At 49.4% G+C, this 144,179-nt stretch overlaps 2 protein-coding genes across 3 annotated transcripts; one reads left to right on the forward strand and one right to left on the reverse strand.

Moving 5' to 3' along the window:
• Positions 1–7,776: 7,776 nt before the first annotated feature.
• LOC140720499 (NACHT, LRR and PYD domains-containing protein 3-like) lies at positions 7,777–69,360 on the reverse strand. 2 transcript variants are annotated; one of them, XM_073035344.1, is made up of 10 exons: positions 69,303–69,360; positions 59,947–60,118; positions 59,787–59,852; positions 56,499–58,233; positions 9,755–9,841; positions 9,430–9,600; positions 9,104–9,274; positions 8,778–8,948; positions 8,455–8,622; positions 7,777–8,290 (listed from the first exon to the last, which is right to left on the reverse strand). In XM_073035344.1, exons 1-10 carry the CDS (start codon positions 69,342–69,344, stop codon positions 8,203–8,205), a joined length of 2,871 nt encoding a protein of 956 aa, XP_072891445.1. In that variant the 5' UTR covers positions 69,345–69,360; the 3' UTR covers positions 7,777–8,202. The 2 variants fall into 2 exon arrangements, with proteins under 2 accessions (XP_072891445.1, XP_072891446.1); XM_073035345.1 differs by lacking the exons at positions 9,104–9,274; positions 9,430–9,600.
• A 47,735-nt stretch (positions 69,361–117,095) lies between these two features.
• Positions 117,096–117,629, forward strand: LOC140720482 (epidermal differentiation-specific protein-like). The gene has a single exon (XM_073035333.1). It carries the CDS (start codon positions 117,096–117,098, stop codon positions 117,627–117,629), a length of 534 nt encoding a protein of 177 aa, XP_072891434.1.
• The last annotated feature ends 26,550 nt before the right edge of the window (positions 117,630–144,179 follow it).

Genomic DNA, 144,179 nt, shown 5'->3' on the forward strand with positions numbered 1-144,179 from the left:
AATGAACAACTCCTCAGTCTCTGTCTCCCCCTCCCTCCGAGTGAAATGAACACCTCCTCAGTCTCTCTCACCCCCTCCCTCCGAGTGAAATGAACAACTCCTCAGTCTCTCTCACCCCCTCCCTCCGAGTGAAATGAACAACTCCTCAGTCTCTCTCACCCCCTCCCTCCGAGTCAAATGAACAACTCCTCAGTCTCTCTCACCCCCTCCCTCCGAGTGAAATGAACAACTCCTCAGTCTCTCTCACTCCCTCCCTCCGAGTGAAATGAACAACTCCTCAGTCTCTCTCACCCCCTCCCTCCGAGTGAAATGAACAACTCCTCAGTCTCTCTCACCCCCTCCCTCCGAGTGAAATGAACAACTCCTCAGTCTCTCTCACCCCCTCCCTCCGAGTGAAATGAACAACTCCTCAGTCTCTCTCACTCCCTCCCTCCGAGTGAAATGAACAACTCCTCAGTCTCTCTCACTCCCTCCCTCCGAGTGAAATGAACAACTCCTCAGTCTCTCTCACCCCCTCCCTCCGAGTGAAATGAAAAACTCCTCAGTCTCTCTCACCCCCTCCCTCCGAGTGAAATGAACAACTCCTCAGTCTCTCTCACCCCCTCCCTCCGAGTGAAATGAACAACTCCTCAGTCTCTCTCACCCCCTCCGAGTGAAATGAACAACTCCTCAGTCTCTCTCACCCCCTCCCTCCGAGTGAAATGAACAACTCCTCAGTCTCTCTCACCCCCTCCCTCCGAGTGAAATGAACAACTCCTCAGTCTCTCTCACCCCCTCCCTCCGAGTGAAATGAACAACTCCTCAGTCTCTGTCTCCCCCTCCCTCCGAGTGAAATGAACACCTCCTCAGTCTCTCTCACCCCCTCCCTCCGAGTGAAATGAACAACTCCTCAGTCTCTCTCACCCCCTCCCTCCGAGTGAAATGAACAACTCCTCAGTCTCTCTCACCCCCTCCCTCCGAGTGAAATGAACAACTCCTCAGTCTCTCTCACCCCCTCCCTCCGAGTGAAATGAACAACTCCTCAGTCTCTCTCACTCCCTCCCTCCGAGTGAAATGAACAACTCCTCAGTCTCTCTCACCCCCTCCCTCCGAGTGAAATGAACAACTCCTCAGTCTCTCTCACCCCCTCCCTCCGAGTGAAATGAACAACTCCTCAGTCTCTCTCACCCCTCCCTCCGAGTGAAATGAACAACTCCTCAGTCTGTCTACCCCTCCCTCCGAGTGAAATGAACAACTCCTCAGTCTCTCTCACCCCCTCCCTCCGAGTGAAATGAACAACTCCTCAGTCTCTCTCACCCCCTCCCTCAGAGTGAAATGAACAACTCCTCAGTCTCTCTAACACCCTCCCTCCGAGTGAAATGAACAACTCCTCAGTCTCTCTCACCCCCTCCCTCCGAGTGAAATGAACAACTCCTCAGTCTCTCTCACCCCCTCCCTCAGAGTGAAATGAACAACTCCTCAGTCTCTCTAACACCCTCCCTCCGAGTGAAATGAACAACTCCTCAGTCTCTCTAACCCCCTCCCTCCGAGTGAAATGAACAACTCCTCAGTCTCTCTCACCCCCTCCCTCCGAGTGAAATGAACAACTCCTCAGTCTGTCTACCCCTCCCTCCGAGTGAAATGAACAACTCCTCAGTCTCTCTCACCCCCTCCCTCTGAGTGAAATGAACAACTCCTCTGTCTCTCTCACTCCCTCCCTCCGAGTTAAATGAACAACTCCTCAGTCTCTCTCACCCCCTCCCTCCGAGTGAAATGAACAACGCCGCAGTCTTTCTCACCCCCTCCCTCCGAGTGAAATGAACAACGCCTCACTCTCTCACCCCCCTCCCTCCGAGTGAAATGAACAACTCCTCAGTCTCTCTCACCCCCTCCCTCCGAGTGAAATGAACAACTCCTCAGTCTCTCTCACCCCCTCCCTCCGAGTGAAATTAACAACTCCTCAGTCTCTCTCACCCCCTCCCTCTGAGTGAAATGAACAACTCCTCAGTCTCTCTCACCCCCTCCCTCCGAGTGAAATGAACAACTCCTCAGTCTCTGTCTCCCACTCCCTCCGAGTGAAATGAACAACTCCTCAGTCTCTCTCACACCCTCCCTCCAAGTGAAATGAACAACTCCTCAGTCTCTCTCAGCCCCTCCCTCCGAGTGAAATGAACAACTCCTCAGTCTCTGTCTCCCCCTCCCTCCGAGTGAAATGAATAACTCCTCAGTCTCTCTCACCCCCTCCCTCCGAGTGAAATGAACAACTCCTCTGTCTCTGTCTCCCCCTCCCTCCGAGTGAAATGAACAACTCCTCAGTCTCTCTCACCCCCTCCCTCCGAGTGAAATGAACAACTCCTCAGTCTCTCTCACCCCCTCCCTCCGAGTGAAATGAACAACTCCTCAGTCTCTCTCACCCCCTCCCTCCGAGTGAAATGAACAACTCCTCAGTCTCTCTCACCCCCTCCCTCCGAGTGAAATGAACAACTCCTCAGTCTCTGTCTCCCCCTCCCTCCGAGTGAAATGAACAACTCCTCAGTCTCTCTCACCCCCTCCCTCCGAGTGAAATGAACAACTCCTTAGTCTCTGTCTCCCCCTCCCTCCGAGTGAAATGAACAACTCCTCAGTCTCTCTCACCCCCTCCCTCCGAGTGAAATGAACAACTCCTCAGTCTCTGTCTCCCCCTCCCTCCGAGTGAAATGAACAACTCCTCAGTCTCTCTCACCCCCTCCCTCCGAGTAAAATGAACAACTCCTCAGTCTCTCTCACCCCCTCCCTCCGAGTGAAATGAACAACTCCTCAGTCTCTCTCACCCCCTCCTTCCGAGTGAAATGAACAACTCCTCAGTCTCTGTCTCCCCCTCCCTCCGAGTGAAATGAAGAACTCCTCAGTCTCTCTCACCCCCTCCCTCCGAGTGAAATGAACAACTCCTCAGTCTCTCTCACCCCCTCCCTCCGAGTGAAATGAACAACTCCTCAGTCTCTCTCACCCCCCTCCCTCCGAGTGAAATGAACAACTCCTCAGTCTCTGTCCTCCCCTCCCTCCGAGTGAAATGAACAACTCCTCAGTCTCTCTCACCCCCTCCCTCCGAGTGAAATGAACAACTCCTCAGTCTCTCTCACCCCCTCCCTCCGAGTGAAATGATCAACTCCTCAGTCTCTCTCACCCCCTCCCTCCGAGTGAAATGAACAACTCCTCAGTCTCTCTCACCCCCTCCCTCCGAGTGAAATGAACAACTCCTCAGTCTCTCTCACCCCCTCCTTCCGAGTGAAATGAACAACTCCTCAGTCTCTCTCACCCCCTCCCTCCGAGTGAAATGAACAACTCCTCAGTCTCTCTCACCCCCCTCCCTCCGAGTGAAATGAACAACTCCTCAGTCTCTCTCACCCCCTCCCTCCGAGTGAAATGAACAACTCCTGAGTCTCTCTCACCCCCTCCCTCCGAGTGAAATGAACAACTCCTCAGTCTCTCTCACCCCCTCCCTCCGAGTGAAATGAACAACTCCTCAGTCTCTCTCACCCCCTCCCTCCGAGTGAAATGAACAACTCCTCAGTCTCTGTCTCCCCCTCCCTCCGAGTGAAATGAACAACTCCTCAGTCTCTCTCACCCCCTCCCTCCGAGTGAAATGAACAACTCCTCAGTCTCTCTCACCCCCTCCCTCCGAGTGAAATGAACAACTCCTCAGTCTCTCTCACCCCCTCCCTCCGAGTGAAATGAACAACTCCTCAGTCTCTCTCACCCCCTCCCTCCGAGTGAAATGAACAACTCCTCAGTCTCTCTCACCCCCTCCCTCCGAGTGAAATGAACAACTCCTCAGTCTCTCTCACCCCCCTCCCTCCGAGTGAAATGAACAACTCCTCAGTCTTTCTCACCCCCTCCCTCCGAGTGAAATGAACAACTCCTCAGTCTCTCTCACCCCCTCCCTCCGAGTGAAATGAACAACGCCTCAGTCTCTCTCTCCCCCTCCCTCCGAGTGAAATGAACTGCTCAGTCTTTCTCTCTCCTCCCTAATATCTCTCCCTTCCTTCTCTCTCCCTCCCTCCCTCTCCATCCCTCCTTCTCTCTCCCCCCCTCTCTCCGAGTGAAATGAACTGCTCAGTCTCTCTCTCTTCCCTAATATCTCTCCCTTCCTTCTCTCTCCTTCCCTCCCTCTCCATCCCTCCTTCTCTCTCCCCCCTCTCTCCGAGTGAAATGAACTGCTGTCCCTCTCTCTATTCCCTAATAGCGCTCCCCCTCCCTCTCCATCTCTCCTCTCTCTCTCCCTACCTCTATCTCTTCTCTTTATATCCCCCTTTCCTATTTTAAAGGATGTAAGGTTAATGTAAATTACAAATATATATATATATAATAAATACGGCAGAAATGTCGGTGGTGCTCTGACGCATCCAAACACCTGATGGCGGAGGGGAAGAAGGTGTTGCTGAATCGTCGAGTTTTCAGGCTCCTCTCCCTTCCCCGATGGTGGCAGTGAGCCGGGAGCCTGTCCCGGTGCTGAGGGAGTCACGGTGATGAGGATCTCCATCATCCAGTTCCAGAGGGAGGTTCGCTGGCCCAGGATCCGGAGCCTGTGGATCAGAACGGAGGGGAGGAAATTGCTGAACGCCGAGCTGGTCTCAGTCATCAGCAGCCTGGCGTCGGTGTTATAATGCCCAGGGACCAGGGGAGAGCGAGTGAGATCGTATCCGCGGTAGACCTTTCGTCGAGTTTCCCCAAATCACAGCGGGCCCACGTCCTCTCTGGAGAAGGGGTCGGCTCTGGGTATGACCAGCCTCTCAACCAGATCCCCACACTTGATTCCCAATCGTTCCCAATTCCTCTCAATCACCAGCACCTGGTTTCCATTCGCCACCAGAGGATAAGACTCCGACAGCTCCGGTCAGCCCTTGCCGGATTGTTGGTCGACTCTCAGAGAGAGAGGAACCTTGCTCCAAGTCATGACACAAACCTGGGTGGCAGTGTGAAATGTATGGAAGATGTTATGAGAATGCAGTGTGACTTGGACAGGTTGGGTGAGTGGGCAAATGTATGGCAGATGCAGTTTAATGTGGGTAAATGTGAGGTTATCCGCTTTGGTGGCAAGAACAGGAAGGCAGATTACTATGTAAATGGAGTCAAGTTAGGAAAAGGGGAAGTACAGCGAGATCTAGGTGTTCTTGTACATCAGTCAATGAAAGCAAGCATGCAGTGAAGAAAGCTAATGGCATGCTGGCCTTTATAACAAGAGGAATTGAGTATAGGAGTAAAGAGGTCCTTCTGCAGCTGTACAAGGCCCTGGTGAGACCCCACCTGGAGTATTGTGTGCAGTTTTGGTCTCCCGATTTGAGGAAGGACATTCATGCTATTGAGGGAGTGCAGCGTAGGTTCACAAGGTTCATTCCCGGAATGGCAGGGCTGTCATATGTTGAAAGATTGGATCGACTGGGCTTGTATACACTGGAGTTTAGAAGGATGAGAGGGGATCTGATTGAAACATATAAGATTATTAAGGGATTGGACACGCTGGAGGCAGGAAGCATGTTCCCGATGTTGGGGGGGTCCAGAACCAGAGGCCACAGTTTAAGAATAAGGGGTAGGCCATTTAGAACGGAGATGCGGAAAAACTCTTTCACCCAGAGAGTGGTGGATATGTGGAATGCTCTGCCCCAGAAGGCAGTGGAGGCCAAGTCTCTGGATGCATTCAAGAGAGAGTTAGATAGAGCTCTTACAGATAGCGGGGTCAAGGGATATGGGGAGAGGGCGGGAACGGGGTACTGATTGTGTATGATCAGCCATGATCACAGTGAATGGTGGTACTGGCTAGAAGGGCCGAATGGCCTACTCCTGCACCTACTGTCTATTGTCAAAGCAGTTAATCCCAGTAGGTGTGAGTGTCTCTGGGCGATTGTTGTCGAGGCAGCTCTCCCTACTCTTCTCCGGCACTGGTGTGATTGTCGCCTTTTGAAGCGGGGGGGGGGGGGGAATTCAGACTGCAGCGGAGAGACACGTCCTCGGATACTCCAACCTCCGCTGCTGTTCTCCTCACATCAGTCGACACATCCCTCACCTGCACGCCTCTCCGTCTCCTTCGACCCTTTCAACATCTACCACATTCCCCTTCTCCGTCATCGCCTCCCTCCCCGACACCCACCACAGCCCCCTCGTCTCTGTCACACCCCCTCTCTCCCCAAACGCCTCCCTCTCTGTGTTGACAGGGATTTGTGGAGAGAATGGGGGAGAGTTGAATTCCGGAGTTAGACTCCCCCCTTCAACCGCATTTCAATCTCTCAGTTCTGAGCCTATACTGAATGGTCAGAGAGGGAGATTGGGCAGAGAGGGAGATTCGCTGTTTCATAATACCTCACTGTGTAATCGGACCGTGTGGAGGGAGATTCACTCTGTGTCTGACCCCGGGTGTAAGTGTGATGGGACAGTGTGGAGGGAGCTGCACTCTATGTCTGACCCCGGGAGTGTGTGATGGGACGGTGCGGAGGGAGATTCACTCTGTGTCTGACCACAGGAGTGTGTGATTGGACGGTGTGGAGGGAGATTCACTCTGTGTCTGACCCCGGGAGTGTGTGATGGGACGGTGTGGAGGGAGATTCACTCTGTGTCTGACCCCGGGAGTGTGTAATGGGCCGGTGCGGAGGGAGATTCACTCTGTGTCTGACCCCGGGAGTGTGTGATGGGACGGTGTGGAGGGAGATTCACTCTGTGTTTCACGCCGGTATTCCATCCTCCATCCGTCTCGTACTCCGGACCTCAGTGACTCACGTCTGATATTCGAGCCGATATTAACTGTCTGCGGGGTACAGGAGGGGGACGGTTAGCCAGGAAGGGGGTTAATTTGAGACGAGATGCTGGGCACCCAGACTCTGCCAGTCCGACCTCCCTCAGCCTGGAGCTGAGACGCTACTGTGTCAGTGTGAGGAGCTCCGACCCACTGTTACAGTGCACAGGGTGCGGGGGGCAGCGGAAACCTCAAACAAACTCAAGTCCGACACCAAGGCAGGAAGTTACAGCGGTTTATTGATTGCATCATGATAAATGCAAATTAAACAGTATGTGAGCTGCTGACTTGCGGGAATAAATACACTGTTGTAGCGATGTACTACGTACAGAGTTAGAGACAACGACACGCAGTCGGTGAGTCTGTTCCAGACTAGTTTATTCAAACTTCTCGGCGCTGGTATTTAATCCCGGGCTATTTGTGAGCCGATGCGCCTGCGCATTTAATCCCGAGCGCCCGCCCTCTCCGAGCGGAAATGACGTCAGAGGTGCTCACCGCGCTGGCTATTTGTGAGTCCATGCGCCTGCGCAGAAAGTGGGTCGCCACACTGTTCCCGACTCACTCACAATTAACTGACCGGTAACAACGGGTGACCGGTAGATTAATCAGTCCCGTTCCTCACCGTCTCTCTGCATCCAATCACACTTCAGGGCCGTGTCCGGGATCGCTGCGGATCCGAGGCCATTGCCGAGGGATTTGTCAATTTAACACCATTATATCGGCCAGACTGCCGAATGCACCGTCCTCGGCAACGGGAGCAAAAGGATTCTCTCCCGGGACACCGGAGTCCCAGACTGAGCCCCCCCCCCCCCCCCCCGGGACACCGGTGTCCCAGACTGAGCCCCGGACCCCCCGGGACACCGGTGTCCCAGACTGAGCCCCGCCCCCCCGGGACACCGGTGTCCCAGACTGAGCCCCGGACCCCCCGGGACACCGGTGTCCCAGACTGAGCCCCGCCCCCCCTGGACACCGGTGTCCCAGACTGAGCCCCCCCCCCCCCCCCTGGACACCGGTGTCCCAGACTGAGCCCCCGCCCCCCCTGGACACCGGTGTCCCAGACTGAGCCCCGGCCCCCCGGGCTCCTCCTGTCCGGGTAATTCCCCGGGGTGTCACGCGGGAGAGTCTCGATCCCGCACATCCGGCGGAAGTGCGTCACCGCGGGAGCGCTTCCGATATCACCGAGCTCGAGACCGCAGCCAGTTCCGTTAAAACCGTTGGGAATCAGCCCCGGCGCGCGGCCGTTAAAGGTAAGGGCGGGAGTTAAAGGGGAGGTGTAATTAAAGGGGAGGGGTAGTTAAAGGGGTGGGGGAGTTAAAGCGGATGGGGAGTTAAAGGGGTGGGGGAGTTAAAGGGGAGGGGGAGTTAAAGGGGTGGGGGAGTTAAAGGGGAGGGGGGATTTAAAGGGGAGGGCGGGGAATCGGCTCCATCCCGCGGGCGGGGATGTTCACACATTCAGATGTTCACAGATCCACTCTCAGTCCGGGTCTGACTTCCCGCAGAGATCTCAGTTCCTTCCTCCCGGTCTCACTGAACCGATTCCCGTCCAGCCTGAAACAGATGGGAGAATGAAGATGGAATAAACAGATTACACAACAGTGTCAGTAACAGGGGACCGGGGTTAATGTTTCAACAACACTCACAGACAAATATCACCAGAAAACCCGCGGATCCGCTGACATTTTATCACATTGAACATTAACACAAACACTCACCAGATCAGCTTCAGACTCGGGAGGGTCAGTATGAGGCGGCGGAGACCGGGGACAGATCCGTCTGTCAGAGAGTTGTATCCCAGGTTCAGCTCCGTCAGTGATGGTTTTGTACTGAGAGCGGAGACGAGATCCTCGGCCCCAGAATCTGTGAGACCGACATTGTACAGCCTGGAGATGAGAGAGAGTGAGGGTGAAGGACACAGAGAGACAGGAGACGGTACAAATCCCCAGTGTTTATCAGTAACACTATTACTGATTACATTAATATTCAGTGTCAGACACCCAGTGACTGTAAACACAATCTCCCACAGTCTGGTACTTACCGTAGTCTCTGTATTTTACACTCCGGGTTCCTCAGAGCTGCAGAGACCAGTTTCACTCTTGAATCTTGCAGTTTATCACCACTCAGGTACAGCTCCGTCAGTGATCGATTTGTACTGAGAGCGGAGGCGAAATCCTCGGCCCCAGAATCTGTGAGACCGACATTGTTCAGCCTGGAGATGAGAGAGAGTGAGGGTGAAGGACACAGAGAGACAGGAGACGGCACAGCTCCCCAGTGTTTATCAGTAACACTATTACTGATTACATTAATGTTCAGTGTCAGACACCCAGTGACTGTCAACACAATCTCCCACAGTCTGGTACTTACCGCAGTTTCTGTATTTTACACTCCGGGTTCCTCAGAGCCGAAAACACCAGTTTCACTCCAAAATATCCCAGTTTATAACAATTCGAGTCCAGCTCCGTCAGGGATGGGTTTGTACTGAGAGCGGAGACGAGATCCTCGGCCCCAGAATCTGTGAGACTGACATCTAACAGCCTGGAGATGAGAGAGAGTGAGGGTGAAGGACACAGAGAGACAGGAGACAGTACAAATCCCCAGTGTTTATCAGTAACACTATTACTGATTACATTAATGTTCATTGTCAGACACACAGTGACTGTAAACACAATCTCCCACAGTCTGGTACTTACCACAGTTTCTGTATTTTACACTCTGAGATTCTCAGAGCCGACAACACCAGTTTCACTCCTGAATCTCCCAGTTTATTACAACTCAGGTCCAGCTCCGTCAGTGATGGTTTTGTACTGAGAGCGGAGGTGAAATCCTCGGCACCAGAATCTGTGAGACCGACATTGTTCAGCCTGGAGATGAGAGAGAGTGAGGGTGAAGGACACAGAGAGACAGGAGACGGTACAAATCCCCAGTGTTTATCAGTAACACAATTACTGATCACATTAATGTTCAGTGTCAGACACCCAGTGACTGTAAACCAATCTCCCACAGTCTGGTACTTACCCCAGTTTCTGTATTTTACACTCCGGGTTCCTCAGAGCCGCAGAGACCAGTTTCACTCCTGAATCTCCCAGTTCATTCTCCCCAAGTCTAAACACAAACAGACAAATTGATGAACAAAGTGATACAAACCGTGGGTCTGAGGGAAATTCTCTCAAGCGGATATTTCAGGAAACATTAAACCCTTCCGTAAATCACTGATCAGAGTTCCCATCACTGTCAATGTCCCTCACTGCCCAGCTCCAGGGTATTCACCCAATGTCAGTCATTTAGTCTGTTGCTGTGACCCTGTGAACTCCACATATTCTGTGTCGTTCTCCGTTGGCTAGAAAAGTGTTACTGACCACAGAGTGTCAGAAGGGGCAGGGATGAAGGTGATATAGCCCCACAGTGAGGAAGCTTTGTGAATTGGGAAATGTCGATGGGAGATGGAGGAAGAGACCCCACCTGAGGGAACGGATGGAAAGACACAAGAGGAAAGTGATGGGGAAACGAGATCCCACAGGAGGAAGTGGGATGGGGAAAAGAGATACCACAGTTATGGGGGGATGGGGAAGAGAGATCCCACAGGAGGAAGGGGATGGGGAAGAGAGATCCCACAGGAGGAAGTGGGATGGGGAAAGAGAGATCCCGCAGGACGAAATGGGATGGGGAAAAGCGATACCACAGTTATGGGGGTATGGGGAAGGAGAGATCCCACCGCGGGATGGGAAAGAGAGATCCATCAGGAGAAAGGGGGATGGGGATGAGAGATCCCACAGGAGGAAGAGGATGGGAAAGAGATATCCCACAGGAGGAAGAGGAAAGGGGAAGAGAGATCCCAGAGGAGGAAGTGGATGGGGACGAGAGATCCCGCAGTAGAAAGCTGAATCAGGAAAAGAGATCCCACAGGAGAAAGGAGATTGGGAAAAGAGATCTACAGAAGGAAGGGGATGGGCAAGAGATATCCCACAGGAGGGAGGGGATGAGGAAATGAGATCCGGCAGGAAGAAGTGGGATGGGGAAAAGAGATCCTACAGGTGTTTGGGGTATTGGGAAGGAGAGATCCCATAGGAGGAAGGAGATGGGGAAGAGAGATCCAACAGGGGGACAGGGATGGGGAAGAGAGATCCCACAGGAGGAAGGGGGAAGGGGAAGAGAGATCCCACAGGAGGAAGGGGGATGGGAAAGAGAGATCCCACAGTAGGAAATGGATGGGGAAAAAGAGATCCCACAGGAAGAAGGGGGATGGGGAAAACCGATCCCACAAGAGGAATGTGATGGGGAAACGAGTTCCCACAGGAGGAAGGGGGATGGGGAAAAGTGATCCCAAAGGAAGGAAGGGATGAGGAAAGGAGATACCGCAGGAGTTGGGGGGATGGGGAAGAGAGTTCCCACAGGTGGAAGGGGTTAGGAAAGAGAGATCCTATGGGAGGAAAGGGAATGGGAAGGAGAGATCCCACAGGAGGAAGGTGGATGGGGAAGAGAGATCCCACAGGAGGAAGGGGAATGGGGAAGAGGTCCCATAGGAGGAAGGAGGATGGGGAAGAGAAATCCAACAGGGGGACGGGGATGGGGAAGAGATCCCACAGGAGGAAGGAGGATGGGGAAGAGAAATACAACAGGGGGACAGGGATGGGGAAGAAAGATCCCACAGGAGGAAACGGAATCAGCAGGAGAGATCCCACAGGAGAAGGGGAAGGCAATGAGAGATCCCGCAGGAGCAAGTTTGGAAGAGAGATCCCACAGGTGGAAGGGGGATGGGGAAGAGAGATCCCATAGGAGGAAGGGAGATGGAGAAGAGAGATCCCTCAGGAGAAAGGGGGATGGGGAAGAAATTTCCAGCAGGAGAAAGTGGATGGGGAAGAGTGATCCCACAGTAGGAAACAGAATCAGGAAGAGAGTTCCAACAGGAGGTAGGGGGGTGGGGAAAAGAGATCCCACAGGAGGCAGGGGACTGGGATGGCATATCAAACAGCAGTAAGGGGAATGGGGAAGAAACATCCCACAGGAGGGAGGGGGATGGGCAAGAGGTCCCATAGGTGGAAGGCGATGGGGAAGAGAGATCACACAGTAGGGAAGAGAGATCCCACATGAGGAAGGGGGATGGGGAAGAGAGATCCCACAGGAGGAAGAAAATGGGAAGAGATCCCACAGGAAGAAGGAGATAGGGAAAGAGAGATCCCACAGGAGGAAGGGTGTTGGGGAAGAGAGATCCCTCAAGAGGAGGGGGATGTGGAAGAGAGATCCGACAGGAGGAAGGGGACTGGGAAGAGAGATCCGACAGGAGGATGGAGAATGGGTAAGAGAGATCTGACAGGCAGAAGGGGGATGGGGAAAAGTGATCCCAAACGAGGAAGGGGGACTGGGAAGACAGATCCCACCGAAGGAAGAGGATTGGAGGGAGATATCCCACAGGAGGAAGAGTGATGTGGAAGAAACATCCCACAGGAGGGAGGGGAATAGGAAAGAGATCCTATGGGAGGAAGGGGAATGGGAAGGAGAGATCCCACAGGAGGAAGGCGGTTGGGGAAGTGAGATCCCTCTGGAGGAAGGGGGATGGGGAAGAGAGATCCCACAGGAGAAAGGGAGATGTGGAAGAGAGATCCCACAGGAGGAAGGGGAATGTGGAAGAGAGATCCCACAGGAGGAAGGGGATGAAGAAGAGAGATCTCACAGGAGGAAGGGGAATGTGGAAGAAATATCCCACAGGAGGAAGGGGATGAAGAAGAGAGATCTCACAGGAGGAAGAGGAATGTGGAAGAGATATCCCACAGGAGGAAGGGCGTTGGGGAAGTGTGATCCCTCTGGAGGAAGGGGGAAGGGGAAGAGAGATCCCACAGGAGGAAGGGGATGAAGAAGAGAGATCCCACAGGAGGAAGGGGGTGGGGAATTTAAACATGCAGGTGAACTGGGAGAAACAGTTTGGTGCTGGACCCCAGGATAGGGAGTTTGTAGAGTGCCTACGGGATGCATTCTTGGAACAGCTTATACGAGAGCCGAACACGGACAAGGCTATTCTGGATTTAGTCTTTTGTAATGAACAGGATTTGATAAGCGACTTTGAAGTAAAGGAGCCATTAGGGGGTAGTGACCATAACATGATATGTTTTTATCTACAGTTTGAGAAGGATAAGGGCAGATCGGAGGTGTCAGTGTTGCAGCTGAACAGGGGAAACTATGGGGCCATGAGGGAGGAGCTGGCCAAAGTTGACTGGAAGGATAGCCTAGCAGAAAGGACAGTGGAACAGCAATGGCAGGTATTCTTGTGAATAATGCACAAGGTGCAAAATCAGTTCATCCCCAGAGAAGGAAGGATTCAAAGGGAGGAAAGGGGCCACAGTGGTTGACAAAGGAAGTAAGAGATTGCATAGCATTAAAAAAAAGGAAGTATGACAGAGCTAAGGTGAGTGGGAGGACAGATGATTGGGAAGTTTTTAAGGAACAACAGAACTTAACTAAAAAGGCAATACGGGTACGAACGCAAGCTAAACAGGAATATAAAGGAATAGCAAGAGCTTTTTTAGGTATGTGAAGAGAAGGAATATAGTTAAGAACAATGTTGGGCCCTTGAAGAATGAATTGGGTGAAATTGTTATGGGAAACAGAGAAATGGCAGAAGAATTTAATGAGTACTTTGGATCTGTTTTCACTAAGGAAGACACAAGCAATCTCCCAGATGTATGGATGGGCCAAGGACATAGGGTAACAGAGGAAATGAAACAGATTGACATTCGGAAGGAAACGGTGATGAGTAGACTGATGGGACTGAAGGCTGACAAATCCCCAGGTCCAGATGGTCTGCATCCTAGGGTACTAAAGGAGTTGGCCCTGGAAATTGCGGATGCATTGGTAATCATTTTCCAAAGTTCCTTAGATTCAGGATCAGTTCCTGAGGGTTGGAGAATGGCTAATGTTATCCCATTTTTTAAGAAAGGAGGGAGGGAGAAAACAGAAGTATCGACCTGTCAGCATGACATCGGTGGTGGGGAAGATGCTAGAGTCCATTATTAAGGGTGAAATAGTGGCATATCTGGATAGCAGTGATAGGATTGGGCCGAGCCAGCATGGATTTACCAAGGGTAAATCATGCTTGACTAATCTGTTGGAGTTTTTCGAGGACGTAACCAGGAAGTTAGATGGGTGAGATCCAGTGGATGTAGTGTACCTCGATTTTCAGAAGGCATTTGATAAGGTACCACATAGGAGATTGTTGGGTAAAATCAAAGCTCAGGGCATCGGGGGGAAGACATTGACATGGATAGAAAACTGTTTGGCAGATAGAAAGCAAAGGGTAACGGTGAATGGGTGTTTCTTGGAATGGCAGGTGGTGACCAGTGGGGTGCCACAGGGCTCGGTATTGGGACCACAGCTGTTTACAATTTACATCAACGATTTAGATGAAGGCATTGAGAATAACATCAGCAAATTTACTGATGATACTAAGCTGGGTGGCAGTGTGACATGTGATGAGGATGTTAGGAGAATTCAGGGTGACTTGAATAGGCTGGGTGAGTGGGCAGATACTTGGCAGATGACATTTAATGTGAATAAGCGTAAGGTTATCCTCTTTGGGAGTAAGAACAGGAAGGCAGATTATTATCTGAACGGTGTAGAGTTAGGTAAGGGAGAAATACAAAGAGATCTAGGAGTCCTTGTTCATCAGTCACTGAAGGTGAATGAGCAAGTGCAGCAGGCAGTGAAGAAGGCTAATGGATTGTTGGCCTTTATTACAAGGGGAATTGAGTACAAGAGCAAGGAAATCCTCTTGCATTTGTACAGAGCCCTGGTGAGACCACACCTGGAGTATTGTGTACAATTTTGGTCTCCAGGGTTAAGGAAGGACATCCTGGCTGTAGAGGAAGTGCTGCGTAGATTCGCGAGGTTAATTCCTGGGATGTCTGGACTGTCTGCCGCAGAGAGGTTAGAGAGACTGGGCTTGTACACGCTGGAATTAAGGAGTTTGAGAGGGGATCTGATTGAAACATATAAGGTTATTAAGGGATTGGATAAGATAGAGGCAGGAAATATGTTCCAGATGCTGGGAGAGTCCAGTATCAGAGGGCATGGTGTGAGAATAAGGGGTAGGTCATTTAGGACAGAGTTAAGAAAAAACTTCTTCTCCCAGAGAGTTGTGGGGGTCTGGAATGCACTGCCTCGGAAGGTAGTGGAGGCCAATTCTCTGGATGCTTTCAAGAAGGAGCTAGATAGGTATCTTATGGATAGGGGAAGCAAGGGATATGGGGACAAGGCAGGAACCGGGTATTGATAGTAGATGATCAGCCATGATCTCAAAATGGCGTTGCAGGCTCGAAGGTCCGAATGGTCTACTTCTGCACCTATTGTCTATTGTCCATTGTCCCACAGGAGGAAGGGGGCTGCGGAAGAGAGATGGCACAGGAGGATGGGGGATGTGGAAGAGAGATCCCACAGGAGGATGGGGGATGTGGAAGAGAGATCCAACAGGTGGTAGGGGGATGGGAAAGAGAGATACCACAGAGGAAGGGGATTCAGAAGAGAATTCCCTCAGAAGGAAGGGAGATGGGGAAGAGAGATCCCACAAGAGGATGGGGGATGGGGAAGAGAGATCCCACAGGAGGAAGGGGGATGTGGAAAAGAGATCCCACAGGAGGTAGGGGTATGGGGAAAGTGATCCGACAGGAGGAAAGGGATCGGGAAGATAGATCACACAGAAGGCAGGGGGATGGGGAAGAGAAATCCCACAGGAGGAAGGGGGTTGGGGAAAGTGATCCGACATGAGGAAGGGGATGGAGAAGAGAGATCCCATAGGAGGAAGGGGGTTGGGGAAAGTGTTCTGACAGGAGGAAGGGGGATGGGGAAAGTGTTCCGACAGGAGGAAGGGGGATGGGGAAAGTGTTCCGTCAGGAGGAAGGGGATGGAGAAGAGAGATACCACAGGAGGAAAGGGTTCGGGAAGTGAGATCCCATAGGAGGAAGGTGGATGGGGAAGAGAGATCCCACAGGAGGAAGGGGGATCTGGAAGAGAGATCACACAGGAGGAAGGAGTTGGGAAGAGAGATCCCACAGGAGGAAGTGGTTGGGAAGAGAGATCCCACAGGAGGAAGTGGTTGGGAAGGGAGATCCCACAGGAGAAAGGGGGATGGGAAGAGAGATCCCACAGGAGGAAGGGGTTGGGAAGAGAGATCCCACAGGAGAAAGGGGGATGGGAAAGAGAGATCCCACAGGAGGAAGAGGATGGGGAAGAGAGATCCCACAGGAGGAAGTGGATATAGTAGAGAAATCCCGAAGTAGGAAGCTGAATCAGGAAGGGAGATCGAAGGGGAGGAAGGAGATCGGGAAAATAATTCTACATGGGGAAGCGGATGGGGAAGAGAGATCCCACAGGAGGAAGGAGATCGCGAAAAGAGATCCCTCTAGAGGAAGGTGAATGGGGAAGAGAGATCCCACCGGAGGAAGCTGGATGTTGATAAGTGATCCCGCAGTAGGAAATGGGATGGGGAAAAGAGATACTACAGTTATGGGGGGATTGGGAAGAGAGATCCCACAGGAGGAAGGGGATGGGGAAGAGAGATCCCACAGAAGGAAGTGGGATAGGGAAGAGAAATCCCACAGAAGGAATTGGGATGGGGAACAGAGTTCCCACAGGTCGAAGGGCTATAGAAAAGAGAGATCCTACGGGAGAAAGGGGAATGGGAAGGAGAGATCCCACAGGAGGAAGGCGGATGGTGAAGGGAGAACCAACAGGAGGAAGAGGGATGGGGAAGAGAGATCCTATAGGAGGAAGGGGGATGGGTAAAGGAGATCCTACACGAGGAAGGGGATGGGGAAGAGAGATCCCATAGGAGGAAGGGGGATGGGGAAGTGAGATCCCACAGGAGGAAGGGGGATGGGGAAGAGAGATCCCACAGGAGCAAGTGGGATGGGGAACAGAGTTCCTACAGGTCGAAGGGGGATGGAAAACAGAGATCCTACGGGAGAAAGGGGAATGGGTTGGAGAGATCCCACAGGAGGAAGGCGGATGGGGAAGAGAGATCCTACAGGTGGAAGGGGGATGGGGAAGAGAGATCCTACAGGAGGAAGGGGATGGGGAAGAGAGATACCACAGGAGGAAGGGGGATGGGGAAGAGAGATCCTATAGGAGGAAGAGTGATGGGGATGAGAGATCCCATAAGAGGATGGGAATGGGGAAGAGAGATCCCACAGTAAGGGGGATGGGGAAAGTGATCCGACAGGAGGAAAGGGATCGGGAAGACAGATTACACAGAAGGCAGGGGAATGGGGTAGAGAGATCACACAGAAGGCAGGGGGATGGGGAAGAGAAATCCCACAGGAGGAAGGGGGATGGTGAAAGTGTTCCGACAGGAGGAAGGGAATGGAGCAGAGAGATACCACAGGAGGAAAGAGTTCGGGAAGTGAGATCCCATAGGAGGAAGGTGGATGGGGAAGAGAGATCCCACAGGAGGAAGGGGGATCTGGAAGAGAGATCACACAGGAGGAAGGAGTTGGGAAGAGAGATCCCACAGGAGGAAGTGGTTGGGAAGAGAGATCCCACAGGAGGAAGGGGTTGGGAAGAGAGATCCCACAGGAGAAAGGGAGATGGGGAAGAGAGATCCCACAGGAGGAAGGGGGATGGGGAAGAGAGATCCCACAGGAGAATGGGGGATGGGGAAGAGAGATCCCACAGGAGGAAAGGGGATGGGGAAGAGAGATCCCACAGGAGGAAGTGGATGGGGAAGAGAGATCCCACAGGAGGAAGGAGATCGCTAAAAGAGATCCCTCAGGAGGATGGTGAATGGGGAAGAGATATCCCACAGGAGGAAGCTGGATGTTGAGAAGTGATCCCGAAGTAGGAAATGGGATGGGGAAAAAAGATACTACAGTTATGGGGGGATTGGGAAGAGAGTTCCCACAGGTGGAAGGGGGATAGGAAAGAGAGATCCTGCAGGAGGAAAGGTGATGGGGAAGTGAGTTCCCACAGGAGGAAGGGGATGGGGAAGAGAGATCCCACTCGAGGAAGGGGGATAGGAAAGAGTGATCCTACGGGAGGAATGGGGATGTGAAGGAGAGATCTCACAGGAGGAAGGCGGATGGGGAAGACAGATCCCACAGGAGGAAGTGGGATGGGGAACAGAGTTCCCACAGGTCGAAGGGGTTGGAAAAGAGAGATCCTACGGGAGAAAGAGGAATGGGAAGGAGAGATCCCACAGGAGGAAGGCGGATGGGGAAGAGAGATCCTACAGGAGGAAGGGGATGGGGAAGAGAGATCCCACAGGAGGAAGGGGGATGGGGAAGAGAGATCCTATAGGAGGAAGGGGGATGGGGAAAAATGATCGCTTGGGAGGAAGGGGGATGGGTTAAGGAGATCCCACACGAGGAAGGGGGATGGGGAAGGGAGATTGCACAGTAGGAAGGGGATGGGGAAGAGAGATCCCACAGTAAGGGGGATGGGGAAAGTGATCCGACATGAGGAAAGGGATCGGGAAGATAGATCACACAGAAGGCAGGGGATGGGGAAGAGAAATCCCACAGGAGGAAGGGGGTTGGGGAAAGTGATCCGACAGGAGGAAGGGGATGGAGAAGAGAGATACCACAGGAGGAAAGGGTTCGGGAAGTGAAATCCCATAGGAGGAAGGTGGATGGGGAAGAGAGATCCCACAGGAGGAAGGGGGATCTGGAAGAGAGATCACACAGGAGGAAGGAGTTGGGAAGAGAGATCCCACAGGTGGAAGTGGTTGGGAAGAGAGATCCCACAGGAGGAAGTGGTTGGGAAGGGAGATCCCACAGGAGAAAGGGGGATGGGAAGGGAGATCCCACAGGAGGAAGGGGTTGGGAAGAGAGATCCCACAGGAGAAAGGGGGATGGGAAAGAGAGATCCCACAGGAGGAAGGGGGATGGGGAAGAGAGATCCCACAGGAGGAAGAGGATGGGGAAGGGAGATCCCACAGGATGAAGTGGATATAGTAGAGAAATCCCGCAGTAGGAAGCTGAATCAGGAAGGGAGATCGAAGGGGAGGAAGGAGATCGGGAAAAGAATTCTACATGGGGAAGCGAGATCCCACAGGAGGAAGGAGATCGCGAAAAGAGATCCCTCTAGAGGAAGGTGAATGGGGAAGAGAGATCCCACCGGAGGAAGATGGATGTTGATAAGTGATCCCGCAGTAGGAAATGGGATGGGGAAAAGAGATACTACAGTTATGGGGGGATTGGGAAGCGAGATCCCACAGGAGGAAGGGGATGGCGAAGAGAGATCCCACAGAAGGTTAGTGGGATAGGGAAGAGAAATCCCACAGAAGGAATTGGGATGGGGAACAGAGTTCCCACAGGTCGAAGGGGGATGGAAAAGAGAGATCCTACGGGAGAAAGTGGAATGGGAAGGAGAGATCCCACAGGAGGAAGGCGGATGGTGAAGGGAGATCCAACAGGAGGAAGAGGGGTGGGGAAGAGAGATCCTGTAGAAGGAAGGGGGATGGGTAAAGTGATCCGACAGGAGGAAAGGGATCGGAAAGAGAGATTACACAGAAGGCAGGGGGATGGGGAAGAGAGATCACACAGTAAGGGGGATGGGGAAAGTGATCCGACAAGAGGAAAGGGATCGGGAAGAGAGATCACACAGAAGGCAGGGGGATGGGGAAGAGAGATCACACAGAAGGCAGGGGAATGGGGAAGAGAAATCCCACAGGAGGAAGGGGGATGGTGAAAGTGTTCCGACAGGAGGAAGGGGATGGAGAAGAGAGATACCACAGGAGGAAAGGGTTCGGGAAGTGAGATCCCATAGGAGGAAGGTGGATGGGGAAGAGAGATCCCACAGGAGGAAGGGGGATCTGGAAGAGAGATCACACAGGAGGAAGGAGTTGGGAAGAGAGATCCCACAGGAGGAAGTGGTTGGGAAGAGAGATCCCACAGGAGGAAGGGGTTGGGAAGAGAGATCCCACAGGAGAAAAGGAGATGGGGAAGAGAGATGCCACAGGAGGAAGGGGGATGGGGAAGAGAGATCCCACAAGAGAATGGGGGATGGGGAAGAGAGATCCCACAGGAGGAAAGAGGATGGGGAAGAGAGATCCCACAGGAGGAAGTGGATGGGGAAGAGAGATCCCACAGGAGGAAGGAGATCTCTAAAAGAGATCCCTCAGGAGGATGGTGAATGGGGAAGAGAGATCCCACAGGAGGAAGCTGGATGTTGAGAAGTGATCCTGCAGTAGGAAATGGGATGTGGAAAAGAGATACTACAGTTATGGGGGGATTGGGAAGAGAGTTCCCACAGGTGGAAGGGGGATAGGAAAGAGAGATCCTGTAGGAGGAAAGGTCACGGGGAAGAGAGATCCCACAGGAGGAAGGGGATGGGAAAGAGAGATCCCACTCGAGGAAGGGGGATAGGAAAGAGTGATCCTACGGGAGGAATGGGGATGGGAAGGAGAGATCCCACAGGAGGAAGGCGGATGGGGAAGAGAAATCCCACAGAAGGAATTGGGATGGGGAACAGAGTTCCCACAGGTCGAAGGGGGATAGAAAAGAGAGATCCCACAGGAGGAAGGCGGATGGTGAAGGGAGATCCAACAGGAGGAAGAGGGATGTGGAAGAGAGATATTATAGGAGGAAGGGGGATGGGGAGGAGAGATCCCACAGGAGGAAGTGGGATGGGGATCAGAGTTCCTACACGTCGAAGGGGGATGGAAAACAGAGATCCTACGGGAGAAAGGGGAATGGGAAGGAGAGATCCCACAGGAGGAAGGCGGATGGGGAAGAGAGATCCTACAGGTGGAAGGGGGATGGGGAAGAGAGATCCTACAGGAGGAAGGGGATGGGGAAGAGAGATACCACAGGAGGAAGGGGGATGGGGAAGAGAGATCCTACAGGAGGAAGGGGGATGGTGGAGAGAGATCCCACAAGCGGATGGGGGATGGGGAAGAGAGATCCTACAGGTGGAAGGGGGATGGGGAAGAGAGATCCCACAGGAGGAAGGGGATGGGGAAGAGAGATCCCACAGGAGGAAGGGGGATGGGGAAGAGAGATCCTGTAGAAGGAAGGGGGATGGGTAAAGTGATCCGACAGGAGGAAAGGGATCGGAAAGAGAGATTACACAGAAGGCAGGGGGATGGGGAAGAGAGATCACACAGTAAGGGGGATGGGGAAAGTGATCCGACAGGAGGAAAGGGATCGGGAAGAGAGATCACACAGAAGGCAGGGGAATGGGGAAGAGAAATCCCACAGGAGGAAGGGGGATGGTGAAAGTGTTCCGACAGGAGGAAGGGGATGGAGAAGAGAGATACCACAGGAGGAAAGGGTTCGGGAAGTGAGATCCCATAGGAGGAAGGTGGATGGGGAAGAGAGATCCCACAGGAGGAAGGGGGATCTGGAAGAGAGATCACACAGGAGGAAGGAGTTGGGAAGAGAGATCCCACAGGAGGAAGTGGTTGGGAAGAGAGATCCCACAGGAGGAAGGGGTTGGGAAGAGAGATCCCACAGGAGAAAAGGAGATGGGGAAGAGAGATGCCACAGGAGGAAGGGGGATGGGGAAGAGAGATCCCACAAGATAATGGGGGATGGGGAAGAGAGATCCCACAGGAGGAAAGAGGATGGGGAAGAGAGATCCCACAGGAGGAAGTGGATGAGGAAGAGAGATCCCACAGGAGGAAGGAGATCTCTAAAAGAGATCCCTCAGGAGGATGGTGAATGGGGAAGAGAGATCCCAAGGAGGAAGCTGGATGTTGAGAAGTGATCCCGCAGTAGGAAATGGGATGTGGAAAAGAGATACTACAGTTATGGGGGGATTGGGAAGAGAGTTCCCACAGGTGGAAGGGGGATAGGAAAGAGAGATCCTGTAGGAGGAAAGGTCACGGGGAAGAGAGATCCCACAGGAGGAAGGGGATGGGAAAGAGAGATCCCACTCGAGGAAGGGGGATAGGAAAGAGTGATCCTACGGGAGGAATGGGGATGGGAAGGAGAGATCCCACAGGAGGAAGGCGGATGGGGAAGAGAAATCCCACAGAAGGAATTGGGATGGGGAACAGAGTTCCCACAGGTCGAAGGGGGATAGAAAAGAGAGATCCCACAGGAGGAAGGCGGATGGTGAAGGGAGATCCAACAGGAGGAAGAGGGATGTGGAAGAGAGATATTATAGGAGGAAGGGGGATGGGGAGGAGAGATCCCACAGGAGGAAGTGGGATGGGGATCAGAGTTCCTACACGTCGAAGGGGGATGGAAAACAGAGATCCTACGGGAGAAAGGGGAATGGGAAGGAGAGATCCCACAGGAGGAAGGCGGATGGGGAAGAGAGATCCTACAGGTGGAAGGGGGATGGGGAAGAGAGATCCTACAGGAGGAAGGGGATGGGGAAGAGAGATACCACAGGAGGAAGGGGGATGGGGAAGAGAGATCCTACAGGAGGAAGGGGGATGGTGGAGAGAGATCCCACAAGCGGATGGGGGATGGGGAAGAGAGATCCTACAGGTGGAAGGGGGATGGGGAAGAGAGATCCCACAGGAGGAAGGGGATGGGGAAGAGAGATCCCACAGGAGGAAGGGGGATGGGGAAGAGAGATCCCACAGGAGGAAGGGGGATGGTGAAAGTGTTCCGACAGGAGGAAGGGGATGGAGAAGAGAGATACCACAGGAGGAAAGGGTTCGGGAAGTGAGATCCCATAGGAGGAAGGTGGATGGGGAAGAGAGATCCCACAGGAGGAAGGGGGATCTGGAAGAGAGATCACACAGGAGGAAGGAGTTGGGAAGAGAGATCCCACAGGAGGAAGTGGTTGGGAAGAGAGATCCCACAGGAGGAAGGGGTTGGGAAGAGAGATCCCACAGGAGAAAGGGAGATGGGGAAGAGAGATCCCACAGGAGGAAGGGGGATGGGGAAGAGAGATCCCACAGGAGAATGGGGGATGGGGAAGAGAGATACCACAGGAGGAATGGGGATAGAAAAGAGAGATCCTACGGGAGAAAGGGGAAAGGGAAGGAGAGATCCCACAGGAGGAAGGCGGATGGGGAAGAGAGATCCTACAGGTGGAAGGGGGATGGGGAAGAGAGATCCTACAGGAGGAAGGGGATGGGGAAGAGAGATACCACAGGAGGAAGGGGGATGGGGAAGAGAGATCCTATAGGAGGAAGAGTGATGGGGATGAGAGATCCCATAAGAGGATGGGAATGGGGAAGAGAGATCCCACAGTAAGGGGGATGGGGAAAGTGATCCGACAGGAGGAAAGGGATCGGGAAGACAGATTACACAGAAGGCAGGGGAATGGGGAAGAGAGATCACACAGAAGGCAGGGGGATGGGGAAGAGAAATCCCACAGGAGGAAGGGGGATGGTGAAAGTGTTCCGACAGGAGGAAGGGGATGGAGCAGAGAGATACCACAGGAGGAAAGAGTTCGGGAAGTGAGATCCCATAGGAGGAAGGTGGATGGGGAAGAGAGATCCCACAGGAGGAAGGGGGATCTGGAAGAGAGATCACACAGGAGGAAGGAGTTGGGAAGAGAGATCCCACAGGAGGAAGTGGTTGGGAAGAGAGATCCCACAGGAGGAAGGGGTTGGGAAGAGAGATCCCACAGGAGAAAGGGAGATGGGGAAGAGAGATCCCACAGGAGGAAGGGGGATGGGGAAGAGAGATCCCACAGGAGAATGGGGGATGGGGAAGAGAGATCCCACAGGAGGAAAGGGGATGGGGAAGAGAGATCCCACAGGAGGAAGTGGATGGGGAAGAGAGATCCCACAGGAGGAAGGAGATCGCTAAAAGAGATCCCTCAGGAGGATGGTGAATGGGGAAGAGATATCCCACAGGAGGAAGCTGGATGTTGAGAAGTGATCCCGAAGTAGGAAATGGGATGGGGAAAAGAGATACTACAGTTATGGGGGGATTGGGAAGAGAGTTCCCACAGGTGGAAGGGGGATAGGAAAGAGAGATCCTGCAGGAGGAAAGGTGATGGGGAAGTGAGTTCCCACAGGAGGAAGGGGATGGGGAAGAGAGATCCCACTCGAGGAAGGGGGATAGGAAAGAGTGATCCTACGGGAGGAATGGGGATGTGAAGGAGAGATCTCACAGGAGGAAGGCGGATGGGGAAGACAGATCCCACAGGAGGAAGTGGGATGGGGAACAGAGTTCCCACAGGTCGAAGGGGTTGGAAAAGAGAGATCCTACGGGAGAAAGAGGAATGGGAAGGAGAGATCCCACAGGAGGAAGGCGGATGGGGAAGAGAGATCCTACAGGAGGAAGGGGATGGGGAAGAGAGATCCCACAGGAGGAAGGGGGATGGGGAAGAGAGATCCTATAGGAGGAAGGGGGATGGGGAAAAATGATCGCTTGGGAGGAAGGGGGATGGGTTAAGGAGATCCCACACGAGGAAGGGGGATGGGGAAGGGAGATTGCACAGTAGGAAGGGGATGGGGAAGAGAGATCCCACAGTAAGGGGGATGGGGAAAGTGATCCGACATGAGGAAAGGGATCGGGAAGATAGATCACACAGAAGGCAGGGGTTCGGGAAGTGAAATCCCATAGGAGGAAGGTGGATGGGGAAGAGAGATCCCACAGGAGGAAGGGGGATCTGGAAGAGGGATCACACAGGAGGAAGGAGTTGGGAAGAGAGATCCCACAGGTGGAAGTGGTTGGGAAGAGAGATCCCACAGGAGGAAGTGGTTGGGAAGGGAGATCCCACAGGAGAAAGGGGGATGGGAAGGGAGATCCCACAGGAGGAAGGGGTTGGGAAGAGAGATCCCACAGGAGAAAGGGGGATGGGAAAGAGAGATCCCACAGGAGGAAGGGGGATGGGGAAGAGAGATCCCACAGGAGGAAGAGGATGGGGAAGGGAGATCCCACAGGAGGAAGTGGATATAGTAGAGAAATCCCGCAGTAGGAAGCTGAATCAGGAAGGGAGATCGAAGGGGAGGAAGGAGATCGGGAAAAGAATTCTACATGGGGAAGCGAGATCCCACAGGAGGAAGGAGATCGCGAAAAGAGATCCCTCTAGAGGAAGGTGAATGGGGAAGAGAGATCCCACCGGAGAAAGATGGATGTTGATAAGTGATCCCGCAGTAGGAAATGGGATGGGGAAAAGAGATACTACAGTTATGGGGGGATTGGGAAGCGAGATCCCACAGGAGGAAGGGGATGGCGAAGAGAGATCCCACAGAAGGTTAGTGGGATAGGGAAGAGAAATCCCACAGAAGGAATTGGGATGGGGAACAGAGTTCCCACAGGTCGAAGGGGGATGGAAAAGAGAGATCCTACGGGAGAAAGTGGAATGGGAAGGAGAGATCCCACAGGAGGAAGGCGGATGGTGAAGGGAGATCCAACAGGAGGAAGAGGGGTGGGGAAGAGAGATCCTGTAGAAGGAAGGGGGATGGGTAAAGTGATCCGACAGGAGGAAAGGGATCGGAAAGAGAGATTACACAGAAGGCAGGGGGATGGGGAAGAGAGATCACACAGTAAGGGGGATGGGGAAAGTGATCCGACAAGAGGAAAGGGATCGGGAAGAGAGATCACACAGAAGGCAGGGGGATGGGGAAGAGAGATCACACAGAAGGCAGGGGAATGGGGAAGAGAAATCCCACAGGAGGAAGGGGGATGGTGAAAGTGTTCCGACAGGAGGAAGGGGATGGAGAAGAGAGATACCACAGGAGGAAAGGGTTCGGGAAGTGAGATCCCATAGGAGGAAGGTGGATGGGGAAGAGAGATCCCACAGGAGGAAGGGGGATCTGGAAGAGAGATCACACAGGAGGAAGGAGTTGGGAAGAGAGATCCCACAGGAGGAAGTGGTTGGGAAGAGAGATCCCACAGGAGGAAGGGGTTGGGAAGAGAGATCCCACAGGAGAAAAGGAGATGGGGAAGAGAGATGCCACAGGAGGAAGGGGGATGGGGAAGAGAGATCCCACAAGAGAATGGGGGATGGGGAAGAGAGATCCCACAGGAGGAAAGAGGATGGGGAAGAGAGATCCCACAGGAGGAAGTGGATGGGGAAGAGAGATCCCACAGGAGGAAGGAGATCTCTAAAAGAGATCCCTCAGGAGGATGGTGAATGGGGAAGAGAGATCCCACAGGAGGAAGCTGGATGTTGAGAAGTGATCCCGCAGTAGGAAATGGGATGTGGAAAAGAGATACTACAGTTATGGGGGGATTGGGAAGAGAGTTCCCACAGGTGGAAGGGGGATAGGAAAGAGAGATCCTGTAGGAGGAAAGGTCACGGGGAAGAGAGATCCCACAGGAGGAAGGGGATGGGAAAGAGAGATCCCACTCGAGGAAGGGGGATAGGAAAGAGTGATCCTACGGGAGGAATGGGGATGGGAAGGAGAGATCCCACAGGAGGAAGGCGGATGGGGAAGAGAAATCCCACAGAAGGAATTGGGATGGGGAACAGAGTTCCCACAGGTCGAAGGGGGATAGAAAAGAGAGATCCCACAGGAGGAAGGCGGATGGTGAAGGGAGATCCAACAGGAGGAAGAGGGATGTGGAAGAGAGATATTATAGGAGGAAGGGGGATGGGGAGGAGAGATCCCACAGGAGGAAGTGGGATGGGGATCAGAGTTCCTACACGTCGAAGGGGGATGGAAAACAGAGATCCTACGGGAGAAAGGGGAATGGGAAGGAGAGATCCCACAGGAGGAAGGCGGATGGGGAAGAGAGATCCTACAGGTGGAAGGGGGATGGGGAAGAGAGATCCTACAGGAGGAAGGGGATGGGGAAGAGAGATACCACAGGAGGAAGGGGGATGGGGAAGAGAGATCCTACAGGAGGAAGGGGGATGGTGGAGAGAGATCCCACAAGCGGATGGGGGATGGGGAAGAGAGATCCTACAGGTGGAAGGGGGATGGGGAAGAGAGATCCCACAGGAGGAAGGGGATGGGGAAGAGAGATCCCACAGGAGGAAGGGGGATGGGGAAGAGAGATCCTGTAGAAGGAAGGGGGATGGGTAAAGTGATCCGACAGGAGGAAAGGGATCGGAAAGAGAGATTACACAGAAGGCAGGGGGATGGGGAAGAGAGATCACACAGTAAGGGGGATGGGGAAAGTGATCCGACAGGAGGAAAGGGATCGGGAAGAGAGATCACACAGAAGGCAGGGGGATGGGGAAGAGAGATCACACAGAAGGCAGGGGAATGGGGAAGAGAAATCCCACAGGAGGAAGGGGGATGGTGAAAGTGTTCCGACAGGAGGAAGGGGATGGAGAAGAGAGATACCACAGGAGGAAAGGGTTCGGGAAGTGAGATCCCATAGGAGGAAGGTGGATGGGGAAGAGAGATCCCACAGGAGGAAGTGGTTGGGAAGAGAGATCCCACAGGAGGAAGGGGTTGGGAAGAGAGATCCCACAGGAGAAAAGGAGATGGGGAAGAGAGATGCCACAGGAGGAAGGGGGATGGGGAAGAGAGATCCCACAAGAGAATGGGGGATGGGGAAGAGAGATCCCACAGGAGGAAAGAGGATGGGGAAGAGAGATCCCACAGGAGGAAGTGGATGAGGAAGAGAGATCCCACAGGAGGAAGGAGATCTCTAAAAGAGATCCCTCAGGAGGATGGTGAATGGGGAAGAGAGATCCCACAGGAGGAAGCTGGATGTTGAGAAGTGATCCCGCAGTAGGAAATGGGATGTGGAAAAGAGATACTACAGTTATGGGGGGATTGGGAAGAGAGTTCCCACAGGTGGAAGGGGGATAGGAAAGAGAGATCCTGTAGGAGGAAAGGTCACGGGGAAGAGAGATCCCACAGGAGGAAGGGGATGGGAAAGAGAGATCCCACTCGAGGAAGGGGGATAGGAAAGAGTGATCCTACGGGAGGAATGGGGATGGGAAGGAGAGATCCCACAGGAGGAAGGCGGATGGGGAAGAGAAATCCCACAGAAGGAATTGGGATGGGGAACAGAGTTCCCACAGGTCGAAGGGGGATAGAAAAGAGAGATCCCACAGGAGGAAGGCGGATGGTGAAGGGAGATCCAACAGGAGGAAGAGGGATGTGGAAGAGAGATATTATAGTAGGAAGGGGGATGGGGAGGAGAGATCCCACAGGAGGAAGTGGGATGGGGATCAGAGTTCCTACACGTCAAAGGGGGATGGAAAACAGAGATCCTACGGGAGAAAGGGGAATGGGAAGGAGAGATCCCACAGGAGGAAGGCGGATGGGGAAGAGAGATCCTACAGGTGGAAGGGGGATGGGGAAGAGAGATCCTACAGGAGGAAGGGGATGGGGAAGAGAGATACCACAGGAGGAAGGGGGATGGGGAAGAGAGATCCTACAGGAGGAGGGGGGATGGTGGAGAGAGATCCCACAAGCGGATGGGGGATGGGGAAGAGAGATCCTACAGGTGGAAGGGGGATGGGGAAGAGAGATACCACAGGAGGAAAGGGTTCGGGAAGTGAGATCCCATAGGAGGAAGGTGGATGGGGAAGAGAGATCCCACAGGAGGAAGGGGGATCTGGAAGAGAGATCACACAGGAGGAAGGAGTTGGGAAGAGAGATCCCACAGGAGGAAGTGGTTGGGAAGAGAGATCCCACAGGAGGAAGGGGTTGGGAAGAGAGATCCCACAGGAGTAAGGGAGATGGGGAAGAGAGATCCCACAGGAGGAAGGGGGATGGGGAAGAGAGATCCCACAGGAGAATGGGGGATGGGGAAGAGAGATACCACAGGAGGAATGGGGATAGAAAAGAGAGATCCTACGGGAGAAAGGGGAAAGGGAAGGAGAGATCCCACAGGACGAAGGCGGATGGGGAAGAGAAATCCCACAGAAGGAAGTGGGATGGGGAAGACAGATCCCACAGGAGGAAGAGGGATGGGGAACAGAGTTCCCACAGGTCGAAGGGGATAGAAAAGAGAGATCCTACGGGGGAAAGGGGAATGGGAAGGAGAGATCCCACAGGAGGAAGGCGGATGGTGAAGGGAAATCCAACAGAGGAAGAGGGATGGGGAAGAGAGATCTTATCGGAGGAAGGGGGATGGGGATAAATGATCGCTTGGGAGGAAGGGGGATGGGTAAAGGAGATTCCAGACGAGGAAGGGGGATGGGTAAAGGAGATCCCACACGAGGAAGGGGGATGGGGAAGAGAGATTCCACAGGAGGAAGGGGGATGGGGAAGAGAGATCCCACAGGAGGAAGTGGGATGGGGAACAGAGTTCCCACAGGTCGAAGGGGGATGGAAAAGAGAGATCCTACGGGAGAAAGGGGAATGGGAAGGAGAGATCCCACAGGAGGAAGGCGGATGGGGAAGAGAGATCATATAGGAGGAAGGGGGATGGGGAAAGGAGATTCCACACGAGGAAGGGGATGGGGTAGAGATATCCCAAAGGAGAAAGGGGGGTGCGTAAAGGAGATCCCACACGAGGAAGGGGGATGGGTAAAGCAGATCCCAGAGGAGGAATGGGGTGGGGAAGAGAGATCCCACAGGAAGAAGAGTGATGGGGATGAGAGATCCCATAAGAGGATGGGAATGGGGAAGAGAGATCCCACAGTAAGGGGGATGGGGAAAGTGTTCCGACAGGAGGAAAGGGATCGGGAAGAGAGATCACACAGAAGGCAGTGGGATGGGGAAGAGAGATCCCACAGGAGGAAGGGGGATGGGGAAAGTGATCCCACAGGAGGAAGGGGGATGGAGAAGAGAGATACCACAGGAGGAAAGGGTTCAGGAAGTGAGATCACATAGGAGGAAGGGGGATGGGGAGGAGAGATCCCACAGGAGGAAGGTGGATGGGGAAGAGAGATCCCACAGGAGGAAGGGGGATCTGGAAGAGAGATCACACAGGAGGAAGAGGGATGTGTAAGAGAGATCCCACAGGAGGAAGGTGGATGGGGAAGAGAGATCCCACAGGGGGAAGGGGGATGGGGAAGAGAGATCCCACAGGAGGAAGGGGGATCTGGAAGAGAGATCACACAGGAGGAAGAGGGATGTGTAAGAGAGATCCCACAGGAGGAAGGTGGATGGGGAAGAGAGATCCCACAGGGGGAAGGGGGATCTGGAAGAGAGATCACACAGGAGGAGGGAGTTTGGAAGAGAGATCCCACAGGAGGAAGTGTTTGGGAAGAGAGATCCGACTGGAGGAAGGGGTTGGGAAGAGAGATCCCACAGGAGAAAGGTGGATGGGGAAGAGAGATCCCACAGGAGGAAGGGGTTGGGAAGAGAGATCCCACAGGAGGAAGGGGTTGGGAAGAGAGATCCCAGAGGAGAAAGGTGGATGGGGAAGAGAGATCCCACAGGAGGAAGGGGGATGGGGAAGAGAGATCCCACAGGAGGAAGGGGTTGGGAAGAGAGATCCCACAGGAGAAAGGTGGATGGGGAAGAGAGATCCCACAGGAGGAAGGGGGATGGGGAAGAGAGATCCCACAGGAGGAAGGGGATGGGGATGAGAGATCCCACAGGAGGAAGGAGATCGCGAAAAGAGATCCCTCAGGAGGAAGGTGAATGGGGAAGAGAGATCGCACAGCAGGAAGCTGGATGTTGATAAGTGATCCCGCAGTAGGAAATGGGATGGGGAAAAGAGATACTACAGTTATGGGGGGATTGGGAAGAGAGTTCCCACAGGTGGAAGGGGGATAGGACAGAGAGATCCTGCAGGAGGAAAGGTCACGGGGAAGTGAGATCCCACAGGAGGAAGGGAATGGGGAAGTGAGATCCCATAGGAGGAAGGGGGATAGGAAAGAGTGATCCTACGGGAGGAATGGGGATGGGAAGGTGAGACCCCACCGGAAGAAGGCGGATGGGGAAGAGAAATCCCACAGAAGGAAGTGGGATGGGGAAGACAGATCCCACAGGAGGAAGTGGGATGGGGAAAAGAGTTCCCACAGGTCGAAGGGGGATAGAAAAGAGAGATCCTACGGGAGAAAGGGGAATGGGAAGGAGAGATCCCACAGGAGGAAGGCGGATGGTGAAGGGAGATCCAACAGGAGGAAGAGGGATGGTGGAGAGAGATCCCACAGGAGGAAGGGGATGGGGAAGAGAGATCCCACAGGAGGAAGGGGGATGGGGAAGAGAGATCCCACAGGAGGAAGGGGATGGGGAAGAGAGATCCTATAGGAGGAAGGGGGATGGGGAAAAATGATCGCTTGGGAGGAAGGGGGATGGGTAAAGGAGATTCCACACGAGGAAGGGGATAGGGTAGAGATATCGCACAGGAGGAAGGGGGATGGGTAAAGGAGATCCCACACGAGGCAGGGGGATGGGGAAGAGAGATTCCACAGGAGGAAGGGGGATGGGGAAGGGAGATTCCACAGGAGGAAGGGGATGGGTTATCGAGATCCCACAAGAGGAAGGGGATGGGGAAGAGAGATCCCACTCGAGGAAGGAGGATAGGAAAGAGTGATCCTACGGGAGGAATGGGGTTGGGAAGGAGAGATCACACAGGAGGAAGGCGGATGGTGAAGGGAGATCCAACAGGAGGAAGAGGGATGGTGGAGAGAGATCCCACAGGAGGAAGGGGATGGGGAAGAGAGATCCCACAGGAGGAAGGGGGATGGGGAAAAATAATCGCTTGGGAGGAAGGGGGATGGGTAAAGGAGATTCCACACGAGGAAGGGGATAGGGTAGAGATATCGCACAGGAGGAAGGGGGATGGGGAAGAGAGATTCCACACGAGGAAGGGGATAGGGTAGAGATATCGCACAGGAGGAAGGGGGATGGGTAAAGGAGATCCCACACGAGGAAGGGGGATGGGGAAGAGAGATTCCACAGGAGGAAGGGGATAGGGTAGAGATATCGCACAGGAGGAAGGGGGATGGGTAAAGGAGATCCCACACGAGGAAGGGGGATGGGGAAGAGAGATTCCACAGGAGGAAGGGGGATGGGGAAGGGAGATTCCACAGGAGGAAGGGGATGGGTTATCGAGATCCCACAAGAGGAAGGAGATGGGGAAGAGAGATCCCACAGGAGGAAGGGGGATGGGGAAGAGAGATTCCACAGGAGGAAGGTGGATGGGTAAAGGAGATCCCACACGAGGAAGGGGGATGGGGAATAGTGATTCCACAGGAGGAAGGGGGATGGTTGAAGGAGATCCCACACGAGGAAGGGGGATGGGGAAGAGAGATTCCACAGGATGAAGGGGATGGGTTATCGAGATCCCAGAGGAGGAAGGGGATGGGGAAGAGAGATCCCACAGGAAGAAGAGTGATGGGGATGAGAGATCCCATAAGATGGGAATGGGGAAGAGAGATCCCACAGTAAGGGGGATGGGTTATGTGATCCGACTGGAGGAAAGGGATCGGGAGGAGAGATCACACAGAAGGCAGGGGGATGGGGAAGAGAAATCCCACAGGATGAAGGGGGATGGGGAAAGTGATCCGACAGGAGGAAGGGGGATGGAGAAGAGAGATACCACAGGAGGAAAGGGTTCGGGAAGTGAGATCCCATAGGAGGAAGGGGGATGGGGAGGAGAGATCCCACAGGAGGAAGGTGGATGGGGAAGAGAGATCCCACAGGAGGAAGGGGGATCTGGAAGAGAGATCACACAGGAGGAAGAGGGATGTGTAAGAGAGATCCCACAGGAGGAAGGTGGATGGGGAAGAGAGATCCCACAGGGGGAAGGGGGATCTGGAAGAGAGATCACACAGGAGGAGGGAGTTTGGAAGAGAGATCCCACAGGAGGAAGTGTTTGGGAAGAGAGATCCGACTGGAGGAAGGGGTTGGGAAGAGAGATCCCACAGGAGGAAGGGGTTGGGAAGAGAGATCCCACAGGAGGAAGGGGTTGGGAAGAGAGATCCCACAGGAGAAAGGTGGATGGGGAAGAGAGATCCCACAGGAGGAAGGGGGATGGGGAAGAGAGATCCCACAGGAGAAAGGTGGATGGGGAAGAGAGATCCCACAGGAGGAAGGGGATGGGGATGAGAGATCCCACAGGAGGAAGGAGATCGCGAAAAGAGATCCCTCAGGAGGAAGGTGAATGGGGAAGAGAGATCGCACAGCAGGAAGCTGGATGTTGATAAGTGATCCCGCAGTAGGAAATGGGATGGGGAAAAGAGACACTACAGTTATGGGGGGATTGGGAAGAGAGTTCCCACAGGTGGAAGGGGGATAGGACAGAGAGATCCTGCAGGAGGAAAGGTCACGGGGAAGTGAGATCCCACAGGAGGAAGGGAATGGGGAAGACAGATCCCACAGGAGGAAGTGGGATGGGGAAAAGAGTTCCCACAGGTCGAAGGGGGATAGAAAAGAGAGATCCTACGGGAGAAAGGGGAATGGGAAGGAGAGATCCCACAGGAGGAAGGCGGATGGTGAAGGGAGATCCAACAGGAGGAAGAGGGATGGTGGAGAGAGATCCCACAGGAGGAAGGGGATGGGGAAGAGAGATCCCACAGGAGGAAGGGGGATGGGGAAGAGAGATCCCACAGGAGGAAGGGGATGGGGAAGAGAGATCCTACAGGAGGAAGGGGGATGGGGAAGAGAGATCCCACAGGAGGAAGGGGATGGGGAAGAGAGATCCCACAGGAGGAAGGGGGATGGGGAAGAGAGATCCTATAGGAGGAAGGGGGATGGGGAAAAATGATCGCTTGGGAGGAAGGGGGATGGGTAAAGGAGATTCCACACGAGGAAGGGGATAGGGTAGAGATATCGCACAGGAGGAAGGGGGATGGGTAAAGGAGATCCCACACGAGGCAGGGGGATGGGGAAGAGAGATTCCACAGGAGGAAGGGGGATGGGGAAGGGAGATTCCAGAGGAGGAAGGGGATGGGTTATCGAGATCCCACAAGAGGAAGGGGATGGGGAAGAGAGATCCCACTCGAGGAAGGAGGATAGGAAAGAGTGATCCTACGGGAGGAATGGGGTTGGGAAGGAGAGATCACACAGGAGGAAGGCGGATGGTGAAGGGAGATCCAACAGGAGGAAGAGGGATGTTGGAGAGAGATCCCACAGGAGGAAGGGGATGGGGAAGAGAGATCCCACAGGAGGAAGGGGGATGGGGAAAAATAATCGCTTGGGAGGAAGGGGGATGGGTAAAGGAGATTCCACACGAGGAAGGGGATAGGGTAGAGATATCGCACAGGAGGAAGGGGGATGGGGAAGAGAGATTCCACACGAGGAAGGGGATAGGGTAGAGATATCGCACAGGAGGAAGGGGGATGGGTAAAGGAGATCCCACACGAGGAAGGGGGATGGGGAAGAGAGATCCTGTAGAAGGAAGGGGGATGGGTAAAGTGATCCGACAGGAGGAAAGGGATCGGAAAGAGAGATTACACAGAAGGCAGGGGGATGGGGAAGAGAGATCACACAGTAAGGGGGATGGGGAAAGTGATCCGACAGGAGGAAAGGGATCGGGAAGAGAGATCACACAGAAGGCAGGGGGATGGGGAAGAGAGATCACACAGAAGGCAGGGGAATGGGGAAGAGAAATCCCACAGGAGGAAGGGGGATGGTGAAAGTGTTCCGACAGGAGGAAGGGGATGGAGAAGAGAGATACCACAGGAGGAAAGGGTTCGGGAAGTGAGATCCCATAGGAGGAAGGTGGATGGGGAAGAGAGATCCCACAGGAGGAAGTGGTTGGGAAGAGAGATCCCACAGGAGGAAGGGGTTGGGAAGAGAGATCCCACAGGAGAAAAGGAGATGGGGAAGAGAGATGCCACAGGAGGAAGGGGGATGGGGAAGAGAGATCCCACAAGAGAATGGGGGATGGGGAAGAGAGATCCCACAGGAGGAAAGAGGATGGGGAAGAGAGATCCCACAGGAGGAAGTGGATGAGGAAGAGAGATCCCACAGGAGGAAGGAGATCTCTAAAAGAGATCCCTCAGGAGGATGGTGAATGGGGAAGAGAGATCCCACAGGAGGAAGCTGGATGTTGAGAAGTGATCCCGCAGTAGGAAATGGGATGTGGAAAAGAGATACTACAGTTATGGGGGGATTGGGAAGAGAGTTCCCACAGGTGGAAGGGGGATAGGAAAGAGAGATCCTGTAGGAGGAAAGGTCACGGGGAAGAGAGATCCCACAGGAGGAAGGGGATGGGAAAGAGAGATCCCACTCGAGGAAGGGGGATAGGAAAGAGTGATCCTACGGGAGGAATGGGGATGGGAAGGAGAGATCCCACAGGAGGAAGGCGGATGGGGAAGAGAAATCCCACAGAAGTAATTGGGATGGGGAACAGAGTTCCCACAGGTCGAAGGGGGATAGAAAAGAGAGATCCCACAGGAGGAAGGCGGATGGTGAAGGGAGATCCAACAGGAGGAAGAGGGATGTGGAAGAGAGATATTATAGTAGGAAGGGGGATGGGGAGGAGAGATCCCACAGGAGGAAGTGGGATGGGGATCAGAGTTCCTACACGTCAAAGGGGGATGGAAAACAGAGATCCTACGGGAGAAAGGGGAATGGGAAGGAGAGATCCCACAGGAGGAAGGCGGATGGGGAAGAGAGATCCTACAGGTGGAAGGGGGATGGGGAAGAGAGATCCTACAGGAGGAAGGGGATGGGGAAGAGAGATACCACAGGAGGAAGGGGGATGGGGAAGAGAGATCCTACAGGAGGAGGGGGGATGGTGGAGAGAGATCCCACAAGCGGATGGGGGATGGGGAAGAGAGATCCTACAGGTGGAAGGGGGATGGGGAAGAGAGATACCACAGGAGGAAAGGGTTCGGGAAGTGAGATCCCATAGGAGGAAGGTGGATGGGGAAGAGAGATCCCACAGGAGGAAGGGGGATCTGGAAGAGAGATCACACAGGAGGAAGGAGTTGGGAAGAGAGATCCCACAGGAGGAAGTGGTTGGGAAGAGAGATCCCACAGGAGGAAGGGGTTGGGAAGAGAGATCCCACAGGAGTAAGGGAGATGGGGAAGAGAGATCCCACAGGAGGAAGGGGGATGGGGAAGAGAGATCCCACAGGAGAATGGGGGATGGGGAAGAGAGATACCACAGGAGGAATGGGGATAGAAAAGAGAGATCCTACGGGAGAAAGGGGAAAGGGAAGGAGAGATCCCACAGGACGAAGGCGGATGGGGAAGAGAAATCCCACAGAAGGAAGTGGGATGGGGAAGACAGATCCCACAGGAGGAAGAGGGATGGGGAACAGAGTTCCCACAGGTCGAAGGGGATAGAAAAGAGAGATCCTACGGGGGAAAGGGGAATGGGAAGGAGAGATCCCACAGGAGGAAGGCGGATGGTGAAGGGAAATCCAACAGAGGAAGAGGGATGGGGAAGAGAGATCTTATCGGAGGAAGGGGGATGGGGATAAATGATCGCTTGGGAGGAAGGGGGATGGGTAAAGGAGATTCCAGACGAGGAAGGGGGATGGGTAAAGGAGATCCCACACGAGGAAGGGGGATGGGGAAGAGAGATTCCACAGGAGGAAGGGGGATGGGGAAGAGAGATCCCACAGGAGGAAGTGGGATGGGGAACAGAGTTCCCACAGGTCGAAGGGGGATGGAAAAGAGAGATCCTACGGGAGAAAGGGGAATGGGAAGGAGAGATCCCACAGGAGGAAGGCGGATGGGGAAGAGAGATCATATAGGAGGAAGGGGGATGGGGAAAGGAGATTCCACACGAGGAAGGGGATGGGGTAGAGATATCCCAAAGGAGAAAGGGGGGTGCGTAAAGGAGATCCCACACGAGGAAGGGGGATGGGTAAAGCAGATCCCAGAGGAGGAATGGGGTGGGGAAGAGAGATCCCACAGGAAGAAGAGTGATGGGGATGAGAGATCCCATAAGAGGATGGGAATGGGGAAGAGAGATCCCACAGTAAGGGGGATGGGGAAAGTGTTCCGACAGGAGGAAAGGGATCGGGAAGAGAGATCACACAGAAGGCAGTGGGATGGGGAAGAGAGATCCCACAGGAGGAAGGGGGATGGGGAAAGTGATCCCACAGGAGGAAGGGGGATGGAGAAGAGAGATACCACAGGAGGAAAGGGTTCAGGAAGTGAGATCACATAGGAGGAAGGGGGATGGGGAGGAGAGATCCCACAGGAGGAAGGTGGATGGGGAAGAGAGATCCCACAGGAGGAAGGGGGATCTGGAAGAGAGATCACACAGGAGGAAGAGGGATGTGTAAGAGAGATCCCACAGGAGGAAGGTGGATGGGGAAGAGAGATCCCACAGGGGGAAGGGGGATGGGGAAGAGAGATCCCACAGGAGGAAGGGGGATCTGGAAGAGAGATCACACAGGAGGAAGAGGGATGTGTAAGAGAGATCCCACAGGAGGAAGGTGGATGGGGAAGAGAGATCCCACAGGGGGAAGGGGGATCTGGAAGAGAGATCACACAGGAGGAGGGAGTTTGGAAGAGAGATCCCACAGGAGGAAGTGTTTGGGAAGAGAGATCCGACTGGAGGAAGGGGTTGGGAAGAGAGATCCCACAGGAGAAAGGTGGATGGGGAAGAGAGATCCCACAGGAGGAAGGGGTTGGGAAGAGAGATCCCACAGGAGGAAGGGGTTGGGAAGAGAGATCCCAGAGGAGAAAGGTGGATGGGGAAGAGAGATCCCACAGGAGGAAGGGGGATGGGGAAGAGAGATCCCACAGGAGGAAGGGGTTGGGAAGAGAGATCCCACAGGAGAAAGGTGGATGGGGAAGAGAGATCCCACAGGAGGAAGGGGGATGGGGAAGAGAGATCCCACAGGAGGAAGGGGATGGGGATGAGAGATCCCACAGGAGGAAGGAGATCGCGAAAAGAGATCCCTCAGGAGGAAGGTGAATGGGGAAGAGAGATCGCACAGCAGGAAGCTGGATGTTGATAAGTGATCCCGCAGTAGGAAATGGGATGGGGAAAAGAGATACTACAGTTATGGGGGGATTGGGAAGAGAGTTCCCACAGGTGGAAGGGGGATAGGACAGAGAGATCCTGCAGGAGGAAAGGTCACGGGGAAGTGAGATCCCACAGGAGGAAGGGAATGGGGAAGTGAGATCCCATAGGAGGAAGGGGGATAGGAAAGAGTGATCCTACGGGAGGAATGGGGATGGGAAGGTGAGACCCCACCGGAAGAAGGCGGATGGGGAAGAGAAATCCCACAGAAGGAAGTGGGATGGGGAAGACAGATCCCACAGGAGGAAGTGGGATGGGGAAAAGAGTTCCCACAGGTCGAAGGGGGATAGAAAAGAGAGATCCTACGGGAGAAAGGGGAATGGGAAGGAGAGATCCCACAGGAGGAAGGCGGATGGTGAAGGGAGATCCAACAGGAGGAAGAGGGATGGTGGAGAGAGATCCCACAGGAGGAAGGGGATGGGGAAGAGAGATCCCACAGGAGGAAGGGGGATGGGGAAGAGAGATCCCACAGGAGGAAGGGGATGGGGAAGAGAGATCCTATAGGAGGAAGGGGGATGGGGAAAAATGATCGCTTGGGAGGAAGGGGGATGGGTAAAGGAGATTCCACACGAGGAAGGGGATAGGGTAGAGATATCGCACAGGAGGAAGGGGGATGGGTAAAGGAGATCCCACACGAGGCAGGGGGATGGGGAAGAGAGATTCCACAGGAGGAAGGGGGATGGGGAAGGGAGATTCCACAGGAGGAAGGGGATGGGTTATCGAGATCCCACAAGAGGAAGGGGATGGGGAAGAGAGATCCCACTCGAGGAAGGAGGATAGGAAAGAGTGATCCTACGGGAGGAATGGGGTTGGGAAGGAGAGATCACACAGGAGGAAGGCGGATGGTGAAGGGAGATCCAACAGGAGGAAGAGGGATGGTGGAGAGAGATCCCACAGGAGGAAGGGGATGGGGAAGAGAGATCCCACAGGAGGAAGGGGGATGGGGAAAAATAATCGCTTGGGAGGAAGGGGGATGGGTAAAGGAGATTCCACACGAGGAAGGGGATAGGGTAGAGATATCGCACAGGAGGAAGGGGGATGGGGAAGAGAGATTCCACACGAGGAAGGGGATAGGGTAGAGATATCGCACAGGAGGAAGGGGGATGGGTAAAGGAGATCCCACACGAGGAAGGGGGATGGGGAAGAGAGATTCCACAGGAGGAAGGGGATAGGGTAGAGATATCGCACAGGAGGAAGGGGGATGGGTAAAGGAGATCCCACACGAGGAAGGGGGATGGGGAAGAGAGATTCCACAGGAGGAAGGGGGATGGGGAAGGGAGATTCCACAGGAGGAAGGGGATGGGTTATCGAGATCCCACAAGAGGAAGGAGATGGGGAAGAGAGATCCCACAGGAGGAAGGGGGATGGGGAAGAGAGATTCCACAGGAGGAAGGTGGATGGGTAAAGGAGATCCCACACGAGGAAGGGGGATGGGGAATAGTGATTCCACAGGAGGAAGGGGGATGGTTGAAGGAGATCCCACACGAGGAAGGGGGATGGGGAAGAGAGATTCCACAGGATGAAGGGGATGGGTTATCGAGATCCCAGAGGAGGAAGGGGATGGGGAAGAGAGATCCCACAGGAAGAAGAGTGATGGGGATGAGAGATCCCATAAGATGGGAATGGGGAAGAGAGATCCCACAGTAAGGGGGATGGGTTATGTGATCCGACTGGAGGAAAGGGATCGGGAGGAGAGATCACACAGAAGGCAGGGGGATGGGGAAGAGAAATCCCACAGGATGAAGGGGGATGGGGAAAGTGATCCGACAGGAGGAAGGGGGATGGAGAAGAGAGATACCACAGGAGGAAAGGGTTCGGGAAGTGAGATCCCATAGGAGGAAGGGGGATGGGGAGGAGAGATCCCACAGGAGGAAGGTGGATGGGGAAGAGAGATCCCACAGGAGGAAGGGGGATCTGGAAGAGAGATCACACAGGAGGAAGAGGGATGTGTAAGAGAGATCCCACAGGAGGAAGGTGGATGGGGAAGAGAGATCCCACAGGGGGAAGGGGGATCTGGAAGAGAGATCACACAGGAGGAGGGAGTTTGGAAGAGAGATCCCACAGGAGGAAGTGTTTGGGAAGAGAGATCCGACTGGAGGAAGGGGTTGGGAAGAGAGATCCCACAGGAGAAAGGTGGATGGGGAAGAGAGATCCCACAGGAGGAAGGGGTTGGGAAGAGAGATCCCACAGGAGGAAGGGGTTGGGAAGAGAGATCCCACAGGAGGAAGGGGTTGGGAAGAGAGATCCCACAGGAGAAAGGTGGATGGGGAAGAGAGATCCCACAGGAGGAAGGGGGATGGGGAAGAGAGATCCCACAGGAGAAAGGTGGATGGGGAAGAGAGATCCCACAGGAGGAAGGGGATGGGGATGAGAGATCCCACAGGAGGAAGGAGATCGCGAAAAGAGATCCCTCAGGAGGAAGGTGAATGGGGAAGAGAGATCGCACAGCAGGAAGCTGGATGTTGATAAGTGATCCCGCAGTAGGAAATGGGATGGGGAAAAGAGACACTACAGTTATGGGGGGATTGGGAAGAGAGTTCCCACAGGTGGAAGGGGGATAGGACAGAGAGATCCTGCAGGAGGAAAGGTCACGGGGAAGTGAGATCCCACAGGAGGAAGGGAATGGGGAAGACAGATCCCACAGGAGGAAGTGGGATGGGGAAAAGAGTTCCCACAGGTCGAAGGGGGATAGAAAAGAGAGATCCTACGGGAGAAAGGGGAATGGGAAGGAGAGATCCCACAGGAGGAAGGCGGATGGTGAAGGGAGATCCAACAGGAGGAAGAGGGATGGTGGAGAGAGATCCCACAGGAGGAAGGGGATGGGGAAGAGAGATCCCACAGGAGGAAGGGGGATGGGGAAGAGAGATCCCACAGGAGGAAGGGGATGGGGAAGAGAGATCCTACAGGAGGAAGGGGGATGGGGAAGAGAGATCCCACAGGAGGAAGGGGATGGGGAAGAGAGATCCCACAGGAGGAAGGGGGATGGGGAAGAGAGATCCTATAGGAGGAAGGGGGATGGGGAAAAATGATCGCTTGGGAGGAAGGGGGATGGGTAAAGGAGATTCCACACGAGGAAGGGGATAGGGTAGAGATATCGCACAGGAGGAAGGGGGATGGGTAAAGGAGATCCCACACGAGGCAGGGGGATGGGGAAGAGAGATTCCACAGGAGGAAGGGGGATGGGGAAGGGAGATTCCAGAGGAGGAAGGGGATGGGTTATCGAGATCCCACAAGAGGAAGGGGATGGGGAAGAGAGATCCCACTCGAGGAAGGAGGATAGGAAAGAGTGATCCTACGGGAGGAATGGGGTTGGGAAGGAGAGATCACACAGGAGGAAGGCGGATGGTGAAGGGAGATCCAACAGGAGGAAGAGGGATGGTGGAGAGAGATCCCACAGGAGGAAGGGGATGGGGAAGAGAGATCCCACAGGAGGAAGGGGGATGGGGAAAAATAATCGCTTGGGAGGAAGGGGGATGGGTAAAGGAGATTCCACACGAGGAAGGGGATAGGGTAGAGATATCGCACAGGAGGAAGGGGGATGGGGAAGAGAGATTCCACACGAGGAAGGGGATAGGGTAGAGATATCGCACAGGAGGAAGGGGGATGGGTAAAGGAGATCCCACACGAGGAAGGGGGATGGGGAAGAGAGATTCCACAGGAGGAAGGGGATAGGGTAGAGATATCGCACAGGAGGAAGGGGGATGGGTAAAGGAGATCCCACACGAGGTAGGGGGATGGGGAAGAGAGATTCCACAGGAGGAAGGGGGATGGGGAAGGGAGATTCCACAGGAGGAAGGGGATGGGTTATCGAGATCCCACAAGAGGAAGGAGATGGGGAAGAGAGATCCCACAGGAGGAAGGGGGATGGGGAAGAGAGATTCCACAGGAGGAAGGTGGATGGGTAAAGGAGATCCCACACGAGGAAGGGGGATGGGGAATAGTGATTCCACAGGAGGAAGGGGGATGGTTGAAGGAGATCCCACACGAGGAAGGGGGATGGGGAAGAGAGATTCCACAGGATGAAGGGGATGGGTTATCGAGATCCCAGAGGAGGAAGGGGATGGGGAAGAGAGATCCCACAGGAAGAAGAGTGATGGGGATGAGAGATCCCATAAGATGGGAATGGGGAAGAGAGATCCCACAGTAAGGGGGATGGGTTATGTGATCCGACTGGAGGAAAGGGATCGGGAGGAGAGATCACACAGAAGGCAGGGGGATGGGGAAGAGAAATCCCACAGGATGAAGGGGGATGGGGAAAGTGATCCGACAGGAGGAAGGGGGATGGAGAAGAGAGATACCACAGGAGGAAAGGGTTCGGGAAGTGAGATCCCATAGGAGGAAGGGGGATGGGGAAGAGAGATCCCACAGGAGGAAGGTGGATGGGGAAGAGAGATCCCACAGGAGGAAAGGGGATCTGGAAGAGAGATCACACAGGAGGAAGGGGGATGTGGAAGAGAGATCCCACAGGAGGAAGTGGTTGGGAAGAGAGATCCGACAGGAGGAAGGGGATGGGTTATCGAGATCCCAGAGGAGGAAGGGGATGGGGAAGAGAGATCCCACAGGAAGAAGAGTGATGGGGATGAGAGATCCCATAAGTTGGGAATGGGGAAGAGAGATCCCACAGTAAGGGAGATGGGTTAAGTGATCCGACTGGAGGAAAGGGATCGGGAGGAGAGATCACACAGAAGGCAGGGGGATGGGGAAGAGAAATCCCACAGGATGAAGGGGGATGGGGAAAGTGATCCGACAGGAGGAAGGGGGATGGAGAAGAGAGATACCGCAGGAGGAAGGTGGATGGGGAAGAGAGATCCCACAGGAGGAAGGGGGATTTGGAAGAGAGATCACACCGGAAGAAGGGGGATGTGGAAGAGAGATCCCACAGGAGGAAGTGGTTGGGAAGAGAGATCCGACAGGAGGAAGGGGATGGGGAAAGAGTTCCGACAGGAGGAAGGGGGATGGGGAAAGTGTTCCGACAGCAGGAAGTGGGATGGTGGAGAGAGATCCTACAGTAGGAAGGGGGATGCGGAAGAGAGATCCTATAGGAGGAAGGGGGATGGGTAAAGGAGATTCCACACGAGGCAGGGGATAGGGTAGAGATATCGCACAGGAGGATGGGGGATGGGTAAAGGAGATCTCACACGAGGAAGGGGAATGGTGAAGAGAGATTCCACAGGAGGAAGGGGGATGGGGAAGGGAAATTCCACAGGAGGAAGGGGATGGGTTATCGAGATCCCAGAGGGGGAAGGCGATGTGGAAGAGAGATCCCTCAGGAAGAAGAGTGATCGGGATGAGAGATCCCACAAGAGGAAGGGGATGGGGAAGAGAGATCCCACAGGAGGAAGGGGGATGGGGAAGAGAGATCCCACAGGAGGAAGGGGGATGGGGAAGAGAGATCCCACAAGAGGAAGCTGGATGTTGATAAGTGATCCCGCAGTAGGAAATGGGATGGGGAAAAGAGATACTACAGTTATGGGGGGATTGGGAAGAGAGTTCCCACAGGTGGAAGGGGGATAGGACAGAGAGATCCTGCAGGAGGAAAGGTCACGGGGAAGTGAGATCCCACAGGAGGAAGGGGATGGGGAAGTGAGATCCCATAGGAGGAAGGGGGATAGGAAAGAGTGATCCTACGGGAGGAATGGGGATGGGAAGGAGAGACCCCACCGGAGGAAGGCGGATGGGGAAGAGAAATCCCACAGAAGGAAGTGGGATGGGGAAGACAGATCCCACAGGAGGAAGTGGGATGAGGAACAGAGTTCCCACAGGTCGAAGGGGGATAGAAAAGAGAGATCCTACGGGAGAAAGGGGAATGGGAAGGAGAGATCCCACGGGAGGAAGGCGGATGGTGAAGGGAGATCCAACAGGAGGAAGAGGGATGGTGGAGAGAGATCCCACAGGAGGAAGGGGATGGGGAAGAGAGATCCCTCAGGAGGAAGGGGGATGGGGAAGAGAGATCCCACAGGAGGAAGGGGATGGGGAAGAGAGATCCTACAGGAGGAAGGGGGATGGGGAAGAGAGATCCCACAGGAGGAAGGGGATGGGGAAGAGAGATCCCACAGGAGGAAGGGGGATGGGGAAGAGAGATCCTATAGGAGGAAGGGGGATGGGGAAAAATGATCGCTTGGGAGGAAGGTGGATGGGTAAAGGAGATTCCACACGAGGAAGGGGATAGGGTAGAGATATCGCATAGGAGGAAGGGGGATGGGTAAAGGAGATCCCACACGAGGAAGGGGGATGGGGAAGAGAGATTCCACAGGAGGAAGGGGGATGGGGAAGGGAGATTCCACAGGAGGAAGGGGATGGGTTATCGAGATCCCACAAGAGGAAGGGGATGGGGAAGAGAGATCCCACTCGAGGAAGGAGGATAGGAAAGAGTGATCCTACGGGAGGAATGGGGTTGGGAAGGAGAGACCCCACCGGAGGAAGGCGGATGGGGAAGAGAAATCCCACAGAAGGAAGTGGGATGGGGAAGACAGATCCCACAGGAGGAAGTGGGATGGGGAACAGAGTTCCCACAGGTCGAAAGGGGATAGAAAAGAGTGATCCTACGGGAGAAAGGGGAATGGGAAGGAGAGATCCCACAGGAGGAAGGCGGATGGTGAAGGGAGATCCAACAGGAGGAAGAGGGATGGTGGAGAGAGATCCCACAGGAGGAAGGGGATGGGGAAGAGAGATCCCACAGGAGGAAGGCGGATGGGGAAGAGAGATCCTATAGGAGGAAGGGGGATCGGGAAGAGAGATCCTATAGGAGGAAGGGGGATGGGGAAAAATGATCGCTTGGGAGGAAGGGGGATGGGTAAAGGAGATTCCACACGAGGAAGGGGATAGGGTAGAGATATCGCACAGGAGGAAGGGGGATGGGGAAGAGAGATTCCACACGAGGAAGGGGATAGGGTAGAGATATCGCACAGGAGGAAGGGGGATGGGTAAAGGAGATCCCACACGAGGAAGGGGGATGGGGAAGAGATATTCCACAGGAGGAAGGGGATGGGTTATCGAGATCCCACAAGAGGAAGGAGATGGGGAAGAGAGATCCCACAGGAGGAAGGGGGATGGGGAAGAGAGATTCCACAGGAGGAAGGTGGATGGGTAAAGGAGATCCCACACGAGGAAGGGGGATGGGGAATAGAGATTCCACAGGAGGAAGGGGGATGGTTGAAGGAGATCCCACACGAGGAAGGGGGATGGGGAAGAGAGATTCCACAGGAGGAAGGGGATGGGTTATCGAGATCCCAGAGGAGGAAGGGGATGGGGAAGAGAGATCCTACAGGAAGAAGAGTGATGGGGATGAGAGATCCCATAAGATGGGAATGGGGAAGAGAGATCCCACAGTAAGGGGGATGGGTTAAGTGATCCGACTGGAGGAAACGGATCGGGAGGAGAGATCACACAGAAGGCAGGGGGATGGGGAAGAGAAATCCCACAGGATGAAGGGGGATGGGGAAAGTGATCCGACAGGAGGAAGGGGGATGGAGAAGAGAGATACCACAGGAGGAAAGGGTTCGGGAAGTGAGATCCCATAGGAGGAAGGGGGATGGGGAAGAGAGATCCCACAGGAGGAAGGTGGATGGGGAAGAGAGATCCCACAGGAGGAAGGGGGATCTGGAAGAGAGATCACACAGGAGGAAGGGGGATGTGGAAGAGAGATCCCACAGGAGGAAGTGGTTGGGAAGAGAGATCCGACAGGAGGAAGGGGATGGGGAAAGTGTTCCGACAGGAGGAAGGGGGATGGGGAAAGTGTTCCGACAGCAGGTAGTGGGATGGTGGAGAGAGATCCTACAGTAGGAAGGGGGATGCGGAAGAGAGATCCTATAGGAGGAAGGGGGATGGGTAAAGGAGATTCCACACGAGGCAGGGGATAGGGTAGAGATATCGCACAGGAGGAAGGGGGATGGGTAAAGGAGATCCCACACGAGGAAGGGGAATGGTGAAGAGAGATTCCACAGGAGGAAGGGGGATGGGGAAGAGAGATCCTATAGGAGGAAGGGGGATGGGGAAAAATGATCGCTTGGGAGGAAGGAGAATGGGTAAAGGAGATTCCACACGAGGAAGGGGATAGGGTAGAGATATCGCACAGGAGGAAGGGGGATGGGGAAGAGAGATTCCACACGAGGAAGGGGATAGGGTAGAGATATCGCACAGGAGGAAGGGGGATGTGTAAAGGAGATCCCACACGAGGAAGGGGGATGGGGAAGAGAGATTCCACAGGAGGAAGGGGGATGGTTGAAGGAGATCCCACACGAGGAAGGGGATGGGGAAGAGAGATCCCACACGAGGAAGGGGGATGGGGAAGAGAGATTCCACAGGAGGAAGGGGATGGGTTATCGAGATCCCAGAGGAGGAAGGGTATGGGGAAGAGAGATCCCACAGGAAGAAGAGTGATGGGGATGAGAGATCCCATAAGATGGGAATGGGGAAGAGAGATCCCACAGTAAGGGGGATGGGTTAAGTGATCCGACTGGCGGAAAGGGATCGGGAGGTGAGATCACATAGAAGGCAGGGGGATGGGGAAGAGAAATCCCACAGGAGGAAGGGGTTCGGGAAGTGAGATCCCATAGGAGGAAGGGGGATGGGGAAGAGAGATCCCACAGGAGGAAGGTGGATGGGGAAGAGAGATCCCACAGGAGGAAGGGGGATCTGGAAGAGAGATCCCACAGGAGGAAGGAGGATAGGACAGAGAGATCATGCAGTAGGAAAGGTCACGGGGAAGAGAGATCCCACAGGAGGAAGGGGATGGGGAATAGAGATCCCACTCGAGGAAGGGGGATAGGAAAGAGTGATCCTACGTGAGGAATGGGGATGGGAAGGACAGATCCCACCGGAGGAAGGCGGATGGGGAAGAGAAATCCCACAGAAGGAAGTGGGATGGGGAAGACAGATCCCATAGGAGGAAGTGGGATGCGGAACAGAGTTCCCACAGGTCGAAGGGGGATAGAAAAGAGAGATCCTACGGGAGAAAGGGGAATGGGAAGGAGAGATCCCACAGGAGGAAGGCGGATGGTGAAGGGAGATCCAACAGGAGGAAGAGGGATGGTGGAGAGAGATCCCACAGGAGGAAGGGGATGGGGAAGGGAGATCCCACAGGAGGAAGGGGGATTGGGAAGAGAGATCCCACAGGAGGAAGGGGATGGGGAAGAGAGATCCTACAGGAGGAAGGGGGATGGGGAAGAGAGATCCCACAGGAGGAAGGGGATGGGGAAGAGAGATCCCACAGGAGGAAGGGGGATGGGGAAAAATGATCGCTTGGGAGGAAGGGGGATGGGTAAAGGAGATTCCACACGAGGAAGGGGATAGGGTAGAGATATCGCACAGGAGGAAGGGGGATGGGTAAAGGAGATCCCACACGAGGAAGGGGGATGGGGAAGAGAGATTCCACACGAGGAAGGGGATAGGGTAGAGATATCGCACAGGAGGAAGGGGGATGGGTAAAGGAGATCCCACACGAGGAAGGGGGATGGGGAAGAGAGATTCCACAGGAGGAAGGGGGATGGGGAAGGGAGATTCCACAGGAGGAAGGGGATGGGTTATCGAGATCCCACAAGAGGAAGGGGATGGGGAAGAGAGATCCCACTCGAGGAAGTAGGATAGGAAAGAGTGATCCTACGGGAGGAATGGGGATGGGAAGGAGAGATCCCACCGGAGGAAGGCGGATGGGGAAGAGAAATCCCACAGAAGGAAGTGGGATGGGGAATACAGATCCCACAGGAGGAAGTGGGATGGGGAACAGAGTTCCCACAGGCCGAAGGTGGATAGAAAAGAGAGATCCTACGGGAGAAAGGGGAATGGGAAGTAGAGATCCCACAGGAGGAAGGCGGATGGTGAAGGGAGATCCAACAGGAGGAAGAGGGATGGTGGAGAGAGATCCCACAAGAGAATGGGGAATGGGGAAGAGAGATCCTACAGGAGGAAGGGGGATGGGGAAGAGAGATCCCACAGGAGGAAGGGTATGGGGAAGAGAGATCCCACAGGAAGAAGGGGAATGGGGAAGAGAGATCCTATCGGAGGAAGCGGGATGAGGAAAAATGATCGCTTGGGAGGAAGGGGGATGGGTAAAGGAGATTCCACACGAGGAAGGGGATAGGGTAGAGATATCGCACAAGAAGAAGGGGGATGGGTAAAGGAGATCCCACACGAGGAAGGGGGATGGGGAAGAGAGATCCCACAGGAGGAAGGGGATGGGGAAGAGAGATCCCACAGGAGGAAGGGGGATGGGGAAGAGAGATCCTATAGGAGGAAGGGGGATGGGGAAAAATGATCGCTTGGGAGGAAGGGGGATGGGTAAAGGAGATTCCACACGAGGAAGGGGATAGGGTAGAGATATCGCATAGGAGGAAGGGGGATGGGTAAAGGAGATCCCACACGAGGAAGGGGGATCGGGAAGAGAGATTCCACAGGAGGAAGGGGGATGGGGAAGGGAGATTCCACAGGAGGAAGGGGATGGGTTATCGAGATCCCACAAGAGGAAGGGGATGGGGAAGAGAGATCCCACTCGAGGAAGGAGGATAGGAAAGAGTGATCCTACGGGAGGAATGGGGTTGGGAAGGAGAGACCCCACCGGAGGAAGGCGGATGGGGAAGAGAAATCCCACAGAAGGAAGTGGGATGGGGAAGACAGATCCCACAGGAGGAAGTGGGATGGGGAACAGAGTTCCCACAGGTCGAAAGGGGATAGAAAAGAGTGATCCTACGGGAGAAAGGGGAATGGGAAGGAGAGATCCCACAGGAGGAAGGCGGATGGTGAAGGGAGATCCAACAGGAGGAAGAGGGATGGTGGAGAGAGATCCCACAGGAGGAAGGGGATGGGGAAGAGAGATCCCACAGGAGGAAGGCGGATGGGGAAGAGAGATCCTATAGGAGGAAGGGGGATCGGGAAGAGAGATCCTATAGGAGGAAGGGGGATGGGGAAAAATGATCGCTTGGGAGGAAGGGGGATGGGTAAAGGAGATTCCACACGAGGAAGGGGATAGGGTAGAGATATCGCACAGGAGGAAGGGGGATGGGGAAGAGAGATTCCACACGAGGAAGGGGATAGGGTAGAGATATCGCACAGGAGGAAGGGGGATGGGTAAAGGAGATCCCACACGAGGAAGGGGGATGGGGAAGAGATATTCCACAGGAGGAAGGGGATGGGTTATCGAGATCCCACAAGAGGAAGGAGATGGGGAAGAGAGATCCCACAGGAGGAAGGGGGATGGGGAAGAGAGATTCCACAGGAGGAAGGTGGATGGGTAAAGGAGATCCCACACGAGGAAGGGGGATGGGGAATAGAGATTCCACAGGAGGAAGGGGGATGGTTGAAGGAGATCCCACACGAGGAAGGGGGATGGGGAAGAGAGATTCCACAGGAGGAAGGGGATGGGTTATCGAGATCCCAGAGGAGGAAGGGGATGGGGAAGAGAGATCCTACAGGAAGAAGAGTGATGGGGATGAGAGATCCCATAAGATGGGAATGGGGAAGAGATATCCCACAGTAAGGGGGATGGGTTAAGTGATCCGACTGGAGGAAACGGATCGGGAGGAGAGATCACACAGAAGGCAGGGGGATGGGGAAGAGAAATCCCACAGGATGAAGGGGGATGGGGAAAGTGATCCGACAGGAGGAAGGGGGATGGAGAAGAGAGATACCACAGGAGGAAAGGGTTCGGGAAGTGAGATCCCATAGGAGGAAGGGGGATGGGGAAGAGAGATCCCACAGGAGGAAGGTGGATGGGGAAGAGAGATCCCACAGGAGGAAGGGGGATCTGGAAGAGAGATCACACAGGAGGAAGGGGGATGTGGAAGAGAGATCCCACAGGAGGAAGTGGTTGGGAAGAGAGATCCGACAGGAGGAAGGGGATGGGGAAAGTGTTCCGACAGGAGGAAGGGGGATGGGGAAAGTGTTCCGACAGCAGGTAGTGGGATGGTGGAGAGAGATCCTACAGTAGGAAGGGGGATGCGGAAGAGAGATCCTATAGGAGGAAGGGGGATGGGTAAAGGAGATTCCACACGAGGCAGGGGATAGGGTAGAGATATCGCACAGGAGGAAGGGGGATGGGTAAAGGAGATCCCACACGAGGAAGGGGAATGGTGAAGAGAGATTCCACAGGAGGAAGGGGGATGGGGAAGAGAGATCCTATAGGAGGAAGGGGGATGGGGAAAAATGATCGCTTGGGAGGAAGGAGAATGGGTAAAGGAGATTCCACACGAGGAAGGGGATAGGGTAGAGATATCGCACAGGAGGAAGGGGGATGGGGAAGAGAGATTCCACACGAGGAAGGGGATAGGGTAGAGATATCGCACAGGAGGAAGGGGGATGTGTAAAGGAGATCCCACACGAGGAAGGGGGATGGGGAAGAGAGATTCCACAGGAGGAAGGGGGATGGTTGAAGGAGATCCCACACGAGGAAGGGGATGGGGAAGAGAGATCCCACACGAGGAAGGGGGATGGGGAAGAGAGATTCCACAGGAGGAAGGGGATGGGTTATCGAGATCCCAGAGGAGGAAGGGTATGGGGAAGAGAGATCCCACAGGAAGAAGAGTGATGGGGATGAGAGATCCCATAAGATGGGAATGGGGAAGAGAGATCCCACAGTAAGGGGGATGGGTTAAGTGATCCGACTGGCGGAAAGGGATCGGGAGGTGAGATCACATAGAAGGCAGGGGGATGGGGAAGAGAAATCCCACAGGAGGAAGGGGTTCGGGAAGTGAGATCCCATAGGAGGAAGGGGGATGGGGAAGAGAGATCCCACAGGAGGAAGGTGGATGGGGAAGAGAGATCCCACAGGAGGAAGGGGGATCTGGAAGAGAGATCCCACAGGAGGAAGGAGGATAGGACAGAGAGATCATGCAGTAGGAAAGGTCACGGGGAAGAGAGATCCCACAGGAGGAAGGGGATGGGGAATAGAGATCCCACTCGAGGAAGGGGGATAGGAAAGAGTGATCCTACGTGAGGAATGGGGATGGGAAGGACAGATCCCACCGGAGGAAGGCGGATGGGGAAGAGAAATCCCACAGAAGGAAGTGGGATGGGGAAGACAGATCCCACAGGAGGAAGTGGGATGCGGAACAGAGTTCCCACAGGTCGAAGGGGGATAGAAAAGAGAGATCCTACGGGAGAAAGGGGAATGGGAAGGAGAGATCCCACAGGAGGAAGGCGGATGGTGAAGGGAGATCCAACAGGAGGAAGAGGGATGGTGGAGAGAGATCCCACAGGAGGAAGGGGATGGGGAAGGGAGATCCCACAGGAGGAAGGGGGATTGGGAAGAGAGATCCCACAGGAGGAAGGGGATGGGGAAGAGAGATCCTACAGGAGGAAGGGGGATGGGGAAGAGAGATCCCACAGGAGGAAGGGGATGGGGAAGAGAGATCCCACAGGAGGAAGGGGGATGGGGAAAAATGATCGCGGGAGGAAGGGGGATGGGTAAAGGAGATTCCACACGAGGAAGGGGATAGGGTAGAGATATCGCACAGGAGGAAGGGGGATGGGTAAAGGAGATCCCACACGAGGAAGGGGGATGGGGAAGAGAGATTCCACACGAGGAAGGGGATAGGGTAGAGATATCGCACAGGAGGAAGGGGGATGGGTAAAGGAGATCCCACACGAGGAAGGGGGATGGGGAAGAGAGATTCCACAGGAGGAAGGGGGATGGGGAAGGGAGATTCCACAGGAGGAAGGGGATGGGTTATCGAGATCCCACAAGAGGAAGGGGATGGGGAAGAGAGATCCCACTCGAGGAAGGAGGATAGGAAAGAGTGATCCTACGGGAGGAATGGGGATGGGAAGGAGAGATCCCACCGGAGGAAGGCGGATGGGGAAGAGAAATCCCACAGAAGGAAGTGGGATGGGGAATACAGATCCCACAGGAGGAAGTGGGATGGGGAACAGAGTTCCCACAGGCCGAAGGTGGATAGAAAAGAGAGATCCTACGGGAGAAAGGGGAATGGGAAGTAGAGATCCCACAGGAGGAAGGCGGATGGTGAAGGGAGATCCAACAGGAGGAAGAGGGATGGTGGAGAGAGATCCCACAAGAGAATGGGGAATGGGGAAGAGAGATCCTACAGGAGGAAGGGGGATGGGGAAGAGAGATCCCACAGGAGGAAGGGTATGGGGAAGAGAGATCCCACAGGAAGAAGGGGAATGGGGAAGAGAGATCCTATCGGAGGAAGCGGGATGAGGAAAAATGATCGCTTGGGAGGAAGGGGGATGGGTAAAGGAGATTCCACACGAGGAAGGGGATAGGGTAGAGATATCGCACAAGAAGAAGGGGGATGGGTAAAGGAGATCCCACACGAGGAAGGGGGATGGGGAAGAGAGATCCCACAGGAGGAAGGGGATGGGGAAGAGAGATCCCACAGGAGGAAGGGGGATGGGGAAGAGAGATCCTATAGGAGGAAGGGGGATGGGGAAAAATGATCGCTTGGGAGGAAGGGGGATGGGTAAAGGAGATTCCACACGAGGAAGGGGATAGGGTAGAGATATCGCATAGGAGGAAGGGGGATGGGTAAAGGAGATCCCACACGAGGAAGGGGGATGGGGAAGAGAGATTCCACAGGAGGAAGGGGGATGGGGAAGGGAGATTCCACAGGAGGAAGGGGATGGGTTATCGAGATCCCACAAGAGGAAGGGGATGGGGAAGAGAGATCCCACTCGAGGAAGGAGGATAGGAAAGAGTGATCCTACGGGAGGAATGGGGTTGGGAAGGAGAGACCCCACCGGAGGAAGGCGGATGGGGAAGAGAAATCCCACAGAAGGAAGTGGGATGGGGAAGACAGATCCCACAGGAGGAAGTGGGATGGGGAACAGAGTTCCCACAGGTCGAAAGGGGATAGAAAAGAGTGATCCTACGGGAGAAAGGGGAATGGGAAGGAGAGATCCCACAGGAGGAAGGCGGATGGTGAAGGGAGATCCAACAGGAGGAAGAGGGATGGTGGAGAGAGATCCCACAGGAGGAAGGGGATGGGGAAGAGAGATCCCACAGGAGGAAGGCGGATGGGGAAGAGAGATCCTATAGGAGGAAGGGGGATCGGGAAGAGAGATCCTATAGGAGGAAGGGGGATGGGGAAAAATGATCGCTTGGGAGGAAGGGGGATGGGTAAAGGAGATTCCACACGAGGAAGGGGATAGGGTAGAGATATCGCACAGGAGGAAGGGGGATGGGGAAGAGAGATTCCACACGAGGAAGGGGATAGGGTAGAGATATCGCACAGGAGGAAGGGGGATGGGTAAAGGAGATCCCACACGAGGAAGGGGGATGGGGAAGAGATATTCCACAGGAGGAAGGGGATGGGTTATCGAGATCCCACAAGAGGAAGGAGATGGGGAAGAGAGATCCCACAGGAGGAAGGGGGATGGGGAAGAGAGATTCCACAGGAGGAAGGTGGATGGGTAAAGGAGATCCCACACGAGGAAGGGGGATGGGGAATAGAGATTCCACAGGAGGAAGGGGGATGGTTGAAGGAGATCCCACACGAGGAAGGGGGATGGGGAAGAGAGATTCCACAGGAGGAAGGGGATGGGTTATCGAGATCCCAGAGGAAGAAGGGGATGGGGAAGAGAGATCCTACAGGAAGAAGAGTGATGGGGATGAGAGATCCCATAAGATGGGAATGGGGAAGAGAGATCCCACAGTAAGGGGGATGGGTTAAGTGATCCGACTGGAGGAAACGGATCGGGAGGAGAGATCACACAGAAGGCAGGGGGATGGGGAAGAGAAATCCCACAGGATGAAGGGGGATGGGGAAAGTGATCCGGCAGGAGGAAGGGGGATGGAGAAGAGAGATACCACAGGAGGAAAGGGTTCGGGAAGTGAGATCCCATAGGAGGAAGGGGGATGGGGAAGAGAGATCCCACAGGAGGAAGGTGGATGGGGAAGAGAGATCCCACAGGAGGAAGGGGGATCTGGAAGAGAGATCACACAGGAGGAAGGGGGATGTGGAAGAGAGATCCCACAGGAGGAAGTGGTTGGGAAGAGAGATCCGACAGGAGGAAGGGGATGGGGAAAGTGTTCCGACAGGAGGAAGGGGGATGGGGAAAGTGTTCCGACAGCAGGAAGTGGGATGGTGGAGAGAGATCCTACAGTAGGAAGGGGGATGCGGAAGAGAGATCCTATAGGAGGAAGGGGGATGGGTAAAGGAGATTCCACACGAGGCAGGGGATAGGGTAGAGATATCGCACAGGAGGAAGGGGGATGGGTAAAGGAGATCCCACACGAGGAAGGGGAATGGTGAAGAGAGATTCCACAGGAGGAAGGGGGATGGGGAAGAGAGATCCTATAGGAGGAAGGGGGATGGGGAAAAATGATCGCTTGGGAGGAAGGAGAATGGGTAAAGGAGATTCCACACGAGGAAGGGGATAGGGTAGAGATATCGCACAGGAGGAAGGGGGATGGGGAAGAGAGATTCCACACGAGGAAGGGGATAGGGTAGAGATATCGCACAGGAGGAAGGGGGATGTGTAAAGGAGATCCCACACGAGGAAGGGGGATGGGGAAGAGAGATTCCACAGGAGGAAGGGGGATGGTTGAAGGAGATCCCACACGAGGAAGGGGATGGGGAAGAGAGATCCCACACGAGGAAGGGGGATGGGGAAGAGAGATTCCACAGGAGGAAGGGGATGGGTTATCGAGATCCCAGAGGAGGAAGGGTATGGGGAAGAGAGATCCCACAGGAAGAAGAGTGATGGGGATGAGAGATCCCATAAGATGGGAATGGGGAAGAGAGATCCCACAGTAAGGGGGATGGGTTAAGTGATCCGACTGGCGGAAAGGGATCGGGAGGTGAGATCACATAGAAGGCAGGGGGATGGGGAAGAGAAATCCCACAGGAGGAAGGGGTTCGGGAAGTGAGATCCCATAGGAGGAAGGGGGATGGGGAAGAGAGATCCCACAGGAGGAAGGTGGATGGGGAAGAGAGATCCCACAGGAGGAAGGGGGATCTGGAAGAGAGATCCCACAGGAGGAAGGAGGATAGGACAGAGAGATCATGCAGTAGGAAAGGTCACGGGGAAGAGAGATCCCACAGGAGGAAGGGGATGGGGAATAGAGATCCCACTCGAGGAAGGGGGATAGGAAAGAGTGATCCTACGTGAGGAATGGGGATGGGAAGGACAGATCCCACCGGAGGAAGGCGGATGGGGAAGAGAAATCCCACAGAAGGAAGTGGGATGGGGAAGACAGATCCCACAGGAGGAAGTGGGATGCGGAACAGAGTTCCCACAGGTCGAAGGGGGATAGAAAAGAGAGATCCTACGGGAGAAAGGGGAATGGGAAGGAGAGATCCCACAGGAGGAAGGCGGATGGTGAAGGGAGATCCAACAGGAGGAAGAGGGATGGTGGAGAGAGATCCCACAGGAGGAAGGGGATGGGGAAGGGAGATCCCACAGGAGGAAGGGGGATTGGGAAGAGAGATCCCACAGGAGGAAGGGGATGGGGAAGAGAGATCCTACAGGAGGAAGGGGGATGGGGAAGAGAGATCCCACAGGAGGAAGGGGATGGGGAAGAGAGATCCCACAGGAGGAAGGGGGATGGGGAAAAATGATCGCTTGGGAGGAAGGGGGATGGGTAAAGGAGATTCCACACGAGGAAGGGGATAGGGTAGAGATATCGCACAGGAGGAAGGGGGATGGGTAAAGGAGATCCCACACGAGGAAGGGGGATGGGGAAGAGAGATTCCACACGAGGAAGGGGATAGGGTAGAGATATCGCACAGGAGGAAGGGGGATGGGTAAAGGAGATCCCACACGAGGAAGGGGGATGGGGAAGAGAGATTCCACAGGAGGAAGGGGGATGGGGAAGGGAGATTCCACAGGAGGAAGGGGATGGGTTATCGAGATCCCACAAGAGGAAGGGGATGGGGAAGAGAGATCCCACTCGAGGAAGGAGGATAGGAAAGAGTGATCCTACGGGAGGAATGGGGATGGGAAGGAGAGATCCCACCGGAGGAAGGCGGATGGGGAAGAGAAATCCCACAGAAGGAAGGAAATTGGATGGGGAATATAGATCCCACAGGAGGAAGTGGGATGGGGAACAGAGTTCCCACAGGCCGAAGGTGGATAGAAAAGAGAGATCCTACGGGAGAAAGGGGAATGGGAAGTAGAGATCCCACAGGAGGAAGGCGGATGGTGAAGGGAGATCCAACAGGAGGAAGAGAGATGGTGGAGAGAGATCCCACAAGAGAATGGGGAATGGGGAAGAGAGATCCTACAGGAGGAAGGGGGATGGGGAAGAGAGATCCCACAGGAGGAAGGGTATGGGGAAGAGAGATCCCACAGGAAGAAGGGGAATGGGGAAGAGAGATCCTATCGGAGGAAGCGGGATGAGGAAAAATGATCGCTTGGGAGGAAGGGGGATGGGTAAAGGAGATTCCACACGAGGAAGGGGATAGGGTAGAGATATCGCACAAGAAGAAGGGGGATGGGTAAAGGAGATCCCACACGAGGAAAGGGGATGGGGAAGAGAGATCCCACAGGAGGAAAGGGGATGGGGAAGAGAGATCCCACAGGAGGAAGTGGATGGGGAAGAGAGATCCCACAGGAGGAAGGGGGATGGGGAAGAGAGATCCCTCAGGAAGAAGTGATGGGGATGAGAGATCCCACAAGAGGATGGGAATGGGGAAGAGAGATCCCACAGGAGGAAGGGAGATGGGGAAAGTGATCCGACAGGAGGAAGGGGATGGAGAAGAGAGATACCACAGGAGGAAAGGGATCGGGAGGTGAGATCCCATACGAGGAAGGGGGATGGGGAAGAGAGATGCCACAGGAGGAAGGGGGATCTGGAAGAGAGATCACACAGGAGGAAGGGGTTGGGAAGAGAGATCCCACAGGAGGAAGGTGTTCAGAAGAGAGATCCCACAGGAGGAAGTGGATAGGGAAGAGAGATCCCACAGCAGGAACAGGGGTGTGGAAGAGAAATCTGACAAGAGGAAGGGTAATGGCTAAGAGAAATCCAACAGGAAAAAGGGGGATTGGGAAGAGTGATCGCACAGGATGAAGGGGGATGGGGGAGAGTGATTGCACAGGATGAAGGGGGTGGCATTTGTCACAATTCATCTCAATCTGATTTACTGCAGTTTTACCCAAATCCGTTTACTTTGAAACAGCACAATGGAACAGTGTCACAGTTCTGAGTGAAAGATAAATCAAGTTACCTCAACTCCTGGCACTTGTGCAGCCCGGGTCCCAGCCGCTGGATTCCTTCACACTGAATGTTGCATTTCTCCAGGTTGAGATATTTTATTGTATCACAGAGTCCGATGGCATGAGACAGGACCGCGCAGTCAACTGGGGTCAGTGTCGTTCCACTGAATGACAATGTTTCCACAGATCCCAGTGCGGCCTGAGCCAGTACACGATTCTGAGACTCAAACAGGTAGTGCAATGTGTTCAGGAGTCTCCTTCTACCAATGTCACCCGTGTTTCTACTCTGGCGTTTAACCTTGTTCTTCAACCAGTCAATCACCCGGCAGGTTGTTTCATGAGGAAATGGACCCAGAAACTCCTCCAGGCCCTGAGCTGTCATTGGGTTGGAGAGACCAGCAACAAAACGGAGAAATACCTCAAATCGCCCATCTTTTGTCTTGTGGGCTTCAGTGAGGAATTTCAGGATATTCTCGGGATGTACAGTCAGGAATTGTGCGACTGCAGCTACAAACTCTTGAATGGTGAGGTGTGGGAATGTGTACACCACACTCTGGGCAGAATCCTCTCTCTCCAAAAGCTCCATCAGGAACCCGGACAGGAACTGGGAAGGCTGCAGATTGAACTTGATCAAATCTCCGTCTGCAAACACAATCTTCTTCTCGGAAACTCCTCTGTAGGCCATCTGACCCACCCTGAGTAACACATCACGGGGTCTCTCAATCTCACGGCCGTGATTTTTCAGGATGTTGTAAATATAGTAGGAGTACAGTTGAGTGATGGTCTTGGGAACTCGCTGCGGGTCCCTGACTCTTTGTGTGAAGAAGGGGCCCAGTGCCAGAGCGAGGATCCAGCAGTAGGAGGGGTTGTAGCTCATGGTGTACAGGATCTCGTTCTCCTGCACGTGTTTGAAAACAGCTGCTGCCACCGTCTGATCTTCAAAATGCCTGATGAAATATTCCTTCCGTTCCTCACCAACAAATCCCAGGATTTCAGCCCAGACACCGATATTCGCTTTTTCCAAGAAATGTAACACAGTGGGGCGGGTGGTCACCAACACTGAACACCCTGGGAGCAGCTTGCCCTGAATTAAACTGTACACTATGTCAGACACCTTGCACCGGAATTCAGGATCTGTGCATGAGTCCTGAGGGTCCGTGTTTCTCCGGCTGTCAGCAAAATCAATTGTGTCGTTGAATTCATCCAAACCATCGAATATAAACAGCAATCCCTCTGGGTTCTTCCAGACTTCTCTCAGGATATTCCCAAAGTAAGGATACTGATCCAGAATCAGTTCCCTCAGGTTTATTCTGCAGTTGATAGAGTTTAAATCCCGGAATTTGAAACTGAAGACAAACTGGAACTGTTGGAATATTTTCCCCTCGGCCCAGTCATAAACAATCTTTTGAACCATTGTTGTTTTCCCGATTCCTGGCACGCCGGCTACTGCTGCGGAACTGCCAGATTTGGATTTACTGCGGGAAAAACTGCTGTGGAATAACTGAGCAGTCTGTATTTTTTCTAACGCTCTACGGAGATGTTTCTCTCTATAATCCTCGTGATCTCTGCCTCTTGCCAGCAGCTCGTGTTCCACCAGTCTCCGATCTCGAAGAGTTGAAATGACCGTGAGCTTTGTGTATCGATCAACCAGCTGGAAAACCTTCACCTTCTCCCTCATCAGGATCGTGTTCACTCTCAGTGTTTCAGTTTGTGCCCGCAGAGTCTCCTTGTGTTTCTGTTGAACATCTTCATGGGAACAAAAACATATTCAAAATGTTAACTAGCTCAACTGACAAAGAACTTTATAACTACATTCCAATATTCAGTGTTTGAGATTACATGAATTAATTCAATGCTTCCATGGATATTAGGACAGAAAGTAAAATTCTGTTCACAGACACAGGAACTAACAGCAATGATTGTCTCAGAAAAATGTCCAATCCTGATATTCTGACACTAATTACTGATGAAGGTGAACGTTCCCCGGATATCCTATTGCAATCCTGACTGCACTCCCGTTACAACATTTCACTATATTTAAAGCATTGTTTGCATCATTAACAGACGATGTTATTGCTGACCTGGTGAGGAAATACGGAGAGCAGGACACTGTGCATTTTGGCAAAGCTACACACTGGGGTGTCACAGGTGTCCACTGCAAACACCAATGGTGTCAAAACAGGAACAGAACATGCGGGAAATGGAGGTTTCTTTACTCAGAGATGTTCCTGAATCGGAAGAGCGTCGGCATTTAGAGAAGGCAGGATAATGGGGTTGAGAAGAATTGCGGAGCAAATTCACTGAGCTGAATGGCTTCATTATCTTCCTAAGACTTATGGTTTTAGGGAGTATCTAGAGTATTGTGTTCACTTCTGATTGTCCAGCACTGGGATGATTGGAGAGGGTGCAGAACAGGTTCACCAGGATGTTGCTTGGATTCGGTGCCATGTGAGGTAAGTAGTGGTTTGAGAAACTTGGATTGTTTATTCTGGAGTTAGAATAGAGATCTGACAGATGTTTATAAGATTGAGAGATCAGATTTGGGGTAGAGAGCCTGTATTTTACTTTCAACTTGGGATTCATGGCTCATACCAGAGGGCATTTGGTTAAGGTGAAATGGGGTAAATTTAGTGTACATGTGGGCAGATTTTTCACAGCCTGGGTCGTGTTGGAGGCAACTATTTTAAAGGTTCTTCAAGGGATATGTGAATGTGCAGGAAATGTGAGGGTATGGTCAATAGCATAAGAGAGGATAACAAAGTGTTTTTTTTTGTTCTTTCCCAGATATATAAAGAGTAAAAAAAGTAGAGGGTTGATATCGAACTGCTGGAAAATATGTTGTAGATTTAGTAACGGATGCAAAAGGAAATGTCAGACATACTCTGTGGAAGTCACTAGCAGAATTCCAAATTGTAAAGAGCATCAGCGGACAGAATTGAGTGCAGCTGCTATTACGAAGGAGAAGGTGCTTCGGAATCTGAAAGGTCTGAAGAGAGAAAGGTCACCTGGACTGGGTCATACAGTGTGTCAGGAGCCTGTCTGGGGTGTGTGGGGATTTCCAGAGCGTTAGGACCCGGAGTGGAGGGTTCAGAGACACAAGGACTGGATTAATACATCAACAGCTGGAACAGCTGGAAAAATACGCTTTACAATGTTCAGGCTGCAACGAGAGATGATCTGAATTGTAACCTGAAACCAGAGATCGGCGAATGATTGATGGTGGATTTTCGTTCCCAGATTCTGCCAAGTCACAGTCTAACATTTGAGATGTGGTTTGAACTGAGCATTTCATCACTCACCTATCAGTTCAGTGGGTAACTCAGACAACCCTTGTGCGATGTTTATGTATTCCTCTGGGTCAGGACCTGTTTAAATCAAAAAAAGAGTTCATGAAAACAGAACTAAAATAATTGCAACCATTTAATGTGCCTTTGGGTTCAGTGCGTGGTTTTAACATACCGAGCTCCTGTATTTCCCTCAGTATCCTGTCCAACTTCGGTAACTCAGTCCTCCACATCACAAAGGATTCCCACATCGCCCTCCGGGCCCGGGAGCCTTTGCCCATCACCAAACTGAGGAAGAGTCTGGAGCTCTCTGTCCGGTTTCCCTTCTCTGTCAGTTCAGTGACTTTCTATAAAAGCAAACAATTAATTTATTGTGGAGTAGATGGACAGACATGGCGAATCTCACAGATTAATATTCATCCTGGATTAATGAGCTGAGGTGAATTTGACCGACGGTCCTGATAAGATGCAAAATTAATTTTAGACTGAATGCCTGTTCAACAGTCCAGATATGCAGCCCTTGCACTTATGTCATACAACGATATGACTATTACAGCACAGTAACACAGTCCGTGCCGAGCGCTTACTCTCACCTAGTTCCATCTACCTGCACTCAGCCCATAACCCTCCATTCCCTTCCTGTCTATGTACATATCCATTTTTTAAAATGACAATATTGAACCTGTCTTTGCCACTTCTACTGGAAGCTCATTCCACACAGTTACCACTCTCTGAGTAAAGAAGTTCCCCCTCGTGTTACCCCTTAACTTTTGCCCCCAACTCTCAACTCATGTCCATTTGTTTGAATCTCGCCTACTCTCAATGGAAAAAGCCTATCCATATCAACACTATCCCCTCATAATTTTAAATGCCTCTATCAAATGCCCCCCCTGAAACTTCAACGCTGTAAAGAATAAAGACTTAACTTGTTCAACCTTTCTCTGTACTTAGGTGCTGAGACCCAGGTAACATTCTAGTAAATCTCCTCTGTACACTCTATATTTTGTTGACATCTTTATGAATAATTCGGTGGCCAGAACTGTACACAATACTCCAAATTTGGCCTTACAAATGCCTTGTACAATTTATCTTTACTTCCCAACTCCTGCACTCAATGCTCTGATTTAAAAAGGCCAGCATACCAAAAGCTTTCTTCACCACCCTATCCACATGAGATTCCACCTTCAGGGAACTATGCACCATTATTACTAGTTCACTGTGTTATACTGCACTCTTCAACGCCCTACCATTTACCATGTATGTCCTATTTTGATTAGTCCTACAAAAATAAAGCACCTCAAACTTATCAGCATTAAACTCAATCTGCAAACTTTCAGCCCACTCTTCTAACTGTCCTAGATCTCTCTGTAAGATTTGAAAACTACTTCATTTTCCACAACGCCACCTATCTTAGTATCATCTGTATACTTAGTAATCCAATGTACCACCCCATCATCCAGATCATTAATGTATATGACAAACAACATTGGACCCAGTACAGATCCCTGAGGCACACCACTAGTCAACGGCCTCCAACCTGACAAACAGTTATCCACCACTACTCTCTGGCATCTCCCATCCAGCCACTGTTGAATCCATTTATTACTTCAATATTAATACCTAACGATTGAACCTTCCTAACTAACCTTCCGTGCGGAACCTTGTCAAAGGTCTGACTGAGGTCCGGTACACTGATAAATACAGCAGGTGTGAGAGGAGAAGGTGACTCTGAACCTGCAGTTCCCAGTGCTCCCCACCTGAACAGCCGAAACAGATCTACTGAAGACAAAGGTCTTACTGAGGTCCGGTACACGGATAAATACAGCAGGTGTGAGAGGAGAAGGTGACTCTGAACCTGCAGTTCCCAGTGCTCCCCACCTGAACAGCTGAAACAGATCTACTGAAGACAAAGGTCTGACTGAGGTCCGGTACACTGATAAATACAGCAGGTGTGAGGGGAGAAGGTGACTCTGAACCTGCAGTTCCCAGTGCTCCCCACCTGAACAGCTGAAACAGATCTACTGAAGACAAAGGTCTGACTGAGGTCCGGTACACGGATAAATACAGCAGGTGTGAGAGGAGAAGGTGACTCTGAACCTGCAGTTCCCATTGCTCCACACCTGAACAGCTGAAACAGATCTACTGAGGACAAAGGTCTGACTGAGGTCCGGTACACTGATAAATACAGCAGGTGTGAGAGGAGAAGGTGACTCTGAACCTGCAGTTCCCAGTGCTCCCCACCTGAACAGCTGAAACAGATCTACTGAAGACAAAGGTCTGACTGAGGTCCGGTACACTGATAAATACAGCAGGTGTGAGAGGAGAAGGTGACTCTGAACCTGCAGTTCCCAGTGCTCCCCACCTGAACAGCTGAAACAGATCTACTGAAGACAAAGGTCTGACTGAGGTCCGGTACACGGATAAATACAGCAGGTGTGAGAGGAGAAGGTGACACTGAACCTGCAGTTCCCAGTGCTCCCCACCTGAACAGCTGAAACAGATCTACTGAAGACAAAGGTCTGACTGAGGTCCGGTACACTGATAAATATGTACAATGTCCTGTGTATGTTACTAAAAAGGGCTTCTGTGGTTTATTACGAGTAGGAATGCTTCTTTGTCTGTTACAAGTTTCTCTTGCCGTTGTTTCACTTTAGAATGGCTGATATGGTAATTGTATTCATTTGTTAATCAATGGGGAATGTTATTGTGTTTTGTGAGGCTGGGACCTTGGGGGAGGGGTTGCGCGGGCTTGGAGAGTCCGGAGGGAGACGCCGAGGAAGGAGGACGTGCAGCAGCACCTGCGCAAGTTGAAGGAGGCCGGAATCATAGCTGAGTCCCGAAGTCCTTATGCGTCCCCAATAGTGGTGGCACGGAAGAAGAATGGGCGAGTGCGCATGTGTGTTGACTACAGGACGTTGAATCGGCGAACTGTCCCTGATCAATATACTGTCCCAAGAGTCGAGGATGCGCTGGCCTGCCTGAGCGGTGCGAAGTGGTTCAGTGTGCTGGATTTAAGAAGTGGGTATTACCAGATCCCAATGAGTGCGGGCGATAAGGAGAAGACCGCTTTTATCTGCCCGCTGGGGTTCTTTCAGTTCGAACGAATGCCCCAAGGCATATCGGGAGCCCCAGCCACCTTCCAGAGGCTCATGGAGAGAACTGTGGGGGATATGAATCTGTTAGAGGTGCTGGTGTACCTGGACGATTTGATAGTGTTTGGATCGACTTTGGAGGAACATGAGGAGAGGCTGTTGAAGGTGTTGGGCCGGCTTAATGAAGAAGGGTTGAAGCTTTCCCTGGACAAATGCCAGTTCTGCAAGTCGTCGGTTAGCTACGTTGATCATATCATTTCGCGAGAGGGAGTGGCTACTGATCCAACCAAGATAGAGGCCGTGACCACCTGGCCAAGACCCCAGAAAGTGGGCGCTCTGCGCTCATTTTTGTGGTTCTGTGGGTATTACCGGCGATTTGTGAAAGGATACGCCAAAGTGTGTCATCCGTTGACTCAGCTGTTGTGTGGCTATCCCCCGGTGGGAAAGAAACGGACGGGGGACCAGAGGCAGGACGCTGGAGGATACTGGAACCCAGCGGAACCTTTTGGCTCGAGATGGGATGATCAATGTGAAGAAGCGTTCTGATCTTTGAAAAGGGCACTGACCCAGGCCCCGGTGTTGGCTTTTGCCGATCCCCAGAAGCCATATGTGCTGCACACGGATGCCAGCCGAGAGCGTCTCGGGGCTGTTCTGTACCAGGAGCATGGCAAAGCATTGAGGCCGGTGGCCTTTGTCAGCTGAAGCTTGTCGCCATCGGAGAGAAACTATCCCACTCACAAGTTGGAGTTCCTGGCGCTGAAGTGGGCGGTGGTGGACAAGTTGGGCGATTACCTGTACGGAGCCAAGTTTGAGGTGCGAACGGATAACAATCCGCTCACTTATATTTTGACTTCGGCAAAGCTGGATGCCACAGGACATCAGTGGCTGGCGGCCTTGTCGGTATATGATTTCAGCCTGAGGTACCGGCCCGGAAGTAAGAATGTCGATGCGGATGCTTTGTCTCGTCGGGAGCCGGGGGAACAGGAGAGGGATGAGGAGTGGGAGAGTGTCCCTGCCCCTGGAGTGAAGGCGATGTGCCAGTTTGCTATCACCATGAAGGCCGAGGGAAGAGGGAGGCTGGAACGAGCCGTGGACCATTTGGGGGGTTTTGACGACGCCATACCCCTAACTTACTGTGACCTGACCGCACTACGGACTAAACAGTTGCCGGAACTGAGTCCGGGGGAAGTGGCCGCTGCTCAGCAAAATGGCCCGGGCATTGGCACAGTGTGGAGAGCAGTCGAGAGGGGGGATGGGGCGTTGGCTGAGAAGGAGAAACACCCATTCGTGCCCCTGTTGTTGAAGGAGTGGTCTCGGTTGAAGTTAAAGAACAAAATCTTGTACCGGGTAACGGCGCCTCCGGACCAACCCCACTGTTGGCAACTGGTCCTGCCGGAGGAGTATCGGCAGGCTGTACTCCAGGCCCTACATGATGATTCTGGACACTTGGGGGTGGAAAAGACCTATGGATTACTCAAAGACCGGTTCTACTGGCCCCGGATGAGGGGGGAAGTCGAAGAATACTGTAGGGGCTGCAGTCGTTGCATCCGGAGGAAGACCCTGCCCGCGTTGGCGGCTCCACTGTCGCACTTGCAGAGTGCGGGACCTCTGGACCTGGTATGTATGGATTTTCTGTCGATTGAACCTGACACCAGCAACACCGCGAATGTCTTAGTCATTACCGATCATTACACTCGCTATGCTCAGGCATTTCCCACTAATGATCAGAAGGCAACGACAGTGGCGAAGGTGTTATGGGAGAAGTATTTTGTTCATTACGGCCTTCCCAGGCGAATCCATAGCGATCAGGGGCGGGACTTTGAGAGCCGCCTTATCCATGAATTACTGACTATGCTTGGGGTTGAGAAATCCAGGACTACCCCGTATCACCCACAGGGAGATCCGCAGCCAGAGAGGTTCAACCGGACCCTGTTGGATATGCTCGGGACGCTGGAGATTGGGCAGAAAAGCAGGTGGAGTCGTCATATTGGACAATTGGTTCACTGTTACAATTGTACTCGCAATGATGCTACAGGATATTCGCCCTATTATCTGATGTTCGGGCGGGAAGCGAGGTTGCCCATTGACTTGTGTTTTGGGGGTGAAGTGGGTGAATTACCCGGGAAGTCCCATCTAAAGTATGTGTCCGACATGAAGAGGGAGTTACAGCGGGCGTACGAGTTGGCCGAGGCGGCGGCTACCAAACAAAATCAGAGGAATAAGATGCGGTATGATCGAAAGGTGAAGTTTGTTCAATTATTGCCGGGCGACCGGGTCCTTTTACGGAATTTGGGACTCCCTGGTAAGCACAAGTTGGCAGACCGATGGGCGGCCAGCCCCTATGTAATAGAGAGCCAGATGCCGAACCTGCCAGTTTACCGGGTGAAACCTGAGGATGGGAAAGGGCCTATCAAGGTACTCCATCGGAATCACCTGCTGCCGCTGGGTCAAGCGGTGCAGGTGGATACGGAGCCAGAGTGGGAGGTTACGCCCAGTACAAGGACTCTGCGAGGACACAGAGAAAGGGAAGAGACCACTGCTGAAGAGCGGGGACGGGTCCCTCGCCCGGAAATGGCTACTGATTCGGAAGAGGATGACTCAGATGAGTGGCCCCTGTTCCCTTTCGCTGGTGCTCCAGTACCCGGAGAGGAGGCTCCTGGCCCTTCCCATACTGAATTGGGTGAGAGGAGGGAAGGTCTTGAGGGCCAGATGGAGAGGCAGCCAACATTGGTGGGAGAGAGGGTGGAGCCTGAGCGTGAGCCGGAGAGATCTCAGGTGAGGGAGGACCCCTGTGAGGAAGGGGGTGAGGGTCTGTCAGGAAGACCTGGGGTGTCCGAGACAGTGGGTTCGCAGGTGGAGAGGGAGCCCAGGGGGGCAGAAGGGGTATGGAGATCTCAGAGGATTAGGCGCCCCCCAGAGCGGTTGACATATGTGGTACAAGGAGAACCGAGTGTGATTTCTACTGCTCTGGGTAGTTATGTCACTGCTTTCTGCACCTGGGTTGGGTTTTGTGTGTTGCAAGAAGCTTTGGGGAACTCTAGTAATGCCATGAGGGCATGACATTTGCTGGTGGGGAGAGAATGTACAATGTCCTGTGTATGTTACTAAAAAGGGCTTCTGTGGTTTGTTACGAGTAGGAATGCTTCTTTGTCTGTTAAAAGTTTCTCTTGCCATTGTTTCGCTTTAGAATGGCTGATATGGTAATTGTATTCATTTGTTAATCAATGGGGAATATTATTGTGTTTTGTGAGGCTGGGAACTTGGGGGAGGGGTTGCGCGGGCTTGGAGAGTCCGGAGGGAGACGCCGAGGAAGGAGGACGTGCGCTCGGGAGACCACCGGGGAGTCGAATGGTTCGCTGGATGAGCTCCACCGATGTGCACTAAAATGACTGAACTTTGATAAGTTGGCGCCTTTTGTTTTTTTCTTGTGTATATATGTATATATATATATATATATATATATATATATATATATATATATATATATATATATATTGTACTGCCTAATACTCTTTTAATTTTAGTAAACTCTTTAAAGTGTATTTCATAACGGTATTTGTTGTGAGTCTGATACTGCCGAGGCATAAACTCGATTCTCACAGCACCTGCGTGAATGGGAGGCGGGGTTGGTGTGTGGCTGGATCTCTTTTTCCCCTAGACATATACCAGCCTGTTGGGTAAGTGTTACAAATACAGCAGGTGTGAGAGGAGAAGGTGACTCTGAACCTGCAGTTCCCAGTGCTCCCCACCTGAACAGCCGAAACAGATCTACTGAAGACAAAGGTCTGACTGAGGTCCGGTACACGGATAAATACAGCAGGTGTGAGAGGAGAAGGTGACTCTGAACCTGCAGTTCCCAGTGCTCCCCACCTGAACAGCCGAAACAGATCTACTGAAGACAAAGGTCTGACTGAGGTCCGGTACACTGATAAATACAGCAGGTGTGAGAGGAGAAGGTGACTCTGAACCTGCAGTTCCCAGTGCTCCCCACCTGAACAGCTGAAACAGATCTACTGAAGACAAAGGTCTGACTGAGGTCCGGTACACTGATAAATACAGCAGGTGTGAGAGGAGAAGGTGACATTGAACCTGCAGTTCCCAGTGCTCCCCAACTGAACAGCCGAAACAGATCTACTGAAGACAAAGGTCTGACTGAGGTCCGGTACACTGATAAATACAGCAGGTGTGAGAGGAGAAGGTGACTCTGAACCTGCAGTTCCCAGTGCTCCCCACCTGAACAGCCGAAACAGATCTACTGGAGACAAAGGTCTGACTGAGGTCCGGTACACTGATAAATACAGCAGGTGTGAGAGGAGAAGGTGACTCTGAACCTGCAGTTCCCAGTGCTCCCCACCTGAACAGCTGAAACAGATCTACTGAAGACAAAGGTCTGACTGAGGTCCGGTACACTGATAAATACAGCAGGTGTGAGAGGAGAAGGTGACTCTGAACCTGCAGTTCCCAGTCCTCCCCACCTGAACAGCTGAAACAGATCTACTGAAGACAAAGGTCTGACTGAGGTCCGGTACACTGATAAATACAGCAGGTGTGAGAGGAGAAGGTGACATTGAACCTGCAGTTCCCAGTGCTCCCCACCTGAACAGCTGAAACAGATCTACTGAAGACAAAGGTCTGACTGAGGTCCGGTACACTGATAAATACAGCAGGTGTGAGAGGAGAAGGTGACTCTGAACCTGCAGTTCCCAGTGCTCCCCACCTGAACAGCCGAAACAGATCTACTGGAGACAAAGGTCTGACTGAGGTCCGGTACACTGATAAATACAGCAGGTGTGAGAGGAGAAGGTGACTCTGAACCTGCAGTTCCCAGTGCTCCCCACCTGAACAGCTGAAACAGATCTACTGAAGACAAAGGTCTGACTGAGGTCCGGTACACTGATAAATACAGCAGGTGTGAGAGGAGAAGGTGACTCTGAACCTGCAGTTCCCAGTCCTCCCCACCTGAACAGCTGAAACAGATCTACTGAAGACAAAGGTCTGACTGAGGTCCGGTACACTGATAAATACAGCAGGTGTGAGAGGAGAAGGTGACATTGAACCTGCAGTTCCCAGTGCTCCCCACCTGAACAGCTGAAACAGATCTACTGAAGACAAAGGTCTGACTGAGGTCCGGTACACTGATAAATACAGCAGGTGTGAGAGGAGAAGGTGACTCTGAACCTGCAGTTCCCAGTGCTCCCCACCTGAACAGCCGAAACAGATCTACTGAAGACAAAGGTTTGACTGAGGACCGGTACACTGATAAATACAGCAGGTGTGAGAGGAGAAGGTGACTCTGAACCTGCAGTTCCCAGTGCTCCCCACCTGAACAGCTGAAACAGATCTACTGAAGACAAAGGTCTGACTGAGGTCCGGTACACTGATAAATACAGCAGGTGTGAGAGGAGAAGGTGACTCTGAACCTGCAGTTCCCAGTGCTCCCCACCTGAACAGCCGAAACAGATCTACTGAAGACAAAGGTCTTACTGAGGTCCGGTACACGGATAAATACAGCAGGTGTGAGAGGAGAAGGTGACTCTGAACCTGCAGTTCCCAGTGCTCCCCACCTGAACAGCTGAAACAGATCTACTGAAGACAAAGGTCTGACTGAGGTCCGGTACACTGATAAATACAGCAGGTGTGAGAAGAGAAGGTGACTCTGAACCTGCAGTTCCCAGTGCTCCCCACCTGAACAGCTGAAACAGATCTACCGAAGACAAAGGTCTGACTGAGGTCCGGTACACTGATAAATACAGCAGGTGTGAGAGGAGAAGGTGACTCTGAACCTGCAGTTCCCAGTGCTCCCCACCTGTACAGCTGAAAATGATCTACTGAAGACAAAGGTCTGACTGAGGTCCGGTACACTGATAAATACAGCAAGTGTGAGAGGAGAAGGTGACTCTGAACCTGCAGTTCCCAGTGCTCCCCACCTGTACAGCTGAAACAGATCTACTGAAGACAAAGGTCTGACTGAGGTCCGGTACACTGATAAATACAGCAGGTGTGAGAGGAGAAGGTGACTCTGAACCTGCAGTTCCCAGTGCTCCCCACCTGAACAGCTGAAACAGATCTACTGAAGACAAAGGTCTGACTGAGGTCCAGTACACTGATAAATACAGCAGGTGTGAGGGGAGAAGGTGACTCTGAACCTGCAGTTCCCAGTGCTCCCCACCTGAACAGCTGAAACAGATCTACTGAAGACAAAGGTCTGACTGAGGTCCGGTACACTGATAAATACAGCAGGTGTGAGAGGAGAAGGTGACGTTGAACCTGCAGTTCCCAGTGCTCCCCACCTGAACAGCTGTAACAGATCTACTGAAGACAAGTCAGAGATCAAAGTCTCCATTGCCATGTAGAACTCCTAGAACGTGCAGGAGATTAATATCGATCACTATTCCCTCTGATACCAGCAGTTCAGTGACAATACACTAAATACACTCACCTCATTTTCTTCTCTACTGAAATGTCCCTCCTTTGTCAACATCCAACCGAGTCTTTCAACTTTTCCTTCAATTGCATGTTTGAGTCTGTTCCTGTAGAACTTGGTCAGTTGGTACAGTCGATACTCGCCCCCCTCTGCCAGGAGGTCGAAAATTGTAAACTCTGGCTCTGCGAATATAAAATGTGAATGTAGTCACAAACTCAAATATCGCTTGTCTCCACCGCTCTCACCCAGCCCTAACAAACCAGTCATGTCTTGAACCTCAGTGTTTACCTGCTTTCAGCTGGAAACACGTATTTTGCCCTAATCTCCAACACTGGTCTTAAAAAACCGACCCATCAATGCGCTGTGCTAGACGTTCCCAGAAGGAACCCATTCACCAGAAACCTGTCTCTCCCACCGTCCCACCCACTCACCGATTTCAGTTTAAAATGGACAATAAATGTTGGGACTGTCGCTTCCCAGAGATACTCTCTCTATCCTGGCGAATGCATTTCCCATAACTCATATCCTGGAAATACTCCCTTACCCGGATAGCTGCATTTCCTCCGATACACATCCTGGAAATCCTCAGAGCAGGTAGTACATTTCCTGTAGTGCGGTAACCGGTGCCACACTACACCGCATGCACCACGCCCACACTTTTCCTCTCTCTGACCAACCCTCCAACAAGGAATCACATTTACCCACTTCCCACCTCATTCTGCGAACACATCACCCTCATGTTTTACTCACCCACTCCCTGTTGGGCACTTGACAATTCCGTGTTTAATGAGTTTCCGAGCTGACAGGCAGTCGCCTCACTTGTGCCGGTTCCAGGGTCCTGCTCAGTGTCTCTGACGTCACTGTCTCTGGGCTGACAGGCAGTCGCCTCACTTGTGCTGGGTCCAGGGTCCTGCTCAGTGTCTCTGACGTCACTGTCTCTGGGCTGACAGGCAGTCGCCTCACTTGTGCCGGTTCCAGGGTCCTGCTCAGTGTCTCTGACGTCACTGTCTCTGGGCTGAATTTGCTTCTCCTCCTCTGCGGCTGGACCGCATTCCATTGGGACATTGCTCTCAATCTGACCCTGCTTTGGAACCTTGCTTCCCGTGTCCCGATCATCTTCCCCAGATGAGCTGCCTGGTAGAAGCCTCTTGAGTACTTTCTGTAACCGATTTAATTTCCCACCTGCAGTAAATGATGAATTGCAGGTTTAGAGTGATTTGTGCTCGAACAAGGATTCACAACGGGTGTCTGCAATGGGGCCGGGACTCCGGCTGACCGGATTTGGAGTGGGACTGTGCTGGTGAATGTGAACCACACCTCCTGCCAGGTGACCATCCCGGTAAGCCAGTGAGTGGACACATCCACTCCCAGAAAAAGAACTGGATAGACACAGTAATACTGATCACCGACTACGTATTAACTGAACACACCGATAACCAGCGGTTATTAATGGAAAGGCATTAGGTGATAGCAGGAATTATCACTGGGATTATTTCCCACAAACTTAAATCTCCCTGGATCACAAACTGTCCAGTCACCTGTGTCACTCACAGACAAGCCACTGGATTACTCGTGGTCCGATCCTCCAGATCAAACGTTCTCCGGTTGCTTTGTCACACACTGTCTTGTCCCCTGGGTCAAAGACTGACCACTGCCTTGAGATAGACAACGTCCAGTCCCCTGGGTTACAGATTGAACATAACCTTGATGCCCATGATGCCTGGTCCCCTGGGTCCCATCCCGTCTCCTGGATAATAATTGTCACGTAGCAACGATACAAGTCATTGGCAAAGGGAGAGTCTTGCGTGCAGTTCCAGTAGCTAAACATAGTCTCGCTGAGAGAGCTTTGCATTTGCTAAGGATGCAGTTGCCAACAATCTACAGGATGGATGTGACTCAGCTGGGAAGAGTGTCGGGGAGATTCACAAGTACGTTACCGGATGGGGTTGTTTGTTATCTGGTTCGGCTGGGACAGTTTGCCCCGGAACACGGGAGCTTGAAGGGTAAACTTGCACACGTAAAACAGAATCAGAATCAGGTTTATTATCACCGGCATGTGACGTGAAATTTGTTAACTTAGCAGCAGCAGTTCAATGCAATAGGTAATCTAGCAGAGAAAAAAATAATAATGAATAATTTTTTTTAAAAAAAGTAAACAAGTAAACCAATTACGTATATTGAATAGATTTTTTTTTAAATGTGCAAAAACAGAAAGACTGTGTATTTTGAACAAAGTTAGGTAGTGTCCAAAGATTCAATGTCCATTTAGGAATGGGATGGCAGAGAGGACGAATCTGTTCCTGAATCGCTGAGTGTGTGCATTCAGGCTTCTGTACCTCCTCCCTGATGGTAACAGTGAGAAAAGGGCATGCCCTGGGTGCTGGACGTCCTTAATAATGGACGCTGCCTTTCTGAGACACCGCTCCCTGAAGATCTACAACTTCCGGCAGCTTCTCTCGGTCCTGTGCAGTAGCCCCTCCATACCAGACAGTGACAAACCGATGCAGACCACAAATGAAGTGTCTCCTGATCCTCAGCCATTTCCAAGGCTAGCAATGTTCTCGGCTCGGCTACAGAAAACAGAGTTCGGAAAACTCCCCTCATCTACTTTGCGCAGAGAGGGGGGAGTTGAGAGCTGCCCTGACAAAACATGAAATGTTGTATTATCGCACAATCTTTGAAATCCACGAAATGCTCTTGTCACCTGCCTCTGAATTTTGTAAATGAAAGTTGGAGATGTCTTTCACCTCTAAACAGGCCCTGATGTGCAACAAACCCTGAACCTAGATAATGTTGTAGGGGTGGAACTGGACTCTCTGACGGTGGTGTCTGAAAAGAGGATGCGGTCCAAGTTGCATGCCATCTTGGAAAATACTCCCCTCCACTCCATAATGTACTGGTTAGGCACAGGAGTACATTCAGCCAGAGACTCATTCCACCGAGATGCAACACTGAGCGTCATAGGAAGTCATTCCTGCCTGTGGCCATCAAACTTTACAACTCCTCCCTCGGAGTGTCAGACACCCTGAGCCAATAGGCGGGTCCTGGACTTATTTCCACTTGGCATGATTAACTTATTATTATATATGGTTTTATATTGCTATATTTCTACACTATCCGTGGTTGGTGCGACTGTAACGAAATCCAATTTCCCTCGGGATCAATAAAGTATGTCCGTCTGTCTGTAGACTTTTACATAACAAACAACACCGCTGTCACATTCCTGTTTGTGTTTCACTCTCAACCTGCTGATTCAGGGTCTCCGGCTCCTTTCACTCAGGTGAAGCTTTGCCTGGTGAGTGGAGTCATTCGACCATTACTGGTGTCAGGTCCCTGCGCTGGAACTGTTGGACCGATCCATTACACAAATCACTTTACCAGTGGGATCAATGACACTGCTTGATGAAACTTTTTCTCTGCCCTGTTAGCGCCTGTGTAAGCTTCTTCATCTGAACTATTGTGCACCAACAGGGCAGAAGTTTAGTTATAAAGGTCCAGGTGAACATACCTGTAGCCATTCTGATTCTGACTGATGGTTGTTGATTGTCGTCGTCTTGTTTACACTCTGATCCCGGTGCAGGACAGCTCCACCTGCTGGTGATGACCTGAATTACACACAACAAGCAGACAGTGAGTCAGAGAGAGTTGGATTACTTTGCAAATGTGACAGTACAGCCATTCACTGTATCAGAGCCGCAGTTCGCATCAACTCCCAAACCATGTCTGTATGTCTGTCCAGTGATATCTAGAGCATCCTTCCGATAGAGGCACAGAGAAACAGAGCACAGATACTGACCCTTCAGCCCATCGAGACAATGCTGACCACAGTGTACACTGAGATGGTCCTAATTTTCTAAGTTGGGCCCGTTTTCCTCCTGGCCTCTTCCTTCCATCTTCACATCCCAACTGCTTCTGGAATTATATAATTGTGTCTACCTCATCCACTTCCTCTGGCAGTTCCCGCCACATAATCACCAGCCTCTGCATGAAACCGTTGCTGCTCGGGTTGGTTTTGGAATCTATTTACCATCCTCTGCCCATTTAGATCCCCTATAAGCGACGATAATATTCACCGTGAGTACCATCTACTAATTGTCTGTCATCGGTGAAATTTCTGGTCAAGCCTTGTGCACTTGCATTCTGATCATTGCTATCAAATAATGAAAATCAAATGTCCCAACCTGTAGCCTCGCGGTACACCACTAGTTACCCGCCTCCACTCTGAGGAGAAACCTTCATCCACCACTCTTTGCTTGCTAGCTGCAAGGCAACTTTTGAACCCAACTAGCTCTGTCTCTGTACCGCATGGGATGTTATCTTCCAGACCAAGCTGTCATGAGGCAGCTTGCCAATGTACAATACCCACTCCCCCACACTCATTGACAATCATCTTCAAAAATGTTAAAAAAGTATTGTTGAACACAACTTTCCATGCACAATGCCATGGTGACTCATGATCGGTCTTTGTTGAACTATGTAGATATTCTGTGTGTGACTGGTCCATATTGTGGAAAATTGTCTCCGGCACCTCACTTTTTTTGCTTATTTCGGGTTACCAGGCAAGGTTGTCCTCTTAGTCCATTATTATTTGATATTGCGCTGGAACCTTTGGCAATTGCTATTAGAGAATCACCTAACATTTTTGGCATTAATCGCGGGATGGATATCCGTAAGTTATCATAATATGCAGACAACTTGTTATTATACATTTCTGATCCTGAGAAATCCATTACTGCAGTTATATCATTGTTGGCTCAGTTTAGTAATTCTTCCGGGTATAAATTGAATCTTAATAAGAGTGAATTGTTCCCCCTAAATAGGCAGGTTCCAATTTACAGAAATTTGCATTTTAAATTAGTTACTGTTTATTTTATATACTTAGAGATTAAAATTACAAGAAAAAGCATAGGATTTTTTTAAGGTTAATTTTTTACCCTTAATTGATCACATTAAATATTTGTTTACAAAATGTTCACCATTGTCTTTATCATTGATAAGTCGGATTAATGGTTTTAAGGTGATTTTTTACCTATGTTCTTATATATATTTCAAGCGGTACCAATTTTTATTCTGAAATCTTTTTTTGACAATGTTCATTGAAAAATTTCTTCATGTATTTCTGGCAGAATAAAAATTCTAGGTTAGGTAAAAGACATTTACAGAAGTTAAAAAAGGACGGTGGATTGGCATTGCCAAATTTTAGATTTTATTGCTGGGCAATTAATATCCCATATTTGATATACTGGTCAGCGACAGTTCGCCGGTTGAAAGTCCGATAGTCCGCACACATGCGTACCCTTCTCATCTTCTTCCGGGCCACTACTATTGGGGACGCATAGGGGCTTCGAGACTCAGTGATGATTCCAGTTTCCTTCAACTTGCACAAGTGTTGCTGCACGCCTTCCACATCTGCAGGGGCCAGTCGCCGTGACCTCTCTCTGAACGGGGTGTCCTCAGTCACTCGAATGATATGGCGAGTGCTCTTGGAGCAACCCACATCGAATTCGCCAAGAGAAAAAACATCTTCCAGCTTCAAAGTCTTCTCCGCCAGCCTGCGTTTCTGCTCCGGCGACACAGGAGAATCCCCAAAGTTAAAGGCCTCAGCGGTCAGCTTTCCTCTGTTTTCCAATCCATCCCCCTCGTGGGCCTCACAGGGGCGTTAGACATTACCGTCACCGGGAACAAATGCGCCAGCGGGATCCCTCTCTTAAAGGTGATTTCTCCTGCCGTAGTGTTCCTGACACTGACGGCCATCCGTCTCGCAGGTACCACCGCTGGCCTCTGCACTTCGGGCCTCACCAGCACCCCCGCCGGAAATCGTGTCTCCCCCTCGAGATCGTGCGGGGCGTCTACTATCAGGGCTTCGCCCGCCGGCACTCCGGGGAATCTGAGGGTCCCCATCACTAGTGCCACCTCCCCTGCCGTATCACTTTAGACCTCCCTTGCGTACACCACACCGACACTCGTTTGCACTCAGGATCCAGCTCGAAACACCGCTTGAAACACTGGGTGTACCGAGAGGGTCTCCAGAAAGTTCTCCAGCGCCTTCTCCTTACCGGCTCCCAGGAGCCGTTCACAAGAGGGGAGTTAGTCCCCAGCAGAAGGGCAGAGCGACACCTGTTTCCACCGGGTCCGGACAAACCAACACCGGCGTCTCAATGGCTTCAGACACTCCCTCATCGCCCTCCGAGAATTCCAATCTCACTGACAGGTACACGGATAATCACTGTCTCTTACACCCGAAATCTCCAGTGCCTCAAATGGGGTTACTGACAAGTGCTTTAGATATTTGTTGTAGAACGGCCGGTGCAATAAGGTAACCTGACATCCTGTGTCGAGGATGGCTTTTGCGTAAACTCCCTCTATCGGTAGGCCCACGCTTGGGCTTTCGGTGGTCCCCTGGCTGATTTCTAGCAATGTGTTCCTCCAGAGACCCCAGTCCGTTCCCTCACTGAGTCTCTCCTAAGTTTCCCGACTCCTCTCCGTTCTTATTCGCCCGGGGGCTTGCCTACCTCGGGACGTCTTGTCTCTCACAATCCCTCCGAAAGTGTCCCCCTTCGCCACAGCTGTAGCACACCCCTGACTGTTCACATTCCCGCCGGAAATGCCCCTCTTTCCCACAGTTATAGCACACGCTACCAGTCGCCCCTCCTCTCCCGGGACGCCCGCCACTACCAGCCCACTGCGCTGGTCGTCCCCCGAAGGCTTACTCTCCCTGTCCATCCCCTCAAACAGGGGTCCCTACTCCCCTGGGACCCCTTGGGTTTCTCGGACCTCAAACCGGCCAGCACTTCCTGCAACGTTGAGGATCGCCCCCGGTGGCCCGACCCCATTTACGGCCCAACGCGCTCTCTTCCTTCCTGTACTACAGTAAACAATGTTACAGTAATTCTGGAGTTCGACATTTACTATCTGGAGTCAGATCTTTACCGGAAATATACCAAAAATCGGCTACTCAGCCCATCCATCGTTCTGCCCGGTACAATAAAATCATGGCTTTCGCACCGTAATGTCGCCTGCCGCCTGTCTCTTTCTGTAACCGGTCAGCCCCCCAACCCCTTTTCCCACCACCGCCCCCACACCCGCTGTTCACTGTGTGCCGTGGCCTTGAACAGAGTCAAAATCTTTGCTTCTACAGGATGTCGAGCGGATCCGTTGGAAGCACCCAGAATAAACACAGTCTCAAAGGAAAAGATAACATGAATTCATCTGAAATGCCAAGTTTTCGAAACGGGAAACGTGTTGTCCTAACAGAGTTTTGACACACTTGCTTTGAAATCGGAACCCTTGGTTTCAGATCCGTTTTTAATCGTGGCAGAAGCTGTGAAAAATCTCAGTAATGCTGACAAGAAAGTGTAGGATCACAAATCATATCGCCGCCGGAAGGGGGTTAAAATGGAGCGAATAAGTTATTGATCACCGATGCAAAACACAGATCATGGATCGATTTGAAATAAAGATCGGAAACAAATATCAGAAGCTGAATTATTCTCACCTGAATTCGCTAAGAATATTCAGTCTCCGTGTGGATATATTTTCAAGTCGTTTTCTTCCAACTTCATAGCAGAGAATCGGGCGAGGAGCCGGTGCTGCTGTTCTGTGAGACTCACAGCGCGACTTTCTGTGTGCAAGCTGCTGCCCGTCCGCAGGACGGATTCCGAGACGCAGACATTCCTCGGATCAGGGAGCGGCGTTTCTGCTGAAAACAAATCCAAACGGTTCAACATTCCTCCCCTCCCTTCAACTGTCAGCAAAGCAGGCTTAATGTTGTAGTCAAATCTTACTGTTCCAGGGGGATATCAATAAGACTCGGTGACAGAGGAGAGAAAGTTCCCCAGTGTCAGCAATCTGAATGCCGACTTGTCACAATTGTTATCAGACTTTGTGAGTTTCCAGTATTCTAATTTATCTCAACACTTAATCATCTGTGGCTTTAATATCTTTCTTTCTAAGAAAAATAAAAATAATGGAATTAGCCGATCTGCCGCATTCTTAACTGAGACAATCCAAACAGTAAAATCTCACGTTTTCTCTGTTGTTTTGAGTAGTTAGTTTTAGTGTGTGTGTGTGTCTGTGTGTGTGTGTGTGTGTGTGTGTGTGTGTGTGTGTGTGTGTGTGTGTGAGTGAGTGTGTGTGAGTGTGTGTGCGTGTGTGTGTGAGTCTGTGTGTGTGTGACTGTGTGTGTGTGTGTGAGTGTGTGTGTGAGTCTGTGTGTGTGTCTGTGTGTGTGACTGTGTGTGTGTGTCTGTGTGTCTGTGTGAGTGTGTGTGTGTGTGTGTGAGTGTCTGTGTGTCTGTGTGAGTCTGTGTGTGTGTGTGACTGTGTGTGTGTCTGTGGGTGTGAGTGTGTGTGTGTCTGTGTGTGTATGTGTGTGTGACTGTGTGTGTGTGTCTGTGTGTGTGAGTGTGTGTGTCTGAGTCTGTGTGAGTGTGTGTCTGTGTGAGTGTATGTGTGTGTGTGTGTGTGACGGTGTGTGTGTCTGTGTGTGTGTCTGTGTGAGTGTGTGTGTGTGTGAGTGTGTGAGTGTGTGTGTGTGTGAGTCTGTGTGTGTGTGTGTGACTGTGTGTGTGTGTGTGTCAGTGTGTGTGTGAGTCTGTGTGTGTGTCTGTGTGTGTGACTGTGTGTGTGTGTCTGTGTGTGAGTGTGTGTGTCTGTGTGTGTGTGTCTGTGTGTCTGTGTGAGTGTGTGTGTGCGTGAGTGTGTGTGTGTGTGAGTCTGTGTGTGTGACTGTGTGTGTGTCTGTGTGTGTGAGTGTGTGTGTGTCTGTGTGTGTATGTGTGTGTGACTGTGTGTGTGTGAGTGTGTGTGTCTGAGTCTGTGTGAGTGTGTGTCTGTGTGAGTGTATGTGTGTGTGTGTGTCTGTGTGTGTGTGACGGTCTGTGTGTCTGTGTGTGTGAGTGTGTGTGTCTGTGTGTGTGTGTGTCTGTGTGTGTGTGTGAGTGTATGTGTGTGTGTGTGTCTGTGTGTGTGAGAGTGTATGTGTGTGTGTGTGTGTGTGTGTGTGTGTGTGTGTGTGAATGTGTGTGTGTGACGGAGAGAGAGATAGAGATGAGAGGGAGAGGGAGGAGAGAGAGAGAGAGAGAGAGAGAGAGAGAGAGAGAGAGAGAGAGAGAGAGAGAGAGAGAGAGAGAGAGAGAGAGAGAGAGAGAGAGAGAGAGAGATCAGAGACGGAACTCTGCCCCGTGGGACATTTCGGATATCACTGTCGGTGTGTAACGTTGTACAGTACTGACTCAGTAGAAACCAACAGGACAATGTTTTGATTGAAGGTAATGACATCGCTTCTCCTAATCCGTTTGCTCAGTGATTAATTCGTTAACTTGAACATTTCAGAGCTGCTTCCAGCCATTGAATTCCCTCCCGGTCCGAACCCCGCTGTGAACGCTCCCTGGTTCTGAGGAATCGGAGACAACACTTACTGCGATGTTGAAACCGGACGGAGTTCAGTGTGGTCCCGGGTGAGCGGTGTGCTCACCATGTACAGAGATTTCAGTCTAAGCTGCTCCCTCCGAGGCTATTTGTTTATACAGTGTCCGTCGGGCATTACAGATACACTGGTCCGATTGAGCTGGAATAAGCGTACATGGCCGCAGTTCTGGTGCGCGCACCCTCGGCGGCCCGGGGTATGTCCGACAGCGGGGGGAGACGGAACTGCGGGCAAATAGAGGAAACACAGACAGGAATATCAAAGGCCGCGTTAACCGTCTCTCGCGGACGCAGGTAGGTTCTGTGTGAACTTCCGCGTAGGTCAAACAATTTCCCTCCTTGCAGTTCCATCACAACCAATGAGGCGGAGGTTCTTTGTTTAATTCAGCCAATCCCAGACCGAGGATCTGATCCATCTCGGGTTCTAGGAGGTTCTGAGCTCCACCCTGTGTGAGAACGGGGCTTCCCAGCTCAGGACGAGTTTCAACTCGAACATCCCTCACCTGTCCCGATGCAGGGCGTCGCCTTCTGCCTTCAATGTTTGTTTTTATTTCAGCGACAGGTACTTTATATATGTGATGGTTCGTAATTGTTATATAGTTTTCCAGTAACTCTGGAGTCAGATCTTTACTGTCAATATACCACGCAGAAATCGGCCACTCGGCCCATCCAGCCTTCTGCCCCGTACAATAAAATCATGGTTTTCGCTCCGTAATGCAGCCTGCCGCCTGTCTCTTTCTGTAACCGGTCACCCCGCCCACCCCCCTTTTCCCAGCACCGCCCCCACCCCCGCTGTTTACTGTGTGCCGTGGCCTTGAACAGAATCAAAATCTTTGCTTCTACAGGATGTCGAGCGGATCAGTTGGAAGCACCCACAATAAACACAGTCTGAAAGGGAAAGATAACATGCATTCATCTGAAATGACAAGCTTTGGAAGCGGGAAACGTGTTGTCCAAACAGATTTTTCACACGCTTGCTTTGAAATCGGAACCCTTGGTTTCAGATCTGTTTTTAATCGTGGCATAAGCTGTGGAAAATCTCAGTAATGCTGACAAGGAAGTGTAGGATCACAAATGATATCGCCGCCGGAAGAGGGTTAAAATGGTGCGAATGAGTTATTGATCACCGATGCAAAACGCAAATCATGCATCGATTTGAAATAAAGATCGGAAACAAATATCAGAAGCTGAATTATTCTCACCTTAATTCGCTAAGAATATTCAGTCTCCGTGTGGATATATTTTCAAGTCGTTTTCTTCCAACTTCATAGCAGAGAATCGGGCGAGGAGCCGGTGCTGCTGTTCTGTGAGACTCACAGCGCGACTTTCTGTGTGCAAGCTGCTGCCCGTCCGCAGGACGGATTCCGACACGCAGACATTCCTCGGATCAGGGAGCGGCGTTTCTGCTGAAAACAAATCCAAATGGTTCAACATTCCTCCCCTCCCTTCAACTGTCAGCAAAGCAGGCTGAATATTGTAGTCAAATCTTACTGTTCCAGGGGGATATCAATAAAACGCGCTGACAGAGGAAAGAAAGTTCCGCAGTGTCAGCAATCTGAATGCCGACTTGTCTCAATCGCTATCAGACTTTGTGAGTTTCCAGTATTCTAATTTATCTCAACACCTAATAATTTGTGGCTATAATATCCTTTTTTAAAAAAAATGGAATTAGCCGATCTGCCACATTCTTAACTGAGACAATCCAAACAGTAAAATCTCACGTTTTATCTGTTGTTTTGAGTAGTTAGTTTTAGTGTGTGTGTGTGTGTGTGTGTGTGTGTGTGTCTGTGTGTGAGTGCGTGTGTGTGTGACAGGGAGAGAGAGAGATCACAGAGAGAGAGAGAGAGAGAGATCAGAGAGAGTGAGAGAGAGAGAAAACAGAGAGAGAGAGAGAGAGAGATCAGAGACGGAACCCTGCCCCGTGGGACATTTCGGATATCACTGTCGGTGTGAAACGTTCTACAGTGCTGGCTCAGTAGAAACCAGCAGGAGAATGTTTTGATTGAAGGTAATGACGTCGCTTCTCCTAATCCGTTTGCTCAGTAATTAATTCGTTAACTTGAACATTTCAGAGCTCCTTCCTGCCATTGAATTCCCTCCCGGTCCGAACCCCGCTGTGAACGCTCCGTGGTTCTGAGGAATCGGAGACAACACTTACTGCGATGTTGAAACCGGACGGAGTTCAGTGCGGTCCCGGGTGAGCGGTGTGCTCACCATGTACAGAGATTTCAGTCTAAGCTGCTCCCTCCGAGGCTATTTGTTTATACAGTGTCCGTCGGGCATTACAGATACACTGGTCCGATTGAGCTGGAATAAGCGTACATGGCCGCAGTTCTGGTGCGCGCACCCTCGGCGGCCCGGGGTATGTCCGACAGCGGGAGGAGAGGGGACTGGGGGCAAATGGAGGAAACACAGACAGGAATATCAAAGGCTGCGTTAACCGTCTCTCGCGGACGCGGGTAGTTTCTGTCTGTACTTCCGCGTAGGTCAAACAATTTCCCTCCTTGCCGTTCCATCACAACCAAAGGGGTTCTTTGTTTAATTCAGCGAATCCCAGGCTGTGGATTTGATCCATCCCGGGTGATTCACTCAATCGTGGTGGAAAGGGGAATGGGGTGGTGAAGTTGTGGGAAATTGCGAAATTGCCGCCCGCTGAGGATAAGATGGATCCGAATAAGGGAATGGGAGAGAGAGCTCTGAGCGACGGGATGGCGAGGTTGTGGGCGTCTCACGCCATGCTGTATGCAAACTGTTTTCACGCGCGTGGAGGAAGTTTGCTCTGAGGAGAAGCTGGCAACCTTATCCCGTCTCCAAACCCCGTCCCGAGTGTTTCCGCCCTCTCAGAACGCAGGGTCGGTCACGTTCAGGATGTCGTACGGGAACGGTGTTATCAATTGGCCAGCAAATGCAGGAGTGGGGTCGGAATTGCTGGAGAAATGCAGACGAGGCCTACGGCTGCGAGCTAGTCAGCATCGAGCCTCGTTAACTTTTGTAGGTGAACAAGGTGTGAAGAAAGGAGGGGCGTGAGTTCAGAGATAGGGCAGCAATGTTTGATGAGTTAAGGGAGGGGAGGAGGAGAAAGGGTAACTGTAACCATCTTTACCCTTGTGCTGTCCTTCTCCCTCGCCGTACCCCTCCATGCCCCTCTAACTCTCTCTCAGCGCCTTGTTCTAAGCCTTCGAAATAATCGTTGCTCACCACTCCTCTCTCATTTGAACGACTTTTCACCCCTTCTTTTTCTCTGGCCGCTCTACTCCCTTTTCCTCCCCTTCCATGTCATTTCTCCTAAACTTCCCTCACCCCTCTCCTCTCCCACCTGCCCCCACTCCTCATGTTCCGGCCTAACGAACTAATCTCCCTCCTGTCACTCAGCTCTGTGAACGGCCAGAACTCTGCACCTACCAGTCCTTCCAAGTGAGGCAACACTTCACCTGCGAATCGGCTTGTGCTCATCTCTTGTATCCTGTGGTCCAGATGTGCCCTCCTCTGTATTGCCGAGATTAGTCTTAAATGTCATGCGGGAGACAATAAAAAAAAAATTGCATCTTTACTTATTCAGTACAATGACACAGTCTATAAAAGTGAGGCAAAGTGACATCAACTTACATAGAACATAGAACTTAGCATAGTACAGCACATTTCAGGCCGTACGGCCCACAGTGCTGTGCCGACCCTCAAACCCTGCCTCCCATATAACCCCCACTTTAATTTCCTCCATATGCCTGTCTAGTAGTCTCTTAAACTTCACTAGTTTATCTGCCTCCCCCACTGACTCAGGCAGTGCATTCCACGCACCAACCACTCTCTGAGTGAAAAACCTTCCTCTAATATCCCCCTTGAACTTCCCCCCTCTTACCTTAAAGCCAGGTCCTCTTGTACTGAGCAGTTGTGCCCTGGGGAAGAGGCGCTGGCTATCCACTCTACCTTTTCCTGTTAATATCTTGTATACCTCTATCATGTCTCCTCGCATCCTCCTTTTCTCCAAAGAGTAAAGCCCTATCTCCCTGAATCTCTGATCATAATCCATACTCTCTAAACCAGGCAGCATCCTGGTAAATCTCCTCTGTACCCTTTCTAATGCTTCCACATCCTCCCTATAGCGAGGCGACCAGAACTGGATACAGTACTCCAAGTGTGGCCTAACTAGAGTTTTAAAGAGTTGCATCAATACATCTCGTCTATTGAACACTATTCCTTGACTTATGAAAGCTAACACCCCATAAGCTTTCTTAACTACCCTATCTCCCTGTGAAGCAACTTTCAGGGATCTGTGGACATGTACCCCCAGGACTCTCTGCTCCTCCACACTACCAAGTATCCTGCCATTTACCTTGTACTCTGCTTTGGAGTTTGTCCTTCCAAAGTGTCCCACCTCACACTTCTCCGGGTTGAACTCCATCTGCCACTTCTCAGCCCACTTCTTCATCCTATCAATGTCTCGCTGTAATCTTCGACAATCCGCTACACTATCTACAACATCACCAACCTTTATGTCCTCTGCAAACTTGCCAACCCACACTTCTACCCCCACATCCAGGTCGTTAATAAAAATCAGAAAAAGTAGAGGTCCCAGAACAGATCCTTGTGGGACACCATTAGTCACAACCCTCCAATCTGAATGTACTCCCTCCATCACAACCCTCTGCCTTCTGCAGGCAAGCCAATTCTGAATCCACCTGGCCAAACTTCACAGAGTGGCTGGGAGAGGTAAGGCTGCGGAGTTTCAGGTGGTGAGGTATGAGGTGCTATGGCGGATACGCTCGTATGGTGAAGCCAGATTAATCTGGCCCATGCCTTTCACTAACGTGGTCCGACACCAGTTGGTTCAATGAACCGGGTGTGCAGTGGGACACATCATCAGTAATGCATCCCCGGATCATTGACTGTTTCGTGTCTTTAGTCATTAGAGATCTTCCCAAGGTGGCCCAGACCGGGCTGAACAGACCAGGCTTGTGTTTTTCCCGTGGACCAGTATAATGAGAGGCATGTAATTCTGAGTGTAATATATTTTTAAGCATCATTACCTGGCGTCCTTATTTTTGGGATTGCATGGGTTAAATTGACAGTGTTTAGTGGGAATTCAGTATCACTGCACCTGAGCTCAGTTGAGACTTGTTTTCTGTGGCTCCATCTTGGGTTTAACTTACTGCTTCTCACTCGACCTTTGCTTATCTGGGCTTTTTTTGCCAGTTCTAAGTTAGGGACATGTTTGACACAGATTAGTGGGCCGAAGGGCCTGTATTGTGCTGCAGGTTCTCTATGTTTCTGTCACATTAAAATTGGCCTTTCTCCAAATTAGAATCTCAACCCACTGACTAGACCGGTTATATTTTTGCAAACAATGCTGGGGCCGCACAACAGGACCGGTCAGGATTTATGTAACGTAGTAAGCAGCTGAAGTTTCGTGCAAGAACAATCAGCATGACTGGAAAAAAAAGATCAAAAGTTCGAGCAAGACAATCAGAGAAAAATTATTTATTCTGCATGGAAGCCCCGAAGATGCTGCATGGATCTAAGAAATTTAGTGGGCAATGGGAAACTCCTATGTAGTTCTAAACCAAACCATGCAGCATTAACAAACTATCCCTCCAGGATATTAGTCCCCTTCCTGGGAAGGTTCAAACTGTCTCTCTGTAGAAATTCCACCTCCCCAATGATCCAAAGAGCCTTATTCCCTCATTCCATACAAACTGCTCAGCCACGTAGAAACTGAATAATCATTCCCGTGATCACATCCCTGGAGGTCCTGCTATTCAGCATTTGACTCACGGAGGTCTGTTTACAGAACCTCATCCATCATCTGATCCACATCGTTAGAGTCATTAAGGGACTCCTAGATAGGTACATGGAGCTTAGAAAAATAGAGGGCTAAGGGCATCACTTGGTAATCGTTAAAGGAAGTACATGTTCGGCAGAGCGTTGTGGTCCGAAGGCCTGTATTGTCCTGTAGGTTTTCTGTGTTTTTTTCTGACAGATGTATGTCCCATATTTCGGTGTTGTAAACTAGACAAGTTGTCTCACAGAGTATTGGTACGTGGGGATAGTAGTATTCAAGTTCTAAGCTGTGGGCCCGGTTTCAACAGACTTACGTTGTTGTTTCTGCAGAGGCAATATGCGAGGTTCGATTAATTACAAGTTGTGTAGTGAATTTCATAACCTAGTTCCGTTGATAAATGGTCAATAGACCCAGCACTTATTCCTGTGGCACGCCAGTAGACAAGAGGCTTCCAGTCCCTGGGCAATCATCTACTAATGCACTCTGGAAACTCTCAGAAACCGATGTCTAATCTAATTAACTATCTCATCCTGAATACTTAGTGACTGAATCTTCCTGAGCAGCCTCGCTGGGGACTTTGTGAAAAGCCTTACTGAGGTTCATGTAGGCAACATCCACAACTTCGCCTTCATTCACTTTCCTGGTATGTTCAGAGAAAAACTCCATCCATAATCAGTGACAGCCCTTCATCATTACATGTCTATGCAGATACATTACGTCCGGTCACTTAGAATTTCCTCAAATAACTTTCCCACAACTGATGTCTGTCTGACTGCTGTACAATTCCCTGGTTTATGTTTAGAGGCATTTTCAAAGAGTGGGGCAACATTAGGTACTCTCCGAAACTGTGGCATCTTTACTTTCCCTAAGGATGATCTAATTATCTCTGCTAGGGCCCTGGTAATTTCTGAACTTACATCGTGCAGGCTCCGAGAAAACAACTTGTCAGGCTGTGGGGATTTATCACCTAAACTTTTGCTTATGAAATTCTAATCAAATTAGAATTCGTTCTAATCTAATTAGCTATCTCATTCTGAACACTGAGTGTCTGAATCTTCTCGAGGAGCCTACAAGGGGAGTTTGTGAAAGAGATTACTGAAGTCCATGTACACTACGAGCACAACCATGTCTTCATTCACTTTCCGGGTATGTTCATTGCCAAATTCCTTACATTTGACCATCAATAATCATTACATGACTATGCAAATGCTTTATGCCCTGTCACTTAGAATATCTTACAATCACATTCCCACAACCGATGTCAGATTCACCAGTGTAAATTTTTCTGATGTTCCCTTATTCAAGAAAGGTAGTAGGGAGAGCCCAGGATGTGATAGGCCAGTGTGTCTTACCTCAGCGTTTGGTAAGTTGATGGAGAAAATGCAGAAATGTAGATTTTATGAACATTAGGGGAGGTATAAAATTATTAGGAAAAGTCAGGATGGCTTTGGCAAAGGCAGGTTGTCCCTTTCGAGCCTGATTTGAAAATTTAAGTGTGTGACTAAACATATTGACGTAGGTACAGCGGTCGATGCAGTGCGTATGGTTTTCAGCAAGGCATTTAGTATGTCCATGCAAGGCTTATTGAGAGAGTAAGGAGGCTTCGGAACCAAGGGGGTAGTGCTTTGTGCATCCAGAACTAGCTTACTGGCTTGATCAGAGAAGGCAACGAGTGGCTCTAAAAGGGTCATATTCTGAATGGAGGAGACCTGTGCCGTGTGGTGTGCCTCAGGGATCAGTTCTGGGACCGCTGTTTTTTTTAATGGATTTTGTTAATGGCGTGGATGAGGAAGTGGAGCGATGGGTTAGGACATTTGCTAATGACAGAAAGGTGGTCTGTCTTGTTGGACAGTGTGGAGGACTGTCAGGGGTTACAACGGGCCGTTGATAGTATGCAGAACTGGGCTGAGAAATGGCAGAATTAGTTCAAGCCAGATAAGTCTGAGGTGGTTCATTTTGGTAGGACAAATATGATCGCAGCATTAGCGTATACAGAGGACATGTCAGTAGAAAGTATTTTAATCAGATACTGTTGAGTGTGTGGAATGACCTGCAGGAGATAATGTTGGAGCCGGAAAAGATAGGTGATTTTAATAAAGTACTGGATGGCTACATGGATCTCAGAAATTTAGAGGGTATGGGAAAAGCCTCTGTAATTCTAAGGTAGGTACATGCTTGGCACAGCTTTGTGGGACGAGGTGCCAGTATAGTGCTGAAGGTTTTCTATGTTTCCATAACATTAAAATTGGAACCTTTCCAACTTAGAATCTCCACCCACGGACTCGAACTGGTTTATTTGCATGAAATGCTGGCGCAGCTCAGCATGCCCGGGCAGGATCTTTGCCAAGTAGCCAGCAGCGGAGGTTTCGGGCCAAGATCCGTCATCATGACTGGAACAAATAATATGAAAATTTAGAGCAAGACAATGAGAGAGGGGTGCAAGATGAGCAAAGCGGTGGGTGATAGGGAACACAAGCAGATGAGGGTAGGTGTATTAAAAAGATGCAAGATGCTAGATGTAAGTGTTGAAGTGCAGCAGAGGGGTCTATCTGATAGACAGGGCTGAAGAGCATGGAACATGGGGAAGTGGGTGGACCCCAGGGTTATGTGATGGTCAGGGTCACAGAATTGATGAGAGGGGGAAATGCTAATTTTAAAGTGGGAATTATTACCGGAAGTTCGAGGTATCTCTGTTGTCATGTTTGTATTTGATGGTTGATTTCTGGAGTTGCAGTAATTGCCTCCTTTGGCCTTAAGCGTGGATTTCACGCATCGGCAGGTTTCACATCGATCATTTTGCATGAGAACAATCAAAGGAATGGCACTGTGGCCAGTGGGTGCATAGTGTTCCCCTACACAAAATTCTGTCATTTTGCAGTCTCATTCCCTGAAAGCAGATCGGCACTCTAATCTGGATTTCAAAATTGTGATGTGTTAAACCTTTTTCAACACATTTGCAAACAATGTCTCATCTAGTCCTGTTTCGGGAGGGAACTCCGAGTGAATATATTGAAAGTTTAAAATCCTACTATAAAGACGTTATGTTTGTAAAAACTTTGACCTCTTGGCAAATTTACTCCTCCAAATCTCTTGGAATATTGTGTGGTCAGTAACTGGGCCCCATTAAAACGTTTCTTATTTCTCACTTGCACCCATATCAACACACTAGAAGAGCTCTTCAGTCTGTCCTGATGGAGCACTGCCATCACAATATCCCTGATTAGCAACGCCACACATCCCCCTTTAGTCCCTCACGGTCTGTCACATCAAAAACAACAGAAACCCCGAAAACTGACCTATCTGGTGAGTAAATACAGAAGAAGAAAATATTTAGGGTCTTCCACCATTTATTTTGACTCTCCAAATGCATTAGCTTTCTTATATTCCAGAGGACAAAATTTGTCACTAACAAAGTTGATCAGGTATCTCAGCTTTCCGACGACCATTCTGAAGGTGAGGACACTGTTTACACCATGCTTAACCGTTTGATTACTGACGTTGCTTGAGCTCATCAACATCTGTTTCACAACCTCTACAATAACTGCTCCGGCACGCTGGTTCCTATCAAACTGCAACAACCGTTTAAACATCACTATGCGACATTAACAATCTATCCCTCCAGGATATTAGTCCACTTCCAGAGAAGGTTCAAACTGTCCCTTTCGTATTGATTGCACCTACCCATTGATCCAAATAGCCTTATTCCTTCAGCCCACACTAACTGCTCAGCCACGTTGAAACTGAATAATCTTCCAAATTCTGCACTCATTACTTCGGGGCAGAGCGATGATTCCGGAGATTGCAACTCTGGTAGTCCTGCTCTTCAGCATCTGACTCACTGAAGTCCGTTTACAGAGCCTCATTCCTCATCTGATCCATATCATTAGAGTCATAATGAACAGAATGAGGCTTTTCAGCCCACCTAATTGCGGTAGAGAACAATTGCTGTTGATGAACCTCCAAGCCATAAAATGGACAAAAAAAAAATAATCGAAGAATTGAAGGGCACGGTTTTATGGTGCTGGGGAGTATGTATTGAGGAGAGGTCAGGGGTGTGTTTTCTTTTTACTCACAGAGAGTGTGTGTGCATGGAATAGGTTGTCTGCAATGGTTCTGGAGGCAGAAATGATAGGGTTTTTTCAAGCTACTCCTAGATAGGTACATGGAGCACAGAAAAAATAGAGGGCTATGTGTATCACTTGGTAATTTTTAAAGGGAGTACATGTTCGGCGGAGCGTTGTGGTCCGAAGGCCTGTATTGTTCTGTAGGTTTTCTATGTTTTACTGACAGATGTATATCCCGTATTTCAGTGTTGTAAACTAGACAAGTTGTCTCACAGAGTATTGGTACGTGGGGATAATAGTATTCAAGTTCTAAGCTGTTGGCCCGGTTTCAACAGAGTTTATTTGTTGTTTCTGCAGAGGCAATATGCGAGCTTCGATTAATTACAAGTTGTGTAGTGAATTTCATAACCTAGTTCCGTTGATAAATGGTGAATAGACCCAGCACCTATTCCTGTGGCACTCCAGTAGACACGGGCATCCTGTCCCTGGGCAATCATCTACTAATGCAATCTGGATTCTCTCAGAAACCAATGTCTAATCTAATTAACTATCTCATCCTGAATACTGAGTGACTGAATCTTTCTGAGCAGCCTCCCAGGGGACTTTGTGAAAAGCCTTACTGAGGTCCGTGTAGGCAACATCCACAACTTCGCCTTCATTCACTTTCCTGGTAAATTCAGTGAAAAACTCCATCCATAATCAGTGAGCAGCCCTTCATCATTACATGTCTATGCAGATACATTACGTCCGGTCACTTAGAATTTCCTCAAATAACTTTCACACAACTGATGTCTGTCTGACTGCTGTACAATTCCCTGGTTTATGTTTAGAGGCATTTTTAAACAGTGGGGCAACATTAAGTACTCTCCGAAACTGTGGCATCTTTACGGTCCCTAAGGATGATCTAATTATCTCTGCTAGGGCCCTGGTAATTTCTGAACTTACATCGTGCAGGCTCCGAGAAAACAACTTGTCAGGCTGTGGGGATTTATCACCTAAACTTTTGCTTATGAAATTCTAATCAAATTAGAATTCGTTCTAATCTAATTAGCTATCTCATTCTGAACACTGAGTGTCTGAATCTTCTCGAGGAGCCTACAAGGGGAGTTTGTGAAAGAGATTACTGAAGTCTATGTACACTACGAGCACAACCTTGCCTTCATTCACTTTCCGGGTATGTTCATTGCCAAATTCCTTACATTTGACCATCAATAATCATTACATGACTATGCAAATGCTTTATGTCCTGTCACTTAGAATATCTTACAATCACATTCCCACAACCGATGTCAGATTCACCAGTGTAAATTTTTCTGATGTTCCCTTATTCAGGAAAGGTAGTTGGGAGAGCCCAGGATGTGATAGGCCAGTGTGTCTTACCTCAGCGGTTGGTAAGTTGATGGAGAAGATGCAGAAATGTAGATTTTATGAACATTAGGGGAGGTATAAAATTATTAGGAAAAGTCAGGATGGCTTTGGCAAAGGCAGGTTGTCCGTTTCGAGCCTGATTTGAAAATTTCAGTGTGTGACTAAACATATTGACGTAGGTACAGCGGTCGATGCAGTGCGTATGGTTTTCAGCAAGGCATTTAGTATGTCCATGCAAGGCTTATTGAGAGAGTAAGGAGGCTTCGGAACCAAGGGGGTAGTGCTTTGTGCATTCAGAACTAGCTTACTGGCTTGATCAGAGAAGGCAACGAGTGGCTCTAAAAGGGTCATATTCTGAATGGAGGAGACCTGTGCCGTGTGGTGTGCCTCAGGGATCAGTTCTGGGACCGCTGTTTTTTTTTATGGATTTTGTTAATGGCGTGGATGAGGAAGTGGAGCGATGGGTTAGGACATTTGCTAATGACACAAAGGTGGTCTGTGTTGTTGGACAGTGTGGAGGACTGTCAGGGGTTACAACGGGCCGTTGATAGTATGCAGAACTGGGCTGAGAAATGGCAGAATTAGTTCAAGCCAGATAAGTCTGAGGTGGTTCATTTTGGTAGGACAAATATGATTGCAGCATTAGCGTATACAGAGGACATGTCAGTAGAAAGTATTTTTATCAGATACTGTTGAGTGTGTGGAATGACCTGCAGGTGATAATGTTGGAGCCGGAAAAGATAGGTGATTTTAATAAAGTACTGGATGGCTACATGGATCTCAGAAATTTAGAGGGTATGGGAAAAGCCTCTGTAGTTCTAAGGTAGGTACATGCTTGGCACAGCTTTGTGGGACGAGGTGCCAGTATAGTGCTGAAGGTTTTCTATGTTTCCATAACATTAAAATTGGAACCTTTCCAACTTAGAATCTCCACCCACGGACTCGAACTGGTTTATTTGCATGAAATGCTGACGCAGCTCAGCATGCCCAGGCAGGATCTTTGCCAAGTAGCCAGCAGCGGAGGTTTCGGGCCAAGATCCGTCATCATGACTGGAACAGATAATATGAAAATTTAGAGCAAGACAATGAGAGAGGGGTGCAAGATGAGCAAAGCGGTGGGTGATAGGGAACACAAGGAGATGAGGATAGGTGTATTAAAAAGATGCAAGATGCTAGATGTAAGTGTTGAAGTGCAGCAGAGGGGTCTATCTGATAGACAGGGCTGAAGAGTATGGAATATGGGGAAGTGGGTGGACCCAGGGGTATGTGATGGTCAGGGTCACAGAATTGATGAGAGGGGGAAATGCTAATTTTAAAGTGGGAATTATTACCGGAAGTTCGAGGTATCTCTGTTGTCATGTTTGTATTTGATCTTTGATTTCTGTAGTTGGAGTAATTGCCTCCTTTGGCCTTAAGCGTGGATTTCACGCATCGGCTGGTTTCTCATCGATCATTTTGCATGAGAACAATCAAAGGAATGGCACTGTGGCCAGTGGGTGTCAAGTGTTCCCCTACACAAAATTCTGTCATTTTGCAGTCTCATTCCCTGATAGCAGATCGGCACTCTAATCGGGATTTCAAAATTGTGATGTGTTACACCTTTTTCAACACATTTGCAAACAATGTCTCATCTAGTCCTGTTTCGGGAGGGAACTCCGAGTGAATATATTGAAAGTTTAAAATCCTACTATAAAGACGTTATGTTTGTAAAAACTTTGACCTCTTGGCAAATTTACTCCTCCAAATCTCTTGGAATATTGTGTGGTCAGTAACTGGGCCCCATTAAAACGTTTCTTATTTCTCACTTGCACCCATATCAACACACTAGAAGAGCTCTTCAGTCTGTCCTGATGGAGCACTGCCATCACAATATCCCTGATTAGCAACGCCACACATCCCCCTTTAGTCCCTCACGGTCTGTCACATCGAAAACAACAGAAACTCCGAAAACTGACCTATCTGTTGAGTAAATACAGAAGAAGAAAATATTTAGGGTCTTCCACCATTTATTTTGACTCTCCAAATGCATTAGCTTTCTTATATTCCAGAGGACAAAATTTGTCACTAACAAAGTTGATCAGGTATCTCAGCTTTCCGACGACAATTCTGAAGGTCAGGACACTATGTACACCATTTACACTTAACCGTTTGATTCCTGACGTTGCTTGAGGTCATCAGCATCTGTTTCACTAACTGCTCCGGCACTCTGGTTCCTATCAAACTGCAACAATCTTTTAAACATCACTATGCGACATTAACAATCTATCCCTCCAGGATATTAGTCCACTTCCAGAGAAGGTTCAAACTGTCCCTTTCGTATTGATTGCACCTACCCATTGATCCAAATAGCCTTATTCCTTCATCCCACACTAACTGCTCAGCCACGTTGAAACTGAATAATCTTCCAAATTCTGCACTCATTTCTTCGGGGCACAACGATCATTCCCGAGATTGCAACTCTGGTAGTCCTGCTCTTCAGCATCTGACTCACTGAAGTCCGTTTACAGAGCCTCATTCCTCATCTGATCCATATCATTAGAGTCATAATGAACAGAATGAGGCTTTTCAGCCCACCTAATTGCGGTTGAGAACGATTGCTGTTGATGAACCTCCAAGCCAGAATCTGGACGAAAAAAAAATAATCGAAGACTTGAAGGGCACGGTTTTATGGTGCTGGGGAGTATGTATTGAGGAGAGGTCAGGGGTGTGTTTTCTTTTTACTCACAGAGAGTGTGTGTCCATGGAATAGGTGGTCTGCAATGGTTCTGGAGGCAGATATGATAGGGTTTTTTCAAGCTACTCCTGGATAGGTACATGGAGCACAGAAAAATAGAGGGCTATGTGTATCAATTGGTAATTTTTAAAGGGAGTACATGTTCGGCGGAGCGTTGTGGTCCGAAGGCCTGTATTGTTCTGAAGGTTTTCTATGTTTTACTGACAGATGTATATCCCGTATTTCAGTGTTGTAAAATAGACAAGTTGTCTCACAGAGTATTGGTACGTGGGGATAATAGTATTCAAGTTCTAAGCTGTTGGCCCGGTTTCAACAGAGTTTCGTTGTTGTTTCTGCAGAGGCAATATGCGAGCTTCGATTAATTACAAGTTGTGTAGTGAATTTCATAACCTAGTTCCGTTGATAAATGGTCAATAGACCCAGCACTTATTCCTGCGGCACTCCAGTAGACACGGGCATCCTGTCCCTGGGCAATCATCTACTAATGCAATCTGGATTCTCTCAGAAACCAATGTCTAATCTAATTAACTATCTCATCCTGAATACTGAGTGGCTGAATCTTTCTGAGCAGCCTCCCAGGGGACTTTGTGAAAAGCCTTACTGAGGTCCATGTAGGCAACATCCACAACTTCGCCTTCATTCACATTCCTGGTAAATTCAGAGAAAAACTCCATTCATAATCAGTGAGCAGCCATTCATCATTACATGTCTATGCAAATACGTTACGTCCGGTCGCTTAGAATTTCTTCAAATGACTTTCCACAACTGTTGTCAGTCTGACTACTGTACAATTCCCTAGTTTATGTTTAGAGGCATTTTCAAAGAGTGGGGCAACATTAGGAACTCTTCGAAACTCTGGTAGCTTTACTGTCCCTAAGGATGATCTCATTATCTCTGCTAGGGCCCTGGCAATTTGTGAACTTGCATCTTGCAGGCTCCGAGAAAACACCTTGTTAGGCTATGGGGAATTATCGCCTAAACCTTTGCTTATGAAATTATAATCTAATTAAAATTAGTTCCAATCTAATTAGCTATCTCAGCCTGAATACTGAGTGACTGAATCTTCTGGACCAGCCTCCCAAGGGACTTTGTGAAAGAAATTGCTGAGGTCCATGTACATAACGAGCACAACCTCGCCTTCATTCACTTTCATGGTAAGTTCATTGCCAAATTCCTTACATTTGACCATCCATAATTATTACATGACCATGCAAATGCTTTATGTCCTGTCACATAGAATATCTTACAATAACGTTCCCACAACTGATGTCAGATTCACCAGTGTAAATTTTTCTGATGTTCCCTTATTCAAGAAAGGTGGTAGGGAGAGTCGAGGATGTTATAGGCCAATGTGTCTCACCTCAGTGGTTGGTAAGTTGATGTAGAAGATACTGAGATGCAGGATTTATGAACAGTAGGGGAGGCATAGAATGATTAGGAATAGTCCGGATGGCTTTGTCAAAGGCTGGTTGTCCCTTTCGAGCCTGATTGAAAATTTGAGAGTGTGACTAAACATACTGATGTAGGTCCAGGGGTAGATGTAACGCATATGGTTTTCAGCAAGGCATTAGGTATGTCCATGCAAAGCTTATTGAGAAAGTAAGTAGGTATCGGAACAAAGGGATAGTGCTTAGTGCATCCAGTAGTGGCCTGATCAGAGAAGGCAAAGAGTGCCTCTAGATGGGTCATATTCTGAATGGAGGAGGCCTGTGCCGTGTGGTGCGACTCAGGGATCTGTTCTGGGACCGCTGTTTTTTTTTTAATGGATTTTGTTAATGGCGTGGATGAGGAAGTGGAGCGATGGGTTAGGACATTTGCTAATGACACAAAGGTGGTCTGTGTTGTTGGACAGTGCGGAGGACTGTCAGGGGTTGATTGTATGCAGAACTGGGCTGAGAAATGGCAGATTGAGTTCAAGCCAGATAAGTCTGAGGTGGTTCATTTTGGTAGGACAAATATGATCGCAGCATTAGCGTATACAGAGGACATGTCAGTAGAAAGTATTTTAATCAGATACTGTTGAGTGTGTGGAATGACCTGCAGGTGCCGGAAAAGATAGTTGATTTTAAGGAACTACCGGATGGCGACATGGATCAAAGAAATTTTGAGGGCTATGGGAAAAGCTGATGTAGTTCTAAGGTAGGTACATGCCTGGCACAGCTTTGTGGGCCGAAGGGCCTGTATTGTTCTGAATATTTTCTATGTTTCGATGACATTACAATTGGAACCTTTCCAACTTAGAATCTCCACCCACGGACTCGAACTGGTTTATTCGCATGAAATGCTGGCGCAGCTCAGCATGCCCGGGCAGGATCTTTGCCAAGTAGCCAGCAGCGGAGGTTTCGGGCCAAGATCCGTCATCATGACTGGAACAAATAATATGAAAATTTAGAGCAAGACAATGAGAGAGGGGTGCAAGATGAGCAAAGCGGTGGGTGATAGGGAACACAAGGAGAAGGGGATAGGTGTATTAAAAAGATGGAAGATGCTAGACGTAAGTGTTGAAGTGCTGCAGAAGGGGCTATCTGATAGGAGAGGCTGAAGAGCATGGAACATGGGGAAGTGGGTGGACCCCAGGGTTATGTGATGGTCAGGGTCACAGAATTTATGAGAGGGGGAAATGCTAATTTTAAAGTGGGAACTATTACCGGAAGTTGGACGTATCGCAGTTGTCATGTTTGTATTTGATCTTTGATTTCTGGAGTTGCAGTAATTGCCTCCTTTGGCCTTAAGCGTGGATTTCCCGCATCGGCAGGTTTCTCATCGATCTTTCTGCATGAGAACAATCAAAGGATAGGCACTGTGGCCAGTGAGTGCAAAGTGTTCCCCTACACAAAATTCTGTCATTTTGCAGTCCCATTCCCTCATAGCAGATCGGCACTCTAATCGGGATTTACAAATTGTGATGAGGAAAACCTTTTTCAAAACATCTGCAAACACTCTCTCATCTAGTCCTGTTTCGGTAGGGGCCTCCGAGTGAATATATGGGAGTTAAATCCCAACTATAAAAACGTTATGTTTGTAAAAACTTGGATCTCTTTCAAATTTATTCCTCTAAATCTCCTGGAGTATTGTGTGGTCAGTAACTTGGCCCCATTAAAACCTTTCTTACTTCTCACTTGCACCCATATCAACACACTAGAAGAGCTCTTCAGTCTGTCCTGATGGAGCACTGCCATCACAATATCCCTGATTAGCAATGCCACACATCCCACTTTAGACCCTCACGGTCTGTCACATCAAAAACAACAGAACTTCCGAAAACTGACCTATCTGTTGAGTAAATACAGAAGAAGAAAATATTTAGTGTCTTCCACCATTTATGTTGACTCTCCAAATGCATTAGCATTCTTGTCATCCAGAGGAACAAATTTGTCACTAACAAAGTTGATCAGGTATCCCAGCTTTCCGACGACAATTCTGAAGGTCAGGACACTATTTACACCATGCTTAACCGTTCGATTCCTGACGTTGCTTGAGGACAACAGCATCTGTTTCACAACTTCTCCACTAACTGTTCCGGCACTTTGGTTCCTATCAAACTGCAACAATCGTTTAAACATCACTATGCAGCATTAACCAGCTATCCCTCCAGGATACTAGTCCACTTCCATAGAAGGTTCAAACTGTGTGTTCCGTAAAGATTCCACCTACCCATTGATCCAAAGAGCCTTATTCCTTCATCCCACACGAACTGCTCAGCCTCGTAGAAACTGAATAATCTTCCAAATTCTGCACTCTTTACTTCGGGGCACAGCGATCATTCCCGAGATCGCAAACCTGGAGGTACTGCTCTTCAGCATCTGACTCACTGATGTCCATTTACAGAGCCTCATCGCTCATCTGATCCACATCATTAGAGTCATAATGAACAGAATGAGGCTTTTCAGCCCACCTAATTGCGGTTGAGAACAATTGCTGTTGATGAACCTCCAAGCCATAATCTGGACGAAAAAAAAAATAATCGAAGGCTTGAAGGGCACGGTTTTATGGTGTCGGGGAGTAGGTATTGAGGAGAGGTCAGGGGTGTGTTTTTTTTTACTCAGAGAGAGTGTGTGTGCATGGAATAGGTCGTCTGCAGTGGTGCTGGAGGCAGATATGATAGGGTTTTTTCAAGCTACTCCTAGACAGGTACATGGAGCTCAGAAAAATAGAGGGTTTATGGTATCACTTGGTAATTTTTAAAGGAAGTACATGTTCGGCAGAGCGTTGTGGTCCGAAGGCCTGTATTGTTCTGCAGGTTTTCTAAGTTTTTCTGACAGATGTACATCCCCTATTTCGGTGTTGTAAACTAGACAAGTTGTCTCACAGAGTATTGGTACGTGGGGATAATAGTATTCAATTTCTATGCTGTTGGCCCGGTTTCAACAGAGTTTCGTTGTTGTTTCTGCAGAGGCAATATGCGAGCTTCGATTAATTACAAGTTGTCTAGTGAATTTAATAACCTAGTTCCGTTGATAAATGGTCAATAGACCCAGCACATATTCCTGTGGCACTCCAGTAGACACGGGCATCCTGTCCCTGGGCAATCATCTATTAATGCAATCTGGATTCTCTCAGAAACCAATGTCTAATCTAATTAACTATCTCATCCTGAATACTGAGTGACTGAATCTTCCTGAGCAGCCTCCCAGGGGACTTTGTGAAAAGCCTTGCTGATGTTCATGTAGGCAACATCCACAACTTCGCCTTCTTTCACTTTTCTGGTAATTTCAGTGAAAAACTCCATCCGTAATCAGTGAGCAGCACTTAATCATTATCTGTCTATGCAAGTTCGTTACGTCCGGTCACTTAGAATTTCTTCAAATAACTTTCCCACAACTGTTGCCAGTCTGACTGCTGTACAATTACCTGGTTTATGTTTAGAGGCATTTTCAAAGAGTGGGGCAACTTTAGGATCTCTCCGAAACTCTGGTAGTTTTACTGTCCCTAAGTATGATCTCATTATCTCTGCTAGGGCCCTGGTAATTTCTGAACTTGCATCGTGCAGGCTCCGAGAAAACACCTTGTTAGGCTGTGGGGAAATATCGCCTAAACCTTTGCTTATGAAATTATAATCTAATTAAAATTAGTTCCAATCTAATTAGCTAGCACAGCCTGAATACTGAGTGACTGAATCTTCCTGAGCAGCCTCCCAGGGCACTTTGTGAAAGAAATTGCTGAGGTCCATGTACAGAACGAGCACAACCTCGCCTTCATTCACTTTCCTGGTAAGTTCATTGCCACATTCCTTACATTTGACCATCCATAATTATTACATGACCATGCAAATGCTTTATGTCCTGTCACTTAGAATATCTTACAATAACTTTCCCACAACTGATGTCAGATTCACCAGTGTAAATTTTCTGATGTTCCCTTATTCAAGAAAGGTAGTAGGGAGAGCCCAGGATGTTACAGGCCAATGTTTCTTAGCTCAGTGGTTGGTAAGTTCTTGGCGAAGATGCTGAGATGCAGGATTTATGACCATTAGGGGAGGCATAGAATGATTAGGAATAGTCCGGATGGCTTTGTCAAAGGCTGGTTCTCCCTTTCGAGCCAGATTTGAAAATTTGAGAGTGTGACTAAACATACTGATGTAGGTCCATGGGTAGATGCAGTGCATATGGTTTTCAGCAAGGCATTTGGTATGTCCATGTAAGGCTTATTGCGAAAGTTAGGAGGCTTCGGAACCAAGGGGGTAGTGCTTTGTGTATCCAGAACTAGCTTACTGGCTTGATCAGAGAAGGCAACGAGTGGCTCTAAAAGGGTCATATTCTGAAAGGAGGAAGTCTGTGCCTTGTGGTGTGCCTCAGGCATCTGTTCTGGGACCGCTGTTTTTTTAAAATGGATTTTGTTCACTGCGTGGATGAGGAAGTGGAGCGATGCGTTAGGGAATTTGCTGATGACACAAATGTGGTCTGTGTTCTGGACAGTGTGGAAGACTGTCAGGGGTTTCAACGGGCCGTTGATTGTATGCAGAACTGGGCTGAAAAATGGCAGATTGTGTTCAAGCCAGATAAGTGTGAGGTGGTTCATTTTGGTAGGACAAATATGATCGCAGCATTAGCGTATAGAGAGGACATGCCAGGAGAAAGTATTTTTATCAGAGACTGTTGAGTGTGTGAAAGGTAACAGTGTTGGAGCCGGAAAAGATAGGTGATTTTAAGGAACTACGGGATGGCTACATGGATCTAAGAAATTTAGAGGGCTCTGGGAAAAGCTAATGTAGTTCTAAGGTAGGTACACGCTTGGCACAGCTTTGTGGGCCGAAGGGCCTGCATTGTGCTGAAGGTTTTCTATGTTTCCATAACATTAAAATTGGAACCTTTCCAACTTAGAATCTCCACCCACGGACTCGAACTGGTTTATTTGCATGAAATGCTGGCGCAGCTCAGCATGCCCGGGCAGGATCTTTGCCAAGTAGCCAGCAGCGGAGGTTTCGGGCCAAGATCCGTCATCATGACTGGAACAGATAATATGAAAATTTAGAGCAAGACAATGAGAGAGGGGTGCAAGATGAGCAAAGCGGTGGGTGATAGGGAACACAAGGAGATGAGGATAGGTGTATTAAAAAGATGGAAGATGCTAGATGTAAGTGTTGAAGTGCAGCAGAGGGGGCTATCTGATAGGACAGGGGTGAAGAGCATGGAACATAGTGAAGTGGGTCGCCCCAGGGGTATGTGATGTGCAGGGACACAGAATTGATGAGAGTGGGAAATGGTAATTTTAAAGTGGGAACAATTACCGGAATTTCGAGCTATCGCTGTTGTCATATTTGTATTTGATTTTTGATTTCTGGAGTTGCAGTAATTGTTCACTTTGGCCTTCACCGTGGATTTCCCGCATCGACAGGTTTCTCATCGATCTGTTTGCATGAGAACAATCAAAGGATTGGCACTGTGGCCACTGGCTGCAAAGTGTTCCCCTACACAAAATTCTGTCATTTTGCTGTCCCATTCCCTAATAGCAGAGCGGCACTCTAAACGGGATTTACAAATTGTGATGAGGTAAACCTTTTCCAACACATTTGCAAACACTATCTCATCTAGTCCAGTTTCTGTAGGGGACTCCGAGTGAAAATATGGAGAGTTTAATACCCTACAATAAAAACGTAATGTTTGAAAAACATTGACCTCTTGGCAAATTTATTCCTCTAAATCTCTTGGAATATTGTGTGGTCAGTAACTTGGCCCTATTAAAACCTTTCTTATTTATCACTTGCACCCATTTCACCACACTAGAAGAGCTCTTCAGTCTGTCCTGATGGAGCACTGCCATCACAATATCCCTGATTAGCAATGCCACACATCCCCCTTTAGTCCCTCACGGTCTTTCACATCAAAAACAACAAAACCTCCGAAAACTGACCTACCTGTTGAGTAAATACAGAAGAAGAAATTATTTAGGGTCTTCCACCATTTATTTTGACTCTCTAAATGCAAAAGCTTTTTTATCTTCCAGAGGACAAAATTTGCCACTAACAACTTTGATCCGGAATCTCAGCTGGCCGACGACGATTCTGAAGGTCAGGACACTATTTAGACCATGCTTAACCGTCTGATTCCTGACGTTGCTTGAGGTCATCAGCATCTGTTTCACAACTTCTCCTCTAACTGCTCCGGCACTCTGGTTCCTATCAAACTGCAACACTCGGTTAAACCTCACTATGCGACATTAACAAACTATCCCTCCAGGATATTAGTCCACTTCCAGAGAAGGTTCAAACTGTCCCTTCCGTAAAGATTCCACCTACCTATTGATCCAAAGAGCCTGATTGAAAACTGAATAATCTTCGAAATTCTGCACTCATTACTTCGGGGCACAACGATCATTCCCGAAATCGCCACCCTGGAGGTCCTGCTCTTCAGCATCTGACTCACTGAAGTCCGTTTACAGAGCCTCATCCCTCATCTGATCCACATCATTAGAGTCATAATGAACCGAATGAGTCTTTTCAGCCCACTTAATTGCGGTTGAGAACGATTGCTGTTGATGAACCTCCAAGCCAGAATCTGGACGAAGAGAGAAACGAAGACTTGAAGGGCACGGTTTTATGGTGCTGGGGAGTAGGTATTGAGGAGAGGTCAGGGGTGTGTTTTTTTTTACTCAGAGAGAGTGTGTGTGCATGGAATAGGTTGTCTGCAGTGGTGCTGGAGGCAGATATGATAGGGTTTTTTCAAGCGACTCCTAGATACGTAGATGGAGCTCAGAATAATAGAGGGCTAAGTGTATCACTTGGTAATTTTTAAAGGAAGTACATGTTCGGCAGAGCGTTGTCGTCCGAAGGCCTGTATTGTTCTGTAGGTTTTCCATGTTTTTCTGACAGATATACGTCCCCTATTTCGCTGTTGCAAATTGGACAAGTTTTATCATAGAGTATTGGTCCGTGGGAATAGAAGTATTCAAGTTCTAAGATGTTGGCCCGGTTTCAACAGCCGTACGTTGTTGTTTCTGCAGAGGCAATCTGCGAGCTTCGATTAATTACAAGTTGAGTTGTGAATTTCTAAAGCTAGTTCGGTTGATAAATGGTCAATAGAATCAGTACTTATTCCTGTGGCTCTCCAGCAGACACGGGCTTCCAGTTCGAGGGCAATCTTCTACAAACGCAATCTGGATTCTCTCAGAAACCAATGTCTAATCTAATTAACTATCTCATCCTGAATACTGAGTGACTGAATCTTTCTGAGCAGCCTCCCAGGGGACTTTGTGAAAAGCCTTACTGAGGTCCATGTAGGCAACATCCACAACTTCGCCTTCATTCACTTTCCTGGTAAGTTCAGTGAAAAACTCCATCCATAATCAGTAACAAGCCCTTAATAATTACATGTCTGTGCAGATACATTACGTCCGGTCACTTAGAATTTATTCCAATAACTTTCCCACAACAATTGTCATTCTGACTGCAGTCCGAATCCCTGGTTTATGTTTAGAGGCAATTTTAAAAAGTGGGGCAACATTAGTTACTCTCCGAAACTCTGGTAGCTTTACGGTCCCTAATAATGATCTAATTATCTCTGCTAGGGCCCTGGTAATTTCTGAACTTGCATCGTGCAGGCTCCGAGAAAACACCTTGTTAGGTATCTATCTATCTATCTATCTAGGCTGTTGGGAATTATCGCCTATACTTTTGCTTATGAAATTATAATCTAATTAGAATTAGTTCTAATCTAATCAGCTATCTCAGCCTGAATACTGCGTGACTCAAACTTCTGGAGCTGCCTCCCAGGGGATTTTGTGAAAGAAATAGCTGACGTCCATGTACAGAACGAGCAAATCCTCGCCTTTATTCACTTTCCTGGTAAGTTCATTGCCAAATTTCTTACATTTGACCATCCATAATCATTACATGACTACGCAAATGCTTTATGTCCTGTCACTTAGAATATCTTACAATACCTTTCCCACAACTGATGTCAGATTCACCATGTAAATTTTTCTGATGTTCCCTTATTCAAGAAAGGTGGCAGGGAGAGTCCAGGATGTTATAGCCCAATGTGTCTCACCTCAGTGGTTGGTAAGTTGATGGAGAAGATGTTGAGATGCAGGATTTATGAACATTAGGGGAGGCATAGAATGATTAGGAATAGTCTGGATGGCTTTGTCAAAGGCAAGATGTGCCTTTCGAGCCTGATTGAAAATTTGAGAGTGTGACTAAACATACTGATGTAGGTACAGCTGTAGGTGTACTGCATATGGTTTTCAGCAAGGCATTTGGTATGTCCATGCAAGGCTTATTGAGAAAGTAAGGAGGTATCGGACCAAGGGGATAGTGCTTAGTGCATCCAGAACTGGCTTGATCAGAGGTGGCAAAGAGTTGCTCTAGAAGGGTCATATTCTGAAAGGAGGAGGCCTGTGCCGTGTGGTGCGACTCAGGGATCTGTTCAGGGACCGCTGTTTTTTTAATGGATTTTGTTAATGGCGTGGATGTTGAAGTGGTGCGATGGGTTATGAAATTTGCTGTTGACACTAAGGTGGGGTGTGTTGTGGAGAGTGTGGAGGACTGTCAGGGGTTACAACGGGCCGTTGATAGTATGCTGAACTGGGCTGAGAAATGGCAGATTGAGTTCAAGCCAGATAAATCTGAGGTGGTTCATTTTTGTAGGACAAATATGATCGCAGCATTAGCGTATAGAGAGGACATGTCAACAAAAAGTATTTTAATCAGTTACTGTTGAGTGTGTGGAATGACCTGCAGGTGATAGTGTTGGAGCCGGAAAAGATAGGTGATTTTAAGGAACTATCGGATGGCTACATGGATCTAAGAAATTTAGAGGGCTATGGGAAGAGCCTATGTAGTTCTAAGGTAGGTAAATGCTTGGCACAGCTTTGTGGGCCGAAGGTCCTGTATTGTGCTGAAGGTTTTCTATGTTTCGATAACATTAAAATTGGAACCTTTCCAACTTAGAATCTCCACCCACGGTCTCGAACTGGTTTATTTGCATTAAATGCTGGCGCAGCTCTGCATGCCCAGGCAGGATCTTTGCCAAGTAGCCAGCAGCGGAGGTTTCGGGCCAAGATCCGTCATCATGACTGGAACAGGTAATATGAAAATTTAGAGCAAGGCAATGAGAGAGGGGTGCAAGATGTGCAAAGCGGTGGGTGATAGGGAACACAAGGACATGGGGATAGGTGTATTAAAAAGATGGAAGATGCTAGATGTAAGTGTTGAAGTGCTGCAGAAGGGGCTATCTGATAGGAGAGGGCTGAAGAGCATGGAGCATGGGGAAGTGGGTGGACCACTGGGGTATGTGATGGGCAGGGTCACAGAATTGATGAGAGGGGGAAATGGTAATTTTAAAGTGGGAACGATTACCGGAAGTTCGATGTATCGTTGTTGTCATGTTTGTATTTGATCTTTGATTTCTGGAGTTGCAGTAATTGCCTCATTTGGCCTTAAGCGTGGATTTCCCGCATCGGCAGGTTTCTCATCGAACTTTTTGCATGAGAACAATCAAAGGATTGGCACTGAGGCCAGTGGGTGCAAAGTGTTCCCCTACAGAAAATTCTGTCATTTTGCATTCTCATTCCCTAATAGCAGATCGGCACTCTAATCGGGATTTACAAATTGTGATGAGGAAAACCTTTTTCAACACATTTGCAAACACAATCTCATCTAGTCCTGCTTCGGTGGGGGACTCCGAGTGAATATATGGAAAGTTAAATCCCTACTATAAAAACGTTATATTTGTAAAAACTTTGACCTCATGGCAAATTTACTCCTCTAAATCTCTTGGAATATTGTGTGGTCAGTAACTTGGCCCCATTAAAACCTTTCTTATTTCTCACTTGCAGCCATATCAACACACTAGAAGAGCTCTTCTGTGAAGAGACTAGAAGAGACTAAGAAGAGACATCTGACTCACTGAAGTCCGTTTACAGAGCCTCATCCCTCATCTGATCCACATCATTAGAGTCATAATGAACCGAATGAGGCTTTTCAGCCCACTTAATTGCGTTTGAGAACGATTGCTGTTGAAGAACCTCCAAGCCAGAAATTGGACGAAGAAAGAAACGAAGACTTGAAGGGCACGGTTTTATGGTGCCGGGGAGTAGGTATTGAGGAGAGGTCAGGGGTGTGTTTTTTTTTACTCAGAGAGAGTGTGTGTGCATGGAATAGGTTGTCTGCAGTGGTGCTGGAGGCAGATATGATAGGGTTTTTTCAAGCTACTCCTAGACAGGTACATGGAGCTCAGAAAAATAGAGGGCTAAGTGTATCACTTGCTAATTTTTAAAGGAAGTACATGTTCGGCAGAGCGTTGTGGTCCGAAGGCCTGTATTGTTCTGTAGGTGTTCCATGTTTTTCTGACAAATATACATCCCCTATTTCAGTGTTGCAATTTAGACAAGTTGTCTCACAGAGAATTGGTACGTGGGAATAGTAGTATTCAATTTCTAAGCTGTTGGCCCGGTTTCAACAGCCTTACGTTGTTGTTTCTGCAGAGGCAATATGCGAGCTTCGATTAATTACAAGTTGTGTAGTGAATTTCTTAAGTTAGTTCGGTTGATAAATGGTCAGTAGAATCAGTACATATTCCTGTGGCACTCCAGTAGACACGGGCATCCAATCCGAGGGCAATCATCTAACAACGTTCTCTGGATTCTCAGAGACAGATGTCTAATCTAATTAACTATCTCATCCTGAATACTGAGTGACTGAATCTTCTGGGATCGCTACTCTTTGTGAATTTTGTTAATGACATGGAACATGAAGTGGAGGGATCGGTTAGTAAACTTTTTGATGACGCAAAGGTGGGGTGTGTTGTGGACAGAGTGGACGGCTGTCAGAGTTTACACGGGCCATTGATAGTATGCAAAACTCTACTGAGAAGTGGCATATGGAGTAAGAGCCTGATAAATTTGAAGTGGTTCATTTTGTTACGGTAGGCATGATGGCAGAACATAGCGTTAATGGCAAGACTCTTGGCAGTGTGGGGGATCAGAGTGATCGTGGGGTCCGAGTCCTCAGGACATTCACAGCCGCAGGTTGACAGTATGGTTAAGAAGACATGCGGTGCAGTGGGTTTCATCAGTCGTGGGTTTTATTTTAAGGGCCGAGAGGTAGTGTTTCAGCTAAATAGGACCATGGTCAGACCCAACTTGCAGTACTGTGCTCAGTGCTGGATGCCTCACAACAGGATGGACTTGAGAAGCATTGAAAACGCACAGACAGATGATCAAGAATGTTGCCTCGATTGGGGAGCTCGACCTATTCTCCTTTCAGCGACGGAGGATGAGAGGTGACCTGAAAGAGGTGTACAAGATAATAAGAGGCATTCATCGTGTGGATAGTCAGAAGCCTTTACCCAGGGCTGAAATGTCCAGCACGAGAGGGCACAGTTTTTAACGTGCTTGAAAATAGGCACAGAGGAGATGTCCGGGGTAAGTCTTTATTTTAATCATACAGTGGTGCGTGCCCGGTATGTGCTGCCGGACAAATTGGTGGAGGCTGAAACGATCGGGTCTTTCATGAGACTCCAGGATGGCTACATGGAGCTATGATAATCATAGGGCAATGGGAGAAGCCCAGGTAGTTCTATGTTAGGGACAAGTTTGGCACAGCTTTGTGGGCCGAACTGCCTGTATTGTGCTGTAGGTTTTCTATGTTTCTGTAACTTTGAAAATGTCCTTTCTCCAAATTAGAATCTCAACCCAGGGAGCTGACCTGCTGTTTATTTGCATAAAGTGGTGGAGCGGCGCAGCAGGCCCGGACAGGATCTGTGCAAAGTAGTAAGCAGCTGAAGGTTCGTGCCAAGAACAGTCATCATGACTGGAAAAACCGGTCGAAAGTTAGAGCAAGACAATCAGAGAGGGGAGGAAGAACTGCAAAGCGGTGGGTGATAGGTAAAACCAGGAGATGGGGTACGGAGTATTAAAGAGATTGAAGATGATAGATATGTGATAAAGTGCTGCAGAAGAGAGTATCTGAAAGGAGGGTTTGAAGATCATGGAACGGGGGCAGTTCGTAGATGTCAAGGGGTATCTAATGGCTGGGACACAGATGGGATGAGAGGGGCGAATTATAATTGTAAAGTGGGAACAATTATCGGGAGTTCCAGGGATCGTTGTTCTCAAGTTCCCATTTGATCTTTGGTTTCTGGAGATTCAGTAATTGCCCCCTTTGGCCTTCACCATGGATTTCCCGCATCGGCAGGTTTCGCATCGATCTTTTTGCATGAGTGCTTTCAAATGAATGACAATGTGGGCGCTGGATGAAAAGTGTTCCCCTGCACCAACTTCAGTCAGTTTTCTTGTCTCATTCCCTAATGGCGGATCTGCATCTTCATCGGGACTTCTACATTGCGAGGAAGTACCAGTGACGATATAGAAAGATGAATTCCCCTTTTATAACATCCTTATGCTTGTAAACCCTGACTTCTTGAAAAATTTGCCCCTCTAAATCTCTTGGACATCTGGGTCGTCAGGCAGCTTGGCCACAGTAATATTGTGACACCTTTCTTTTTACTTATTTGCTCCTATTTCACCACACCAGAAGAGCTCTTTAGTCTGTCCTGATGTTGTACGGCCCTCACAATATCCCTGATTAGCAATGCCACTCTTCCTCCTTTAATCCCTCACGCTCTGCACATCAAAAACAACTGAACCTCAGAAAACTGACCCACCTCACCTGCCCCTCCTGCTACCAATTCTCGATCATAGCCACAACGTCATCATTCCAGCTGTTGATCCGGGATCTGAGCTCATTCACCTTCCGTACGATCATTCTGAAGGACAGGACACTAGTTACACCATGTTCAAACGTTCGATTCCTGACTTTGCTTGAGGTCATCAAGGTCTGTTTCCGCAACCTCTCCACTAACTGTTCCGGCACTCTGATTCCTATCACCCTGCAACTCTCTTTTAATCTCCACTATGCAGCCTTAATAAACCATCCCTGCAGATTATTAGTCCCCTTCCAGATAAGGTGCAAACTGACTCTCTGTAAAATTTACACCCCTCTCCAGTGATCCAAAACGTCTTGTTCACTCATCCCACACTAACTGCTCAACTACATCGATTATTCAACTGAATATTCTTCCTAATTCTGCACTCATTACTTCGGGGCACAACTACCACTCCCGAGATCACAACCCTGGAGGTCCTGCCCTTAGAATCTGACACACTAAGGTCCGTTTGCAGAGCATCATCTCTCATCGGATACACATCATTAGAGTCATAAAGAACAGAATAAGGCTTTTCAGCTCACCTAATTATTGTTGAGAAAGATTGCTGTTGATTAACCGCCAAGCCAGAAGCTGGACGAAGAAAGGATCGATTACTTGAAGGGCACGGTTTTATGGTGCTGGGGGAAAGGTACAGAGAAGAGGTCAGGGGTAAGTTATTTTACTCAGAAAGAGGTGAGTGCATGGACTAGGTTGGCCTGCAAGAGTGCTGTAGGCAGAGGTGATAGGGTTTTTAAGGGACTCCTGGATAGGTACATGGAGCTTAGAAAAATAGAAGGCTATGGGTAGCCACTGGTAATATCTAAATGAAGTGCATGTTCGGCAGGGCTATGTGGTCCGAAGGGCCTGTATCGTTCTGTAGGTTTTCTATGTTTATATCTGACCAATGGACATCCCCTATATCAGTGTTGTAAACTGGACGTGCAAGTCTCTTGAAAAAGATGGGTACATGCAAGTTGTGATCTTTGATTCTGTCAGGCAGGACAAGTTTGTCCTCTGAAAAGAATCTCACTCCTGAAGGCCTAATTGCTACCAAGTACACCTTTGCCAACTAGATAGCCGGTCCTCATCCACACTTGCCAGATCATTTCTGATAATCATCATCAATGAGGACGAGAGAGGTTCTGGAGGTTTGGAGGTTTGCCGGTGTTGTTCCGTTATTCAAGAAAGGTAGTATGGAGAGCCGAGGAAATTATTGGCCAGTGTGTCTTGCTTCAATGTTTGCTGAAGTTGATGGAGAAGATACTGAGAGGCTGAATTTATGAACATTTGGACATGTATAATATGATTACGAATAGTCAGCATGGCTTTGTCAAATTCAGTTTGTGCCTTATGAGCCATATTGAATTTTTTGAGGATGTGATGAAGCATATTGATGAAGGTAGAACCGTAGATGAGTGCATATGGAATTCAGCAAGGTACTTGATAAGGTAACACCATGCAGGGTTTATTGAGAAAGTAATGGGGCATGTGAAGCAAGAGGACATTGTTTTGTGCAGTCCAAACTGGCTTGTCCCTGGAAAGCAAAGTCTGCTTGCAGGCGTGTCATATTCTGCATGGAGGCCTGGGACGAGCGCTGTGCCTCAGGTATCTCTTCTGGGATCGCTACTCTTTGTGAATTTTGTTAATGACATGGAACATGAAGTGGAGGGATGGGTTAGTAAACTTTTTGATGACGCAAAGGTGGGGTGTGATGTGGACAGTGTGGACGGCTGTCAGAGTTTACACGGGCCATTGATAGTATGCAAAACTCTACTGAGAAATGGCATATGGAGTAAGAGCCTGATAAATTTGAAGTGGTTCATTTTGTTACGGTAGGCATGATGGCAGAACATAGCGTTAATGGCAAGACTCTTGGCAGTGTGGGGGATCAGAGTGATCGTGGGGTCCAAGTCCTCAGGACATTCACAGCCGCAACGCAGGTTGACAGTATGGTTAAGAAGACATGCGGTGCGGTGGGTTTCATCAGTCGTGGGTTATATTTTAAGGGCCGAGAGGTAGTGTTTCAGCTAAATAGGACCATGGTCAGACCCAACTTGCAGTACTGTGCTCAGTGCTGGACGCCTCACTACAGGATGCACTTGAAAAGCATTGAAAACGCACAGACAGATGATCAAGAATGTTGCCTCGATTGGGGAGCATGCCGAACGAGATTAGGTCGCGTGAGCTCGACCTATTCTCCTTTCAGCGACGGAGGATGAGAGGTGAACTGAAAGAGGTGTACAAGATAATAAGTGGCATTCATCGTGTCGATAGTCAGAAGCCTTTACCCAGGGCTGAAATGTCCAGCACGAGAGGGCACAGTTTTTAACGTGCTTGAAAATAGGCACAGAGGAGATGTCCGGGGTAAGTCTTTATTTTAATCATAGAGTGGTGCGTGCCCGGTATGTGCTGCCGGACAAATTGGTGGAGGCTGAAACGATCGGGTCTTTCATGAAACTCCAGGATGGCTACATGGAGCTATGATAATCATAGGGCAATGGGAGAAGCCCAGGTAGTTCTATGTTAGGGACAAGTTTGGCACAGCTTTGTGGGCCGAACTGCCTGTATTGTGCTGTAGGTTTTCTATGTTTCTGTAACTTTAAAAATGTCCTTTCTCCAAATTAGAATCTCAACCCAGGGAGCTGACCTGCTGTTTATTTGCATAAAGTGGTGGAGCGGCGCAGCAGGCCCGGACAGGATCTGTGCAAAGTAGTAAGCAGCTGAAGTTTCGTGCCAAGAACAGTCATCATGACTGGAAAAACCGGTCGAAAGTTAGAGCAAGACAATCAGGGAGGGGAGGAAGAACTGCAAAGCGGTGGGTGATAGGTAAAACCAGGAGATGGGGTACGGAGTATTAAAGAGATGGAAGATGATAGATATGTGATAAAGTGCTGCAGAAGAGAGTATCTGAAAGGAGGGTTTGAAGATCATGGAACGGGGGCAGTTCGTAGATGTCAAGGGGTATCTAATGGCTGGGACACAGATGGGATGAGAGGGGCGAATTATAATTGTAAAGTGGGAACAATTATCGGGAGTTCCAGGGATCGTTGTTCTCAAGTTCCCATTTGATCTTTGGTTTCTGGAGATTCAGTAATTGCCCCCTTTGGCCTTCACCATGGATTTCACGCATCGGCAGGTTTCGCATCGATCTTTTTGCATGAGTGCTTTCAAATGAATGACAATGTGGGCGCTGGATGAAAAGTGTTCCCCTACACCAACTTCAGTCACTTTTCTTGTCTCATTCCCTAATGGCAGATCTGCATCTTCATCGGGACTTCTACATTGCGAGGAAGTACCAGTGACGATATAGAAACATGAATTCCCCTTTTATAACATCCTTATGCTTGTAAACCCTGACTTCTTGAAAAATTTGCCCCTCTAAATCTCTTGGACATATGGGTCGTCGGCAGCTTGGCCACAGTAATATTGTCACACCTTTCTTTTTACTTATTTGCTCTTATTTCACCACACCAGAAGAGCTCTTTAGTCTGTCCTGATGTTGTACGGCCCTCACAATATCCCTGATTAGCAGTGCCACTCTTCCTCGTTTAATCCCTCACGCTCTGCACATCAAAAACAACTGAACCTCAGAAAACTGACCCACCTCACCTGCCCCTCCTGCTACCAATTCTCGATCATAGCCACAACGTCATCATTCCAGCTGTTGATCCGGGATCTGAGCTCATTCACCTTCCCTACGATCATTCTGAAGGACAGGACACTAGTTACACCATGTTCAAACATTCGATTCCTGACTTTGCTTGAGGTCATCAAGGTCTGTTTCCGCAACCTCTCCACTAACTGTTCCGGCACTCTGATTCCTATCACCCTGCAACTCTCTTTTAATCTCCACTATGCAGCCTTAATAAACCATCCCTGCAGAATATTAGTCCCCTTCCAGATAAGGTGCAAACTGACTCTCTGTAAAATTTACACCCCCCCCCCCCCAGTGATCCAAAACGTCTTGTTCACTCATCCCACACTAACTGCTCAACTACATCGATTATTCAACTGAATATTCTTCCTAATTCTGCACTCATTACTTCGGGGCACAACTACCACTCCCGAGGTCACAACCCTGGAGGTCCTGCCCTTAAAATCTGACACACTGAGGTCCGTTTGCAGAGCATCATCTCTCATCGGATACACATCATTAGAGTCATAAAGAACAGAATAAGGCTTTTCAGCTCACCTAATTATTGTTGAGAAAGATTGCTGTTGATTAACCGCCAAGCCAGAAGCTGGACGAAGAAAGGATCGATTACTTGAAGGGCACGGTTTTATGGTGCTGGGGAAAAGGTACAGAGAAGAGGTCAGGGGTAAGTTATTTTACTCAGAAAGTGGTGAGTGCATGGACTAGGTTTGCCTGCAAGAGTGCTGTAGGCAGAGGTGATAGGGTTTTTAAGGGACTCCTGGATAGGTACATGGAGCTTAGAAAAATAGAAGGCTATGGGTAGCCACTGGTAATATCTAAATGAAGTACATGTTCGGCAGAGCTATGTGGTCCGAAGGGCCTGTATCGTTCTGTAGGTTTTCTATGTTTATATCTGACCAATGAACATCCCCTATATCAGTGTTGTAAACTGGACATGCAAGTCTCTTGAAAAAGATGGGTACATGCAAGTTGTGATCTTTGATTCTGTCAGGCAGGACAAGTTTGTCCTCTGAAAAGAATCTCACTCCTGAAGGCCTAATTGCTACCAAGTACACCTTTGCCAACTAGATAGCCGGTCCTCATCCACACTTGCAAGATCATTTCTGATAATCATCATCAATGAGGACGAGAGAGGTTCTGGAGGTTTGGAGGTTTGCCGGTGTTGTTCCGTTATTCAAGAAAGGTAGTATGGAGAGCCGAGGAAATTATTGGCCAGTGTGTCTTGCTTCAATATTTGCTGAAGTTGATGGAGAAGATACTGAGAGGCTGAATTTATGAACATTTGGACATGTATAATATGATTACGAATAGTCAGCATGGCTTTGTCAAATTCAGTTTGTGCCTTATGAGCCATATTGAATTTTTTGAGGATGTGATGAAGCATATTGATGAAGGTAGAACCGTAGATGAGTGCATATGGACTTCAGAAAGGAATTTGATAAGGTAACACTATGCAAGGTTTATTGAGAAAGAAAGGGGCAGGTGAACCAAGAGGACATTGACTTGTGCAGTCAAAACAGGCTTGTCCCCAGAGAGCAAAGACTGGTTGCAGCCGGGTCATATTCTGCATGGATGCCTGGGACGAGTTCTGTGCCTCAGGGATCTGTTCTGGGACCCCTACCCTTTGTGATTTTTGTTAACGACGTGGATGACGAAGTGGAGAGATGGGTGAGTAAATTTGCTGATGACACCAAGTTGGGGTGTGTTGTGGACAGTGTCAGAGTTGTCAGAGTTTACACGGGCCTTTCATAGTATGCAAACCTGTGCTGAGAAATGGCAGATGGAGTTCAACCCAGATGTTTGAAGTGGCTCATTTTGGTAGGGCAAGCAAGATGGCAGAACATAGCGTTAATGGCAAGACTATTGGCAGTGTGGGGGATCAGAGGGATCGTGGGGTCCAAGTCCTTAGTCCATTCACAGCTGCTAAGCAGGTTGACTCTATGGTTAAGAAGGCATGCGGTGCATTGGGCTTCATCAGTGGTGGGATTAATTTTAAAAGCCGAGAGGTAGTGTTGCAGCTCATTAGACCATGGTCAGATCCCACTTGGAGTACTGTGCTCAATGCTGGACGCCTCACTACAGGAAGGACGTGTGAACCAATGAAAAGGTGCAGAGCAGATGATCAAGAATGTTGCCTCGATTGAGGAGCATGTCCAAGGGGATTAGGTCGCGTGAGCTCCACCTATTCTCCTTTGAGCGACTGAGGATGAGAGGTGACCTGACAGAGGTGTACAAGATAATAAGAGGCATTCATGGTGTGGATAGTGAGAGGTCTTTGCCCAGGACTGAAATGTCTAGCACGAGAGGGCACAGTTTTAATGTGCTTGGAAATAGGCACAGAGGAGAATTCCGGGATATGTTTTTTTTTTAATCAGAGAGTGGTGAGTGCGTGGAATGCGCTGCCTAAGAAATTGAAGGAGGCTGAAACGATAGGGGCTTTTTAGGAGAATCCTGGATGGCTACCTGGAGCTTAGAAAATCATTGGGCAATTGGACAATCTTAGGTAGTTCTAAATTTGGGAGATGTTTAGCACTGCTTTTTGGGCCGAAGGGCGTGTATTGTGCTGTAGGCTTTCTATGTTTCTGTAACATTAAAACTGGGCTTTCTACAAATTAGAATCTCAACCCACGGAGCAGACCTGTTACTTTTTTGCATTGTTACGTACCCCGTAACTGGGTGTCTTACCAGCAAAAATAGAAGTATCCTTTGGAGTCTGGTACTATTTTCAAAACAGTGTTTATTAGTAAAATATACAAATCAATATCAACAATGCAAATATACAAATGATACACGTTAGCAATACTAAACCTAAAAGTGTGGGTATAATAATAATCAATAATAAACAAGCTCTATCGTTGTCTAGGGGATAATGAATTGTCATATGTGAGTATAAATTTCAGTTCAGTTCATACAGGCTGAGGTAGTTGTTGGTCGATGTGTTGTAATTGTTGGAGAGAGAGAGAGAGAGAGAGAGAGAGAGAGAGAGAGAGAGAGAGAGAGAGAGAGAGAGAGAGAGAGAGAGAGAGAGAGAGAGAGAGAGAGAGAGAGAGAGCAAACAGTGACAGCTATTGCCTTGCAAACCTTCCTTTACGATCCTGATCCGTCGATGTGTTGTTGTGGCCATTCAGGTATGACCCCTCTGTCCTTTAGCTAGACCGTTCTTCTATTGTGGACTCGTCACCCAGGCAAGAGTGGACACACACACAAGCCCCCACCGGCCTCGCTATAAACACTGTGAGTTAAAATTGACCGATCCTTCGTTCGTTCACCGATGCCCCACAGTTTTCTCGTGGGTTCCAACACTTAAACAGTGCTCACTAGTGTGTCTCTTGGTGCGTCTGAGGGGTGTCTCCCCACACCTCACTTTTATCCCTGCTCACGGGGTCTCAGGTGACATTCAATTTTGAATGGCTTAGCCCATCAATCCAGCCCACTCCGGCTGTCCACTGAGGAATTTTAATGAACAGAATAGTACCAAGTAAACAGCCCTGTCCGGAGCCGTGAGTCTTACAGGAATCATAATATGGTCTCTCTCCCCTGGTGTTATCTCGCCCTTGTCTGAAGCAAATGTTCCAGTCCCAGTATGTTTTGTTCCATCTCTTTCTCTCTCATTAACAGCCTGGCAACAGTAACGGTTTGTAATTCTCCCAGGGGAGGGGGACATGGGTAACCTTGCACCCTTCTGCCCATCAGAGCTGTTCATCCTTCGTAACAGCATAAAATGGTGGAGCCGCGCAGCAGGCCCGGACAGGATCTATGCAAAGTAGTAAGCAGCTGAAGTTTCGTATCCAAGAACAGTCATCGTGACTGGATAAAAAAAATCAGAAGTTAGAGCAAGACAATCAGAGAGAGGAGGAAGAAGCTCAAACCTGTGGGTGATAGGTAAAACCAGGAGATGGGGTAAGCAGAATTAAAGAGATGGAAGATGACAAATTTTAGTGATAAAGTGCTGCAGAAAAGGGTATCTGACAGGAGAGGGTTGAAGAGTATGGAACATCGGGGAGTGGGTGGAAGTCCGGGGTATCTGATGGGCAGGGACACAGACGGGATGAGAGGGGGAAATGGTAATTGTAAAGTGGGAACAATTTCCGGAAGTTCTCATGAGACCGCTGACCTCTTGCCTAATTTGTTCTTCTAAATCTCTTGCACTTTTGGGTGTTCAGTAAGTTAGCCACATTAGTATGGTTAAACCTTACATCTTTCTCAGTTACACCCATTTCCCCACACTGGATGAGCTCCTCATCAGCAATGAGACCCTGATCAGCAATACCACGCTTCCTTCTTTAATCCGGCAAGCTCTGTCACATCAAAAACAAAGGGACCTCAGAAAACTGACCTATCTCTTCAGTAAATACAGAAGAAAACAAATATTTAGTGTCTTCCACCATTTATTTTGATTCCCCAAATACATTAGCATTCTGATATTCAGAGGACCAACTTTGTCACTCACAATCTTTTTGCTCTTACCATATCCGTAGAATATTTAAGGAGACTACTTTACCTTGTCTGATCGAGCAACCTTATGCTTTCTTTTAGCCGTCATGATTCCTTTCTTAAGTGTTATCTTGCATTCCTTATACTCCATAAGTACCTCATTTGCTCCTACCTGTCTGGTCCTGCTAATCATCTCCTTATGTTTCTAAACCAGAGCATGAATGTTTCTTGAAAACAAACGGTAAATGCAGCTTGATATCTTAGCTTCCGTCAGGCAAGAAAAGTTTTTTCCTATGTAAAGAATCTCACAGCTGAAAGCCTCATTGCTACCAAGAACAGCTTTGCCACGTAAATAACCGGTCCTCGTCCACACATGCCAGATCATTTCTTATAATCATCATCAATGAGGACGGGAGAGGTTCTGGAGGATTGGAGGGTTGCCGATGTTGTTCACTTCTTCAAGAAAGCGAGTAGCGAGAGCCCAGCAAATTATACAGCAGTGTGTCTTACTTCAGTGGATGCTAAGTTGATGGAGAAAATCCTGAGAGGCAGGATTTATGAGCACTGGGAGAGGCATCATATGATTAGGAATAGTCAGCATGGTTTTGTCAAAGGCAGGTTGTGTCTTACGAGCCTGATTCAATTTTCTGAGGGTGGGACAACATATTGATGAAGGTATAGCCGTAGATGTTGTGCAAATGCATTTCAGCAAGGCCTTTGATAAGGTAACACCATGCAAGGCTTATTGAGAAAGGAAGGAGGCATGAGAATAATGGAAACATTTCTTTGTGGATCCAGAACTGGCTTCCCCACAGAAGGCAACGAGTGGTTGTAGAAGGGTGATAATCCGAATGGAGGCCTAAGTGATCTGTTCTGGGACCGCTAAGCTCTGTGATGGTAGGGCACTGAGGAGTGTTGTAGAACAGAGGGATCTGCAAATACAGATACATAATTCCCTAAAGGTGGCGTCACAGGTAGATAAGGTAGTAAAGAGAGCCTTTGGTACTTTGGCCTTTATAAATCAAAGTATTGATTATGAGAGTTGGAATGTTATGGCGAGGTTGTCTAAGGCACTGGTGAGGCCGCATTTGGAATGTTATGTGCAGTTTTGGCACCGAATTACAGGAAGGATATTAGGTGAAAGAGTGCAGAGAACGTTTACAATGATGTTGCTGGTACTGGAGAAACTGAGTTAAACAGATAGATTGAATAGGTTAGGACTTTCTTCCCTGGAGTGTAGGAGAATGAGGGGTGATTTGATAGAAGTGTATAAATTTATGATGGGTTGGATAGAGTGACTGCAATCAGGCTTTTTCCATTGTGGCTCGGGGAGAAAAGGAAACAGAGGACTTGGGTTAATGATGAAAGGGAAAAAAATTAAGGGAACATTCGGGGGCGGGGCTTCTTCACACAGAGAGTGGTGGGAGTGTGGAATGAGCTGCCAGATGAAACGGCAAATGTGGACTCACTTTTAACATTTAAGAAAAACTTGGGCAGGTACCCGTATGAGAGGGGTAGGGAGAGATATGGGCCAGGTGCAGGTCAGTGGAACTAGGCAGAAAAATGGTTCGGCACAACCAAGAAGGGCCAAACGGCCTGTTTCTGTGCTGCAATGTCCTGTGGTTCTATGGTTGGAAGAAAGCATCCACCTTAGCTTAGTGCGGGAAGCAGAGAGTGGTAGCAGACGGCTGTCGCTCTAACCGCTGGTGAACTGCAGCGATCAGTGCCAGGTCTGCTGATGTTTTTCATGTATAGTCAAGTCACGGCACCTCAAATCAATTCACGTTTATTGTCATTTCGATCATAACTGCTGCTACAGTACATAGTAAACAAATCTGCCTGCCTGCATCTTCGGTGGGACCCCAGCACCTCGTTAAAACTCTGGTGGCTGATGCTCTGAGCAGTCCGCATCATCGTAAGGATCAGTCCCACCTCCAGCTGTCTGCCCATATTCCTTCATCTCGCACCGCCCTGACATCCCAGCTACTCGAATCGGACACCACCCACGCTTCACCAACCCTTCGAAACAACAACCTTGATTCTCAGGTATGGCCCCTCCCAAAGAGGGCCGCTCCTCCAAAGCGTGATTGGCTGCTGGCTGCCATTGGTTGTTTGACCGAACACTGGGGAGATTTAAACCCGAGAATCAGCTCTCGCTGCAGCTGTTCCTCTGTAAGCTCGTGGACGGAACTCGGCGCTCTAGGAAGATGAGTAAAATCATCCTGTACGAAAAGCCCGACTTTCAAGGGCAGGACAAGCAATTTCTGGACGATGTGAAAGATCTTGCTGTTGAGAACTTCACTAATACTGCCCGCTCGGTCAGAGTGATTGGCCGGCACTGGGTGGTGTACGCCGAAAGCAATCACAAGGGGCATTTCAAGGTGTTTGGTCCAGGAGACCACGGAAACCTGGGCGATCTGGATAAGAAGATTACATCTTTGCGCCTGGTGAAGGAGGATTTGATCAACCCGGAGATCGATCTGTACCGAGACGTCAACTACAAGGGCCCGAGCCGCAATATTCTGGAAACGACGGATGATCTGTCGAGATCCGGCTTCAAAGACCTCGTCTCTTCCCATAAGGTGAAGCAAGGCGTGTGGATTCTGTACATGCACACCAACCAGAGCGGGCCGCGACTCATCACCTTCCAGGGTGACGAATGGCAAAACTATTTTGATTTCGGCTGGAATGACAAGCTGTCTTCAGTCAGGGCCTTGCAGGGCAGCGACTTCGAGGTTTGAGGAGTCCCTACTGGTGTCCCGCTTTCAGCCGGAGCTCCAAACCCCAGAGTCTGTTTGGATGGATCTGGGCCATCGATTTGCTCTTGCTGAAGTAATGAAATAAAATCTTCTCTAAATGTTAATAACCTTCTGTGGGTCTCATTGTCCAGTACTTTCTTCATTTAAACTGTCGACATGTCATTGGGGAACGCGGTGCGTGTGTAAGCGAGGGTGGCGTCTTGGAGCGCCGGAAACGTTGGCAGTCAGTGGCGCTGATGATCGGCGGCCATCTCTCCACAGATGTGGCCAAACCAGGTCGAACCAGGTCGGCCGGTGACGCAGTGATATCGGCGCCGGGCTCGAGAACGGAGGTTCCCGAGTTCGATCCAGTCACAGACTGCTCCCGAGGGTGCTCACCATCCGTGCCGGGTTGATGTCGAGCTCGTATAAAATAAAACACTGCCACCTCCAGTTTATATTCCCACGCGGAATATTGTGGAGGATCAAATACCCAAACCCAAACCCGCTGCTTATTTTCAGATTTCCTGTATCCGAGCATTTCTGCTTTTCAAAGGCACTGGTCAAGGGTGTGTGAGGTCGGTGAGTTTCTAGAATGTGGGGGAGGTGGGAGAAGTGGGGAAAGCTGAATTCAGTGGGGGCTTAATTACGATGTTTCCAAAATTTCTTTAAATGAATATTAATAATTATATAAATTATGTGCATTGAGAAATACATCGCGGCAAAAGATCCAACTGGCCCGCGCCGACAAATTACAGCCCTATGATCAATTAACCTATAAACCCCATAAGTCTTTACCATTAAGGAATAAACAGGAACGTCAGGTAGAAATCCAGATGGTCACTGGGGAAACTTAGAGACATCGGCGGGAATTGAACCTGGGGCGCTGGCCATGAAGTTGCGTTACACTGACTGCGAAGCTACCCTGCCGTCCCGATCGTTGTCGGGCAATACTCTATCTGCTGCCCCCGCGACCCATTTAATCCGAGACTGTTATCTCCCGTCACTCAGGAATCCCTTTACTGATTCACTTTCTGAGATTTAAGTAATTGAAATGTATTGCCCACATCTCAGTGCCCCTTATAGGGGAAGCGAGTCATTGCTTCCACGGTGGGTCTACTACCGAAGCTGCTGGTGATTGAAATCAATGGGCGAGATCCTCTTTTGATAAAGTCAGGCTGGTAAGCGACTTGAAGAACCCTGACTGTCTGTGTTCCTGCTGCCGACGGCGCAGATAGAACATCGGTGTGTGCCGGATCGGGCCCGACACGTTGTGCCAAACTAATACAGAATCGGAATAAGATGCATTATCACTGATTTAGATGTCCTGAGATTTGTTCCGGCAGTGGAATTTGAGGCTTCGGTTCAAAAGGCCAAGGTCATTTTCTTTCATTGTCTCTTAGTGCCCTGCAGTGAGAATGGTCCCGGGGTCAGCGGTGTGTCCGTCATATACTGGAGACCTCCAGTTCCCATGATAACTGCATCTGCGTGAGATGCATCGGACTGCATCACCATGCAAACCATATCATGGAACTGGAGTTACAGATAGATCAGCTACGGCTAACACGGGAGAATGGGGAAGATATCGATAAGATGGGCAGGGATGTAGACACCCCTATCTTTCAGGAAACGGGTAACTGGGTGACTGTCAGGACAGAACGCGACTACCCCAGTCCCTTCGATAACAATTGCTTAAAAAGAATTCCACATGGAGGCAAAATGGAAAAGATGGTAAACACAGGACTGAAGGAGTTATACCCGCATGCGCGCAGTATACTGAATAAGACAGAGTACCTGGACGCGCATTTAGAGTTTTACAAGAATGACATTCAGGGCAACACAGAGTTGGGGCTGGAGGAATATCGCAGTTGGGAATTTAGCTCAAAAGCACGGGCAGGTAGATAGAGCGTTCCGGGTGTCTCTATTGTTAGAGACATAACTGAAATCATTCAAGAGATGTGGCAAGGGATGGGAACACGGGGAGTCCTTGTGGGTCGAGTTCAGAAACTGGAAAGGTAAAAAGACTCTGATGAGTAGCAAACATCACGTGGACGAGAAAAGACAACTGAAGGTAGAAACGACACTCAGAAAAGGCAATATTATGACTATTGTGTTTTTTTTTTCAATGTCATGCCCGGGTTAAAGGTTTGCTGCTGATATTGCAGGGCATTTCATGTAACGGTCTTTCTGTAGAAGCAGTGTCTGCATTACTATAAATCACACAACATTCACACAAACCAGAGTTAGGGTGGGCGAGAGTTCCCAATCTCACCGATTTGGTGGGACCACAGTCGTATACACCTTAGACACATGAAGCCAGTGAAAGGTGGGTCAATCTCCTGGGAGCCCAGTGGTTACTGTGAGGGGCAAATGAGCCACTAACACAGACGCCCAGTAAAAGAGTGGTTCATCAATATTCATGCAGATTGAGGAAATCAGGCTGGGGTAGATCGCAAGGGATGACATTTGTAGAATGACAAGGGGACGGAGAAGCCTCAGCGACGGGGTCTCTGTTATTGAGTCCGGCAGTGAGGCTCAGGAGGGAAGGGGGTACAGAGGAGTGCAGTGTTAATAAACGAGTTGTTAGCGGAGTAGACGGGAGATTATTTTGGTGAGAACGAGATTCCGGATGGTATGTGACCTCCTGAGAGTCAGGGTCTGGGATAACTTGGATTGAGTCCTCAGTATTTATATTGCAGTGTCAACAGCAAAGTTCATGCCTATGTGGATAACAATTACATGGGTAGGGCGAGTGATGACGTATTGCAAAGGGAGTTCAGGAGTTAAGCGCTAAGTTAAAGGGCAGGACCTCCAGGTCTGTGAACAGCGGCCATTGTCTCCCAGCCGTCATCAGCAACTCTACTGACACTGGGGATCTCCCATCCATCATCACCAACCTTACTGATATTGGGGATCTCCCAGCCAACATGTTACGCACCGCGTAATACGTCAACAAAATAGAGAGCGTACAGAGGAGATTTGCTAGAATGTTACCTGTACTCAGTGTCCTGACCAGTGAGGACCAGCGGGCCAAGTGTCCTGTCCAATCGGATCGGACGTTTTGCAACGGAATCGTTATTTGATTTATTAGCTGAGACTCTCACTGCCTGGAGTTTTATTTTCAGCATCAGTACGGCACGAAGATGTAAAATTAACGTAAATTACAGATATTAACAAATACCGGAAAAATGCGGAGTCAGTTCTCGTGCGTTCAGAGATGCGAGTGCGCAGTGGAAGAAGATGACCCATTGCATCTCTTTGTTCTTGATTTTCTCCCCGTTTAGAAAATAGTCCGTACATTCGTTTCTACAACCAATGTGCACGACCATGCATTTTCCAACATTGTATTCCATTTGCCAATGAACATTCTACTAATCTATCTAAGTTCTTCTGCATCTTGCCTTTTTCCTGAACGCTGCCTGCCCCACAAAGAATCTTCGTATCATCCTGCAGACTTGGACACAATGCCATCTATCCATCATTTAAATAATTTATATTCAGCATAAAAACACCGACCCTTCGGAACATCACCAATCGCTGTCAGCCAAACAGAAAAGGTTCCTTTTTATTACACTCGCTGCCTCCCACCAGTCAGACAAAACTCTCACCATGTTTTAAATTTCCTGTAATACCATAGGCTCTCAAATTAGTAAACAGAAATATGTGTGGCACCTGGTCAAAGGCTTTCTGAAAGTCAATTTTATCCATCCGACAGGAAATCTCGTCAAATAATTCTACCTCCCCACCGTCCCTTCACACACTCCCGGGGTCAGACACAGAGTGAATCTCCCTCCACACCATCCCATCACACACTCCCGGGGTGAGACACGGAGTGAATCTCCCTCCACACCGTCCCATCCCACACTTCCGAGGTCAGACGCAGAGTGAATCTCCCTCCGCACCGTCCCATCACACACTCCCCGGGGTCAGACACAGAGTGAATCTCCTTCCATACCCTCCCATCGCACACCTGCGGTGTCAGACACAGAGTGATGCTCCCTCCACACCCTCCTATCACCCACTCTCGATGTCAGAAAGAAAGTGTTGTTCCGTATTTCTTGCTCGATCTCAATCATTAATGATAGCAATTTAAATTCACTGAATTTTGTTAACAAATCTGTCCGCCACCATGGCAATTCGTACTGGATTGCAAAATGCAAATCCAAGTGAGATTTGGAGTTTTACAAGTTTTTGAGAAGAGAGTGGTTCGTGGGATTAGTTTGGGGATTGATCCAGGTTCCAAGAAGGGAATGTGCAGTGCCTTTAATTTGGGGCTGACGCAGTCTGCGGGAACATCGCTTTCAGTGGGATTAGTTTGGGGATTGATCCAGGTTCCAAGAAGGGAATGTGCAGTGCCTTTAATTTGGGGCTGACGCAGTCTGCCGTAACATCGCTTTCAGTGGGATTAGTTTGGGGATTGATCCAGGTTCCAAGAAGGGAATGTGCAGTGCCTTTAATTTGGGGCTGACGCAGTCTGCGGGAACATCGCTTTCGGTGGGAATAGTTTGGGGATTGATCCAGGTTCCAAGAAGGGAATGTGCAGTGCCTATAATTTGGGGCTGACGCAGTCTGCGGGAACATCGCTTTCAGTGGGATTAGTTTGCGGACTGCCGAGGACTGTGAGGAGAGTTGAGGCATTGCGAGCATTTTTGGGACAGGGAAAGGTCTGCGGAGCGTTCGTGGGGCAGTTGGATTTGCTTGGGGACTGACGCAGGTCTGTGGGGAGAAAATGCGTCAGTGGGAGGACTTTGGGAACGGACACTGTGGGGAGGGAGTGCGGCACTAGGAATAATTTGGGACGCATAGATCAATTGGGCGGAGTGTGAGCAATTTGATTAGTTTGGGGTGGCGTGGCCCTGATGGTAAACAATGGTCTCAAATCACTAGAAAGAAGGACTACAGGATCAGAAGGGGTAGAGTCCTTATGCGTCGAGATTCGAAATGGCAAGGGTAAAAAGACACTAATAGCCGTTATATACAGGCGTCCAAACAGCCAGGATATGGACTACAAGTTACAGATGGAAATTGGAAAATAAAAGTTTCAGAAGGTAAATGTCACGATAATCATGGGGGATTTTAATATTAAAGTGGATTGGGAAAGTCAGGAATACACTGGGTCTCAGGAGAGGGATTTTGTAGAATGCTTACGGGATGGCTTTTTGGAGCAGCTTTTCCACCAGGGGATCGGCCGTTTTGGATTCTGTGCTGTGTAATTAACCTGGGGGTGTTAGGAAGCTAGAGATAATGGAACCCCTTGGAAATCGAGATCATAATATGATTGAGTTAAGTTTCAAATTTGTACAGGAGAATCTGGTATCAGGTGTATTGTTATTTCAGTGGAACAAGGGAAATTACAGTGGTATGAGAGAGGAACTGCCCCAAGTTGTTTGGAAAAGTAAACTAGATGGAGGGACTGTAGAGCAGAATTGGATGAAATTCTTTCAAGAAATAAGGAATGTTGAAAGGGTTGGACAGAGTAGATGTGGAAAGGCTGTTTCCTTTGGTGGTTGAGTCCAAGACAAGAGGCCATAGTCTTAGAATTAGAGGGTACACATTTAAAACAGAGATGAGGAGAATTTATTTTAGCCAGAGAGTCGTGGATTTATAGAATTCGTTGACACATGCAGCTGTGGAGGCCCGATCATTGAGGGTGTTTAAGGAGGGGGTTGATAGTTATCTAATTATCCCGGGTATCAAGGGATATGGGGAAAAAGCCGGAAATTTGAACTAGACGGGGGAATAGTTTAGCTCATGGTGGAGTGGCAGAGCAGACTCAATGGGCCGAATGGACTACTTCTGCTCCTTTGTCTTGTGAACTTGTGATTCCATCATCTAAATCATTGCTATACAGCATAAACAGAAACGGTCACAACACCGACTCCTGGGGCACACCACCAGTCACTGGCAGCCGACCAGAAAAGGATCCTGCTATTCCCACTCACACCCCTCAAAGTGAGACCGACACACCGCTCACTGTGGCACCAAAACACGATTCACCGTGACGCCGACACCCCTTCACCATCTCCCTCAGTGTTACAGATCCGTCAGTGTTTGATCTCCTCCGATCAAAAAGTACCAGTCTTTTGGAAAAATATCAGCATATGAACAAGACCCAGCCCCCATGTCGACTGCAAATCCACGAGTCGAACTCAACCCTTGAATCCAGGACGTCCGAGATTCGCGCCTGGATCTAAGGACCTGTCACAAGAATGTTTCGGCCAACAACAACAACGTCTCCATCCTCGAAAGCAAACTGTTTGTCCTCGAAATCAACCTCTCCATCCTTGAAAACAAGTTGTTCGTCCTGAAAAGAAACTTCTCGGTCGTGAGCACAGATCTCTCTGTTCAACATGAAATGCAAACTGATTCCGAGGCAAATTCAATCACCTCGAAATGAAGTACAGAACTCTCAAATAAATCAAGACTGAAATCTGCCAAATTCTGACTAGCAGAAAGGGTGAGGTAACATCCCCACTTCCCCCTTCTCCTAATCACAAGGCAGAGAGAGACGGGTGGCTGCAGTTTGTGGCTGATCTCGGGAATGAGCGAGGAGACGTAGCGAGCGCGCCACCTAGTGACATTACACGGGCAGTGCGTCAAGGGACGGTGTAGCGGGAGAGACACCTAGCGTCTGGACCCGGGACTGCGTTATTGCGACGTCACAAGGGGAGCTTCACTCTGCGTTCATAGCACGAGCGAAGAAGCTCCAGTCCCCAAAAGGAGTGACGTAACGGTTACGCCACAGGGGGAGCTTCCTGCCGTGACTGACCCCGGGAGTGTGTGATGCGACGGTGTGGAGTGAGTTTCCTCTAAGTCTGCCATACTTGCATGTTCCTGCCCGATGGCCTCATATTGCAACTTACTCCAGTTAAACGTTCCCTTAACTTGTCTGTTCCTATCCCTCTTCAATGCTATGGAAAAGGAGAGAGAATTGTGATGATGATCTCCAAAATCCTGGAACTTTGTGAGACCTAACCCTTAGCCAGGTTAACTTCCCAATACCAGATCAAGTACAGCTTTTTCTCTTGTTGGGTTGTCGACATGTTGTGTCAAGAAACCTTCCTGAACTGACAGAACAAACTCCAACCCAATCTAGAGAGATGCCAATTATAGTTGAGAAATTAAAGACTCCCAGCACAGCAGCCCTGTTATTATTACTCCTTTCCAGAATCAGTCTTCCTATCTGCTGTTCGATGTCCATGTTCCTTCCGGATGGTCTACGTCCTGTAGATTCATATTCAGATTCAGTTTATGTGTAGATATATTGATCGGTTCCTATTCCTAACTTCCACCCACAGAGTCTCCGGAGGCATTCCCTCCATAACTCCCCCCTTTTCTGCAGCCGTGTCACTATCTATGATCGACAGAGACACATTTATTGACTTCCCCCGTCCTTTCTGAAGCATCTGTGCCTGGCACATGTAGTAGCCATTCCTGCCGCTCAGCCATCCAAGCCTTTGTAATGGCCACAACATCATGGCCCCTTCTGGCTCTCCTAATTTCCTTCCTAAGAGCCTTCCTGCTAATCTTATAATCTTCTTGATCTCTACCATTACTTGTTAGGATAAGTTGTAGCGCGGAGAAGCAGAGGGATCTGGGGATACATGTCCACTGATCCACGAAAGTTGCCTCACAGGGAGAGAGCTTATGGAGGAGATTAACGCAATAGAAAGGAAGGACGTTTGCCTGGAGGATGTGGAATCGATATGAGTAGAGCTGCATAACAGTATGGGGCAGACACTCAGGGGCAGAAAACGCTGGTGGGAGTTGTGTACAGGTTACCTGGCAGTAGTAGTGAGGTTGGGGATGGCATTAAACAGGAAATTAGAAATGCGTTCAACAAAGGAACAGTAGTTATAATGGGTGACTTCAATCTACATATAGATTGAGTGAACCAAATTGGTAAGGGTGCTGAGGAAGAGGATTTTGGAATGTATACGGGATGGTTTTCTGAACCAACTTGTCGATGAAACAATTAGAGAGCAGGCCATTCCAGATTGGGTATTCAGCAATGAGGAAGGGTTAGTTAGCAATCTTGTCGTGCGAGGCCCCTTGGGTAAGAGTGATCATAATATGGTGTAATTCTTCATTAAGATGGAGAGTTACATAGTTAATTCAGAAACAAAGCTTCTGAACTTAAAGAAGGGTAACTTTGAAGGTATCAGACGTGAATTAGCCAAGATTGACTGGCAAATGATACTTAAACGGTTGACTGTGGATATGCAATGGCAAGCATTTAAAGATGGCACGGGTGAACTAAAACAAGTGTTCATCCCAGTTTGGCAAAAGGATAAACCAGGAAAGGTAGTGCACCCGTGGCTGACAAGAAAAAATAGGGATAGTATCAGGTCCAATGAGGAAACATATAAATTAGAAAAGAAAAGCGGCACACCTGAGGACTGGGAGAAATTCAGAGCCTAGCAGATGAGGACAAAGGACTTAATAAGGAAAGGGGAAAAAAGATTATGAGAGAAAGCTGGCAGGGAACATAAAAACTGACTGTATAAGCTTTTATAGATATGTGAAAAGAAAGATTGGTTAAGACAAATGTAGGTCCCTTACAGTCAGAAACAGGTGAATTAATCATGGGGAACAAGGACATGGCAGACCAATTGATTAACTACTTTGGTTCTGTCTTCACTAAGGAGGTCGTAAATAATCTTCCGGAAATAGTAAGGGACCGAGGGTCCATTCAGATGGAGGAACTGAGGGAAATACATGATGGTAGGGAAGTGGTGTTAGGTAAATTGAAGGGATTAAAGGCAGATAAATCCCCAGGGCCAGATGGCCTGCATCCCAGAGTGCTTACGAAAGTAGCCCAAGAAATAATGGATGCATTCGTGATAATTTTTCAAGACTCCTTAGATTCTGGATTAGTTCCTGAGGATTGTAGGGTGGCTAATGTAACACCACTTTTTTTAAAATAAGGAGGGAAAGAGAAATCGGGGAATTATAGACCGGTTAGCCTGACAGCGGTGGTGGGGAAAATGCTATAGTCGGTTATCAAAGATGGGATAACAGCACATTTGGAAAGAGGTGAATCCATCGAACAAAGTCAGCACGGATTTGTGAAAGGAAAATAATGTCTGACGTATCTTATAGAATTTTTTGAAGATGTAACTAGTAGAGTGGATAGGGAAGAACTAGTGGATGTGGTATATTTGGATTTTCAAAAGGCTTCTGACAAGGTCCTACACAGGAGGTTAGTTTGTAACCTTAACTCACATGGTATTGGGGGTATGGTATTGATGTGGATAGAGAATTGGTTGGCAGAGAGGAAGCAAAGAGTGGGAGTAAACGGGACCTTTTCAGAATTGCAGGCAGTGACTAGTGGGGTACTGCAAGGCTCAGTGCTGGAACCCCAGTTGTTTACAATATATATTAATGATTTAGACGAGGGAATTAAATGCAGCATCTCCAAGTTTGCAGATGACACGAAGCTGGGCGGCAGTGTTAGCTGCGAGGAGGATGCTAAGAGGATGCAGGGTGACTTGGATAGGTTGGGTGAGTGGGCAAATTTATGGCAGATGCAATTTAATGTGGATAAATGTGAGGTTATCCTCCTTGGTTGCAAGAACAGGAAAATAGATTATTATCTGAATGGTGGCCGATCAGGAAAAGAAGAGGTCAAAGAGACCTGGTTGTCATTGTACACCAGTCATTGAAGGAGGGCATGCAGATACAGCAGACGGTGAAAAAGGTAAATGGTATGTTGGCATTCATAGCAAAAGGATTGGAGTACAGGAGCAGGGAGGTTCTACTGCAGTTGTACAAGGCCGGGGTGAGACCGCACCTAGAGTATTGTGTGCAGTTTTGGTCCCCTAATCTGAAGGAAGACAATATTGCCATAGAGCGAGCACAAAGAAGGTTCAGCAGATTGATTCCTGTGATGGCAGGACTTTCATATGAAGAAAGAGAGGATCGACTAGGCGTATACTCATTGGAATTTAGAAGATTGAGGGGAGATATTGAAACGTATAAAATTCTAAAGGGATTGGACAGGGTAGATGCAGGAAGATGGTTTCCGATGTTGGGGAAGTCCAGAATGCGGGGTCACAGTTTCAGGATAAAGAGGAAGCCTTTCACGACCGAGATGAGGAAAAACTTCTTCACACAGAGAGTGGTGAATCTGTGGAATTCTCTGCCACAGGAAACAGTTGAGGCCGGTTCATTGGCTATATTTAACAGGAAGTTAGATATGGCCCTTGTGGCTGAAGGGATCAGGGGGTATGGAGCAGGTACAGGGTTCTGAGTTGGATGATCTGCCATGATGATACTGAATGGCGGTGCAGGTTCGAAGGGCCGAATGGCCGACCCCTGCACCTATTTTCTATGTTTCGATGTTTCCTCCTCCTGCGGGTCCAGAATGAGCTCCTTGGTCTTGCTGACTCTGAGTGAGCGGCACCACTCAGTCAGACTTTCAATCTCCTTCCCAGATGCTAATTCCTTACCACCCCGGATATAAAAAGCTTCATCAGATCAATATCTATTTTGGGACCAATCAATAAAAAAAGGCACGTGACTTCGCGCAAAGACAATAGATTGGTTTACGTGAAGTCAATTCTGAAAGCTCTCCCTGGGCCGTTGGCCGCTCGGCCCCACAAATCCGCTGCTCCTGACAGTAGCCTGATTTAAATTTTGCTTCTCACATTTGCACTCTTATCCCGTATTCAGCACGCCCAGCTCCATGAAACTGTTCACCACACGTTTATCGATCATCTGGCCCTTGGGTGTAATCGAAAACCTTGCTTGCATTGGCCGTTGTGAGAAATTATAAACACCGACAATCACCCAGAATGTGTACAGATGGAGCCATCTGAAATAAAACATTTTGAAAACCGATCTGCACTGGCTGTAAAGCTTTCGCTTTGAAATGGTTAACCCTCTCTGCAGACACTGTTTTTCATCATACCCTACCAGATGGAGAATATCAACCGTGTGAACAGGAAACTATTGGAACAGAAACATCTTTACCGCCGGATGAGCTTTAAAACAGAGTTGATAAGTGGTTGATCACTGAGACAAAGCACAGAAATGGGTTGCTTGGAAATAAAGATATCAAATGGATATCAGCAGCTGAGTTATTCTGATCTCAATTCCCCGGGAATATTGTGACATTGTTGACGTTTTCAACTCGCCCCGCTCACTGGCCCTCACGATCCCTCTCGGGTAAATTTTGCAACCGTGGCAATACACAAAATCCAGCAGGAATTCAGTGGGTCAGGGAGGATCCATGTATGGAACTGAACAGTGGATGTGTGAATCTGATAGCTTTCATGGTGAGTGGAAATGAAGGGAGGCAGGAGGACAGATGATTGATTGATTAGTCAGGAGCTGGTTGTTGTTCCGTGAAATCGGAGCTCAGGGACTGTGTGTGAGCAACTGCGTGTTCGAGCACATTTCCCAGAACAGGGAGCGTCTTTCCAACTGAAATCATGTCTAATCGGATCCACAAAACATTTACATTCAGATGTGAACTGAGTCGCTTTAATATTGTAACTAATCATTTCTGTTGTGGGAGCGTTCATTTGTACCTTTAAGATGGGATGAGGGGTTCTTGAAAGTGAGACCATTGGTTGTTGGAGATTTTCAATGACGGGGTAAGTGAATTTATTCCCTTTGGTTCAAGAGCCCGATGTTTGAGGGGTAATAACTATTGCTGAATGTGGTTGTGTGAGTCCTGAGGCTTCTATCTCTTCCTCCTGATGGACAGCAAGAAGAGAGCACAGGCTGTATAGCGGGTCTCTGATGATGGATGATGCTTTTCTGCGACTACGTTTCCTGTAGATCTGCTCGATGGTGAGGAGGATTTTATTCATGACGGATGGGGCCGTATTCACTACTGTCTAAGTGACATTCAATTCAAGGGCAATGGTGTTTTCATACCAGGTTGTGATGAAGACAGACAATGTGCTCTCCACTACACATCTATAAAAGTTTGTCAAAATGTTGGAGGTCATGCCAAATCTTCGCAAACTACTAAGGAAACAGAGGCACTGGTGTGTTTCCTAGGGAACTGCATTCAAATGCTGGGCCCAGGAGAGGCCTTCAAAATAATAACGCTCAGGAACTCCACCTCTGATCCTCCTATGAGGATTGGCTCACGGATCTCTGATTGCCCTGCTCCTGAATTTGTCATCATCTCCTTGGTCAATCTCCTTCCCATATGCTGATTCGTCACCACTTCGGATATAATAAGCTTCATTAGTGTAATATGAAGTCTCTGTTTATGCAACGAACAGTTGGCATGTGCCTTCGCGCAGTCATTAGATTGGGTTATTTTAAGTCAATGGTCACAGGTTTCCTTGTCTATATACTAATGCACGTAGGCCACTCGGGCCCTCAAACCCGCTACTCCTGACACTAAACTGAATTAAACTTTGCAGGCGTTGGCTATTCCCCAAGAACATTCTGAATTGCTGATGTTTTCAAGTCGTGTCTTTCAACACGCCGCTATCATTGCCTCACACATGCCCACTCGGGGATACTTCGTAACCATGGCAATACACAAAATCCTGCAAGAGTTCAATAGGTCAGGCAGCATCCATCCATGGAAGCGAACAGTCGATGTTTGAGTCCGATAGCTTTCATGGTGAAGGGCGAAGCGGCACGATGACTCATTGATTTGTTAGGTGCGGGTTGTTGTTCTGTGAGACTCGGAGCTCAGGGTCTGTGCGTGAGCAGCTGCGTGTCCGAGCACGTTTCTGAGAACAGGGAGCGGCTTTCCAACTGAAATCATGTCTAATCTGTTCACAAAATATTTACATCCAGATGTGAACAAAAGTACTTTAATATTGCATTTAGGCGTTTCTGCTACACAGACGATCAATTCATCCCCCAACGTAATTTAAAATAATACCGTGTGTTTAATTTATATTAACTCCAATCATCTGCAGTTTCCTCAATCAAATGTTCTTCACGATCCCTTTCAAGTAAATCAGCCTGCTGCTACTAAACGATAGCATTCCTTAATATAGAAAACAAACAGCATCATCTAGATTGTGGAGCCTGCAAGCTTCCCAGTTACAATTACCACTTACATTTTAAATACTGTCGATGTAAGGGTGGGGTGAGGAATAGGCTACGTTTTGTGGTGAGGGGAGAGAGAAGATGAGGGTGAGTGTGTGGGGGATGGCGGAAGTGATGTAAGAGTGAGTGTGAGAGAAAGGGAGAGAGAAATTGAGAGCGTGTGTTTGAGGGTCAGGTTTAAGGTGAGGTATATAGTTAGGGGAGAGAGGGAGAGGGCGACGGTAAGTGTAACGGTAGGGTGAGAGAGTGTGGAAGATTGAAGGTGAAGACGAACGTGAGGGGGAAAGAGGGATGAAGGGAAATTTGACGGGATGGGTGTGTGGTAAGTTGATGATGCGTTTGACGGTTGTGTTTATGGTGAGAGGGAGAGTGCGGGAAAGAGGGCGAGTGAGGGTGAGACGGTGGGCGAGTGGGTGTGGGCTAGGGCCGCTCTGGGGGCAGGGACTGGTTGAGAATGGGAGGGTCAGAGTGTTGACGAGTGGGAGGAAAATGTGGAGAGTGAGTTGGAGGATGTGAGGGAGGAGGAGAGAGAGGGCATGGGGTGGAGGAGGATGTTGGAGGTTGAGAGTGGCTGAGCTAGAGTGGTAGAGAAAGGTTGCTGGGACGGTTGAGGAATGATGAGAGAAATTGAGAGAGGGTTGACATGGAGTGTGACGTAGAGAAAGCGGGACGGTGAGTGTGCCAAAAAGCTTTTTATCTAATTTTGACGCCTCCATCAAATCACATTCATTGTATACGGGCTATGCTGGTTGGTAATACCTGCGTGCTTCAAAAACATTTTTCAAGATTCCTTTTAAGTAAATCAGGGGATGGCATCTCAAAAACAGCATTCCTTAACATTTGAACACAACAACATTATATAGTTCATGGAGCCTGCAAGTTTCCCAGTTATAATAGCCACTTACATTAAAAATGCAGTAGATGCAAGGGTGAAGGTTAGTGTGAGGGGAGTGACGGAGTGAAGGTGAAGATTAGGATACGGTTTATTGTGAGTGGAGAGAGAAAGCCTGTGAGTGTGGGTGATGGGGGGAGTGAGTGTGAAAGAGAGTATGAAGGAGAGGGTGAGAGTAAATGTGAGCGTGGGTTTGAGGGTGGGTTTTAAGATGTTTAGTGTTATAGGTGAGAGGGGGAAAGGGCGACGGGGAGTGTAAAGGGAGCGTGAGGGGGGCGTGGAAGAGTCAATATGTGGACGAGCATGAGGGACGAAATGGGGATGTGGGGAACGTTGACGGAAAGGTTATGTTTATGGTGACAGGGAGAGTTTGGGAAAGAAGGCGTGTGAGGGTGAGTTTGGGGGGCAGCGTGGGGAAGATTCGGGCGAGTCAGAGGGCAGCTGATGGCTTGGGAATGTGAGGGTGAGAGGCAGGGTGCGAGGGTAGTAGAGCGGGATGGAGAGGTGGAAAATTAGTTGGTGGATCAGTGTCGGAGGGAGGAGGAGGGTGAGGGTGTGGGATGGAGGAGGACCAGTGGGAAGGTGAAAGTGGTTGACCTGGAATGGTAGAGAGAGGGTGCGGGAGGGTTGAAGGAGGATGGGGGGGGCGGAATAGGGTTGAGTTTGAGTGTGACGTATAGAGTGTAGAGACAGGGGGTGTAAGAGCATGAGGAATAGGGGAGAGTGTGAGAGAGGGGGGCAAAGGCGAAAAGAAGGAATCAGATGAGAGGGAGGCGCCAGAGGGAACGAGCGGTTGAGAGTAGGAGAGAGAGAGTGCCCTTGAGTTGGAACGAGTGCGGGGGAGAGGTGGAAAAGAGGGGTAAGACGTGGAAAGAGGGAATATAAGAAGTCAGTGGAACGAGGGGAGAGATGGAGGGGAGGGGAAATGGTGGTGAGATTTCGAAAGAGGATAGGGACAGAGAAGGAGGGGGAGAGATTGGGAGGGACAGTGGAGAGTGATTGGGAAGAAATGGAGGGTGAAGGAGGAGGGAAAGCGGAGCAGTGAATGGGGCATGGGAGGTCGAGCGGGAGAAGAGATGTGAAAGAAAGGGAAAGGAGAACGAAGAGAGATAGGAATGGTGAGTGTAGGTGGTGCGAGGGGTACCAATAGAGAGATGGCGACATGGAGAAGAGAGGGTAGAGGATGATTGTGTGAGAGAGGAATGAGGGAGCAACGTGTGTTTGAGGGGGCGAATTTGGATGGATGCGTACATGGGTTGCAATGAAGCAGAGGTGAGTGTTTAGGGAAGCGAGCAGAGAGGGTTGAGTGAGATGATAGAGGCGATTGAGACGTGGGAGGCATGTGGGGAGATTAGGAAAGGTGTTGGGGCTTTGGGGTTCTAACATTTAACTGTCATTCACTCTTTGGAGTACTCCTCTGTTTTCGGGGATAGTTGCGAAGAAAATGCATTTCAGGATGTATATTGTATACATCTCTCTGACATTCAATGTACCTGTGAAACCTTCGCAGCTTTGATTAGATTATCCCAGAGTTAAGAATCAGTTCAGTGTCCACACCGTGTACAGAACAAATAGTTACTTGTTTGAGAATGGTCTCAGGTTTAGAAGATCATTACCTGAAGCTTCCTGTTTCCACATTCCGCTGCTCTGATTAGATTATCCCAGAGCAAAATCCAGTTCATAGTCCACAAAATGGAGGGGGGGGGGTAAAGACAGCTGGCTTTGATGCTTCCCCTGTCCTTGATCAGACGGTAGATTTCTCTGGCCAACAAGTGCCCGAAGTATTAATATGCTCAGGAATTTTGATGTTTTGGAGGCGGTCGTGCAGGGTATCTTAAATAGCAGAAAGTGGGATAAATCCCTAGTGCCTGATGGAATATTCCCCAGGTAATTGAGAGGAAACTGCTGGGGTCTTGATCAATATCTTTGTGACCTCCATAGCCAGAGGCGAGGTCCAGGAGGATTGGTGAGAAGCTCATGTTGCTGCATTATTCAAGAAGGAATCCAGGAATAATCCTGGAAACAATAGACCAGCAAGTCGTATATTATTTGCACGAAAGGTACTGAAGAAAATTCTGAGAGATAGGATTTCTGAGTATTTGGAAAACCATTACCTATTTAGGAAGAGCCAGCAGGGCCTTCTGTGGGGCAGCTGTGTCTTACTATCTTGATTGATTTTATTGAGAACGTGACGAGGATAATTGAGAAAGTCAGTGCGATGATTGCTATTTCAACATATTTCAGAAAGGCAGTTCACAAGTTTCCACAAGGGAGGCTCATCCAGATGATAAAATGCGTGGGATCGATGATGAAATGGCTGTTTGAATTCAGAACTGGCTTGCCCATTGGATACAGAAGGGGGTGGTTGAAGGGTCCTGTTCTACCTGGAGGTCATGATTAGTGCTGTTCCGCAAGGATCAGAGCTGTCACCTCTGCAGTTAGTGATGTACACAACAGACCTGTCTGAAAATGTACATGGGTATGGATAGCACAGATGACTGGGAAAGGATACAGCGGGATGTACTGTCAATCATTTGCACACATGGGCAGAGAAATGGCAGATGGACTTTAACCCAGGCAAATGTGAGGAGATGCACCTCGGTAGGTCAATGTTGTGAGATAGGAGACTGTTAAGTGCAAGACGCTTACCAGTTGTTAATGAGCAGAACGATGTTGGAATTCACGCTCAAAGCTCCCTGAAATTGGCTATGCAGATTTTTGAGGTGGTTAAGAAGGTGTATGGCATTCTTGAATTTGGTTCTCGATGCGTTGAGTTTAAAAGTCAGGAAGTTATGTAGCACCTGAAATAAACTCTAGTTATGCCACATCTGGATTATTGCTCACCAATCTGGTTACCTCACTCTAGGAAAACTGTTGAGGTATTCAAGAGAGTGCAGAAGACATTTACCAGGATATTGCTGGGATTAGAGGACATGTGATTGGACAAACGGGTTGTTTTCTCTGGAGCGGGGGAGCGTGAGGTAAAATTTGATAGAGGTTTATAAGATTATGAGAGGCATATATAGAGCAGGTAGACTGCATCTTTTTTTGAGTGTTTGAAATATGTAATAACAAAGAATATGCATTTAATGTGAGAGGACTAAGTTCAAAGGAGAAAGGCTACACCTGTGTGAAATGCAAGTTCATTGACACGATTTCGGGGTGCCGGAAATGAGCGTCTGTGGTAATGGTAGAAGCAGATACATTAGGGATTTTTAAGAGGCACATAAAATTTTAGGAAAGTGGAGGTGTATGGATATTTTGAATGCGCAATGGATTCGCATCGATGGCCTATTGACTACTAATTTACTTGCATTCGAAAGAGGTATGAACATTGTGGGACTGTCCCTGTGCTAGACTAATGTATCTTCTACCTTTCTGTTCTATAACATTGCTACGTCTACAATGTCTGAATGCAATTTTCAGTTCAGTGTGTTGTTTCAACATACCAAGCTCCAGAATGTCTTTCAGAATTTTGTCCATCTTAGCTTATCCATTGCTGATTTCCGCAAAGAATCCCCACATCACGGCTTGGAATTGGAAAATTACTCCATCACAAACCTGAAGAAGTGCGTGGAATCTCTTAGTGAGATTCCCTCCTCCATGAGCTCGGTGACTTCCTGTAAACAATGAACTTGTTGCGTGACAGACTGAGTGAAAGATAATGGCGGAGACAATATCTTCTCTGTCCTGGGATATCCCAGTGACTTTGAGAAGGGGAACAATCAATGGGCAGCCTATTCACCTGTTCTGCAAATTTATCGGGTCAGTCTTTGGCAGCAACGCATTGACAGTAGCAACTGCAAGTCAGAATATTATTAGAGTCATAGAGCAGAGAAGCTCGGAAGTGGGACTTTCGGCCCTTCTAGTCCATGATGACCTTTTACTTACTGGTTTGATCAACCTGCAATTTCCCCTCCACAAACCTCCTGTACTGATCAAATATTTGTTAAATATCAGAATCAGCCTCTTCCACACATCATCCTGAGTGAAGCTTCCCTCGGGTTCCCTTAAACGATTCACTATTCACCCCAAATCTGAAGATAGATTGGAGAGGGAAGGCGTTTGGAAGTTGGGGGAGGAGGAAGAAGCCAGGAGAGGGAGTGGGAGGCTAAGTAGGAAGAAGGAAACAGAGGGGAGTCTTATAATTTATTATCTTGCGAAAAAAGTAATTGTTTGAACTTATTTCCTCCACACTACCTGTTCCAGCCCTCTACATACACAACCAGATTGCTGATCTAGCTTTCAAGTAGCAATTGGGGCAACTATGAATAACACCACTGGGCACGGTCCTCGAGTCCAATAATCAGCCTCCCACCATGACTCTCGGCGTCGTACCATCAAGCCAATTGAAAATCCAGTTAGTCAGCTTGCCCTGGATCCCATATGATCTAACTTTCCAAGCAACTCTTCATGCTGCACCATATCAAAGGCTCCACTGATGCAAATATAGTCCGCGATCCTGGGACGGGTGTGAAGAAGATCACAGATTTTAGCAGAGAATGATGAGGATCCGAAGGATCTGAGGAAGTGAATTTTCACTCTGGAACGCACTGCACAAGGTGGTGATGGAGGCAGGTCCCTTCACAACATTTACGAAGTGGATGAGCATTGAAACTGCCGAGGAGCAGTGAACTATGAACCCAGTACTGATAAATGGGAGCAGTGCAGTCAGTGAGTGGAACATGTATGGCCAACCAAAGGCCTGTTTCCGTACTGTGTAATCCACCATTCCGGAAGTGCTAAATTAACGATCGTGGCACCGCAAGGCATTGGCTTCAAAACTCCACACCCCTCTCCAACCTGAAGTAAACCAGACTGCACCCATTCGTCACCACTATGAATATCTGTTTCTGTCAAGGTAACATACAAATTGGTCCCTTCTGCTAAACAACTGGTAATTGATGAAGTTCCTGTGTCTGCTTCCATTAATGTTGCTTCCTTACAGCAAAACTAACCCTCTCACTGGGCCAGAATCAGTGGTTAAATGGGGCCCCAGACACTGTGCCTTTATCCCTGCAAATTGCAAATTTAAAGCAAACTCACTGAGTGTCTGATGGAAACATAATGCCTACACATGCGATCACGGACACCACCACCTCCCTCCCCCCTCTGAAACCATCTCTCATTCGTGCCGGGTCATTACCATTCCATCCGACCTTTAGCTCTCTGAGGCAGAGCGCTCTGTCCTCAGTAAGGGCCTCACCTTTGTCCGCCTTCGCCCACACCGAATTCCTCGTACGCCATGACGCTGAACTCTTCTTCCGCAGGCTCCGTCTCTGAGTTTACTTCTTTGGCAAGGACTCTCCGACAGCCACCGATGACCTCTCCTCCCGTCTTCAACCCTCCTCCTCTTCATGGACACACCGCTCTGGTCTTCTGCCTGCTCTGGATCTCTTTATTGCTAATTGCCGACAGGACATCTACCTTCTCGACTTCAGCACACCCTGTTCCAATTCCAACCTCACTGCTTCCGAACGCTCTCTTCTCCGCTCCCTCCGCACCAATCCCAACCTCACTATTAAACCCACTGATAAGGGGGCAGCTGTTGTCGTCTGGCGTACTGACCTCTACCTGGCAGAGGCACAGCGACAGCTCTCTGAAACCTCCTCTTATTTACCCCATGATCATGACCCCATTATGGAGCACCAGGCCACTGTCTCCTATATCAACACCAAACTTATCAGCTCTGGGGATCTCCCATCCACTGCCACCAACCTCATATTTCCCACACCCCGCACTTCCCGCCTCTACCTCCTACCCATGCTCCATAAACCTGCCTGTCCAGGTAGACCCATTGTCTCAGCTTGCTTCTGTACGACCGATCGCATTTCTGCATACCTTGACACGGTTTTATCCCCCCCCCCACCTCACTTATTCAATCCCTTCCCACCTATGTTCGTGACACTTCTCATGCTTTGAATGTTTTCAAGGATTTTAAGGTCCCTCGCCCCCAATGGCTTAGTTTCACCATGGACGTGGTGAAAACATATATAGCTATATATATCTCCATTCCCCCAGCAGGATGGTCTCAAAGCTCTTCGCTTCTTTTTGGATTACTTACCTAACCAATTCCCTTCTACCACCACTCATCTCCGTAGAAAAGCCAACACGCTGTATAATAATAAAAATATAATAATAAGAATAAAATGTACAATAAAAATTCAGAAAATGAGATGAGGATTTTTTGAAAGTGAGTCCATTGGTTGTAGGAAAATTTCAATGATGGGGCAATACAAGTTAGTGAAGTAACTCCCTGATGTTTGAAGGGTTATACCTATCGATAAATCTGGTAGTGTGAGTCCTGAGGTTTCTGTACCTTCCTCTTGATGCTACAGCAAGAAGAGAACATGGGCTGTATGGCGCGGTTCTCTGATGATAGATGATGCTTTTCTGCGACAACGTTTCATGTAGGTGTGCTAAGTGGTGAGGAGGATTTTATTCGTGATGGATGGGGCCGTATCCATTACTTTCTATGTGATATTCAGTTCAAGGGCAATGGTGTTTCCATACCAGTTTGTGATGTAGCCAGCCAATTGATCTCCACTACACATCTATAAAAGTTTGTCAAAGTTTTAGGTTTCATGCCAAATCTTCTCAAACACCTATGAAAATGGGGGCCTTGGCGTACTTCCTAGGTAACTGCATTTACAAGCTGGGCCCAGGACAGATCTTCCAAATAATAACACCGAGGAATTTAACGCAGCCGACCCTCTCCATCTCTGATCCACCGAGGAGGACTGGCTCATGGATCTCTGGTTTCCTCCTCCTGAAGTCAGTAATGAGCTCCAGCTGACGCTGAGTGAGCGGTGCTTGTTGTGGCACCACTCAGTCAGAATTTCAATCTCCTTCCCAGATGCTGATTCGTTACCACCTCGGATATAAAAAGCTGGATTGGATCAATATTAATTTTGGGATCAATCAGGAAAAAAATGGCACGTGACTTCGCGCACAGACATTGGATTGTTTTACTTTAAGTCAATTGTGAAAGATCTCCGTGCCCCGTTGGCCACTCGGCCCCATAAATCCGCTACTCCTGACAGTAGCCTGATTTAAATTGTGCTTCTCACATTTGCACTTTTATCCCGTATTCAGCACGCCCAGCTCCATGCAACTGTTCACCCCACGTTTATCGATCATCTGGTCCTTGAGTATAATCGAAAACTTTGCTTGCATTGGAGTTGTGAGAAATTATAAACACCCACAATCACCCAGAATGTGTACAGATGGAGCCATCTGAAATAAGACATTTTGAAAACCGATCAAGCACTGGCTGTAAAGCTTTCGCTTTGAAATGCTTAACCCTCTCTGCAGACACTGTTTTTCATCATACCCTAACAGATGGAGAATATCAACCATGTGAACAGGAAACTATAGGACCAGAAACATCTTTACCGGAAGAGTTTTAAAACAGAGTTGATAAGTGGTTGATCACTGAGACAAAGCACAGAAATGGGTTGCTTGGAAATAAAGATATCAAATGGATATCAGCAGTTGAGTTATTCTGATCTCAATTTCCCGGGAATATTGTGACATTGTTGACGTTTTCAACTCGCCCCGCTCACTGCCCCACACGATCCCTCTCGGGGAAATTTCGTCACCATGGCAATGCACAAAATCCAGCAGGAATTCAGTAGGTCGGGCAGCATTCATGCATGGAAGCGAACAAGTCGATGTTTGAGTCCGATAGCTTTCATGGTGACTGGAAATGAAGGGAGGGAGGAGGACAGAGGATTGATTGATTAGTCAGGTACGGGTTGTTGTTCCATGAAATCGGAGTTCAGTGTCTGTGTGTGAGCAACTGCGTGTCCGGGCACATTTCCCAGAACAGGGAGCGTCTTTCCAACTGAAATCATGTCTAATCAGTTCCACAAAACATTTACATTCAGATGTGAACTAAGTCGCTTTAATATTGTAACTAATCATTTCTGTTGTGGGAGCGATCATTTGTACCAACGTTCTAATTTATATCAAACTCCAATCGTCTGCAGTTGCTTTGAAATATTTTTCACTTTTACTTTTAGATAAATAAGACCATTGTATCTGAACAACAACATTCCTTAATATTAAAAAAAAAACATTATCTAGCGTATGGAACACACAGCTTTCCCAGTTACAATTGCCATTTACCTGTTAAATGCTCCTGATGAGGAGGTGGGAGCGGGTGTCAGAGTAAGCGGGAGATTGAGGGTCAGGGTTAGGCTGAGGTTCATGGTGAGGGAAGGAGAGGGTGAATATGGGGGATGGGAAAATGGGTGTGAGAGTGACTTTGAGGGAGACGGTGAGTAATTGTGAGCGTGAGTTTGAGGGTAAGGTTTAGAGTTTGTGTAGAGTGAGGGAGAGGGCCAGGAGGAAGGTGAGGGGGAGTGATGGTGAGGACGCCCGTGAGAGGTAAGTGAGAGTGAGGGGGAAGGTGAGTGCGTGAGAAGTTGATGGGACGGTTCTCAGCGAAATTTTACCGTGAGAGGAAGAGTGAAGGAAAAGAGTGAAGTGAGGGTGATTGTGTGGGCGGTGACGTGTGGCTGAGGGGTAAGGCGAGTCTGAGGGTAAGGAACGAGTTGTGGAAGGGACGGTGAGTGGTAGCATGAGAGTGTGGTGTCGTGATGCAGAAGGGGTAATTATTTGGAAAGTCAGTTATGAGGGAGAAGGATGCAGAGGGCATGTAGTATAGGAGGAAGTGTGAGAGTGAGTGAGAGGGAGAGATAGAGAGCGGGATGGACGAGGAGTAGGGCAGGATGAAGGGAAGTGTTTGAGATGGAGTGTGAAGTAGAGAGGGCTGGGAGGTGAGCAGAGAGCGGGTTATGGTGAACAGATAGCGTGAGGTATAGGGGAGCGTGTGAGAGAGACAAACACAGAACTAGGCGAGAGAGAACAGAACAGAGAGGTTGAAGGGCAGTGGGAGCAATCGGAAGAGGTGAGAGGGCGTGAGAAGGAGTGTGAGACTGCAGGTAGAGGGTGAGGGAGAGAGGGGAAATAGGACGAGACAGAGGAGTGGAAGATTTGATGAGCGGGGGAGAGGTTGGGAGAGTTGGGGTAAGAAGGGAGCGAGAGTTGGGGAGGGATTGAGGAGAGCGATCGGGAAGGAATGGTGGAAGAAGATGGAAGGAAATGGGGAGAGAGCGAAGGGGTGAGTGAGGGGCAGTGAGGGAGAAGAGATGTGAAACACGATGAAAGCAAGGAGGGAATACGAATGTAGGTGGTGTGAGGGATACGGGTTGAGAGAAGGGGGAAGCAATACAGAATATTGAGGAGGGTTCTGTGAGAGAGGGATGAGGAAGGAGGTGTGTGCTCGAGTAGGCGTGTTTGAATGGGTGTGAGCGACGGCCAGCTATGAAAGGTGAGAGTTTTGCGAATCGATAGAGAGAGATGAAAGAGATGGATAAAGAGCAGTGATGGGTGACCCGATTGTTCGGAGAAGGCGGGGGGGCGCTGACAGATTTGGGCGACAAGGCCGTAGAGGAGAGGGCGGGGCGTGAGGCAGGAGAGAAGGATTGGGAGAAGGACGAAGGGGTGAGCACAAGGGAGCGATAATTGAGAAAGGGGTGGCGGAGGGATGAAACTGGGCTTTGGAGGGGGTTGTGAGAAGAGGAGGGGTGAATGAGAGTGGCGTTCAGGAGAGACGGGTGGCAGAGAGAGGTAACAAAGTGGGAGGGATGGATGAAGGTGATGAGGAGGGTGAGGTGATAGAATAGGGCGGACACATGGAGGTCTGGTTAGAATTGATGGATCAACACTACTTATTCAATTCCTAAAGATGTTAATCCTGGCTGATCACGCCACCGAACAAATCCAAGCTGAGATTATGTTTCCCTGTCACGGTATCGCATAATTGGCGCTTTATCACGCACAGTTCCGGTTCTCTATATCGATGGTCTATCTTACACGATTACCCATACGCCACGGCACACATGTTCTCGTCTCCGTATCCTGCACCGGGTGTTTTACTCTACACCGTTGCCGGTCTCCGTGCCGAACTGTTAGTCTGCCGAGTCCCGTTGACTTGGTCTCCCCACTGCTTTCATCAAAGCCAGATGAGCCCAGGGCAAGGGCCAATGCACGGAATGGTGATGTTGTTTCCACCAGCGATGCAGGTGGGCCAGAACTGGCAGCCCAGTACTCCGGGCTTCTCTTGGTTTAGACGCGATTAAAGGGGGATGGATGACCTTACTGTGAGGGAAAAGGTCAAAGCAGTGTTCGGTCAGGTCCCGTGTAGTGAGGATTGCAGAGTGGAACTGAGAAAAATACAGTGGTATGGAAACACTAATGAGCGATATTTCAGAGCCCAGCCGTCCTAGAAGTTTAGAGGAAAAATATTGTGCAGATATCGCAGAACATTTCAAGAAAGATAAGGATTTTATGGAAGATGATTTTAACTTTCTATATACTGACGGAGACTCCCATACTTTAAAAGGAATAGATAGGGTAGAGTTTGTCAAATGTGTCCAGGAAAGTTTTCCTAAACTGTACAGATAAGTCTCGTGGAGAGAATGTGCCACACTTGATCTCCTATGGGGGAGTAAGACAGGGATGGTGAAATCAGTTTCTGAAAGGTAACGCTTCATATCGAGTGATCCTGATACAATGAATTTCAAAGTGAATATGGAAACATTAAGACTGCTCTGCGGGTTGAGATTCTGAACGTTAGAAGGGACGATTTTAATGGTATCACAAAAGATCTGGGAAGTTTGGATTTGGACAGAATGTTTTCTGCCGAAGGTGTGCCTGATAAATGGGAGGCCTTCAAAAGTGAAACACTGAGAGTACAGGGCATGCGCGTCCCTCTCAGAATAAAAGGGAACTGTAACACGTTTAGTGAACCTTGGTGTCAAAAGATATTGAGGTACGGGTTAGGAGAAAATGAGGTGCACCGCAGGTTTGGGAAAAAGGGGGAAATGAGGCACTTATGGAGTGTTCGGAACACTAACGAAAGAGATGCAAATAGCTAAATAAAGGCGTCAGGTTGTCCCAGCAGACAATATGAAGGAGGATCCCTTGGGGATTCTACAGATATGATAAGGACAAAATAATTGCAAGGGACAAACCTGGCTCTCCTGAAGATCAGAATAGTATTCTATGCCAAGCAAATGAACTTTCGTGACGAACCTGCCATGTCAAATGCCTTGCAACGTCCTTATGAACAACATCCACTGCCTGGCCTTCATCAACCTTCCCGACATCCTTTTGGAAAAATCCGATAAGATTGATTGGACATGGCTTACTACTCAAGAGGCCATGCTGAGTATCCTTATTTCGTCCATGGCTGTTGAGATACGTATATATCCCGTCTCTCAGAATACCTTCCAGTTACTTTCCCATTACTGACTTCAGGCCTCTAATTTCCTGGGTTATATTTAGATTCTTGCTTGAACGGGGGAATAACATTGGCAATTCTACAATTCCCTGGTAGCTCACCTGTCTTTAAGGATGATGTAAATATCCGTGATAGGGACCTGGAATGTCATGGTCCGGTTTGAAGTCTGCATTCCGGTTCACGGTCCGGTCCGCGGACTCCGGGTACTCCGACTGTCCCTCGTTTCGGCTCGGACTCAAGCATTTGCCCCTTATGCTCATCTTGGTTCGGTTGGACTCGAACATTTTCACCTGATGCTCATCTTGCTGGCTGTGAATGTAAGTGGCTCTGGGATTGAGTGTAGATGCGGGGTCGTACCGTCAGACTCCACTTGGAGTAACCCGCCGGTGGAAGGCGAGTTCTTTCAGTGAGTTATGGATTTGGCTGTTCCGTAGCCCGCCGAGGTTACCGGACGCCTCAACTCTTGAATCCACCTCTGACCAAGCTCATTTCCTGCCCCTCGCTTCCGTCGGATAAGCCAGGCCGGTTTCGGTTGCCCTGCAGTTGGTTTAGATAGATAGATAGATAGATAGATAGATAGATAGATACTGTATTCTTCCCCATGGGGAAATTCAACATTTTTTCCAATGTCCCATTTTGTCCCTTCCTGTTCCTTACCTCCGTCGGGTTGTGTCCCGCTTCCTGCCCAGGAGTCCCGCGTCCTGCCCAGGAGTTCTGTAGCCCGCCGAGGAGGCTAGATCTAGGAACCCAAGAACTCCAATTCTCCAGTGAACCCAAGACTCTAGCCTCGAGCAACCATAGATTCCAAGCACTCCAGGTCTCTAAGGTTCCAAATCTCCAGGAACTCCAGAAACCCAAGTTTCCAAAATCCCCAAAAAACCTAGGACTCCAGCCTCGGGTTACCCAAGCCTCTAAGATTCCCAAGCCTCCAGGAACCCCAGGAACTCCAAGAACCCCAGGATCTCCAGGAACTCCACGAACTCCGAGAACTCCGACCTGCCCGGTCCTTTAGCTTTGTCCCACCCTGTTCCCAGTACTTCAGTGTCTGCGTTCTGCATTTGGGTGCAGTCTCAACGCCCCCTCCCCCCTTATGACCAGGAAATTTCTGCACTTGCCTCGCACGGAGTATTAGGGAACACCTTGTCAGGCCCGGCGGATTAATCCAACCTAATGTGCCTCAGGCAGAAAACAACTCTTTCTCTATAATCGGTATATGGTCTATGAAGTTGATGTCGCTTTGCTTCACTTTTATAGACGGTGTCGTCATGCTGAATAAATAAAGTTGCAAATTGTTTTTTATTGTCTCCCGCATGACATTTAA

Source organism: Hemitrygon akajei, unplaced genomic scaffold (genome assembly GCF_048418815.1).
Source record: "Hemitrygon akajei unplaced genomic scaffold, sHemAka1.3 Scf000043, whole genome shotgun sequence".
Classification (NCBI taxonomy): domain Eukaryota; kingdom Metazoa; phylum Chordata; class Chondrichthyes; order Myliobatiformes; family Dasyatidae; genus Hemitrygon; species Hemitrygon akajei.

Bases quoted from the DNA above. Each gene is read 5' to 3' on its own strand.
- LOC140720499 (XM_073035344.1), bottom strand. From the start codon at position 69,344: ATGTTGACAAAGGAGGGACATTTCAGTAGAGAAGAAAATGAG. The intron at 59,853-59,946 runs GTATGTTAAAAC...TGATTTAAACAG, and splicing joins GAGGGAAATACAGGAGCTCG to GTCCTGACCCAGAGGAATAC. The intron at 8,291-8,454 runs GTGAGTGTTTGT...CATCTGTTTCAG, and splicing joins CCGAGTCTGAAGCTGATCTG to GCTGGACGGGAATCGGTTCA.
- LOC140720482 (XM_073035333.1), top strand. From the start codon at position 117,096: ATGAGTAAAATCATCCTGTACGAAAAGCCCGACTTTCAAGGGCAGGAC.